This window comes from Lytechinus pictus, unplaced genomic scaffold (genome assembly GCF_037042905.1).
Source record: "Lytechinus pictus isolate F3 Inbred unplaced genomic scaffold, Lp3.0 scaffold_19, whole genome shotgun sequence".
NCBI classification, from domain to species: Eukaryota; Metazoa; Echinodermata; class Echinoidea; order Temnopleuroida; family Toxopneustidae; genus Lytechinus; species Lytechinus pictus.
In genome coordinates, this window is record NW_026974140.1 from 16,825,779 (window position 1) to 16,935,122 (window position 109,344).

The following is a 109,344-nucleotide window of genomic DNA, read 5'->3' on the forward strand; positions in this document are numbered from 1 at the left end:
GCTATATGAGCCTAGCAGACGAGAGGCTGAATTTGGTGTGTTAAACCCGAGTAGCCAACACAGTCACCTATCATGATAAGCCTAGCAGACGAGAGGCTGAATTTGGTGTGTTAAACCCGAGTTTTAGTCTATTCTATGCAGACCCGCAAGTTGCTAGAGTCGGTTCTCATGGAGGTTTTAAGAAAAATAACTTGAAAACAATGAACTGAATCTTTGGGTATTTCAAAATGAACTTATCACCGGAGATTCCAGATTTTATTTTTTACACTTTTCTAGCGGAAGAAACAATTTAAACAAGGATTTATTTCAAACCAAATAAATGCATGAATAAAAACAGCAACATTTCCGAGGAAATATTCTGGTAAATCATGTGAACAAAAGTAACAAATACAATTAGCATGAATCTGAACAGGAAAATTTCAATCAAATTACTTTAAAGTAATAGAACGTAGTCTTGAACATGTCGGATATAGGATATCCTTACCCCCCCCCCCCAAAAAAAAGCAATTAACAAAAAAATAATTGAATATGGATGCTTGTCGGCAATGTATTTCAATTTAAAACAAGGTTAATATAGTTTCACTTGCATGGGAAACATTGCGATATGAATTTAACATCTTTGGATAAAAGGAAAGGTTTTTGGACCAAAACCTGTCGCTAGTCCACGCAGTCGCCTATCATGATAAGCCTAGCAGACGAGAGGCTGAATTTGGTGTGTTAAACCCGAGTAGCCTACACAGTCACCTATCATGATAAGCCTAGCAGATGAGAGGCTGAATTTGGTGAGTTAGACCCGAGTTTTAGTCTATTCTACGCAGACCCGCAAGTTGCTAGAGTCGGTTTTCATGGAGGTTTTAAGAAGAATAACTTGAAAACAATGAACTGAATCTTTGGGTATTTCAAAGTGAACTTATCACCGGAGATTCCAGTTTTATTTTTAACACTTTTCTAGCGGAAGAAACAATTTAAACAAGGATTTATTTCAAACCAAATAAATGAAATAAATAAATAAAAACAGCAACATTTCCGAGGAAATTTTCTGGTAAATCATGTGAACAAAAGTAACAATTACAATTAGCAAGAAACCGAATAGGAAAATGTCAATCAAAATACTTTAAAGTAAATAGTACGTAGTCTTGGACATGTCGAATATAGGATATTCTTACCCCCCCCCCAATAAAAAAAGCAAACTCACAATAAAAAAGAAATGAATATGAATGCTTGTCGGCAATATTTCAATTTGAAACAAGGGTAATCATAGTTTCACTTCCATGGGAAAAATTGCGATAGCTGAATTAACATCTTTGGATAAAAGGACAGGTTTTAGGACCAAAACCTGTCATGTGTTTTTAAAACGCTGACATAGTATACAAGCGCTATATGAGCCTAGCAGACGAGAGGCTGAATTTGGTGTGTTAAACCCGAGTAGCCAACACAGTCACCTATCATGATAAGCCTAGCAGACGAGAGGCTGAATTTGGTGTGTTAAACCCGAGTTTTAGTCTATTCTATGCAGACCCGCAAGTTGCTAGAGTCGGTTCTCATGGAGGTTTTAAGAAGAATAACTTGAAAACAATGAACTGAATCTTTGGGTATTTCAAAGTGAACTTATCACCGGAGATTCCAGTTTTATTTTTAACACTTTTCTAGCGGAAGAAACAATTTAAACAAGGATTTATTTCAAACCAAATAAATAAAATAAATAAATAAAAACAGCAACATTTCCGAGGAAATTTTCTGGTAAATCATGTGAACAAAAGTAACAATTACAATTAGCAAGAAACCGAATAGGAAAATGTCAATCAAAATACTTTAAAGTAAATAGTACGTAGTCTTGGACATGTCGAATATAGGATATTCTTACCCCCCCCCCCCCCAATAAAAAAAGCAAACTCACAATAAAAAAGAAATGAATATGAATGCTTGTCGGCAATGTATTTCAATTTGAAACAAGGGTAATCATAGTTTCACTTCCATGGGAAAAATTGCGATAGCTGAATTAACATCTTTGGATAAAAGGACAGGTTTTAGGACCAAAACCTGTCATGTGTTTTTAAAACGCTGACATATATACAAGCGCTATATGAGCCTAGCAGACGAGAGGCTGAATTTGGTGTGTTAAACCCGAGTAGCCAACACAGTCACCTATCATGATAAGCCTAGCAGACGAGAGGCTGAATTTGGTGTGTTAAACCCGAGTTTTAGTCTATTCTATGCAGACCCGCAAGTTGCTAGAGTCGGTTCTCATGGAGGTTTTAAGAAAAATAACTTGAAATCAATGAACTGAATCTTTGGGTATTTTTAAAATGAACTATAATCACCAGAGATTCCAGATTTTATTTTTTACACTCCACTAGCGGAGGAAACAATTTAAACAAGGATTTATTTCAAACCAAATAAATGCATGGATAAAAACAGCAACATTTCCGAGGAAAGTATTCTGGTAAATCATGTGAACAAAAGTAACAATTACAATTAGCAAGAAACTGAACAGGAGAATGTCAATCAAATTATTTTACAGTAAAAAGCACGTATAGTCTTGAACATGTCGGATATAGGATATTCTTATACCCCCCCCAAAAAAAAAAAAGAAGCATACTCACAATAAAAAAATGAATATGAATGCTTGTCGGCAATTTATATCAATTTAAAACAAGGTTAATCATAGTTTCACTTGCATGGGAAGAATTGTGATAGCTGCATGAATTTAACATCTTTGGATAAAAGAAAGGTTTTAGGACCATAACCTATCATGTGTTTTTAAAACGCTGACATACAAGCGCTATCCCACACAGTCACCTATCATGATAAGCTCAGCAGACGAGAGGCTGAATTTGGTGAGTTAGACCCGAGTTGTAGTCTATTCTACGCAGACTCGCGAGTTGCTAGAGTCGGTTCTTATGGAGGTTTTAAGAAAAATAACTTGAAAACAATGAACTGAATCTTGGGTATTTTCAAGTGAACTAATCAACTGAGGTTCCAGATTTTTTTTGCACTCCACTAGCGGAAGAATCAATTTAAACAATGATTTATTTTAAACCAAATAAATGAATGAAATAAATAAAAACAGCAACATTTCCGAGGAAATATTCTGGAAAATCATGTGAACAAAAGTAACTATTATATACAATAAGCATGAAACTGAACAGGAAAATGTCAATCAAAATACTTTGAAGTAAATAGTCGTCGGATATAGGATACCCCCCCCCCCAAAAAAAAAAAAAGCAAACTCACAATAAAAAAGAATTGAATATGAATGCTTGTCGGCAATGTATTTCAATTTAAAACAAGGGTAATCATAGTTTCTCTTGCATGGGGAAAATTCGGGGGAAAATTGCGATAGGAATTTGTCATCCTTGGATAAAAGGAAAGGTTTTTCGGACCAAAACCTGTCATGTTTTTAAAACGCTGACATACAAGCGCTAGCCCATATAAGCCCAGCAGACGAGAGGCTGAATTTGGTGGGTTAGACCCGAGTTGTAGTCAATTCTACGCATACCCGCAAGTTGCTAGAGTCGGTTAGCAGGCGAGAGGCTGAATTTGGTGAGTGAAACCCGAGTTGTAGTCTATTCTACGCAGACCCGCAAGTTGATAGATTCGGTTCTCATGGAGGTTTTAAGAAAAATAATTTGGAAAAAATGAACTGAATCTGTGGTATTTGAAAGTGAATTAATCAACGGAGATTCCACATTTTATTTTTTTACACTCCACTAGCAGAAACGATTATTTGTTTTAAACCGAATAAATGAATATGATAAATAAAAACAGCAATTGCGAGAACATGTTTGCTATCCGGTAAATGATGTGAACTTTTAAACTTGGATGATATGATGGGATATTCCACCCCCCCCCCCAAAAAAAAAAAATAATAATAATGACAAAAAGCAAACTCACAATAATAAAAATGAATATGCTTCCAAGCATTGCATGCCAACATGCAGGCGTTGTTTCGGGGGGGGGGGGGGGGGTCGGCTCTGGGGAGTTTTAAGGCCCACCCCCCAAAAAAAAATCTACCACGTAGTAAAAATAAATATATGTAGGCCCTATATACGTATATAAAGTATTTGTCAATGCAGTATTCCGTTTATGTCGCCAAGTACGTGCTATAAAATCAAAGTTTTCACTATTCTTTTTTTTTCTGCACACTTTCTTTTTGTTTATGCTTTCCTTTTTGTTTTACCCTATGGCATGCACACTTTTTTGTTTCGTGTTTGTGTGGGTTTCTTGTACGTTGATTTGATAATGTTTTATTGTTTTCTTCATTTTGGCTTCGCCCATTTACATTTTAGAATTTTAGACCTATGTCTCTGTAAAATTGATTTGTAACAAACCCTCAGGCATAAGGGGCTGAAAATATAATTTTTCATGCCAACACGCAGGGATCATTTTAAGAAGCTTTAACAAATCTTTCAGATTTGAAACATGGAAACATGGGGCATGGAAAGTGCTGAATTTTCGGGATATGTTTGATCTTTGATATACTATGTACCCATTCCAATATAAATGCTCAAACGGTGCTTAGAGAGAACATTGAAATACAAATACAATGCTAGTGTTTATTCATACATCAACATTTTCCCGGGAAGTTCGGTCATTATAGTCAACACCGGATAAAAGAGGTTCGACAGCCAATTACAATATGCGATCATGAAAGTTCATCTGTGTTTGTTGAAAATAAAGCAAAGTAAAAAGTTTATCTTTTTAGCCAATATAGCAAGATTAGATTGTTGGAAGAGCGGGCCCTACTCGATTCTTAAAAACTTAAGCATGTTGTAAAAATATTTCTTGTTGTATTTGCTTTCAAATTCAACGCGGAGAATCTCCTTGGTGTTTTTTCCCCTTGATATTCATATATATATATATATATATATATATATATATATACCTTTATTCTGTATTGCCTTTTTTCCTCCGAGAACCACGTCCAGAGCACCCCGCTCCCACACGTACCACCCGCAACCGTTCAACACATCATAGCAAATCGGCGACATGAAAAGACGGTCTTTGTAAAGACTCTTTTCATGGAATTCCTAGTTTTTGTTATCCAATTAGCACACTTCCTTTACCTCAATACTGCTCTCAGGGAAATCCCTCTCGTCGAATCTGTAGCCTCTATAACAAACTTATTCAAAATTTTGTAAAGATTTTCTTCTTATATTAACTTTAAATATATTTTATCCTCAAATTAATTATAAATATATATATCGATATATAAATATTGTACATCTATTTATGGATCGGCTAATTGGGTTTAGCTATCTTAAAAAAATGGAATGTAGGGTCTGAATCCAATACTAATATGCAACTGGGCGTTGTGGCGTGCGCCTGTAATCCAGGCTGTGGGGAAGTTACAAATTGATGCAGAGGTTCGAGGTTCGAGCCCTGATGATGTCTTTCGGATAGTGACGTTAATAAAGGTCGGTCCCAGACGTAAATAAGCATACCTGATTGATACACGTCTGACAAAACTCAAATACACACCCCTAGATGCGATGGAGCACGAATGCTCGCGATCGCGATTATTGCGCAAGACTCGATCGACTCCCGCCCGAGTTTGGAAAATAATACATTTACAAGGCCTAACTTTAATTTCTTACTGTTGGGCCTAGCATTTTAACAACTAGATGTACATGTAGCATGATTGAATTTTCAATGTTTTGTGATGTTTATCTGATTATTCTTCAGTCAAAATCATATATTCAGCCTGTTCTACTCTTTAAATGATCAATTCCAAGACTGCATGTTTCGAGCATTCCCATTAAAGGTCAAGTCCACCTCAGAAACATGTTTATTAATCGGGGGGGGGGGCACTCGACCAAAAAAGTAGTAGGGATGTGCCGCTGGCGAGACAAAAAACGGGGGCTTTGGAGCGGGCAAATTGTAAAAGGAGGTTTCCTCGGAACAGGTTTCGGAACTACAAATGTTTATGCATCCCTATGGAACGGGCATACGTGCATGCAGCTAGCCCGGCGGCACAGGCGCCGGGTGCGCTAGCGAAGCGGCGATAGTCGGGCAGCGCTCCGCGGCCGCTTTTCACCAAAATCGCGGCTCATTGTAGCAGATCAATGCGACCGGAACGGCGTAACGGAAAATTTGCGAAGCTTTGGAGCGGATTTCTTTCTTTTTTCACGATAAGAACAAAATGATATGCTTTGGATCGGATTTCTTTTTTTTCTCAAGAAGACGAAAATTCTTTGCCTTGGAACGGAAATTTGAGTGTAAAAATTGGGGTCCCCTTCGCGGCACATACTCACTATGCATTATATACTGAGTGCCGCCCCCCCGGATTTTATTCAATAGAGAAAAATCAGAGAAGCATAATGCTGAAAATTTCATCCAAATCGGATGAAAAGTAAGAAAGTTATGACATTTTAAAGTTTCGCTTATTTTTTACAAAACAGTTATATGCACAATTTAGTCACAAGCAAATGAGAGAATCGATGATGTCCCTCACTCACTCTTTCTTTTGTATTTTTATTGTATGAATTATACAATATTTAAATTTTAACAGATTTGACAATAAGGACCAACTTTACTGAATCATAACTGTTAAACAATGGTAATTCCACATGTTCAAGGCAAAAAACACTTTGTTTCACAGGACAATGAGAAGAAAATTCATATTTCATATAGCAAAATACAACAGAAATAGTGAGTGAGTGATGTCATCAGTTCCCTCATTTGCATAATGACCGGGATGTTCATATAACTATTTTGTAAAATCGAAGCGAAACTTTAAAATGTCATAACTTTCCTATTTTCACATCCGATTTTGATGATATTTTCAGTATTGTGCTTGTTAGATTTTTCTGTTTTTATTCAAATCAACTTTTTGTTGAGATGAACTTGTCCTTTAACTTTAAAACCGGTTTCTATTCAACTGACTTAAAGGTCATGACCACCCCAGAAAAAATGATGATTTTAATAAATCATAAATACAAATGTAACCATGAAAATTTCAATAAAATTGGATGTTAAAGGAGAATGAAACTCTTGGAGCAAGTTAGCTTTTGTGAAAGCAGAAAAATCTAAGAATAAGATCAACAAAAGTTTGAGTAAAATAGGACTAGCAATAAAAGAGTTATGAGCATTTGAATGTCGAGATCACTAATGCTATGGAGATCCTCCCATTGGCAATGCGACCAAGATCTGTGATGTCACACACGTACAACTCTCCCATTTGGACACTGAAAATATACCCCAAAACATCTCTTTTTGCTCATTCTAATCATATGACAAATGATTCATCAATGATATAATGTTGTGAAACCTCTGTACATGTCATCTCATAATTAAGAACACCTCACCTTGTGATAGACTCTATAAAAGTGAGAATATAAGTGAAATAAGTACTAAAGTAATGAGGGAGTTGTACGTGTGTGACATCTCAGATCTTGGTCGCATTGCCGATGGGAGGATTTACATGGCACTAGTGATCTCAATATTCAAATGTTCATAACTTTCTTATTATTCATTCAATCTTCCTCAAACTTTCAACAATATGTTTCTTTGATTTTTCTCTTTGATATTGATTCAGCTGGTTTCAAGGGTTTCATTCTCCTTTAAGTAAGAAGAATATGAAATTTTGGTTAACATAACAATTGGGAGAATATTTCGAATATTTTGTATTTAATACAACGAAATACAAAGAAATAGTGACTGGATAATGTCATCAGTCCTCTAATTTGCCTATCGACTATGCAGGATGTGCACATAGGCCCAAGTGTTTTGTTATGTTATAACTTTCTTATTTTACATCTGATTTCAATGCGATTTTCAATGCAAGTTGGATTTTTCTCGTTTTATTCATATAAACTATTTTGTTGTATTAGACTTGTCCTTTAAGATGGTAGATGATAATAGTGGTCTAAGTGTAGTCTGCTGTGGAAACCCTTCCAAGTTAAAAAGTCTGAATTTGCAGCTATGATTCCTTGTACTCTATAAAGGCCCTCTCGAAACGGCAAGCTTTGTATCTGCTCGTCCTTGTGTGGATACACATTTGTTGATCAAAGTATCATACACATCTCTGGTGAATAATTTAATTTTATGACCTTCACTTCTGAACTGGAAGGGTGAGGGGGTGCTAAATGCCATTTCAGTTAGTTTTGTTTACATTTATTTTAGTATAGGACCACAGCTTATTATAACTACATGTATGAATAATATACGTGAATTATAACTATACTTGCATATATAATTATTGCACCATTGAATAGGCAAAGTTAATTTGTGCCTCATACCGGGCCTCATAAATGCTATAACTTATTATTATGAACAGGGGGTGCGGAACGGTTTCAAAGTGGGGGGACCATGCAAAAAAATCCACAATCCTATGATCATTTGTTTACGTTTTTTTTTTTTTTTTTTTTGGGGGGGGGCTATAGTCCCACTATAGTCCCCCCACTTCCGCGGCCCCTGATGAATATACATAGTGCATGTTTACTGTTAAATATGAAACTAAAAGAAGTTTGCTTATATTCAGATGTTTGTTATCTTCATATTCACTTTATAAAGTATTCAAGGAAAATATATTCTTCTTGAAGATATAAAATGCAGAATGCATTTAAAATATAAAATGTATGAACTAAATATAGAAGAGGGAGGAGAGGTAAACTATCAGGGGTAAATCGTGTAAATAGCTCCATTGGTTGATAATGATGATAAATAGAAGGAATACAAATCTATTACATCCTCCCCACAAATTATGTAGTTCATTTTATTTCACCAATTAGGAAAACTTATTGATAACACACAGGGAATGATTGTATGCACAGCCCCCCCCCCCCACATCACAAGTTAATTTGCATATAACTGTCCGGCTTAGTACAATACTTGGAGGGGATTATAGTATTACCAGAAACACAATAGAAGAGGTGTATTAGTAGTAATTGTATTAAGGACAAGCGTCTTAGGATTACAGGATTAAATCTTCAGTAACAGTGTGAAAATCTGGTGTGCTGTTTCTAATGGGATGTTTTCGTCATGAAGCTCTACGCCACTATTCGTCAGTCTGGGGGTATTAGGTGTTTATGACTTGCATAAACTTGCAGTATCAACATTTGTTTATGATTTACACAAGGAACATTTACCACATTCTGTAAAGCAATACTTTGAGATGTTAAATCATAGTTACAAAACCAGAGGCAGAGAACATTCCATGCTAAGACTCCCCAAATGTAACACTACACATGGCACTTTTTCTATATCTTTTATTGGAGCAAAGTTTTGGAATAGTTTGCCCCAGAGTATACGAGAGAAAAGAACACGGTTTTCATTTCGTAAAAATCTGAAAAATTACTTGATTAATGAAGTTTGATGATTGATATGAGTTTGGAAAAAAATAAAATAAAATAAAGTTGTTTTAGAAGTAGATACATTGAACTTTGATCCTTTTGGGAAACCATTCTCGACTAGCACTTGTGCTAACTTTTGGTTCTCCCTTTAACAGCATTTCATTTGGTACAAAATCACCCATACCATTTATAATTTATGTTCATGCATACAATCAATTTTTATGGTGATTTGCTTCTTGTCAGGTGAAACTGCATCAAGACAAACCACATGATGTTACTCTTTTGTATTATATGCTGATATCACATGCGGTATTATATTGTGTTTTTATTTAGACTATGATTATGTTATGTTATGAATTGCATTTATATGATTCATGTTATATAACACATTCTTGTAAATATGTATTACACATATATTCATTCATGTGAATATGTTAATGTTGTTAATAAATTCAACTCAACTCAACTCAACGTTAAAAGGATGTCTTTTTCAAGATTGGGCACGTTACGTACGTAACGGTAATGAGGGTGCCAAAAACACTAAAATAATGAAAAAAAGACCCCATGGTCGCGCATGCAAGGTATCCACTCGTCAATGGAAGTGGCCCGTGGGATCAATCCACATAAATTGCAATTAATTATTCAAGGAACATATAGGCCTATAGGCCTACGTTTATAACATATGCACTATATCATGTATATAGTGCTGTTGTACTACGTACGTGCATGAAGCGAGTGAAAAAGTGAATTCATAAACTGCATACGCCTTCTTCTTTATACCAAACATGTACATATTTATATTCCTCATAACAATTTGATTTTTGTATGAACTAATGTTTATGAAAAGTGTTTTGAAATGGAAGAAAATAAATGTTTATTTGAATTTGAATTGAATTGAATAAACTGCACCTCAAACTTACTCAAAGTTTCAAACAATCTCGATCACCGTGACTCCAAGACAAGATTCACATTGCTAGTAGGAATTCCACTGAATGGTGTCACTCCGGAAGATATAGACAATCAACCAACTACAAAAACACAACTTTTGTTGTTGTTTTTCTCTTCTTTTGTTCAATAGCAGCGCAGGATTATTCCTTTTTTAATAGGCTAGGTGTATATCAGTACGTTACGATGACTGCAATACTGCTTACAAAGATACAACACTTCATGATTATCATTATGAAACGAACTTTGATACTTGTAAGATCACTGAATAAAAGAAGATTGATAGCATCACTTAATTACTGTCATTTAATAATTCTGTGCTTTTATCTCTAATATCAATTTAATATCTCCGATTAGAAATGGCATGAAGCCAGGAATTTACTTCAGGGAAATGTCTGTCCAGGTAAGTGCCACCAACCGTCTACTAGATCACGTATTTATTCAGATTAGAAATGTGTTAGGAAGGATATAGGAAAGTACCCGCTTATTACCAGTCTGTTTTAACCCCATGTGACGAGCCGATGACAATAACAGGTGTTTCAACAATGCCTTTCAGGACTCATGTTTAAAAAATTACAGACATTTTCAATTTTGACGACAGTTTCTCGGAGCAACATGATAAAGTCAGATTCTAATTTACTGAGTCCAGTTCTCAAGCGGGGTTCTTAATGAAGATTTAGTACGTTGTGTGGGCATAACGGGTATCAAAAAACAGAAATAACCACAATTCGATTCAAATATTCAAAGTTAATTATCTCAGATTCAGGAACATACATAAAGTCAAAATATATATTCATAATGAGTCGGCTCTAAAATAGCGCAAACTTTAGTGCATTTTGTAAGTAGTTATAAAATAAATTGTTTATGTCTTTTTATAATATAATGAGGGCTTTCAGTTTGTATTCCATAACTAATTTGAAATTTGAAAAAGAAATTTATTCAGAACAGTCGGTTCTAGAGACAAAGTAGCCTAATCCACAGAAGCCATATTGCTCCGAATTCGGGTTAACATCGGTACGCTAAATATCAGACCCCCGTGGATGCTTTGTCAGTGATTAGGATGCTTAAATTTGTATTCCTATCGATTTTTAATGTATTGTTTGCCGAGTTTCCTATCCTTCCTATACAGAGCGTATCAAAAAAAGTTTACACTTAGAAAAAATCCTGTAAAATTATATATTTGTAATATCCTGAAGATTTTTTCACATTTTAACATTGGTTCAGATCCATTTAAGCAGATGGCGATATAACTGTCGAAAAATATTTCCGCTTGAGTGAGCACCACTTACTTTTGAAAAGTTAGTGAAAATGATTTGAGCAGAACTTTTAAATAGTTATGCGAATAAAAGTAGACCGTAATCATGAAGAACACGTGGAATATAGCTAGTAAAATTGATTTGAAGATATCTTTTAACTTTTTTTATTTGTTTCCCTGCCCAAAACATTTTCCCCCACTCCCCCACACACCGAGGCCATCGTGACGATATTTGCTTTGCTCTGAGCTGTGATTTACATGAAATGGTTTAGGCTTGATGTTCATATTGTTAATCATTGTCAAGCTTGGGAAAAGTGTGGAGAAACAATCAAACAAGTATTAAATGAAAAATGAAATGTAAACCCACTTTAAATGATAAAAACTTAGTGAAAAAATGCTGGAGATGTCTGATATAAATTTTTGTTCAGATTCAGTTATGTCCTCAGATCCAGCTGGCACAAAAAGGGTAAAGGTTGTGCTTACTAAGTGAAGAAATTTCAGTTTGGGTGGCAAAATTGTTACAAAATGCTTGAATGCATCTGTTTTATTTCAATTGACTAAAAGTGCAAGGGAAATGTATTAGAAATGTTTCGCAGGGTAAGTTTGATTTCGCCCTTTCCCCTTGGTACAGCGTGAAAACGAGCATTTCTGCGCAAACAGATTTCTGCGAGCTTTACAAAAATGGACAGTACTCACTCAAATGTCACATTCTGTCAAAACTTTTACTTTCATTGGATAGGTGAGACCCAAACCCAAGATTATATGTAAAAAAATTACCCACATGTTGTATATTTTTTAATTCCCAGGGTTTTTTCAAAGTGTAAACTTTTTTTTGATACGCACTGCTATCGGGAGGAGAGACCTTCGGGTCATAGTGATTCAGTTCGCTTTTCGCCTCCCAGGCACAGGTGACGCCAAACAAATAATAATAATAATAATAATAACAAGTCCCTGTGTAGATAACACTACGAGCAAAGCGGGGAAGCTAACCGAACTTTACTACACTTGAAGGTCTTCAAGTTTGGAGTCAGATGGCTGCAATTAAATGAAGAGTTTTGTTCCAAAATGTAGCTAAATCCACTCTTGGTAGTTTTCTGTAAATCAAGGTTTTTTAATTCACTTTCCCTTAGCCATGATAGTACTACCATCTTAGATTAATTAAATCATGATTTCAAAAATTTAGCATTCATTATCAATTTTTAAAGAATTTTTGTAATTTTATTTTTTATGGATTTAGCTCCTTTTGGAACAAAACCCTAGTAAAATGTCAATTTTTGCCAATTTAGACATGTTTGATATTGGAAATTGAACGAAACACATATATGGCTAACAAAGTTCATTTCACATCTTTTCTGATGTTTATCCATTGAAAATTACAAAAAGAAAGAAAAAGATATTTTGTCACCTTTTCTCAGGACGGTGACGTTTCGATATCTAATTCCAAAAGGAGCTAAATCCAAAAATCTTCATAAAAATCTAAAATTCTTTTGTTTTCAGCAAAATTTGCACAGATGGTGTGAACTTGTATCCACAACAACATGTACCTACAAAATTTAATGCATAACTTTATTTAAAATAGGAAAAATAACAAATTTTAAATAACCGCATCATGGATTTAGCTCCTTTTGGAACCAAACTCAAATTTGCAATCAATTTTACCAACCTTTCCAATTTTTTTTTAATGCGATATGTTGTATTTGATCCCATGTTTAAGATCCATAATTATAAGTTGTATCAAAAAATCAAGTTTGGTCAAAATGGATTAAGCTCCTTTGGAATCAAGCTCTTCAAAATTAATATAGCTTATAGAAGTATAGATTGCGCTAAAATACTTTGAAAATGGGACAATCTTTGCTCTGAGCCCAGTCTTACAAAGAGTTGTGATTGATCCAATCAACCACCACTATGGAAAGTCAGCAACATCAACATCTATTATACATGTTTGTTCAAAATAATTTGTACATGAAATTCATACATTCTTTGTTTTCTCGAAATTTCAGTGTGTTTCTTTTTGTTTACAAAGGACATTGTGCAAATTTCCTGCAGAAAATTATGATGACATTGATGGATTTCCATATTGGATCAATCGATCGTTACTCTTTATAAGACATCGGGACCCTGGAAAGCCGGGGACAACCGGGAATGTCCCAGTTCAAATTAAATGGCATGTTATTACATTCCTTGCAATAAAGTCCTAGCTCTATGTGCATGTTTATGAAATAATTTTTCTTTGCCGTGATGCGCATTGTGATAGTGTTACTGGAGAATTTATTTTTTGTAATTAACATTTCATGAGGGACTGTGTGCTGGGAAGTGACTCCGCCCCTCCTATAATTATATAAGCATGCTGCAACTTGCAAGCATATTGGCCGTCTAGAAAGTTTTGATGATAATTATAAAACGTAATTTATACCTATACATATTTAGCTATGATTGCCTGTCATTTATCGAAAGAGAAAGCAAAGTAAGCTAGTGAGTATATATACATATATAGCTCAAAATAAGCGACCGGACAATAATGGTTAGTTTCGGTCATGTTCGCTCATTTGGTTTACGTAGCAGACGATGCTAGCCTGCTGGTAATAGTATACTTACGCAGACCATATTGCAAATCAAAATCAATTCCGGACTCGATATTTACTTCCTCAAACTGTAGCTATATTATAAATATCAGTAGGCAAAGCTTTATAGTACACTATAGAACATTGTTACTTTCAACATTAAATGCGTTAATTAAGTTTGTTTGGACTGCATTAATTGTTTCAAATAAAAATGGTATAGTAGGAACGGAAACTATCATACGTTAGTCACGTGACGTTGTACACAGAAATATGCCATGTTCTGCCTGCTCGATCTCAAAGTTTGGGAGAAAAATGAGATGTAACCATTATATCAGTCATAAAGTATTATACATCAAACTGTAGGTAATCTATTTAGCATTGAGATGACAATCAATCTCGACCTTTTTTACCCTTAGGGATATTCCAGTTGGAATTAAAACAAAGGTGCCAGTGTCTCGAAAATATGGGTGGTTTCAGACCGTTTGCCATAGCAAGAGTTGTGAACATGGACACTTTCAAATGAACAGCGAGACGTAAATAGTGAATTAATCGTATTAATATTTACATCAAATTAATGGAATTGGATAACATTTTCGCACTTTTATCAATCTGGTGTGAGATTATTAATAGTTATGAAGATGTATCCGGACTTCTGCAATGAAAACCACTGTTCCCTGATGTGTAATTGAAGCTGTGTGTGTGGAATTTTGGACACTCAAATGCACGCGACTAACCATTAAGCTTTACGAGGAAGCTGTTTTTAACTTCGTGGCTTAATGAACCAAACAATTTGAGCGGGTCAAAATATGGTGCATCATAATGGTTAGTTTCGGTCATGTTCGCTCATTTGGTTTAAGTAGCAGACGATGCTAGCCTGCTAGTATATAGTATACTTACGCAGATCCTATTGAAAATCAAAATCAATTCCGGACTCGATATTTCCTTCCTGTATAGCTATATTATAAATATCAGTAGGCAAAGCTTTATAGTACAAGAACATTGTTACTTTCAACATTAAATGCGTTAATTAAGTTTGTTTGGACTGCATTAATTGTTTCAAATAAAAATGGTATAGTAGGAACGGAAACTATCATACGTTAGTCACGTGACGTTGTACACAGAAATATGCCATGTTCTGCCTGCTCGATCTCAAAGTTTGGGAGAAAAATGAGATGTAACCATTATATCAGTCATAAAGTATTATACATCAAACTGTAGGTAATCTATTTAGCATTGAGATGACAATCAATCTCGACCTTTTTACCCTTAGGGATATTCCAGTTGGAATTAAAACAAAGGTGCCAGTGTCTCGAAAATATGGGTGGTTTCAGACCGTTTGCCATAGCAAGAGTTGTGAACATGGACACTTTCAAATGAACAGCGAGACGTAAATAGTGAATTAATCGTATTAATATTTACATCAAATTAATGGAATTGGATAACATTTTCGCACTTTTATCAATCTGGTGTGAGATTATTAATAGTTATGAAGATGTATCCGGACTTCTGCAATGAAAACCACTGTTCCCTGATGTGTAATTGAAGCTGTGTGTGTGTGGAATTTTGGACACTCAAATGCACGCGACTAACCATTAAGCTTTACGAGGAAGCTGTTTTTAACTTCGTGGCTTAATGAACCAAACAATTTGAGCGGGTCAAAATATGGTGCATCATAATGGTTAGTTTCGGTCATGTTCGCTCATTTGGTTTAAGTAGCAGACGATGCTAGCCTGCTAGTATATAGTATACTTACGCAGATCCTATTGAAAATCAAAATCAATTCCGGACTCGATATTTCCTTCCTGTATAGCTATATTATAAATATCAGTAGGCAAAGCTTTATAGTACAAGAACATTGTTACTTTCAACATTAAATGCGTTAATTAAGTTTGTTTGGACTGTATTAAGGGTCTAGGAATGGAAACTATCATACATTAGTAACGTGACGTTGTACACAGAAATATGCCATGTTCTGCCTGCTCGATCTCAAAGTTTGGGAGAAAAATAAGATGTAACCATTATACCAGTCATAAAATATTAAACATCAAACTGTAGGTAATCTATTTAGCATTGAGATGACAATCAATCTCGTCCTTTTTTACCATTAGGGATATTCCATGTGGGGAAAACAAAGGTGCCAGTGTCTCGAAAATATGGGTGATTTCAGACCGTGAACTCCTTGGTTTGCCATAGCAAGAGTTGTGAACATGGACACTTTCAAATCAACAGCGAGACGTAAATAGTGAATTAATTGTAATAATATTTACATCAAATTAATGGAATTGGATAAAATTTTCACACTATTATCAATCTGGTGTGAGATTATTAAGAGTTATAAACATGATAAAGATATACCCGGATTTCTGGAATATCACGTTCATGAAAACCACTATTCCCTGTGTTGAAGCTGAGTGTGACCTTGAAGATCTTTTTTTTTTTTTTTTGCTTGTCAATTTTTTTTCTGGTACGAATTCCTATTTTTGTGGTAGAAGACCTTTTTTTTTTGTTTTCTTGTCAAATTTTTGGGCGGACGAATTTGCCCCCCCCCCCCCCCCCGTGAAATATAGGTACGTCGCCGTGCACTGCTTAATTGGGGCCAACTCACGTCCGGGACTCACGTACTGACTTTTTGGGCACATGACTACAGCACAAATCTAGAATCTATAGTGCTAGTGCCTAGGTAGCCTACCTTTTTAATGCAAAAATCTTAATTTGTGATTTTGGAAATGAATTGATATCACATTTCACCCTAGCCTTTTCCCTTCCTTTTGGCCTTTGGGGCCTTTATAATTCTCCCTTTTTTCGTGATTTGTGTGTGTGTGGGGGGCTGGGGCATCGATCCCCCCAAGCCCCAACCCCTCCCCCATCCGTATGGAGGGCCCTTGGCAGATTTGGTGTTCGACCAAAAGCTGAACTGCGTTGGCTCCACTCATAGTAAAATGTCAGAAATTGTTTTAAAAATCCCCAGAAACGACGGTCATTCCTGTCTAATTTGGTGCATGTTGGTATGTGTTGCAACACCAATTACGTTCGCGAGTCGCGACTGTAACGCAGAGGGCGGTACCAAAGGTGGTGCATTTTCCTGATATCGATACGGCCGCGCCGGTACGGCAGTCTTCGTGGTTTTTTAATTTTAATTCGAGATATGGCAGCACAGCAAAGCTAGGCAAAATTCCTCTCTCTTGAAAATTAAGATTCATAATTGTCTGAATCAGACAAATGTGACTGTGCGGCAGACTGTGTCAAGAAGGTCCACATCAACAAACGTGATTAAATTAGCTGGAGACAGATTTCAAGTTCAAGAGCTAAGCCTAGACCTAGACAGTAGTAAGACAAGTAAGGCTAAGTCGACGTCGGGTGAGTGAGTGAGCGTCGGTGACGGTGTCTATGATTATGCTATGACTTGTCTGTGTATGACCCTGGGCCTGGCGGCATAGCCATAGGCTATGGCATGCGCTTTTGACGTTGTTTCCACAGATCCAAAACAAATTTCCCGAAAATTGAGAAAGTCATAGACATTTCCTGGATTTTAAAGTTTGACTTTTAACGAAAATCGGACGATGGTACAGTTACTACAGCTGGCAGCCGTCTGTTTCGTGGATTTTTTTTACAATTTTAATTTTTTTAAATTTCTCTCGTACACAGTCACAGACGGCTCACGATCATGCAGCCACGGGGTTAATAATTCAAAATCCCCCTGACGGGGCTCATCGTTTTTTTGTCTTTATTTCATAAAAGTATATAAAAAGAACTGGATCAAAATTAAGATTATTAGGCCTATTCCATTTTGGCCTGAAATGTGTCAAAGCGGGAAAAAATAAACTTTAAAGGGGAAAAAACGGTAATTACTTTGGCTGTCGCGCAACTCCCACTTCCTTGGTTTTATATCCGAACTTAACAAACACATAAACATATGGCAACTGAGTCCCTGTACAGATCGAGTTAATAGAATTTTGGTCTTTGTAATTGGTGAGTTGAGCCAACGCAGTTCAGCGGAATAACCAAAAAAAAAAATACAGAGACTGAAGCTTTTGGTCTATTGTACAGTGAGCCTAGAGTTAAATTGGTCCAAGTGACCGAAACTTAAAAAGTTTAAGCAAGGCCAACCCCAAGCAATTTAAATTGAATTGAAGGAATGAAGCAGCCAAGGCCAGGGGAAATTCACTAAGGCTGTAAGCCTGTAACCGATTTTAAAATCGGCTCCCGATTTTATCTGATTTTACCACAATTGGCGATCACCTTCCTTGATGATATACATGTACATCTTCTCTTCAACCTCGTGGTGAAAGCGGACCCCGCCGTGAACTTTTAAAGATTGTACTACTGACGGAACTCATTGCGTTACTCTCTTACATCGTTTATGATGATAGACATCTTCTCTTCAACCTCGCGGTGATACAGTCAGACTGCAGGTCCCAAGAAAGTGGCTTCTTTCATCCAAGTGATATTCATGACTTGAGATGTTTTGCATATTTAATGAGCTTGATGCGGACCAAAACACCTCTTTTCATTCGGCCATTGCTGCTCTAATTGTGCATCGAATTTCATGAATTTGGTACCATTGTAAAGAAGAAGAATCATTCTTTCAGGTCACGTGTTTCAATTTATTCAAAGATTTTGTAATATAGGTAAAAATTTTGATCTAAAATATGCTACAAAATAAATATTTTCACCTGACAAAAGCTGCTATTTTCACACTTTATTTTTGTTTGAGCCCAAATGATTTTTATATCATGATAAAGCTGAATATGTATGCTTTGAAATGACATAGGTTTCAAAATAAGAATTGGTTTAATCGGGTCAAGATCACACTTTTCATTTGCCAAGTACATAAAACAGTTTGAAAACAAGAATACTGCACTCTGATTGGTCAAAGAGACCACACAATGGCAAATTCCAACGGTCCCAGTGCCTGGGTTCGTGGGAAGGTCACACTTCCCATGTGGTAATCTCCTCAAATACCCCGCGCCTGTTGTCCTGTGAACCTTATCCAGCCAATCAGAACTCTGGATTTCTTGCAAGTACAAAATTTCAGAAATCTCGTCTTGTACCTTGTTGGGAAAAGTGTGATCTTGACCCGATTAAAAGGTGCCGCATATCAAGAGTGGCATTGTGAGAAAGTACAGAAGTTCAGCTTTATGGTGATATAGATATCATTGAGGCTCAAAATAAAAAGTTTTGCACAATTTACAAAAGAAAACAGAGGAAGAAAATTCAGTTTTGAGGTACATTTTCAGGCCAGAAATTTACTTATTTAACAAAATATTGTATACAAAATAAATGACCAATATGAAAGAGTAACTTTTACTCTACCTGATGGTGCAATAATATTTCATTTAACTTGAGGTTAAAACAGGTAAATTCTTAGAGAAAGAAAATCTCACGAATCACGAGATTTTGCAAGGAGGAGGATTCAGCCACGAGATGATTTGGATGAATCTGGCCTTTTTGCTCATTAGCATAGGGACCTGCGGTCTGACTGGATAGCAGACGCCGCCGTGAACTTTTAAAGGTCGCATTACTGACGGAGATCACCGCGCTACTCTCTTACCTCGTTTATGATGATAGACAACTTCTCTTCAACCTCGTGGTGATAGCAGACGCCGCCGTGAACTTTTAAAGGTCGCATTACTGACGGAGATCACTGCGCTATCTTTTTAAATACCTCGTTTATGATGATAGACATCTTCTCTTCAACCTCGTGGTGATAGCGGACGCCGCCGTGAACTTTGAAAGGTCGTATTACTGACGGACATCACTGCGCTACTCTCTTACCTCCTTTATGATGATAGACTTCTCTTCAACCTCGTGGTGATAGCGGACGCTGCCATGAACTTTTAAAGGTCGTATTACTGACAGAGATCACTGCGCTACTCTCTTACCTCCTTTATGATGATAGACATCTTCTCTTCAACCTCATAGTGATAGCGGACGCCGCCGTGAACTTTTAAAGATCGTACTACTGACGGAGCTCATTGCGTTACTCTCTTACATCGTTTATGATGATATCCATCTTCTCTTCAACCTCGTGGTGATATGAAAGATGTCCCGCCGATCGTTCATTAACCTGTGATCTATGAGAATTATTTTCATTTTATTTTCCTTTGCAACTTTGCTTGGAAGATGTGTCATTTGTTTATCTTTCTAAAAAAATCACTCGGTTTATTTTAAAGCAGTAAGACCTCAAAACCCTTTTAAAACATGTTCCAAACGATCGCGCATGTTGGCGACTTCCATTCCAATGCATTCGTCTTTGTGACTTTGTCAGGAATATGAGCGTGACTGCAAAAAAAATTTTGATGTAACATCGCCGATTCAATTTTCGATTCGATTTCAATTTTAGAAGCTTAACTGCCGATCCAATTTTCGATCTGATTTTGATCAGATTTACAAGATTAAAATTCACCCTGTCCCTGAGACTTTAGATGCGCGATGCTAAGCCTAAATATGTTAGTCCTAACTTACTTCGTCCAACTTTGTTGTAAAAATAGAAAAAAATGATTAAAAAAATTATTGGTGAAGGTTTGAGTAAAATCCATTAAAGATTAAGAAAGTTAGCGACCAAAAGATTTGCCTGCAGCAGCTCGCCCGGTTGTTCACATGATTTTGGTTGCCAACTTCAGTCCATCAAAATTATGGCAAAGCCAAGTGAAGTGATGCGATGTCTGACTGAGTCTGAGAATTCGAATGTTGAGATCGAAGCTAAAATACAGCCATTCCTGATTGCAATGTTTGGAAGAGTGGTGGGCATATTGACCCTGAAATGTGAGAGGCTTGCCATGACATTTGCGACAATTTCTGCTGGGGAAATTTGCTGGAAAGTGGAAGTCTGCCGGTGCGAAACTGCAATAGCGCTGAAAGTTAATAGAATTTTCAGGTTTTTGATTTGCGACATCATAATAAACTAGCAGCTGCCTCATATGTTATGTACATGGTAAGGTCCCCCAAGTCTGTACAGTCCCCCTTGTCTGCACACATGCGTACATGTATCTGCTCGATTCTGGTAAAAGAAGATATGCAACAATGACAAACTTTACAAATGCAATACATAGAAAGGTATTCATTAAAAAATCTGACTCAAAAAGGTGGAAAAATAATGAACTTTAAGCATTACATGTGATGGCCTCGAAATGCGGCCTTTCTCGTCAAAATTCTCAAATCATGTGTAAAGTAAATGGGTGCGCAGACATGGGACACCATTTTTTGTTCAATCTGAAAATGACTGGCCAGGGTTTCTTCCAAGAAATCATATTTCTTTCAATTTTTTATGAGATTTTTGGCACACTTACTCAAAAGAATATAAGGAAAATTATCAACTAAAAATTTGTTGTGAAAACAGTGAAAAAAAAAAAAAATTATGTTAAATTTGAAGTTAGTTACATGTGTAGGTGTGCAGACACAGGGCCTACATGTACCTTCAATATGAAATGCATAAATTTCATTTCGAATGTTTCGTGATGAATTATGATTATTTTCTTTTTAGTAGCAGGTGTGAAATCATTAGTGTATTGATATACTGAAGGTACAGTAAAACCAGTTTCAATTTCCTGAGAAAATGACATTTCATTGATTTTTTTTCCGTACGATATGTAAGAATGCTGCTCGCATATGATGTCACAAATCAAATAATTAAAATTCTACTAACTTTTCTTTTCTTTGATGTATTTTCCTCAAACCTTTGCTAATATCTTTTATTAATTTTTTTGCTATTTTTGAAATAAAACTTTGTCAGGGTGAAGTTTTCCTTTAAACTTTCTTGCATTTTGTTCACATACTTTTAAAAAAATGCATGTGAGGCAAAATTTTCTTTATAAAAGTCCAGAGCGAATGAAGGAAGCGAGAAATATAAGACTCTTTTAAAGAGAAACCAGTGCGTGAGAAATAAGAGAAACCAATGAGATATAAGAGGGTGAAGGTAGATCAATAATGAGAGTTGAAACTATAGAGTCAGGTGGTGGATGGAATGAGTGAACACCTGAACTGAGAAGGAATGAAGGTGACAAGAGAATCAGCGGAAAGGTATTCAGAATAGAGAAGGAATGGCAACTGAATATCATTAAACTCATATATATAACCCAAGTTCAGTGCAAGGACAGTTCTGAAAAGAAAAGAAAGAAAACTCGATTCCAGACAGTAAAGAAATGTCAAACAACTGAGGAAGAAAACCAAATAAGTTTATAGAGGAAACAAATTGGAAAATGACTTCGCATGTAACATCCTACAGTAACCCTGAATGTAAATTTTGCATTTTTTTATTATGGCATTGCATCCAACTGATCTTTGTACAAAACCTACATGTACATCAGTTAACTTAACAACGTATTTTCGACCCCCAAAGTTGATGAAATTGGAAATTGTGACTGAAAAGGTGGTAAATTCAGGACTCTGAATTGATGTCAAAGAAATCAGGTACATGTACATTATAGGATTTGAAAGAGTTCCATTGTCATCGCAAGAAGAGTTTACAGATGAATTCCTAACAAAATACAATATTTCATTAATCAAGAAGAGAAAGATATAATAATTACACTGTACATCAAGTAAACTTTTCAATAACAATCGTCACCCCTAAAAAGGGCATGTAATCTCATTTCCAATGCAGGTAATATGTAAAGTGCTTACATGTATGTGAAATCAATATGATTTATGATTGTACGCATTTTGTATGAATGAGGAGTCTTTCTCATCCAAAGTGAAGATTTGGTTATAATGTGAAATCCTTATGGATGCTTACTAAGGCAAATCAGATGATATCTGCTCATGCATGTACAGTATGTAAATTGCTTATTTGGTTCATGTTTTTTGCTTGATTCAGCTAGCCTTGGATGACTAGTTATATGAAACATAGACCAAAAATTATCTTATCCTGGGATGCAGTATCTGTTCCGCTGTGTTTGCCTTTGCTGTAGGGAATTTGCACTGCTTAAAGGTCAAGTCCACCTCAGAAAAATGTTAACTCCAATCAATAGAGAAAAATCAGACAAGCATAATGCTGAAAATTTCATCAGAATCGGATGTAAAATAAGAAAGTTATATGCTAATGACAGAATCGATGATGTCCCTCACTCACTATTTCTTTTGTTTTTTTATTGTTTGAATTTACAATACTTCAATTTTTACAGATTTTACAATAAGCACCAACTTGACTAAACTACAAAAATAAAACTTTGTTTCTTAGGACAATCAGGAGAAAATTAAAATATTTCATATTTCATATATTAAAAAAAAATATTAAGAAATAGTGAGTGAGTGATGTCATCAGTTCCCTCATTTGCATACCGACCGGGATGTGCATATTATAACTAATGTACTTTGTGAAATTTAGCAAAACTTAAAAATGTCATAACTTTCTTACCTTGCATCCGGTTTTGATGAAATTTTCAGTGTTGTGCTTGTTGGATTTTTAACTTTTTGTTTAGGTGGACTTGTCCTTTAAGCAGCAGAAGTTGTACAATTATATAAAACTGATATTTTTTCTCAAGTGGGCCATATTCCAAGATCACTTTGACAGTGCTGCTTTATTGTAAATCTAGTGCTGGGGGATGGGGATGGTGTGATTTTATTTATAAAAGAACAATTTTCCACAGAAACATATTCAATAAAAAAATTAAAATTGATTTGCAGGATTTTCAGAGTTTAGTTAAAATATGATTATACTCATTTCATTATTTTTTTCAGACTTCACCAAGCTGTCCAACATTCATTAGAGTGACCACTTGTGTGTGAGAGAGGATATTCTTTCGTTTTAACCATGAACTGGATTTGTGTGCACTGCATGTAGAACGGAGGCATTCCCAATGAAGGAAAAACAGAAAGAGAAAACAGGGCGGGCCAATGATCTGAAGATGAGCCGTCATGGCATCCGGTTAAGAACGCAGCCTCGTCTTGACTCCAAGTGGCTCAAAATTGATATTCAAGTAAGTTAAAGTTTTGACATAGAATGGCGTACACTGATCAGGATAATATTTCTCCCTAGATCCGCAGCTTTTGATCATGTGGATTTTGAAATCTATTTTTAAAAATAACACTTTTTTTTCTTTAATGGCATTTTTTTGCCTGAATCTTTTATTTCGAACTAGTTGAAAAACGTGAAAAAAAAATCAACCATTGCTTATTTGTTTTGATAAACCATTGTGGTGGCACTCACACTAGCAAATGATGGTTTATGATAGAGATGGTAGACAGGTGTAAAAAATGTATACTTTGTAATCTGTATCCCCTGATACATGTATTAGTGTTTAAATACTGGCTAGTATTTGCTCCAGTTTACAAAATAGTTTCTGACCTCACCTGGTTATTGTACATGTACATAACATGAACATACATGTACATATTGCTTGGAGAAACAATGATAGTTCTATGGGTCCATGGACACTGTTTGAAAATGGTACTTTACCCTATTGGGTATTCCCCATACAAGTTTGAAGGAATATATTCTGTATTTCTTTATGCTCATGTATTGTAATATATGATTAAATGCTATAGAAAATATTTGTACTATGTTCTTATCATTGTCTATTAAAGGTCAAGTCCACCCCAGAAAAATGTTGATTTAAATAAATAGACAAAAATCAAATGAGCATAACGCTGAAAATTTCATCAAAATCAGATGTAAAATAAGAAAGTTATGACATTCTAATGTACAACTCAGTGACATGCAAATGAGACGGTTGATGATGTCCCTCACTATTTCTTTTGTTTTTTATTGTTTGAATTATACAATATTTCATTTTTTACAGATTTGACAATAAGGACCAACTTGAATGAACCATATAGTATCAAATACTGCTAATTCCACATGATCAAGGAGGAATGTATCATTGTTTCACTTGACAATGAAGAGAAAATTAGAATATTTCATGTAATAAAATACAAAAGAAATAGTGAGTGGATGACATCATCAGTCTCCTCATTTGCATACCAACCAGGATGTGCATATAACTGTTTTATGAATTTAAGCGAAACTTTTAAGTCATAACTTTCTTTTTTTACATCCGATTTTGATGAAATTTTCAGTGTTGTGCTTGTTGAATTTTTATTCTAATCAACTTTTTGTTGGGGTGTACTTGTCCTTTAAACAGTGATTAAGTCACAATGTGCACCATTTCCAATTGAATCAGTATCAATTGAAAGTATTCCTACCATATGCAGGTACAGTAGTAGGCTTACATGTATGTACAATGTAGATAATATTGTTTGGCAGCATATTCTCCATTGTTCAGTCAAATATTGAGAAGAAAACATCAAAGAGTATTGGAGAGAGAATTATCAGAAGATGGAAATTATTTTTAAAAAGGGTAACCCTATAATCTATATTTCCTACAACATACTGCTTTTGTATCAAATATTTTAACACACTTTGCTTTTTTAGTAAATGATGACATGCACACATAATGGCATGTACACATAATGAATAGGAAACATATTTAGCTTTTTAGTCTTGTATAAATAGCATGGGTAATCCTTGTCACTCGAGCTATTCAAGTCATCTAATTATAGGTGAACATGGACAGAGAGGGGTTCTTAACCTTGGAGATCAGTAGGAAGTTAAGGACTGAGTTAGAGGATTAACAGAGAAGGGAAATGGTTTATACTTTTCTGTACCCAGGCAAAATGAAGTTCCAAACAATTACTACAAGTCTGTACAAACTTTATTTTGAAGGAGGGGGTGGGGGGTAGTGTATGCTGGTATACTTTTGTGAATTGGATCTTGATGCCAAAAGTGGTTAACATTTTCCTCTTATCAACATCAATACATAATGTTGACACCTTGAACATACCTTGAAGCACCACACTTCCATCTTCACATAGATCTATAGTGTGGCAGGATTGGGGGGGGGGGGGGGGGGGGCTTTGTAGCCCATTATTAACACCTCTCAGAAATTGCCCTAGAGCTCTCAAAATTTAGTGGCAAAAAAGCATTAGATATATTGGACTAAAACATCTTCATTCATCAATTGTCTAAATGATTGCATAACAAAGAACATGGTCACACACATACATGTAAAGTTAATTTGTTTTTATAACTGTATGCTTTTTTTGTAATTTATGAGCCCTGCTTAATGCAGTATTATGGTATTTTTTATATTTAGGGTGCTACATGTATCTTCAAAATCGCTGTAAAATATGTGTTAAAAAAGTTTAAGAAAACACTGTTGGATTTACCCAATTCATACATGCCACCACTATGGTCATGTTCATGTATACATGTACATGTGTAGCAACATTTGCACCTTTTTTTTAATAAGTGGTGTAAACATGTATAGACAGGGTACATACATCATTATTCTTTGTCTTTGTGGTATTATACTCTAAAATATTATATTATTCATTACTTCTTATTCTGTCAATTTCTCCTAGGGAGCGTTTGGTAATGTATCTTTGAGTCATCTTTGGAATGAGTTAGTACGAGAAGGTGAAGTGACAGTAGGATTATCAGACAGCATCATCAACTCAGCTGGTTTTCCTGCAAGAAAAGGTAAGATTTAAACATTGTCTTTATTTCTCTTATAATGACTTATAAATAAAATAATTTTGTTGATATTCCACTTGTATTTAAGCAACTATCTTTAAAGTATTCAAAGAATGAGATCTGAACTTTAATTTTAAAGCATGCATTATTAGTTTCATTAAAAATGTTTGATTTCTTTGAGTTACATGTAGGTCTTTGAATACAAAGTTACATGAAAAGGAATGGAAATAATGGTTTGTCATATCCTGTCAGAGTAGGAAATAATATTTATTTTTAGGGACTATCATATCCACATTAGGGCAGAATTCGGGGTCTATAAGCTTCATCTTATTCTTAAGGGCTACTTTTTAGGGGTAACAGGCAATTACATACATGTATGCAGTAAAAGCAATTATCATCTATATAGAGCATTTTAGCCATACATTAAAACGCGTATTTTGGTCTGCATCAATTGCCTGTGCAGTATCAGAGCGTGTGGTCCCTAAAATGACCGAAATCCGACGAATATCCCATATAGCCTCCTGTACAAAGTTTACTTTTGAGTATGAGACCATATTCAACAGTCTAATGCGAATGCATGAAATATACAATGCGTACAACAATGAAAGCAATGCGATGCGCAGCATAAAGCACAATTGCGATCAATGACGTATAATGAACCACATGTAAGTCGCATGTCAATGACCAAAATTGATCCTTAAGTGATGATGCCATAATGTGATAAGTGATGTGACTTGTTAAATCAACTTTCTCCCTCTTTTTTTTGGGGGGTGGGGGTGGGGATTGTGTAGATGATGATAATTATATTGGATGGCTTTATTTCATGAAATAACCAGAAATATTCCACTCATTAGGGCCAATATTCCACTCATCTGCGATTCATGGAATATATATGTTCCCAAACTATTGGATTATTCCAGGTATTCCATTCTGAACCATCCAATATAATATAAATATCAATATTCTGTAGTAATAGAATATTGATTTTCTATTATCTTGAATATTGTTTTCGACTCTAGAAAGAATTGTCTCCCGAATCATGCATTTAGGGGAAATTTTAGTGGCGATTTGGGCTGTCATGTGAGAAAAATCACCTGATTCCCTCATGTATTTCTTACGCTGTACCCTGAAAAAATAAAAGAGGTGCTGCACCTAGTCTAAAACAAGGCTCTTTGCTCTGCCTACTGAAGGTGATTTGACACGGAGGCCTTGTTTATTTATAAACAACGCCTCCATTTATCATTTTCTTTTGAGGCACAATGGAGGAAATAAAAGCTAACATGTTAAGTTGTCTATAACATCGTATTAAATGAATCGCATCATATACAAGCACCATATTAAAAAAAAGAATAGGGCCTTGAATTAGTGCTGTTATTAGTAAGAAAATTCTCTGTCGATATATCGCTAAAAATATCTTACCAATATCGATAACTATCAACAACAAAAATAAACAATATGCATTGATTTAGCGATGTCATAATATTCGAGTTGGTCAAAATTGTATCTGCCACTGTACCAAGAACAATTTAAAATCCATGTTCATCGAATGTAAACGATTACATAACATCTTTTAACAAACATATTTAGCATAAATATATCCTCACCTTTCATGTCATTAGCATTATTTTAAGGTTGAAGTTTTATCGATAGTTTTAGGGCTTTTTGGACATCGTTCTGAGCAGTGAACGACTTTTGCCTATCCACCATTTTGATATCGCGCTGTACATCTTCGAACGTAGAGGGCAGCTTGTGAATGTTCTCGATACGATCGAGTGCAGTCACAATGTTTGGATTGTCATGATTATAGCGAAGTGAGATTGTGTTTTGTGGCTAGTAAATTGTATTCGTATTTTGTTGAGATTTTGTAGTAATTTCTGTTGTTCTGTGATTTTGATGAAAATTTGTTTTCCGTAATTTTCGGTTTAAAAGCCACTTTCAAAAGGCTGTTTCCGTGAATTCTGTCCATTTTCCGCAATCGCAGGAAATCACTGTTATGTCCCTATTATTATCGACAACGATAGAAAGGTTTATGTCGCTAAGACTAGCGATAAAGAGGTTATCAATAACAGCACTACTGTGAATGTACAAGTACATGTACAATGTAGGTACATACAGAATGTCTCTCTGTTATGTTACAATACTGCCTCTAGGAAGATTATGGAGTTGAGCTATTGCAAAATACTTACATGTAACTCTGTGTGAGTTCTTTGTGTGGCATTGTGCACATTTCATATACCGTAGTATGCCAGTGTAATTGCACAACATTTTGACAAAGTAGGGGATTCCCTTTTCCCAGACATTAGATTAATAGTCTTGTTTACATGTACTGTAAGACTTACATCTTGGCTATACTGTAGGCATGCATGCTATGTATTTTGTAGCTACATTATTAGGTCAGTATGTGAAGCCCGATAATGTACATACATGGCCCATGGCTGTCAGGCGGTGGGTTTATACCTGTAGTCGATAAAGGCACCACTGATTTTTAGGCATTGAGTTGCTGTTTTAGCAATTGTCATCATTTCTCTGTCACTTGGTCAAAATGCATTTTGTGAATTGTCTGGTTTTCGCTGCCCACTAGACTTCTTTAAATGAAAAAAAAAAATCAGTTGTCAATGTCTAAATGGTTAGTGTGACCAACAAACTACAGTGTCCATGTAATTTGCAAATTAATTAGTTGCTACAATGTATTTTCATTTTTATTCAAATGTCTTTTTTTCCAAATGATATGACTACATATTTCCACTTCCTAAGCTGTTTACAATGAAGCAGAGTCATTTTTCCACACTATTAATAGTCCTTTTAAACCTCATTTAAATCCCAGATGATAACTTGGTGTGTTGTTGATCATCAGTTCCGTTTAGGTTAATATTAGTTTTGATACTGTATTGTTATTTTAACAACTTCATCTGAGGAGTAAGAATTTATCATCAATATCCTCTTGGATCAAATTTTTGTGATAAGTGTTTGATAAAGACAAGTGTATTCAGTATTAGGATTCCTTTGAGACGTTGTGATTTTGCCCTTTCCAATGTGAGTGAAAACTTGGCACCCTTGAATGCTTAGCACCATTGCACTGTAACAAACTGAGCGAGTGATTGTATAATTTTCACACTTGATTTCCATGATTGATTGTGCATTGTAGCCATTGCAAATCAATCAGGAACATTTGATAGATGATCAATTGCTATTGCACAGGGCCCAGTTTTTCATCTATCATGAATTTGGTTTTCTGAAATCGGTACCAACAATGCATGAAGAAGTTGATCTTTATTTTCATCTACACTGCACATGTAACAAATATTTTTTTTCCCAACATGTAAACATTAGAAAAGATAACAGAAAAAAAAAAAAAAAAAAAAAAAACAGATGGCATGGATAAATGCAGTGTAGAGTATGTATGCATAAAAATAGCATATTGTGTGTAGCTTGTACACAGTACAAGTCTTCATGAAATGAGTCAGAAACTAATTCTAAGCCGACATGAATTATACATTCAAGAGTGCTCATTGAAGTTGATGTACATGTACATGACACATAATACATTAATATCGTTATCTACAGTGTATTTTTTTTTGTGGGGGGGGGGGAGCTGTGTCCAGATTAATGAATGCCCTAGTTGTAGACCCATATTATTTTCGTCTTCTAAGTACAAATTCAACAGATCATTTCGTACTTTACTGCATGTACATGTACATGTAGGCCTAGAGTGTTTGTGTAATTGCATCACATAAACTCACACATGTACATGTAGGTAATTATTGGAAATTTTACCAAAGTCTCATTTATGGAAAAAAAATGTCCTAACCATCGGGAAGCATAAAAAAAAACAACCTTAATATAAATAGTATAAAGCATTTCATTTTCAAGATTCTCAACACATACAAGTACATGCAATACATTGTCTGACAATGTTTACCGTATTTGCCAGCTGTTACATGTAGTTAATACAATTATAATTTCTTTATCTGTAGAGAACTAGAGATATCATCTGACAGGAGCACAGTTCAATTATTTAATGTATATAACAATTTTAAACAATAATGATCAAAGTACTACTACTTGGAGAACTGAAGGTGCATCAGTTTCATGAATAGTAGAGTGAGTATTAGATCTTTGTAACCAATGTGTACATGCCCTACAAAATATGAACTGGGATTCAAATTTAAATAAAATGTACATGGTATCACCCATCAAATTTTCCTGTTACTACCTTCTTCTGTCTACTACCATTAATGTTAAGTTTTTATCATGTACATCTTCATTTAATAGGGACATTAGTGTAATGCAAAGCTGGATCCCAGTTTCAGGACATGTGTGTACAGTATTTTGTGATAAACACTTTACATGTATCTATAGCCCCAAAGGTGGTATCATCCTATACATGTATGTACTTGTACATGTGCATGTGGATGATAAATTTCCATATTTTTAAAATAATGTGAATGCAGTACAGGTTCAATGTTCAATGTCCATGCATTGTTGAGGTTTCAATGTACATGTACATGACTTTATATGGTTTCATTGTGAAGAATAAAAGTTTTAATGCTTTGAATAAAGAGAGTTAAGAGCAAAATACCACAACAATGGTAATGATAAAAATATGTGATGATGATGATAGTGGTGGTGGAGGTGGTGGTGGTGGTGATGGTGATGATGATGATGATTAATGATGATGATGATGACAGCAAAAAAAATACACGGAGGCGGCGGGCAAATTCGCCCCGGAAATGTCTAAAGTCGCCCTCGAAATCACCCAAAATCATGCTTTCGGGGGCGACATAAAATCTTAATGTCGCCCCCGAAATTACTGCCGAGCGATAACAACTCAGCAGCCCACGAGTGCCATATGCTAGAGCTCCGCTTACCGTTTTAAAATAATCAAAAATCCGCACTCAAAATCATGAACAAGCCTTGGAAATGGCGAGGAGCACAGTTTCAAATTCCGAAGGTGCGTCTTTTTTTCTGTACCCCGTTTTTCCATACCAGTACACATGGTATGAAAAAAACAATCAACGCAACGGTCGGGAAGCAGTTGCATGTATAGGGGTCCATTATGACTACCACCATGTGCAATTTCTAATGCACATTTTCCCCTATAGATATCACAATTCTGTGATAAAATAATTCGAATTTCACAGGAAATAAATCCCAGAGTTTAGTAACCTCGCATTGGTGAGTTGTCATTCGGCTTTGCTTTTCAAAACGGCCTAGTAACATCCAAAATAACTTATCTTATTTGCTAATTATAACTTAAAAATCATTTGTTTTATTTTTCTTGGGGATGAGGTAAATATCAGACAATAAATCATCAAACAAAGCTCAATCTATTTTACAAGGCCGGCGGGAGGCTCACGCATACGTGTACGCATTGGCGCTAGCCAGTCTGAGCTCTGTCTCCCTGCCAGAGCTCTGGGGGACAATTCGCTCAGTAAAGGCCTCAATGATGGTGATTTTCTGTTTCAGACAGTTTACATTTCGGGTATATTATTCAAAACTGCCAATAAAGTTTGATGATTTCTTCATTGTCATGTATATTTAAGTTATTAATGAGTTCATTCTCACCAAATTTAGACTCCCCCATAGAGAAATGCAATTTTCGTGGAGATCTGCGTTTTCAAAGAACTTCAGGAAAAGTTAGGGTATGTGGGCCTTTATTACATGGCCGAGTACAGGTTATTGTACTGGAATTGATCGAGTAGAAATTAGATATTGAATTCATTTATATCCAAGTTCAACTCACAGTCACACCCACACAAACACCCACATCCAAGATTCTAAGCATGAAAAAAATAACTTTAAAAATCATACAATATTAAACAATAAGTAATAATTCATTTAATAAGTGAACAGGTATTCCTCAAATTATAAAAACGTAGGTAGCATTTGAAAAGAGCCCCCAAAATGCAAAAAGTAGCCCCCGAAAGGTAGAAATGGAGCCCCTGAAATATTACAAAAAATTGAAAATGGAGCCCCCGTGAAAAAATAATTAATTTTTTCCCTGGATGATGATGATGATGGTGGTGATGGTGGTGATGGTGGTGGAGAGGATATATTGATGGTCATGATGGTGATGATGATGTCAGTGATGATGAGGATGATGGTTTAGAAAATGATGATGATATGATGATTACAATTATGATAATAATGATTTTCATTGTGAACTCTTTAATAGAGGGGCAGTTCATATGAACATTATCGTACAAGTAATAACCAAGTGCCTTGAGAAAAAAGAATTATATTATTCTCTGATCCGACAGTGGGCTACAAGGGAAAGTGAATGCATACACTTTATGTATGATGTTGTAGAGTTAGAGCAGTTGTAGACAAGTTTTTGTCTACTGGAACAAGGTGATCCATGTACAAAGTAGATGGAAATCATACTAGCAAACAGGCTAATTATAGACTCTACTTTTGCTTTTTTTTTTAATGCATTTTCTTTTCTTTTGATAAAGGTGAGACAGGGAAGTACTATTGTGGCCGTAGGGTTCTGACATGCACCTGTTGTGAGGGACGATGTGGACCAACCAAGGGGTGCAACTGTTCCTCCTGTCAAAAACTAGATGATGAAGAGAAGCACACAGATACCAAAGATGCCCTTCATTCTACCAGCTTTATTGAGTCTTGGACATGGGGAACTCAGCCAGGTACATTAGTTTTAAGAATGAAGTATCATTATGTTTGTAGTCAGTGTCATATAGAGGCTGTTGATTGTCTTCATTACAAAGGCCTTGTGTATTGAACACATTCTTTCTCTGTGCCCCCCTCCCCTTCAAGAATGGAGTTATGTCTTTAATATGCATGCATTTTGCTTTTTTTTTTAGAAGCTATGCAAAAAAGTTCATATTCATCATGTTCTTTATGATTTCAATATTGTCACTATTGGTATTTGGCACTGGTTGAAACCTTCCAACTTGTGACTGGTACTCAATACAATATCATACTGGCGTGCTCAGCACTAATTTCTCATGTTCAGAAGAAAATTGTATGAAAATTATATATTTTTATTATTTTAAGCCCTGTAAATCTACTAAAATCTTCCCTCACCCTACATGTACATTGTAGAGTGAGTTACTCTCAAGAGTCCATGGTGGCAGTTCTGATTCTGAATCTGAGATGAATTATATAATAAGAATCTTTTCTTAATCATTTGAAAATCATATGTGAAGGCATTGTGTATACTTCATGTTAAGTCCTCCTTCCATTTCAAACTCTTAATATTCATGAAATGTTTGTTTATTGGTTTGATAGATGTCGGTGAGTTGAGGAATTGTTTGACATCTCTGATTACTGAGCAAAGAGACCTTCTAGCTCAGGCTGCATTGTCCACCCTATCATCGGTCAGATTACGTCAGAGACTGGTCATCTTAGAGAGATACTTCTTAGCACTCGCAAGGCAGAGTCCAGAACAGAAGGCTACTATTATTGGTAAAACACAGGAAGAGACAACCAAAGAGGTGGAACAAACTAAGAGGTAATGATATTAATCTAATTTTTACCCAGGGTATCAAGATCAGCATTATTAGTTGGTCTTCCACGGACCCTGTATAACATGTAATATTTCGTTTTTACCCTTCTCCATTCTAGTATGCCTAGTGCCTGGCTGGATGGCAGCAAAGGTCATTGGGATAAGTTGACTGGGGATTGACCCCTAGTCCTTGACCTCTTGTTCATGTGCTGGGTACTTCACTTCTGAGCCACCATAACCACCATGTAATGATATATTTTAAAACATATTACATCCACTTTAAAAGGCTACATTGATTAATAATAATCCTAGAAATCTAGCAGATGCTTATAAATTCTAAGGAAGTATCTTTTGTTGTTGTTAGCATAGTAATTGTTTTGTAGTTTTGCTATTTTGAAGATAATTTCACACATCATTGCATACATGTAGCTGAATATCATGAGGTAAATTGGTACAAATGGTCTGTATGCATTAAATGATTTATATTTGAAATGTATCTTGTCCTTCCATTAAAAAAAAGAGGCTTATAAGCGTTTGGCGATGATTTGGATAGAAGGGGGTCAGAAGAAGAAATAAAAAGTATCTGTCGGATTGTAAATGAAATTGCCTCTTTAAACTTCATTAAAATCACTTTGACGATTCATATCTCTGCAGTGTCAAGAAACTGAAGGAACGTGCTACTGCATCTCTAGCCAGGGTTGGTGCCAGGACAGCTCTTTCCTTTGCCTTTGCCTTCCTGCGTCGTGCTTGGAGATCAGGAGAGGATTCTGACCTTTGTTCAGAACTACTACGTGATGCATTGGAAGCTCTTCAGTCACTCCCGGAGGCTACTCTCTTTGATGAATCTTCTATGTCAAGTGTCTGGGTGGAGGTGGTGGAGAAAGCAACCAACTTCCTTAAATCAGTTGTTGTCGGGTGAGTTTGATACTCAATAAAGGTTATACAGAGATACTGGTATTTAGGTCCTGTCTGTTTATTTTAAACCCATAGTTCAGGTTTTTCAAAATATAAAAGAAATTATTTTTTATCCTGTTTCTTGATCATTTCAGACCCTTAACTTTTTTTGGTTGCATTTTTGGTGGTATCATTACCTGGGCCCCGTAACACAAAGCTTTGCGATGAATAGCAAATGTGAAAGAACACCTCTGATTGGCTTCTGGTCAGTAATTTGAGCCAAGTGCACATGTAACAATGATCTTGATTCGTCGGTTCATTTAGCGATTGATAGCTAATCTTTGTGTAATGGTCCCCAGGTCAATAATCCCTGTTTGTAGGTTAGGTTCAGCCAACCAGTAGTTGATTTTTCCCCTTAAAATATTTGAAAAAAAAGGAAAAATGCAGACCTTCATTTTTGAGGAGCGCGATTGCGCCGGCGCCCCTACCACGCTCCTAAAAAAAACTAAGGAGAACAAAAAATCGCGCTCCTAACAAAAAGAAAAATTACTAAAATTTCACATATTACATCTTTAAATCCATGAAATGGCCATCTATTTTCCATAATTCCTTGAAATTATTTTGATTTAGTTGAAAACTATCACAAAAATGAAGAATATTCACCTCTTTCCCGACTCTGATTTGAACTTACACTCGGTAAATATTGTAGTCCCACATGTAGACTTCCATGGTGTTGCCATGAAAATCTACATATGGGACTACAATATTTACCGAGTTTAAATTCAAATCAGAGTCGGGGAAAGAGGTGAATATTTTTCATTTTTGTGCTAGTTTTCAACTAAATTTAAAACAATTTCAAGGAATTATGGAAAATAGATGGCCATTTCATGAATTTAAAGATGTAAAATGTGAAATTTTAGCTTTTTTTTTTTTTTTTTTTTTTTTTTTAGGCAGGAGGGCGATATTTTGTAAACGTATTGACCCAGGCCTACTTTCACCACAGATTAATTAATAGCTACACAGCTATTGCACATACGATGTTTAGAAAAATCTACAATTTATCATACATGTATTGTATTGAATTGATTTGAGCTCCCCAAGGACAGCGATTCTGAGGAGCTCAATCGAGCTCCTAAAAAAATAAGGAGAGCGATTTATTGAGCTCCACGAAATTATAAACGTGAAGGACTGAAAATGGTAATATTGCGTTGAACCTTAACATTGTTTTAAAAGAAACCTAATTGTCAATTACATTTTCATTATGATGCTGAATTAGTTTGCAAGATAAAAGGAGGATGAAACTGAAGGGGGAGGGGGGGGGGGATAGTGCAGAGAATATGTTGGCAAAATGAAATCTAAATATTAGGTGGTATAAAAGTTAGTATCCTTTGGTAATTGAAATAAAATTGAGAACACTTATTGTAGAGACAGTGATTTTGCGTTTAAAAAAATGGTCTTTTCCATTTCGGAAAATCTGTTATTTCGTTTCAACTTGATCTAAAAATGGAAATTCCGTTTTGTCACTGAAAATGTACACAGCAAAAATCTGAATTCCATGAATTTTTACATGAAAAGTATAAGAACCAAACAGAATTCTTGTTTTATTTACCGGTAAAATGGAAAATCACTGTCCCTATAATATTTACATGTCATTCTTCAGTGACCTGAATGCTTGTGCCAGTGCCAAAGGAGTGGACACCATCCCGGTTGCAGACCAACATAGTGCACTAGCTCTTCTTCTAGAACTTGCTGTCCAACGTGGCACCCTTGGCCATCTCCTGGATGCCACACTCCTCTTACTTCAGCTATGGGACAAGGGACGTCAAGAACCTGATAACAGGAACAGTCCTCAGGGTACTACTGCACCTATGGTACCACTCCTCAAGAGGTTTGAGAATGTACCAAGTCCTAAGGGAAGGTTCCTCATTGAAGCGGTCAGTGGAAGTGCAGAGGTGAGTCTGCTCATCTTATCTTTAAAGACTCTTTGAAAGATCTATAGGGGTTGAGAGAGCTTTAGTTCTGTAGGGCCCTGGAAATGGAATTTTCCTCTAGAAATCTTGACAGCAACTTATGAGATTTGTCCATCAAATCTTTGATGCATTTCTTTAATTCTGTGTATTTGCATTACTTGTATTTTTCTGTTGGGCAATCCTATAAAATAATCAAATCTTGTACATCAGGCCCCCTATTTTTCTCCATTCTTACTTCAATCCATGATGAATTACTCTAGTCATGATAATATGAGAGCATTACATCTTTTCATATGAACTAGAAAGAAGAGGCAAATCATTTAAGATATATTCTACAAACATCCATACCTGATGGAAATGCTTACTATTGCCTGTTCATTTCTTCTCACACTGTAAGCACCTGAGCTCAGATTGATATAATGCACATTACAATTATTATTTCCCTCCTTCTTTCTTGTTTTTTACCTTGTGTCTTTTTGTATCTGTGTTTACATTCATGGTCTCTATCTGTTTATATCCTAGGCTCCTATTGGTATGACACCTAGTCCCACAGAGTGTTTCCTGCGTTATCTTGAGATCCCTGATGATGAGGATGCTTCTATTGACTTCCAGCAGGCTGCAGTCATCATCATGTCTCACCTAGATAGACTAGCTGCTCCATACATGCCTCCTCCACTCACTCAGAAGGTCAGTCAATAATCTATTTGGGTAGGGTTTCACAAACTTGTCAAAAGTGAAAGTTTTAACACACAGTTTGAAATTGGCAAATAACATTCTGTTTGTTCACAAAAAAGTTCCTTGTCAAAGTCTGGATTTTGATAGCTTTTCAAAGCATTTGCAATAGCAGAGGAATAGACATTCTGCTTTGATATGAGTAGTTAAGTTACCATAATTTTGCTTTATTTTGTAGTTTTGTCTCTTAACAATTTGTTATGCCCAGAAGCTGTAATGATAAGTGATCACTCGATAAATAAATTCAAATTTGTTTTTAAAAAATCATGATTGTACGTATTGATGTCTTAATAGTGTTATAAGTTATAACTTTTCCGTACTCTGCTGCAAGGTCTGCATTTTATGCATTTAATGACAACCTTTATTGTATTTCTGGCTGTTGTTTGATATTTTGTTCCTACACATCATGATATTTAATATTTATAATCTCATTTCGTTCTGTAATCCATTTTCAACATTTCTTTTTGAAGGGTCCTCTGATTCCTCAAGGTCAAGAGGTGTGGGGATGGGGTCTACTGCCATTCAAGATGTCTGGTAGTAACCCTACCTGTGCTAGCCCCTGTATGCTAGAGTCTCTCAGTGAGTTTGGTGTTGTTCAGATGGCTTGCTCTGAAAGATGTCTCATTGTCCTGACAAGAACCAGCAAGGTCTACATACAGCACTTCAACAACGAACCTCCGGTGAGTCAGTGATTGATAGATAGAGTTAAAATAAGAGTTACTGTTTTCTTCTTCTTCCGGGTGTACTACAGACGAATGTATAGAGTATATTTGTACTTTGTGCAGTGCTGAAAAACGAGTGTGCCATGCTGCATTGTTGACCCTCGGTAATATACTCTTGAGGTTACAGGTGTATGTACATATTAAGGTAAAAGTGCTCCTTGTGCAAGTAAAAACTAACTCCTTTTCCATCTAAGCATGGCACAGTGTAATTTTGTCCAACTGCCTCTTTGAATGTTGAAGCTTTGTTAACAGCCACATAATTTTCTTGCTTCTACTAGAACATGTTGTATACATATTTGGTGGATGCATAAGAAGATATTTTGATAATATTGTGTGTTAGAATGATCAGTGCTTGTGTAACTTGAAGGAGTGGTGGTGAGCTGACTGATGTTGGAAGATTATTCCATGTTTCACCTATCCTTGGGCTAAATCAAATCTTCAAATTAACTTCTTGCGTGCTGAATTGATTCTCAGAGGATAATGACAATTGCTAATGATGACAATCGTTGATTATTTATACAATGATAATGATAATAATTACATTCTTGACTTCCTTCTACCTTCCTAGGGATTTCATCTAGTAGATGGTTTATCCAACAAGGATGTGATACAGATTGCAGCACATCCTGAGGGCAAGCATTATCTAGCTCTAACAGCCGACTGGGAAGTATATGCATGGGGCAATGGTGAAGGAGGAAGACTAGGTCTAGGAAATTTGAGGTAATGTGACAGTCTTTGCTGGTCTCCCATGAATTCTATAAGCTGAAGTTCATAGATGGATTTTCTCTTGTACCATTTCTCTCATGTTACATATTCATTTACAAGAACACAGTTAAAGCTAAGGTGACAATTTGATCTTTGAGCATATTTTGGAAGTTTAGAAAAGTTGAAATAATATGAAATAAGAGCACTAGGGTTGAAAATTAAAAATGTAGTTATTGTAAAGAATTTGCATTTGTTGTTTATCATATAATGTGTTTTTCTTGTGTCCTGTGAAAGTGCATATATGTGGTTCTTGGTCAATGAAGTAATAATTTGATGATTATTTTTCCATCATAAATTGATATAAATTTTGTGGAACTGTTATCACTCTGCAGTGCTAAAGAAGATCCCACCCTAGTTCCTGGTTTACCATCAAAGATTACTGGTCAACATGTTGTTCAGATAGCCTGTGGGAGTTCATACAGTGCTGTATTGACATCTAATGGAGAAGTGTATACATGGGGAAGGGGTATCTACGGCAGATTAGGACATGGTAAGTTGGATTACATAATAGTTGCTATTAACCCTAAAAGGACATGGCTATTTGAGATGTATTGAGGACTGGGGGCCATGATGCTCCCCAATGGAATATATGATTTGAAGCCTGGCATAAGATTTATTGTTAACCCTATTAAATCCAATAATTCTGCACAATAATCCTAACCAATAGTAGAGTTCATACTTTTGGTTTTTCTAAATTGATCACTGTGATTTTTTTCTGGTTGGAATAATGCTTCATATGAACATTCATTTTTGAAAGCAGAAGATGGTTCACATTGCTTGTATTTGTTTTCATTTTAGGTAATAGTGAAGATCACCTTACTCCCAAACTTGTCAATGGGTTAAAGGAACAGAAGATTGTTCACATTGCTCTAGGAAGTAATGATGGTCAGACTCTTGCTGTTACAGATACTGGTAAGATGCACTTCAATGAGTGTCAGCTTTGCAGCATATATTTGATATTTATTAATTTTCCTTAATCTCAAGGATAATTTGATGACATAATTTGTAATTGCTTTTATGATTGCTTACATATACTTTGATTCCCCCTTTACTTAAACTCAATGGCCCATATTCTGAAGTCGGGTTTAAATTAAACCCTGGTTTAAAGTTGTGGTTTAAGTATGGAGAGCCAACTGGGACACAAATCCTTAACAGTAAACATTCAATTATTAACTCATATGACACCCAAATTGTTCGTAATTGTCTGGGAATGACAACTGACATTTATTCTTCATTATGAAATCAAAAGGAAACAAAATCTTAAACATAAGAAATATAAACTTATTTTTTTATTTCTTGGCTTCTCATAATTTTAGTACAGAGTTAGACCGTGGTCTAAGTTAAACATGACTTTAGAATACGTGCCAATGTGTTTAGGATTTGATGGAGACTTTGTACTGGTATCCGTTGGGTTTACGGTAAGGTTTATGATCTGGTACTAGACTTGGTTAGACTTTGATGTTGTCCTCAGGATAATATGTCAACATATCCCACATAAGATGTTTGAATATAGAACTTGTTACATTTGATATGATGAAATCTTTCTCTAGGACTACTATACTCTTTTGGAAATGGTGACTATGGCAAGCTAGGGCGAGGTGGTAGTGATGGATGCAAGGTTCCTAAACTGGTTGATAAACTACAAGGCCAACATGCTATCAAAGCCTGCTGTGGAAATCAGTACTCAGTCATACTCACCAAAGCTGGAACAGTCTATACCTGGTAAGTCACTATTCTGAACACGGGTTCAACTTCAGTGGACTAACTCTCTGCTAAATTTATCGGAAGCCAAACATCGTCAAAATTTGTTCACATGGTATGTTTCTTATGTTTACTGTGCTCTTTCCTAATTGGTGAAGACAATTATCTTTTCTATCCTTGCCAGACAGTTAAGAATAATTTGATAGTCAAATGACCTGATAATATGAATCTTGACTGTAAGAGATTTTTGTCACTATTGGCTATCCTTAGTTAAACTACAACTTCAGACAAAAGTTTAAATTAAACTCGACTTCAGAATATTGGCCACTGTGTCAAGGCCCTATGTGGAATCTATGTAGAAATAATAATCAGTGTTACTAAAATTGGAAAAGCAAAAGCATGATTTAATAGTCACTGTGTCAAAGTACTTCTCATATGGACAGCAATTCTTAGCGACACTAAGACTGGTATTGTGCATACATGGGAAGTCGCCCTATAATGGTGCATGCATATAGGCTGCTACACACCTTATGATTGGTTTCGACCTTATTTTGGAATGAAACGTAGTAAAATTTGGTGCTAATATTGAGACATGGAATATCTTACTGTGTAGTGTTTTAATCTTTGTACGAATACCTATAATCACATCTGTGACTATGTTATCATCCTTATTAGAACAAAAAGTGAATTTAATATCTAGTCGTAATGACGTCATAGCATCTGTACAATTAGCTACGATTTAAAACTAATTTGGCCTTTACTCCAAAGTGAAGGCTTGCAGTCATCCAAAATTGTTTTATTAGTATTCTTTTAGTTAATTTGAACCTCAAATAATTAGAATCTTTTAATTAACATATTCAGAAAATGAACAAAATGCGATGTGTTCCAAAATCATGGACCAGCAGTAAGTTGTGCGGTGGCCTTATGAGTGCATTTTAACATTTTATGAACTTGAGTTTAGGTGCATTGGATTGAACACAGTTTAAGTGAGAGCTAATAAATTGTAAAATGAACAATGGAAGACTTTCAGTCATTCGTTTCATGCACTGACTCTTTTAGATACTTCTATTTGACAGATTAGAGAACCTGAATATATAAAATTGAAAGCAAAAATATATGTCCCACTCCTTTTATCCAATTTTGATTACTTAGCCAGAAGCCTGCCCAAGCGATTCTTTTTCCCTTGTATTGTAGGAGCTGTTTGCTTTCTTTTGTGATATACTTAACTAAGCGTAGAAATGATTGACATTTTAATATTTATATTTGTTTGTTTTTAAAGGGGCAAAGGTGACTTACACAGACTTGGCCATGGGTCCGAGGAACATCAGAGATTCCCTAAGATGATTGAATCATTGCGAGGAAAGAAGATTGTTGACATCCAATCAGCAGGTTGCCATACAGTGGCCATAGCAGAGTCTGGAGAGTTCTTCTGCTGGGGACGTAACGACCAGGGTCAGTTAGGGCTTGGTGAGGCAGCATTGAAATCCAGCAAGGGAGAACCTACACTCATTGAATGCATGGAAGGGAAGAAGCTTTGTGGATTGGCTTGTGGAGTTGCTCAGGTAAATTTGCTTATCACTTAAAAAAAAAAAAAAACAGCAACAATCCCCTCTTAATTAAGAGAGATTGCATGGTATATGTACAATTCCATAAAATATCCAACCTTTTGTTAATCCGATCCTTATCTTTCTCCATTTAGACTTAGACTTGAGCCATGATGAATTGATGAATCTATATGAATTAGAAAACAGACAAATTATTTTAGAAAAGTCCTCAATATAGGGGGTTGGAAGTTTATACTTTATAACATTGCCAATATATCAAACAGATGTATTATATTATTCAATACAAGTGATTGATCTTTGATTTACTTTTCTCACTGTTATGCAGAGTATTAGTAATTGTACTTTACTCCATATGTAATCATGAGAAAGATATATTTCAATGTTTTCAGATTCTATTAGTGTTCTATGATACATTTTATATGTATCTAAGACTATCTTTATTTTTGTTTTATTATTGTATTTTCAGACTTTTGCTTGGACATCTAGTGCCCACTGGTCAGTTGGTCTTCATGTACCATTCAGTGTTGATGTTACTCGGACTACCTTTGAGAAGCTAGACTTGCTCCTACAGAGAGTTTGCGAGGGTATAGAAGGATCAGGAGACTGGCCCCCTCCACAGGAGAAGGAATGTATGGTTGTAGCTGCTCTGAATCTCTTACGGCTACAGGTATAAAAAAATAACAGATGTAACTTCTCTACTCCTGGAAAAATATCCGGAATTTTCTCTCACATGACCAGAGCAAATTGTTTTGTTTAATTTCTAACTTTCAAAAAGTAAATTTGAATAAAAGTTCACTTTAAGAGATAAGGATGGTTGACTTGAAATGTGTTTGGGAAAATATTTTTATTGAAATGTTAATTTGTTTGTATTTTAGAGTATGTTATGATAAAGTGATGTGACATTCATCAATATGAGATTTTTCAGACCAAGATATCGATGATTTCTATTCATGCAGCAGGACTGATGTATGAAAAGTTGAAAATGAACCTGAATAATACAGATTCTTTTTGGTCAATGGGTAATTGCCATAGAACAATATCTTCTGTCATTACTTTGTAATCTGAATTGAACCCACTTGGCAACTATGACAACTCTTGGAACTTACAAGGGTTATCTTTGACACTTTAGTGGTTGGTCACCCTTGACCTCATTTCCCACACCTTGGTACATGTATATGTTTAGTATAATGGGATGTAACTTTAAATTTTTATCTACAGCTTCATGTAGCTATCAGTCAGAGCCAGGATCATGAGCCTCTAGGACTAGGTCCTAAGAGCCCTCTTCTATCAAACCTGAAGCAGAGGATTGTAGAGCTTGCTAGTAAAGCAGGAATCATCACCACAGTCCAGAATGCTGCACAAGCTACCTTACAGACAGGATGGTCCATGCTGCTTCCTACTGCTGAGGAAAGGGCTAAGGCTCTATCTGCACTACTGCCCAGTGGAGGTAGGTTTCTCCTTGTTTGTTTTCTCAAATTATGGGTCACCACATTTCTTGTTGAAAGCATACTATCTATCAAACCATGTTTTATATGCATTTGAATTTGTCATTTGTGGAGTTTTATAATTGTTTTATGGTATTGTATTATTGCATTCCGTAATATATAAATGTATTTGTTGGAAATTAAAGAATTATCCTTGATGTTTTATTTATGAATATGAGATTAGTTATTGTGTTGATGGTTATCAGAATACACAACCCTTTCAAAGCTATAGATGATGATTATCAAAAATCTTTAATTTGTGTATTCATTGGCTAAAGAGGGGTCATATAAAAGAAAATAATAATCATGATATTTTCTAAATGCTATGTTTGTTACAGGGACTGAAACCATTTCAATGACACCCGGTCGTCGCTTCATGATGGATCTATTGGTTGGAAGCCTGATGGCCGATGGAGGCCTGGAATCAGCCCTCCATGCTGCTATACGAGCTGAAATCAGACAGATGGAGAACCAGAGAGAGAAGGACATAGCAGACCCTGGTAGTGAGGCTGAGATGGAGGAGGAGGATGGACTGCATCTTGGTCCAGAGGTTACCAGGGATGGTGGTGATCAGGTGCCTATAGAAGGCAGGAGGAGACATAGTAAGAGGAAGGCAATCGCTGTGGCAGCCAGTGATGATGAGAGCATCAGTATGAGTATTCCGTTGCTTCAGTTGGTCCAGCAACTATTAAGGTATGTTCAATTTGACGGAATCAAAAAGTTGTAAGAAAGTTGAATGACTATTTTGTGCCTAACCAAGCTATTTATTTGAAAGCTAAAGGATCTATCCCTGTCTGCCATCTTTAGAATTGTAATATGTATATTTTTATCCCATGTGGAAGAATTTTATTGTGGGCTATATTTTGAAATAATCCATAAAACTGCAAAATTCTTGTAAAAAGTTGTATTTGCAACTTCATATACCGGTAAATAGCATATTTAAAATAATGGTATAGAGAAGGATAACATTTATCAATCACTACTTTTCTCATAATGCATCTGCATTGACTTTATCTAAACTCTGTGAAATCACCATGTTTCAAAGAATGATATAGACAAGGATAATATTTTTCAATTAATATATTTTCTCATCTTTCCAGGAATGCTTCTTTACTGACTTTATCTAAAGCTGAAGAAAATCCTGATCGTGTTTTGAAGAATTATATAAGAGAAGGAGAATACATTTCAATCAATACTTTCCCCTTATCTTTCCAGGAATGCTTCTTCATTGACTTTATCAAAGCTCCAGGAGCTCTCGGCTGAATTCAACAAAATGGAGCCCCACCCTGATAAATCATCTGGAGTCAAATCCACCTCCCTGGAGCTCCTTCTTAAGTTCCAGCGGCTCCTGGTCCATACACTCTTCCCCTATGAGGAAGAGAAACAAAAGGCTTGTGCTCAAGGGATTGGTAAGTGGAATAATATTTCTTCCACATTCAGGGAAGTCTGAATTCAGACTTTTTCAACATATTTTAGGCCATAGAAAACACCTTTTTCATATAGGAAAGGGGTCTTTCTAGATGATTTTCAGACTCTTTAATCGTAAGTGGCATTCTTGCATATTAAAGATCAATTGTAAGATACATTTTCCCACAGACATTGCTTCAACAATATCATTAGATTATTGTTTGATGCCAGCCTCTGACCAAGTGTTCATTTGTGCTGTTTGAGAATAAATTATTTTTTAACTGTGTAAAATCATTTCATTTGGTTATATGTTTTTTAATTGATGAACAGATGCGGAGCTGTTAGGTGCTGGATCGTTGTTGAAGAAGTACATTACATTACTAGTAACGCACATCAGAGACATCATGCCAACAGCTACTAACCTTGCTGGAAGATCTCCCAAACAATTTGCATCGGTAGCAGATATCATTCAATCAGACTTATCAGGTAAGGGAGAATTTGTAACTAAAGTTTACATAATTCTTTTCCCATCATTTAACCATAATTTAACCGGGCTATTTCAGACCAGGATATATTGGGGTTGGGGGTCAATTTGACCCCCCTTCAAATTTCTGCCACTGATTGCGCGAACGCCACAAAAATTTGCACAGTCTTGTAAACTACAAGACTGTTGTAAAATTTTCAAAAATTGTTTTTAATTTTTAAAATCGATTATGCAAATAAGCATATGAAATTTGCACTAAATTTGTTTTTGTGTGTGTATGTTTTGCCTTTAATTCACTTTATATAGCTAGTACAATGCTAATTTTGGTGAAAGTATACATTTTTACATTTCTAACAAATATCTACAAAAAAATTGCTAAAACATAAAAAATTTCGTATGTATTTTATTGTTTTTCGATTCTTATGTATTTCTTTGTTTCTTTAAACCTTTGTTTTTGTAATTTTTAACTTTGTTGTGGACTCTTTTGCGATCATAAATAGCATAAGATAAATCCATTTAAACCCTCGAAAGTAAAAATAATCGTGCATTTATGATTTTTAGTTGAAGAACACAATTTGCACTGACTTTGTCCATGGAATCACGTTTTTGAGCAATATTGGGTCTGACATGCACTTACAAAATGTTGCCTAATTTCAGAACTGCAAACCCGGGCGTCGCAAATTTTGTCTCAAAAGATGCGCAAGATTTGAAAGTAAAAAAGCAGCGAGTGGCACGGTAAAAAAAAATTCGCGCAACAGCGTAGTGATAAAATTTGTTGGGGGGTCAGTTTGACCCCCCACCCAGTAAAATAATGGTGAAAACTGTATGTCTTCATGTCATGCATTGTCTAAAATACATGTATGCTCTTCCTAACTCTGTTGCAAATCTTAACTCCCATTGCTCAATAATGTCAATCTTGAACTTATCAAATTATCAATTCTAAACTATATTGCTGTCTACTAGCAATGAAACTTGATGGGTATTACATGTAAAAGATCTAGTTGTATATCTTTGATTAGCCTTGAGACACCCATGTATACAGCCACATGATAATACCTTGCCTATGTGTGATATCAATTTTACAATTATTCATAGAAATTAAAGAACAATAATATTCTGAAACATATTTGCTTGTAGGTGTTTTGCTTCCCGAGTTGGTGACTTGTTTGGTGTTGCTCCAGACCAAATGTCCTTTGATCATCCAGCGTTGTGGAGCTGTCACTGTTCTATCTAGTCTCTTGGATACCTTAGATTCTTTCAATCGTTTAGCTCCTGCTCTTGAGAAAGAGGATTCTGATGACCTAGCCTGGCCTGGCCTCTCTGCTCCTATTAGTATGTATTCCTCTGTGCAGGGTTTCAATATTGTTCTCCCTAAGTGTTTAAATATGAAAGATATCTCAAAACAATTTGTCATATACATATTCAAGAACAGATTTTAAAACTGATTGATTTTCAGAATTGGGTAAAACAGTTAATTCTAAATTAATTTACAAGATATATTTCAGTACTTGGAGCAATTTTATTATGGTCATTTCAATTTTTGATTATCATCTTGTTTGTTTTTTGGGCAAGGCAACTTACTGCTGGATAAATATATGACATCCACGGTCATAGCCTTGATGAACTTAAATTAATAAAGACTTTGGTTTGAGGTGGTTGTTAAACCATTGTTATATCCTTTGATAAGGTAGGAAAATTTCCATTGATATTCCAAATTACTATCAAGTTCTTCACTAAATAACCTTCCCAGGAACGCCTGTGAGTCTACCATCTGAACCAAACTCCCCTGATGAGCTTCCAATGATCCGTAAAGCAGATCTTGAGAACCATAACAAGGATGGCGGACTGTGGGTTGTCATCGACAGCAAGGTGTATGACTTGAAAGACTTTCATGAAGGAGCTCCATGTGGAAGTGATACCCTACAGCAGTATGCAGGTGGGTGATAGCGGTGATGGTGTTGGTGGTTGTGATGTGGTGGTTGTGATGGGCTGTGGTTTACCATACTGCAGGTTCTTGTGGAAGTGATACCCTACAGGAGTATGTAGGTTGGAAGGACGGTGATGATGATGGTGGTGGTGATGGTGGTCTTTATCCAAGAGGAAGGGTAGAGATGTTTTTAATTTTAGATACATGTAAACTGTGCTAAATGCTTTGCTTTCTTGCAGCTCGAGATGCTACAGAGGCTTTCCATGCTGCTCATGAATCACCAGAGGTGCTCCAGCTAAGAGAACAATATCTTGTTGGAGTGTATGTAGAGGTGAGTTAACAAGCATTTTTAAATTCATATCTTTCCCAATCATTGTCTTATTTTGATGATAACTCAGAAAACAAATGTTGTTATTCCTTTCACCTTTTCTCTAAAAGGAGCGTGTTACCATACTTTAAGAAGTGTTTTCCTAATGCCTTTCAGTAGCAAGTACAATTTCGAAAGTAGCAAATATTGTTCAAAGGATTTAGCTGTACAGATTGCATATATATTCGGGCCATTCATGTAGTATGTGTATATAGCTTTCAAAACTGAAAATATTTAACTTCGAGGTACGTTACCACAGATCTATAATTTATTTTTATTTCAATCTTCCACCCCGTAGCCTGAGCAGGATGAAGTCTTGATGTCTACCAGCAGTGTGATTTCTTCTCCCTTGATGGATACAGAGAGAGCTCTGGGACTTTTACTTGGCCTTCATTCTTGCCATCAAGCCAGGAGCCTTCCTCTCATACCTCCAGAGGTGGAGTACCAGACATGGCTCAAGTCACGTCTCTTCAGCAGTGGCATGCAGCTTGGCCAGCGACCCAGCTTCTTTGATCGTGGGAGTGAATCCGACCGTTCGGCGGATCAGACCCCATCCATGATGACCTCACCCCTGCAGGGTTCAGCACCACAGCTCCACAAACTGGAAGACAACATGAAGTCGTTCTCACGTTGCGCCTCGCAGGCGGACATCGCCAAACCCTTCCTGCAGGCCCTTGCAGAAGGTCGTCTCCAAGACATCAATGTGAAGACATTCCTTGCTCAGTGTGATAGATACTGTCGCTCACATCATCACATCCTACCCATTGAGTTCTCACCAACCCACAGCATTGAGGTGGTTTGCCGTCTATTGATGGCTTGTATTCTCAAGCACCATGATCTAGGACATGTTGCTCTGGCTGTAGTAGAGCATAGTCTCCAGACAGAAGGTGTCCCAACGGTTGTACACAGACATCATCACACCTTTGTACCAAGATCCATTGCTGATGTCTGTAAAGTGGCATTCCAGGCCAAACGCAATCTTGTCAAGGTAATTTGATGCTTCCAATGTTAAGTTGCATTTCAATGTTAAGGTCACTTTCTTGAGAGTTGCTCTAATCTGAATTTGAATGTTCTTAAGGGAAATCATTTAGAATACAAACTGGATGGTTCCGTTTTAAAAACTGTGGTTCATATTTGGTAAATAACTGATTCTAAAGGAAAAATGAACAAGACCTTGGCAAACGGTTGCCTTAAACAAGAACAGCCGGTTATATGGAAAACAGCTCTGGGTGTAATCAATTGAAATAGCTTTTTTTTATTATATTTCTGATGTCTTGCTCCAGAATTCTTTTCATGTTGACTCACATTTCATATGATTTGTAAAGGGTCCATCAGATTCTTTCATAGTAAAGGGCTTTATCTAGACTGTACAATGAAAGCTCTAGCCTTTGGTATCCTTTATCGGCGAAAGGGGTTACTACATCAAGTGTATTTAGTTGATCCTCCATCTATAGTTGTAGTGCAAGTTGAGTGCTTCTACATGAACGCGTCATCATTAGCACTAGGTATAACTATTGTCTTTTCAAAGAATGACCACCTTCTTCATTCAGGATATGCAGTTGGCCCTCTCTACTTATAAAAATTGAACTTCTCAAACAATCATTTCATTGAGCAAGACAATGAGTTCTTAATCTACAGTAATCCCTCATATAACAACCTGCTCTCAATGAAGATAATCTGAAAGTGCTTTTGAAAGGGCTTCTCTTGTATGTGGACATATTTGATGAGATGAAACTAAGGCATAGAGCTTAGCATGTATTTTCATATACTGTTGAATAGCTTGTAACAATACAGACTTGATTCCAATTACATAACCTATTTAAAGTTATCTTTATGTATAAAACATTATTAAATATGACTTTTATTGCAACTATTTTCCCCTCCTATTTGAATGTAAATGCTAGTGACAGACTCATTGTGCATGGCATAAAAATTAAGCCTGAGTCATATCGATTATTTTGAAAACCGGTGTTCGACAGCTTTAATTCGATCGAACATCGATGCATCGAAATTTGAAGGCGGGGAAAATCGAGTCATTTTTTTTGCTCCGGCCGGCCGTCGATGCATGTGCTATGCATGCACTACATGCACTGACGCTCTGCGCTGGCCGGGTGAGCGTTGCAAAAGCAGATGACAGAGCAAAGTTTGTTTGTATTTTCCATGATCACAAAACACAAAAAAGGCCGGGGAGCAATGCAGAATTCTTCCCAAAATATCTTCAACAATGATATTGGCAGATGATAACATATAAGTTTAAAATGAAACAATATTAAAGACATGAATCACGCAGAGTCGATCCGAATGATTTTCGGTCAACTAGCATTCGCAGTCCAGACTCGCGCACACACCAACCCCGTCCGCAGCCCCGTACACTCACTCTCCCGAAACGACAGGCGTGCATGCTTGCCAGCGCCGTCTTTAACAAGTGCAAACAGCGGGGAGAGCGCTGTAACTTGCCTGAGATTGTATAGTTGGCGGGGTAGTTGGATCCAAAATTAGCTCCAAATAAATTGATGGGAATAAATACGTAATTTTCTCTGGATGGTCATTTGAATTGGTGTTCAATGCTGATATAACGATTGTGAGGAAAGATTGTGGAATGTGAGTTCTGAGTTCTGACGATGTTCGAGACTTAATCCTGTCTCCTGATGATGATAATCCATTTTTTTAGACACAAGAGCTTGTGATAGAAATAAATACGAATGTCTTGGATCGAGCTCTAAATTCATATAAATTATTATTGGATATTAAATAATTACGATTTAATAAGATTTTATGGCCATACTAAAAATATTGACGATGTCAGCAAAGTATGTTATGTTTATATGGAAGAATTAATAGTATTATACTGGCATTATTTTTATTTTTTATTCCATCTCTGGACGTCTCCGAGCTCCGAGAAAAGAAGCACAATGCGCATGCGCGTTCGATGACGTCTGACATATTTTCCATTCATGAAATCAGAGCCCAAAGTTGGGCACAAACAAGCTTCAAATTGATGGGAAAAAATATCAAAAGTAATTTTTCTCTGTTTTGTCATGTAAAATATTATTATATAGTGATATTACGATCTTCAAAAGAGTTTCTACATGTTGACAATGTTCGATAATCAATCCTGACGTGATAATTATTTTTTTAGACAAGTGCACTCACTCAAGTCGGTCGTCATGTGATGTCCGCCATTGAAAATTGAAAGAAAATACAAACGTTTCACATCAAGCTCTAAATTCATATTAATGATTATCATATGCAAATTATTGTTAAATATTACGATTAAATCTTGTTCTATGGTGATGATATCAATATTGTTCATAAAAGCAAGATTTACTTTACATTGATCGCATCAATTTTCCGGCCATTTTCTGATTTGATTAAAGCACAGTACTGCGCATGCACGATCAATGGCGACTTCCATTCATAAATTCATCGTGCATAGATTATCTCGGCACGAGCAGGCGAGCCGGGCAGACGAGTAAGACTCGAACTATGATCAAAATAAACTTCAAATTAATGGTGAATAGGCATCATAATTACACAATTGGTTTCATTTTGGGGGCAATATAAATGAAGTAAGTAGTAGTCAAGTGGGATATTACTGTTTATTTTGATGTTTGATTGTGTGAACGAAATGAATCGGCCGGCAGATGTATTATTATTTTTTTTCGATGCGCCGATTTTGCAAAATCTGCACCGGCGTTCGATGACATCAATCGAACACCGATTTTAAAATCGATTCGACTCAGGCTTAATAAAAATAGATTTGAAAGTATAATCATGTATCAAAGAAAGTGTAATTGGCCCAACATTGATTCTCATTTATGCCCCTGTTTTGTCTTTAGACTCATCAGGAGAAGTCTGTAGGGTATGAAGAACTATGTATGCCTGTGATAGAGAGACTAAGGTTCCTGTTTAATGAGCTCCGACCAGCCATTGCCAATGAGGTGTCAGCTCTATCACGTCTCAAGGTTCTGAACACACCACCAAGATGGAAGAAGGTTGTACAGAGAATGATCAGAGAAAAACGAGCAGCAGCCTCTGCAGGTAAGGTCAAAGGTCAAATGTCAGTTCTACAAGATCAAGGGTTGAGAGCTGGGTAAAACGCCAGTGTGCATACTTGCCATTGTTCACCTAGGGGACCATCAGCCATTGAAGTTCTATCTGATGGACTTAGTAATGAAATTTCTGTGCTTACATTAATTAGGTTACTAATTGATAAAAGCAGCACCTCAAACACCTTGTTACATGAGCATTGCTCTACTTTTGATCAACTCTGTGTCTGTCAAAGTTAATTAGGACATGAGGGAAGTCCTGATAGTTCAGTTCTTTGGATTCATTTTCGATAATCATCCTAGTCTTGAGATAACGTCCTCAAATTTAATAGACAGACATACAGTGAGTCTGCATGAATTTGACCTATAATCACCATTAGTCAAGATCGGAATATGCAAGACATGTTTCATTGACATAGATCTTTAAAGTCAAACAAGTTTCTGTGGTTCAAAGAGAATCAAATGAGACAAATTATCCTATATTTTGTTGGCATACATTAGCATGCACAGATTTTGCTGGTCATGAACTAAAGATTGTATTGATAAAAAAAAATATATAAATATAATACAAGACTCCTTTCCACTCTCGCAGTTTAGAGAATCATTGGTAATTTTGAAAACTTTTTGTTGAAGGAGGAGCAAGAGGAGACAAGGAGTACAAAGAGAGCCAGCTCAAGGCCGAGTGTGATCCATCTGATGATCCAGACTCAATGACATCATCTACCACATCAGCTACCACACCTACCACAGGCCCTACCACACCGGCAGGGGCTCCTAACGGTGGAGTGGTCAAGATCTTCCCTGGTAAACCAAGTCAACATGGCAAGACAGAAAGGAAACTCAAAGATAGGGTAGGTTATTACATTTCTTTATTTTTCCTGGGGCCCGTTGCAGAAAGAGTTGCATTTAAATGCAAGCCAAACAATCAATCGCAAGTCCCAAATGCGCGTTGTTGATTGATTGGAAATCAAGTTGCGCATGATTTTTAGAGTTGCGATTGATTGCAACTCTCTTTGCAATGTTCCCCGGGTTTCCTGCAAATGATGTGATCAGGGGAGGGGGATATTCACTAACTTCTAAAAATCAACTTTAAGCAAGATGCAGTAAATTTTCTGGGTATTTTCATTGGTCTACAGCTTTGAAAAATTGATTTTAGCTGTTTGTGAATTGCCCTTGTTTTCTTAGAGAGCCTTTCACTTAAAATATTTCATTTGAAGCCATTTTCATGATCCTTTTTTTTTCTACAAAGTGCTTTTGATCTTTCACACACTGTCTGATATTGATACAACATTTCATTTATGTTGATTTCATTTGTAGGATTCCTGGAAATCAGTAGCCAATGCCATCACCAGCGCTCGTAAGTTCAAGTGGTTGAGACAACGTATGACAGGTTCTGCTTCCCAGACAGCACTCATGACTGAAATCATTGAATTTGCTATACAATCAGAGAATGTCAATGTGGAGAAACTCAGAAGAGCCCTCTACTGTCAGGTAAGTCCTTCATTCACCTTCAAATATTTATTGTCCATGTTGAATTTGAAGAAGGTAAATTTATCAGCTAGTCCTTAGGTGTTTTTTGTTTCTCATCTTGTCTGTTTAGAATTTCAGAATTCTCCTGAAAGAACTTTCTGTAAGGTGTGTAAAAATCTACACAAATTTTCCCTTCACTTGGTGAACAAGTAGCTAACTACATGTATATGCGACATAATAATTCTATAACATTATTTCTGTCATTAGCACATACTAATATGAAAACTTGTTATACAACCATGCCACCATTTGTAGTTCATATCAAATCTATGAATGAAGTAGTTGTGACTTGAGTCCACCCCCCAAAAAAAAAAAGAAGAGATGTTACAGACCCTGGTCATGTGATAACATTTTATTGAACAATATACTTCTTAATCCTCTTCAATTCAACCAATGATTACACTACTACTCTTTTTATCTCTTTATGCTCTTCATCATGTGAATTTGTGATTGCATGTCTTTGTCAGTGTAATATGTATTGATTGATTATCTTTTTATAGTTGGAGAGAGCTGAATGCAGACTAGAAGGTTCTGAAGCCATGATAGCTCAGCTAAAGAAACAAGATCTGATCCCTTCAGTACGATATGCTATGCTGTGTGGCTGGCAGGGGCTACTCGAACCAGATAAAGATCCAAAGTAAGATATCCAGGATATCAACTTTCCATTATCTTATGATTGCCTAACCCTTATTTGAAAAAGAAAAAAATTTCAGTGTTATAGAAAAGGATTTAATGTGATTAATTTTTTTTCTCGGGTCTTCTGTGATTTTGCAAACTTTGTAATTAAGTAGTGGTTATCAACAATTATTACGAGATATTTTGATTTATTTACTCTTTTGATGCATAACAGTAAACAGTGCAGTGCACTTAAGAAAAAGCCAACATTAATACAAGTTTTTATAAATGCATTTCCTGTTAGATTCCTATGTTTGTTTGTTTCAGATGCAAGATAAATCAATGACACAAGTGAGTCTTCCATAAACTCATTGTCAATTCTACCTCTTAATACAGAACTTATCATTCTTTTTTGGTTATTATTGGACGCTTATCACCAACATGTAGAGAACCTTTAGGGATATGATAATAGCACCTATTCATATCTGTGACCTTCTTTTCTCTTCAGTGCCTCCTGGAACTGTTTGAGCAACGTAAACCTGATCCCTCCCTACGATCGCATCGTACTCCAGACCTCATTTGCCAAACTGAACCGATGGTCCATCGACCACCTCCGAACCCTCATCTTAGATACCCAGGAGAGTCTTGATAGTCATGCTACCAAACCCATGGCTCAGGGTGGTCTAGGAACACCCTTAGGGAGTGAAGATGAGAAGGCCATGACCTTAGGAACCCTTCCTCAAGCTCGCTTTGTTCTTGCTATGCTTGGTCTCCTGACAACGGAGCAGCCTGCTAGTGGTATCAGTCTCCTGCTCAACTCTGGACTATTGGCCCTACTACAGTCACTACTCAGACTAGCTGGTGAGTTACTTTTTTGTCATCATTGGTAAAATGATAATCGGATTGTGATGCTTCAACTAGTTCCTTTTTTTAATTGTTGTTGCTTATCATTTTATTTACAAGTGGCATTAAGAATTTAACATATTTTTTTGTACGATGAAACAATAAAGAAGTTTTTCAAGATGTTTAATTTGGAGTAGGCCTGGGAGTAAAATTTGATCCATCGAAGCATTCGATCAGTTTGCCAACAATCGGCACTCGAATGTTACTTTTTACACTAATCGAATGTTTGCCAGATGATGATTACTGATTTGAAACATTCGATTATCAAAAGTACATGACTGTAAACTTAGATTTTTGAAAACAAAGTGCAAGATATCAAATGAAAATTATGCTAAAATTAACGAATTCCAAAGATCGTATCTCTTTCATGACACACGATGATGACTAAGCCGCGGCGACCGCGCACAATTCAGATGTGTTGGGCTGATGTGCATGTACGTCTCTATAGGCGCTGTGCTGGACGCACTGAGTCGGGTGAGCTCAGTTTGCTCATTATACATTGTATGTGATTACAGCCACGCCCAATAATCATTCCAAAAGCACTAACAAATACGCCCATATTGTCATAATAGTTAACTTGTACGCGAATCCTCTGAATCAGTCCTGAGAAGCCACACCTCAGTATCGAACTTGCTATATTATGATGGGTAGGGCCTAGTGAGGGGGTTTCCCAATGACAAATTCGGTGCAAAAGCACTACAAATACTGCACATCCATTCCCACTAATTCCCACCCTATGGGCGGGATGTCAGCACAAGTACGAAATGCAATACACAGCACATCCATTTCCAGGCACGGGCATATTTCTCATTTTCCTTTCCTATTGGTTCTTTGATTGGGCTTATGGGTGGGATTTATGATAAAAGTCAGCGCAATCATGAACATAATTATTATGTAGATTACGTACGCAATACGATACATGTACATGCACAGGACATCCATTCCCAGACACGTGCAGTTCTCACTCTCCTTTGCTATTGGTCCTTTGAGTGGGCTTGTGGGCGGGATCTAAGTTCGTATCAGTGCAAGTCTAACATACGTAATAGTATACATACAACACATCCATTAATCAGTCATGCGCAGTTCTCAATATCCTTTGCTATTCGTTCTTTGAGTGGGACCATGGGCGGGATCTACGTTCGCACCAGCACAAGTACTAACATACGTAATACATACATCACATCCATTCCCAGTCAGCGCAAGTACTAACATACGTAATACATACATCACATCCATTCCCAGTCACGCGCAGTTTTCAATCTCCTTCCCGCTATTCGTTCTTTGAATGGGCTTGTGGGCGGGATCTACGTTCGCATCAGCGCAATACATACAACACGTCCATTCACAGTCACGCACAGTTCTCAATCTCCTTTGCTATTCGTTCTTGGAATGGGCTCATGGGCGGGACCTACATGTATGTTCATATCAGCGCAAGTACTAACATACGCAATACATACATACAACACATCCATGCATTCTAGAGGTCACGCACATAGTTCTCAAACTCCTTGTTATTCATCCATTGTGTGCACTCATGGGCGGGATTTATGACATACCAGAGCAAGTGCAAGCATAGCTAATACATACAACACATCCATGCACCATATAGCGGTCACGCACAGTTCTCAATCTCCTTTGCTATTCGTTCATTGTGTGCAGTGAGGGCGGGATAAATGACAAAACAGAGCAAGTACATGTTCCTTGTATGTACATACAATGCATTTATTCCAAGTTCCACTCCCATCATGCCCCCTGCGGGTTCGGGGATTAAAGAATAGACCCGCTGCATTCTCTGCATGTCGTAAGAGGCGACTAAAAGAGACGGTCTGTTTGCCGTGGACTGCGACCCGTGTTGGGGGAGAAAGGGATCCTGATGATTGAGTGGATGGTGTGACTGCGGTCCTCCTGAAACAACACGTCATTTTGGCCCTGGATTCTCCTAGTCGGGAGGTTTTATAGGCCTGGTTAAAATCAATCGGCTGGTGGTGTTCAGCCCTAAGATGCTATTTTAACTGGTTTATTTCTTGTTGTCTCTCGATGTGTATTTTTGGGTTCTGTGTTGTTTGATCTCAAGCGATGTGATAGTTTGAACTTGGATTCTTTTGACACTACTTTCAATTTACTTTGGTATAGTATCTTAGAAGGCAACTGCTTAAACAGGTCAATCAGGGTGGATTTTGGTTTGCTCTGAGTATAGCACTGCTGTATCTCTGGCGTCAGTATAAGTGATTATCCTTATATATATATATATATGACGTCCCCTTGTTGGACTCCGATGGTGGGTGGGGAGCAATGGTGCTGAATTAAAAAAAGAATAGTATGGCTAATTTCAACAAACAATCCAATAAGCGGAGTAGAAGTAATTCCAATGATGGTACTGAGCCAGTTAACTTCCCACGTTTTCTGGTCATTCAGGGTAGTGATCCAAATAAACCACTCAAACTATCGCCATTTGCTATAAATAAAGGTGTCGAGTCATTAGCTGGACCTGTGAAATCAATCAAAAGGTTAAGATCAGGTGATATTCTGGTGGAAGTCGAGAGAGCTGGTCAGGCGAGTAATTTGCTCAAGACCGACAAATTTGTCAATATTCCTATTAAAGTCTCACCACATAAGACCTTAAACTCGTGTAAAGGGGTTGTTCGCTGCCCTGAACTTAGAGACTGCGACGATGATGAAATTCTTGAGGAACTTGCTGATCAGCAAGTAATCGATGTCTATAGAGTAACAGTCAATCAGAATGGAATTAAGAAACCAACTAATACCTTGTTTCTAACCTTTAACAGATCTACCATTCCTCCATATATCAAGGTTGGCTATTTGCGAGTAAAGGTGGATATTTACATCCCAAACCCCATTCGATGCTTCAAGTGCCAAAAATTTGGCCATTTCAGAAGCTATTGTCAACTGAATGAGTGTTGTGAGAATTGTGGCAAGGAAGATCATACTGGCTCTTCCTGCCAAGTTCCATCAAAGTGTATTAACTGTGGTGGCAGTCATCCTGCTAATTCTCGGTCGTGTCCAAAGTGGATCGAGGAGAAAAGAATCCAGGAATTGAAAGCTTTGGGTAACCTATCCTATCCTGAAGCACGGAAGCTGTATCAAACACAACATACTCAAAGTTGTTCATACGCAGATAAGACCAAACAAAGTACTGGAGGAACTAACCAACAATCTAAAGTAACTCAACAGCCTAAGGCTACAGCTACTACCCAAACTGACATAACTTGGTTAAATGGTGATTTCCCTGTGACTCTTGAAAATAATAAAGCAACAAATACAGAGAAACCTAAATCTCAAACTAAAAAACAAGATCAACAGAAGAAGGGGCAGACTAAGACTAAGGATGGTCGCCGAAGTCGAAGTCTCTCCCGGGATCCTCCCACTAGAAATACTTCAAGTAATCAAGAAACTAAAAAACCATCAACTAAAGTGAAAAGTAAACTTCAGATAAATGTAACAAAACCAAAGTTAACTGACTCAGTAGTAACTAAAAATAAATATGATGTATTATCAATTGAGAGAGATGATGATATGGATATTTCTCCAATTCATCAACCCTCCTCTAAAATTAAACTGGTTCAAAAATTAGATAATACGTAAATGTATTATCATGGGAAGGAAAAAGCCGTTATTCAATGGAACTGTCGAGGAGTAAAACCTAATTATGAAGAAATCAAATGTCTTTTAATTAATCATAATCCATATGTTATGTGTTTACAAGAAACGTTTTTGAGAGATTCAGATAATATTTCATTTAGGGGTTATGATATGTTTAATAAAACTAGTACTTCTTTGATAGATGGTAGACCTATTGGAGGTTCATCAATATTGATTAAGAAAGGAATCCCACATGAAGCTCTTGTACTTCATACTAATCTACAAGCTGTTGCAGCTAAAATAACTCTCCACTGCACTTTTACAATATGTTCCATATATATTCCACCTAGACATGAACTTTCAGAAGCTGAATTAGTTAGACTAGTTAACCAGCTTCCTGTACCTTTTTTGTTAGTAGGGGATTTTAATGCTCACAGTTCCCTTTGGGGCTGTCAGAACTCAAATAGATTAGGTAATATTGTTGAGCTAATGCTTGAACATTTTGATTTATGTCTTTTAAATGACAATTCTCCTACATATCTTCATCCAGCCTCTGGTTCCATGACGGCTATCGATATATCTATTTGTTCACCTAATATTTTTATGGATTTCCAATGGAAAGTCCATAGTGAGCAATGTGGTAGCGATCACTTCCCTATTCTTATTGAAATTGTAAGACCTTTGCCAGAGGAAAAAGTTCCTAAATGGCAACTCCACAAAGCAAATTGGGATGCTTTCTCAAATCTGTGTTTATTAAATATTAATCATGATAATTTTCAGGATACAGAGGATCCTCTTGCTTTGTTCTCTCATACATTACATGATATAGCTACCAATACGATACCAAAATCTGGTTCTTCTCATCGTAAACATAACCCTTGGTTTAATGCTGAATGTAAAGAAGCTGTTAAATGTCGTAAAAAGGCCTTAAGGAAATTTAAAAAATACCCAAATAATGACAATTTACAAAAATATTGAGAAACAAGAGCAAAAACACGCAATATTATCAAGAAAAATAAACGTCAATCTTGGAAAAATTATGTTTCTAAACTGAATATTCATACTCCCCTTAATAAAGTGTGGGAAATGGTGAGGAAAATATGTGGAAAACATCTGAATAATTCTGTATCTTATTTGACTAAATCGGATGGTGTTAAATGTACAGAAAGGACAGATATTGTTAATTTACTGGCAGAGGAATTTGAACATAACTCATCATCTAATCATTACTCTCCTAAATTTCAGATTTATAAAAATCAAGCAGAAAGTCAGCAACTCAATTTTTTATCAAATAATGTAAAGGATTATAATATCCCATTTACTATCTCTGAGTTGAAAAACTCACTCGGTAAATGTCATGATACTGCAACTGGTCCAGATGAAATTCATTATCAATTTCTAAAACATCTACCAGAAGCATCTCTTTTAGTTCTATTAGATATATTAAACAAAATTTGGAGAACAGGTGACTTCCCAGATTCGTGGCGGGAAGCTACTATTATTCCTATTCCGAAACCTGGTAAGGATGCATCTAAGCCTACGAATTATCGTCCCATTTCCTTGACTAGTTGTCTTTGTAAAACCATGGAAAGAATGATTAATGCCCGATTAGTTTGGTTCTTGGAGAAGCGTGGTTTGATTTCAAAGTTTCAAAGTGGTTTCCGTCATAATCGAAGCACTGTTGATCAACTTATTCGCCTTGAATCTTTCATTCGTGATGGCATTATTCGAGGTCACCATGTGGTATCTGTCTTTTTTGATCTTGAAAAGGCCTATGATACTACTTGGAAGTATGGAATTATGAGAGACCTTTTCAATCTTGGGTTGAGGGGCAGGTTGCCCATTTTCATTCAGAATTTTCTTTCGAATCGTGTGTTTCGAGTCCGCCTAGGGTCAACTTTTTCAGAATTACACAATCAGGAAATGGGTGTTCCTCAAGGTAGCATACTTTCTGTTACTTTGTTCTTATTGAAGATCAATAGCATTGTTGACGTTGTAAATCCTAGGTTTGATAAGTCCTTGTTTGTGGACGACTTCTGTATTTCTTGTTCGTCACGAAATATGTCGACCATTGAAACAGTATTACAAAATTGTCTAAATAGAATTGAAAGGTGGGCAGATGAGAATGGTTTCCGCTTTTCAAAAACCAAGACAGTTTGTGTACATTTTTGTACTAAACGATCAGTGCATCCAGATCCTAAAATTAGAATAAATGGCTCTATCATCCCTGTAGTTCAACAAACTAAATACCTAGGCTTAATCTTTGATAATAAACTCAATTTTAAAGCTCATATTGATTATGTAAGACAAAAGTGTCATAAAGCTTTAAATCTTTTGAAGGTTGTGTCCAAAATGGATTGGGGTGCTGATCGCATTGTCCTCCTCCGTTTATATAGATCTTTAGTTAGATCTAAGCTTGATTATGGCAGTGCAGTTTATAGTTCCGCCCGAAAGTCATATCTTGAAAAATTGAAACCCATACAGAATCAAGGACTTCGACTTTGTCTAGGAGCATTTCGTACATCTCCTATGGAGAGTCTTTATGTGGAGGCTAATGAACCCCCCTTACATCTAAGATACGAAAAACTCTCTTTACACTATGCGATAAAGTTAAAAAATAACTCTCATAATCCGACATATGATTGTACATTCACGCCACGATATATTCATTTTTATACTAGTAAACCATCAGCCATCAAAACTTTTGGTTTACGTACTAAAGAAGCTTTAACACATATACTGGATGCTACTAACGTAGCTCCTTCCTTGATATCTAATATTCCACCATGGATGATTGCTGAACCAGTAATTGATTTTACACTAAGAACATATAAAAAGGGTTTTACAAGTGATTTAGTTTTCCTAAATAAATTTGGAGAAATAAGACATAAATATAGTAATTATCGTGCAATCTATACAGATGGATCAAAACACCAGAATAAAGTAGGTGCGGCTTGTATCAGTGGTCCTATACAAAGACAAGTTAGATTGCCAGATAGTTCTTCCATATATACTGCTGAGTTATTAGCTTTGAAAATGGCTTTAGGTGTTGTAGAAAACTGTGTCGGTAGACTTTTTGTTATTTATACAGATTCTTTGTCTTCTTTAACGGCATTAAAAAATAGAAATCATAAACATCCTTATATTGTTCAGTTATTGGAAATTCTGTATAAACTCAATACACTAGGTAAACGAATAATATTTGTTTGGATACCAAGCCATACAGGTATTCAAGGTAATGAAAAAGCTGATAAGTTAGCTAAAGAAGCTTTAGATCTGGATATAACAGAAATACAGATACCTTACACTGATCTAAAATCAAAGGTTAATACTTATATTAGAAATAAATGGCAAACATCATGGGATCTAAATCCTAATAATAAACTCCATCAACACCAACCAAGACTTGAATCACAAAATACTCTTCCATTAGCTAAACGACGGGAAGACATTGTATTGACCCGTGCTCGTATTGGACATTCTCACTTAACACATGCATATTTATTTGCAGGAGAAAATCCACCTCAATGCATATCATGTAATTGTACACTTACAGTAAAACACATCCTCATTGAATGTGTTGATTTTGCACATATTCGTACTAACTTTTATGATGTTCCTGACCTTAAGATATTATTTAGAGATATTTCACGATTATGTATTGTAAATTTCCTAAAGGAGATCAATCTGTTTATTAGATTTTAGGTGGGAAACTGTTCGATTCCCAATCACAACAGGTATACCCTTGGGCAAGGTATTTTATTCCAATTGTCTAGTCTTTCGGAGGAGACTCTAAGCCGTCGGTCCCGTGTAAGGGAGAGTCACACCATTTGCACGTTAAAAAACCTACTCCTCTTTTCGTAAAGAGTAGGGAAGTTATCCCGGGGAAGTAGTTAACATATTAATTTATTGCTGATAATCACTTATTTATAATCCTGTTCCTTTGTAAAGTTGCATTAGGGTAATTTGTACTGTATTATAGTAACCTTTCCAGATTAACTGTCCGACACTTATATGACACGCATGTGTTGATAGTGTCGTTAAATTTTTATCAATCAATCAATCAATCCACTCCCATCATACATGTACCAGTTAGCGCAGCTACCGGTAGGTCATGGAAGTAGGTCAACTTTTGTGTGTGTGATTTCTGATATTCCAGGAATTTCGATTAATCGAACTAATCGATTATTTACTCTGGCGAACAATCGAATGGCAAAAAGGGTATTCGTCCCAGGCCTAATTTGGAGTATGACGATATCTTTTTTTAATTGAAATTGTGTCATAATTTTTCCTCTTCCATTGAAGCATGATATTTTTCTCAGCTAATTTCCACTTTTTGTGTTTGGAATTTTCATTGCTGATGTGTTAAATTGTGAATATGATGTACTTGATACCTGTAAGCCGTCATTTAGTTTCTTTCTCCTAAATGAATTATTCTATTCTATCTTTAACAGGTCCTAAGAAAGGTAGATTAGAGCAGGATGAAAGCCCAGCTCCTAACACAGTGTTTGAAGAGACACGTAGTCGTCCACAGCCAGCACCTGTACCAACGAGTGGTCCTGAGTTAGCTGCTCTGATGAAGATTGGTACTAGGGTTGTAAGAGGACAGGATTGGAAGTGGGGTGATCAGGTCAGATTCAAATGAATATTTATATCACAGTTTTCTAAAGCTACTTAATACTTTACCTTCCTCAAGGATGCTATGCCCCTTTGAACTCTGTCAGGAATGATGTGAAGGGACAAGAGTATGTCATAAGTTGTTGGAATATAAAGAGTTTTTATGATTACTTTTTTTGTTTTTATTTTCATTACCAAGTAGCAGTCTACATGCACTTCTTGGAGCAAAATTATTGATTATTAGGATTTTGTTAAATAGTTGATAAAAAAATTATCTGTTTGTGTATAAACCAAACGTGCGCTTTGTACATAAATTTTTGAAATTCATGAGTAAAAATTGTTTCGTAAAAAGATTTGCATTATTAAGTATATCTTCCTCCAGAAATATTGAATAAATGATTGAGAATGTACTTTTCAGAAGCCTTGATATTCATCAATTACAGAGCAAAGTTAATCTGATTATTTTTCAAATCAATATTGCTTTTGAAAATAACAAGGTTATCTTTATTCTAGAAAGATTATGATCTGATTTTAATCCCCATTTTTAGGATGGACCACCTCCAAGTGAAGGTCGAGTGATAGGAGAGCTAGGGGAAGATGGTTGGATACGAGTCCAGTGGGATACCGGTAGTACTAACTCTTATAGGATGGGTAAAGAAGGAAAGTATGATCTGAAGCTAGCTGGTCCACCTCCTATGATGGAACTAACTGAAGATGAGAAAGATTGCATCATTGATCCAGGTAAGTTAAACATTCAATTATAAACCTGTTGCATACTAGAACAAAATTATCTCTGTACGCGTCACATGGAACTTACATGATTCACCATTATTCACCATAGTTCAGTCATTCAATTACTATTGGTACTGCTGTGATAAAGTCAAACTCCAGCAGTTGCAATGATAAAACATTTTGTGAGAAGTCTTAAAACTTATGGAGAATTGTAGTTCTATCGTTATAGAGCTACATGTAGTAGCCTGATAACTTTTCAACAATCCAATTGTGTAATCAAATCACCAACACAGATAAGCTCATGAAGGCACATCTTTGTAGTTATGGAAAAGACAAAATGATAATTACTGAGTAAATACTTATTTTCTTTGACAAATTTAGATCTTAAGGAATGCTCAGTTCATTTTTTCTCACACATCTTTGCCACCTCGTGCGTCTGTACTATCCTTGAGACTTTTTCTTGTCAATTCGTTTAAGAATGATTTCAATTATATATTCCTTCTCTTGTCCCTCTCAGCTGAGAGTAAGATGTTGGTTGAGTGTATGATGCCCACTGATCTGATCCGTCATTGCTGTATCTGCCTCCTCCGCTTGTTATCCCTAAGCTGTGGTGTCCATGCTGATAGTGTCCAGAGAGATGCAACCAGGGTGTTGTGTGGACAGCTGCAGTCACTGGTCAGTGTTGGAACCACTGCGGCCACACCAACTAATGGTCAGTAAATCAATTTGGTTATGTATGATTAATTGAAAGTATTACATTTATATGATACAAGTGGAGAAAGTTTGGGTTGAGGAAGTATGATGGAAAGTGGAGAGAGGTGATAAGGGGGACTATTGTGAATGTAAAGTGCATATGACCACCTCATGCTCAACAGGGAATATATGCATTTGTCCAATTACATTCTGACCTTTTTAAAATAAGAATATCATTTTCAAATCTTCAAGAGATGTCAGTTTTAGAAAGTGTTATATTCATTTAGCTTCCCTTTTCTGCTCATGACACAGTATGTTGAACTGTTGAAAATCAGGAGAATCTTCCCCTCTTCAACTCTATACCAAAATATCAGAGGAACTATTTTACTTTGGGTAAAGTTGTCATGTTTCCATATAAATGTGTCTTCTAATGATGTTTTTTAAATATTTTTTTAATTTTCTTGTAAAAAATCAATTCAGTGCAATGCAATTATCTATTTTCAAGTTCAGTGAAAATTGTATAAAAGGAGATTAAATTTAGAGGAGTTATGATGATTGCATTTGTGTCACAGAATTTCCATTGTATCGATTAATCATTGTGATGGTGTTTCTATGTGTTCTCTGTCCTGTAGCATAAAAGTTAGTCAATTTGTAACTCTATAACAAATTGTGGAACAAATAGTTACAATTATTAATATTGAATATTGACCATATATCTTTGTTACACAATCCTTGTCATATAACAGGAGAGCAGCCACTAGCAAGCATCCTAGCTCATCAGCAATACAAAGAATGGTGTAGTCTAGGATTCATCAAGAGCATCTCATCATGTTCAGGTCTATCTGTAGCATTGAGTACACCATCATGGATTGATCTACTCTTTAGTCTCCTCAAAGCTGATCAGGTTCAACCTCTCAATATTACTACTCAGGTAGGAAATGTTGCATTGGGAAATGAATAAAGCACAGCCTTGTCATTTGATTTATATTGCTGTAAAGCAACCTTTGATTATTATAGTCGTGATGTAGGTGATCTTAGGGGATAATAAAACGAATGCTGAGTAAAAATAATATGAAAAATTAGTAATAATAATTACAGTTAGTATAAATGATTGGCAATGGTGGAGATATTGGGTTCATGATGATGGTGGTGTTGATGGTGATGATGGTGATGATGCTGCTGCTGCTGATGATGATGGTGGTGGTGGTCATGGTGATGATGATGATGGTGGTGGTCATGGTGATGATGTGATGATGATGATGATGATGATGATGACGATGACGACGATGATGTTGACATTGAAGGTAGTGGTGAGATTGTGAACATTAAGATTGTAATACATGCCTCCTCCCCCAAAAAAATAAAAATAAAAAAAAGCAGTCATGACCTACTCATTTTAAGTCTGCAAACAGCAACATACAGGTATTCAAATATTTTGGTTATCCTGTGTAATATATATCTTTTTCAGATCTTAGGCTTGCGTCTTCTGCAGACTGTTCTACCAGCATGGTCTGATAACGAGTCCCAGGACAGGACTGAAGATCTTGTCTCAAGATTGTTTGGTGTCCTTGGAACCTGTATGCTAACATGCTGCTCAGATACACCCTCTTCTATCTATGGTAAGTACCATCATCATCAAAGTAAACCTAAAGGAAACGTGAAGACCATAATTTGATGTTTTCGATTCAGATTGTTTACATTGCATTTAAATTGTTCTATGGATTTATCCTTCACAAAGCTGAAGAGGAATGGAAGGAAAGAAAAAAGGGGGATGAATGAGAATTGCAAGGAGAACAAGTTGAGATAAATTTGATTGGAAAATGGAGTAATGATAATCAATTATAGTATTCATTTCTATAGCATTTTTTCTGAAATTAGATTCAAAGTGCATTCACACGAGAAAAATCAAGCAAAAATATGCATATTTTAGTAAAAAGGGAACAAATTTTTTTAAATAAAAATATGTGTTTTCGATGACTTATGAGAAAGTAGGTCAGAGTACATGAGGAAGAGAAAGGCGAAGGAGCATGAAAGCTTTCTTGTCCATCAGGCACAAGAAAATTATCTTGTAGACATTGAATTGATTACTGCTTTATTGTTTATTGTTGTTTGATCAGAGTTTGGCAAGAAACCCAAGGCTGGAAGCAAAGCTAAGGTTTCCCTTACTGCCCCCTTTGCCAGCACCGTAGCTGAAGAGATTGTCCTTTTACTCAGAAAGCTTCATATGCTACCAGCATGGAATCTATACATCAACAAGTATATAAATCAGAGACTTTGTAGAGTGGTCTCCATGGTTACAGATGAATCTGGCCCTCAGGTAAAATCACATATTCTTTACCTTTTTTTTAATGATGCAAGTAAGTTTGTTGACAAATGTATTCTTGTATTTAACAATTCACTTTGAAGATAATCAAGAGAACGTTTCTTGAAAGGACTTTTCGGGACGTTTCATCCGACAAGCCCCGTTTTATGCGACAGTTACCGTAGTAACAGTGCTTCTCAGCCAATCAAAATCAAGAAGAGTTGTGAGACGAAAATATTGATGAAATGCTTTCTAGAATGATTCATATTCTTCTCTTAAGTTATTAATTTCTTTCTGGGTAGTATTGCCTAATGTCTCTAAACAGATCTTAAGGTTATAATTATTGTAGATTGTGTGAAATGCATACAGGAATGAAGTGTTTTGTATGAAATCAGCAGACAATTATCCACAACGCTGATAATAAGCTGATACAGTTACATTTAAGTTTACACTTCCACCACCCCTTCCCCTGCCTTATCAGATGTAGTGAAGGAGAGTTTTTTTTATGAAAACTAAATATGTCAACTTAAATCAGAGTAAAAGTACACTGTTACGTCTGAATGGCTGTGTATCTCAACAAATTTTATCATAAGGGCTTTTGAAGGCCTTTATTGAATATGATATTTTTGTTTATTTCTCTAGCCTGGAGAGCATGAATCCTACCGTTTTTATCAAGGTGAAGTGATGGCTGTACTTGCGATGATAGGAGGAGTGGATGACCGTCCAAGATTAGGTGGTCAAGTCAAACATGAGGAGTATGGAGTAGGGACATTGGTCAGCATGGCTGCTAATGGAAGGTTGACCGTTCAGTTTGAAGGTCAGAGAGTCTGGAGAGTTTGTCGCATCTCAACGCTATCACCAGTAAGTTTCTCTTGTATTCAAGTTTTTGATTTAGGATCTTGCTTAAAAAAAAATTGAATGTACACTGATTTAAAAACTGTCCTAAACCTTGGCTGTTCTCCAAAACAAGCTTTTGAGATAATTGTGTTCAAATTTTGGTTGCTCTCCCAACACTCATAACTTTGCTCTTTGAAATAAACCACCACAATTATTTATACCAATTTATAGTGTCAATTCAAATGTTTTATAATTTGCCCAATTCTTTTCACAATTCAAATTTATTCTTTCAGTATCTACAATCAAACACAAGAATCTTTTCAGAAACTGATGATAAAGTAGTTTACGGCACTCTGTAAAAATTAATGGAGGGGATTATGGTATATTGACAGGGATTTGAATTTTATCTATCTTGTTTGTAACATTTTAGTTTTCTGTTAGAATATCCTTTGGCATCCTTGATGTAAACATCTACAGATAAGTTTGATGATTGTTTGTGTTTCCTCAAATCAGGTTGTATCAATCCCTTTCTGTGTTGAGAAGTTAGTCTTGACTCCAGCTGTTCTTGATATGTGGAGTCAGTTGATCAGCCTTGCTGCTAATGGTTTCAGAATCCATCGAGGCTCACTGAGCAGAGATAACAGTGGAAGTACACTAAGCTCAGTGGAACATGGTAAGTACCTCATTTTATACTGAATTCTGGAAATTTTGTGGGCTATGTTTTGGAACCACCAGGGACCCGTTGCATAAAATATTATATTATGGTAATTTTTCCATCCAATGGTAACTACCATGGTAACGCTGATCAACAGCCAATCAAATAAAGGATTCCATACAAGTTACCATTGCATGTCAAAGTTTACCATAATGTTAACATTATGCAATGGGGCCCGGGTGGGTGCTGAAACATGTTCTTTGTTGGTGAGCTACATGGATAGATGTATATCATTCAGCACGAGAAAGGGTCACCAGTTGTGTGTAAAGATGGGATCATCTACAGGTAACAATATCCCATGCTAGACTCAACTTGGCCAAGAGGTGGACTTGGGTTGCTTATATATTTATATACTCAGTTTTGAAGCATAAATTTAGACTAATATTGATTTTGATTGATGTTATGATAAATTGAGAATAGTTCTTATTTGTATCCATCCATTAAAGTGGCATTTCAGAATCTGACTTTGCCCATCAAAATGTGTTCCCCTCGTTCTTGGCATCGGCGTATGATGTCAATGGGCTGTATGCCAGTAGCATCACTAAGCCAAGAGTATACTATTTGTATATATATTACCATTTCATATCTTAAATGGCCTACTTTTTAAATTCCTCACTATATCTGATGAAATCCTATTGTACATGTCTATCCACCCAACAGAGGGAATAGATCTCCAGCTCCTCCGCAAGCAACAGATGCGTCTTGGTCTGCTCCAGGCTGCTCGGAAGGTGTTCAGTCGCCAAGACAACCTCCGACAACTCCTCTCCTTGACGACTGCTGCATGGGATATGACCTCACCTAGCAGCGGAGGTACATCATCATCAGAGGAGGGTAGTAGTCCTGATGAGATAGGATCGATAGAGAGGTATACATTACTACAGCAGCTCATGTGTGCTGCTACTCAACCATCACCGGTCAAGGCTCTCTTCATCAGACAGGAACTTAAAGTAAGTCAGATAATTAGTTTCCTGTTTTTTCTCTACTTCATCATTATTATATTTTATCATGACTTAGGAATATTTGATATCATTTTATTGAAGCTAAATAAAGCTGAGACAAATTACATCACTTAGACTTATTTGCACATCACTTTTGACCATTATTCTACATTTTTCTGACTTCTCTTTAACTGGGTCACCTTAATTTCTTGTTTCGCTCCCACCGAGATGCAATGAATTTAGATTGGAATACATATCAGTTGATTGGATATCTTACTCATTCATTTAAACTTGAATGCTATGTCATTGTAATTGCAATTGTTAGATGGTATCATAATATTCAAATAGTGTGTAATTGCTGTGTTTGTCATACATTCATGGAAAGTCTTAGGTTGAAATATTGATAGCAATTCACAATGAATGCAGTCCGCTGTAATCCTTCCACACTTTTTCTACCAATATCCTTTTGTTTCATTAAAATGAATCCTTGTGGGTTTTTTTTTTTCACTGACCAGTGTGCTGCACTAGCCCTGACCCAGCACTTGGTGAAGGAGGCCTTCTGTCCATTGAACGGATCTGACCAGGAGCCTATAATAGTCAAGACTGACTTTACTCCATCGCCAGCCATGGAGACTGTAGGGCTCCTTCCTAAGCTACTCCGTTCACATCGTGCAAAACCCCTGGAGCAGCCACCGTCTCCTCTTGTCACTCAGATGATGGAGATGGGATTCCCAAGGAAACATGTAGAGTTTGCTATCAAGGCTATCAGTAAGTCAAAAAAAAAAAACTTTGTTTCATTGGCCCGCTTAACTTAGGCCATGGTCTAACTCTGTGTTTAAATTATAAGAATCCAAAAGTGTTATAAATGCATTTACATTATGTTTCCTATCTTCACTTGGCTCTTTCCTTGTGTTTTGATGCCAAAGAACACTATTTCAGTAATTATCCCCAGTCATTTACGAATGATATGTGTGTCAAATGATCTGACAAATTGAATTTGGACTATTAGAGAAACCTGTCACCATTGGCTATCCATAGTTAAACCAAACTTTAGACCAGAATTGAAATTAAATCAGATGGGCCTTAGTATCTTGGTAAAACTAAAATGTAAACTGGTTTCTGTTATTGGATATGTGATAGCACAATAAATGTTGCAAAGAGAGAACCAATCCCGCCCCTCCCCCCAAAAAAATGGATATATGATTCCCATTAAGTTAAATTTCAAGGCTATTACTTAATTTCATCTTGAAAATGAAGTCATAATCCAGCATGTGCTCAAATACCATGTCCAATCAAGAAATTGATATTTAATATAATATTTCATTGTATTGTTATTGAATAATTTCTTGATCCCTTGCCTAACCTAGCTGGTGTATCCGATGCTCAACCTGGCCCTGAGGCTGTAGTCAACTGGTTGGTTGATAACCCTAACATTCAGATCCCACCTGATGTATCTGATGTAGAGAGTAATTCCTCCTATGACAATTGTTCCGACTCAGATCTCAACATTGATGATGAATTTGAAGACCTAGAAACAGACTATGAACAGGTGAGGCTTTGTTTGTCTTCATTTCATTCCTCTAGTATGATACTTTATATTAAAAATGTTTATCAGGTGAATTTGCCTTGCTCCTCTTCATTTCCAGCAAACTTTGTCGAATGCCTTTGCCATTGTTGTAAATATATGCAATGCCTTTCATACAGCCCTGGTCATGATATGATAATCATCAGAACTAACCATATCGTGATGGAATTGTCTTTTCTCCAATGTAAAATATACAAGGATTAGAATTCATGGATTTATCTGTACTTTGGGTGTCAAACATTGATTGAATATAAGTGGACTACACCGTCCAACACATCGCAATTCAATTTCAATGAATTTAGCAAAGCACCTATGCCAATATATGACATCAGATGATTCTTCTACAACATCAAATTCACTCTGTGGACAGGAGGATAGAAAATAGCTATGATGCATAGAATCTCTGCTATAGTTATCATATCTTTTCAATGATTTTCATATAATTTATTGTTGCAATTTCTTGTGTAAATTTTGAAATGATCTTTCTTCTCTCCACAGTTGTTATCACCTGAGACGACAGTGTTCAAGAAGAGGAGTGATTTCTTGAGCAATGATGATTTTGCTATGTACGTCAGAGATCATATACAGGTTGGGATGATGGTGAGATGCTGTAGGACATATGAAGAGGTTCAGGAAGGGGACGTTGGAAAGGTCGTTAAGGTAAGATTATGATGGCAATGGAAGTTTGAATGATATTGTGAAGGTCAGCAATATATGTATGTGCAACCCCCTATATGTGGGACCGCCCTGAAATGATTTGCCACCATTTTCTAGCTCTTGTATTTTGTAATGCTCTCAAATTACCATGAAATAAACTACATGTAAGAATGGAAATAAAACTGGGGGTCTCGTGTACAAAGAGGCTGATCATTTTATAAAATTGCCCAAGTGTGATTTTATTTGCCCTGGGCAGTATTTTGATGGAGATAATAATTTATATCCAAATAAATAATCTACATGATTCAATTGAAAAAAAAAGCATACATGAATGAATTACAGATAAAAAGTTATACTTGACTTGAAATTGAAAGCAATTAATTGATTTGATGATAATTTAAGATGAAATAAATCCTGGCTACTCGTTTTATATCATGAAATATTTTATGCAAGATAACTCTTATAAATATGCTTTGATTCATTCTTCATATTGATCATATCAATTTGTGATTTCTCTCATTTGTATAATTCCCTTCTCTTTAATATCTTGTTTGTTATTTTCTCTCTAGCTTGATCGTGATGGTCTTCATGACCTGAACGTCCAAGGAGACTGGCATCTGAAAGGTGGAACCTACTGGGTGAGATACATCCACGTAGAGTTACTAGGATTCCAGCCTCAGTGTGCTCCTGGATCTAACATCAAGGTCGGTGATAGGGTTAGGGTCAAGAGGTCAGTCTCTGCTCCAAGGTATAAATGGGGATCAGTCAACCATCAGAGCATTGGCACTGTCACTGGTGAGTGGTTTTCATGATCAATATTCAAGTTTGCTGGACTTAGTATTATAAAATACTATAATTATGTACATGTCATGCAATATTGAGGAATTATGAGGCTTGCAGATATTGCTTGAACCCAAGAGGTTTAAGGATATTTTAGTGAAGTGTCAAATTCCTGATTTAACTACTTAGGTATCACTGGAAATTCTATCACATGTAATCAGTTTTCTCAAGTAGCTGTACATTCAGCGCAGCACGTTATCTATATTTTGGTTCAGATTAAAAAAGGATGAACTTGTTGTAACTTATTAAATGTTGGATATAAGACAAATATTCCAGACCTTTATTTCGAAAGTATTGAGGGAAATATTCATCCTCAGTTGTACTGGCAAAATTACCTCGGGGGAAAACTGTTAATGCTAGTCCAACCTCGGATAACTAATTCCCGCTAAATTTATTCAAAGCCTGGTATATTTGTGTACTATAAAGATAGAGCTATGTTAATGTCTATTTTATTCCTTGCAGGGTTCAATGCAAATGGTAAGGATGTGACAGTAAACTTTCCTCAGCAGCCTCACTGGACTGGACTGGTTTGTGAGATGGAATTGGTTCTTAGCACTCATCCTGGAATCACGTAAGATAATCTTGCCTTAAAACATGATGCAATAATAATAGTCATGGTAGCTGATGATGGCTTGTGATTTGTTATATCTATCACTGATTTATATTCTCTGGTAGTAGTTTTATAGTATGCAACATATAATTGCATAATATCCTTGGTTTTGCGGAAGTGGGATGCTCGCATTTCAATTTCTAAATATGTATTTACAGTGGTAAAGTTTTAAAAACTCAAAAATTTAGTTATTAAAAATTAAATCTTATCTTCAAGTGAAGTAGTGATTTCACTTGTCTTGTGTAAGAACTGAATCCTTAACAGAGTTGGTTGATCAGTTGTCTCGCGAAGCGGTTGAAATTGTAAGAGAGTTCACAACGTTTCTTTGGCTGCTGCTCAACTTTGTCAAGTGATGGAGACTCCGGTGCGAGGGCGAAGGTTATAACGAGTATGCGTACGTCGGAGGGATCCGGCCGAAAGTGAGGGAAACTGAATCCTTGTAGCTTATCAACTTAATTATGATTAGAAAATACATAATCAATTTTCCTATTTGTAAATTAGCTTATTCAACAGCTGCACAATGTCCACTTCTGAATGAATATGCTGAATAAGTCACAAAACATGAAAATACATGCAAGCCAATATATATATATCTCTTTTTCAGTACTAGCATTTGGATATTTCCTGTAAATAATCCACCGAATTACTGATTTTTGTTGTATTCACAGGTGTAATGGATGCAGTCAGAGTCCTATCGTCGGCCTGAGATTCAAATGTAAGACATGTGGAGAGTTCAACTTCTGTGAGAATTGCTTCAGAACTAAACGCAATCATAGACATACCTTCATGAGGATATCAGAACCCGGTAAGTGGAGGATAGTAGTATTATTCCATTTCTATCTTGATGTTTATAGAAAGCCAATAGATTGCCTTGATTTTGAGCAATGATTCATATTTGAAACTCCTAAAGCACTTAGTCAACCATGAAAGCTTCCCATCATGTAATATTTTCTGCTGGGATCAATCCACTGTACAGCTTCTATAGAAATATACATGAATTATAGAACAGAATATGAGAATCTAAAGTTTCACCTGTTATTATCAAAATCCTCTATGCGTTATACAGAATACCTAGTGCTCCTTAGCGATGAGTTGATATTTCATAACATTTTTTTATTTTTGTTTTTTGCATTTCCTGCCATTAATACTATTAATACCAGACTATGAATGTAGTATTGAGCTTTAGAGTCTCAGCTAGGTTAAATATGTATTAGCAGGACAATTATTCTGCCCATCTTTTTCCATAAGGGATGTGGTCATTGTAACTATATTTGCCATATTTTCAAGAGTTTATGTGCAGTAGAAATGTACCTAGTGAGTTGCATAATAATTATTCTTAGCTATTTATAATCAGTTCTAAGTGAGTCTGAAACAATATTTTATAATTGATATTTTCTTTCACATAGGTGTATCCCCAGTGAATGTAGGTCGACCAGGACGTAGCTGCAGTAAGAAAGCTCCTCCAGCAGGCTCCCTGATAGAGGAATGGTCTCGCTGTGTAAAGAACCTAACAGTGTCATCTAAAGAAGGTCAAATGTCACGTCTTATTGATGGTAATCCTAACACTTACTGGCAGTCATCAGGATCACAGGGAAAGGTAGGTTATACCATCAATGAAAATGGCTTAATCACTTTAAATCAAATTAGGTGCAATATCAGTGTCTGAACCGTAGTGAATCGTCACCTTTGAATAAATCGACATGAATATATAGGATAGTGATGCACTATTCAAATATGTATCATTTGATAAATGTTGAATTTTTGCTTGCAAAGCATTGTAAAATTGCAACTAAAAATTTGTAAGACTGTGAGGCACATAGAAAATATGATGATGAGGCAAACCATAGTTATACAGATTGGGAGGTGCCAGAGCATATCGCTATGAATTACATGTACCCCCCGCCCCTGTCCCTCTGCATTTGCCCTTTTAATTTAAACAAAACTTAGATGTTATCGTTATCTCTTCTTTTTGGGGGGATGAGTAATGTAAAATTTTAGATATGATATAGTCATATTGCTAGGAACACTGTATTTAGTGCATTCAATAATTAATGACAATTTTTCTTTACTTATATCACAGCATTGGATCCGTCTTGAGATGCACAATGATGTACTCCTCCATCGTCTTCGGATGGTAGTAGACCCTAATGATAGCTCCTATCAACCATCTCTTATCATCATATCTGGTGGTGATACTATCTCAGGAGTGAGAGAATTAAAGACTATCAGAGTTAGTCCATCAGAGTCAATGGTTACCCTCCTACAAGATTGCACTGAGGTAGGATACAGTTACATTGTGTTGCTTTTCATTTCCATGGAAACTTTTAATTAATGTATTGGAAGCTCTAAAATGGTATTTTGTAGCTATATTTTTTTTTTTAGGTACTTGGCTATTGACTGTTGTGTATTTCTTGGATCAATTTTGATGTAATTGCTATAGTTGCAAACAAGCATTATTAGTGGATATTTGGTAGGTTGTTTGTCTTTTACAGACTCTTTAATTAGTAGGCAATTAGTTTGAGCTAAAGGAAGGGAAAAATTGTACTGTTGACTATAGATATGCAATTAATGGCTTGAACATATTTATGACATGTATTATATGAGTGTATTTGATAAAAGTGAACTGAAGATTGTTGCTGAAATTAATAAAATGAATTTCTTTCTCTCCATCCAGTTCCATCGTTTCTTAGAGATTTCTATCAAGCAGTGTAAATCAAGTGGTATAGACTGCAAGGTCCACGGTCTCTCCATCATAGGCCGATCCAGACCAGATGAAGATGACCTTGCATCTACCTTTGCTTTCATGTCCTCAGACAATGAGGATGACCATAGTACAAACATGATGACCAGACTATCATCAAGACAACGGTCAGCGGGTGACCATACTGGTAGCAGAGAGATACAGACTAAGGTGTTTGTATGGGGTCTGAATGATAAAGACCAGTTGGGAGGACCACGAGGGTCAAAGGTTGGATATGATTTCATTCTTGTTTTTAATTTTCTAAGATGTAACTTTACTTCTACTATCAAGTCAGGATGCTTGAATTAAATTTGGATGGGGTGGTCTAGGAAAATGATGGCTACATCTACAGTATACAACATAGCTTCTCAGAGATTAGTCAAGCTTCTTTTAAAAAATATGTAAGATAGAAAATTGAATGTATCTATGCTAAATGTTCTTCTTTGATGAGGGTCATTTCTATTTCTTTATTTGTTTGTGTGTTTTATCAGTCCTAACCTGAAAAACTTATATTCAATTCTGATAGTTTATCAAAATGGGTTTAGATCAATTTCACTACTATAAATTTAGCTCATGTTTTCTTGTTACACAGATCAAGACACCTGTTTTGAATGACTTCCTATCTAGTCTGAAGGTTGTGTGTTGTGCTGGTGGATCAAAGAGCCTCTTTGTTGGTAAGAATACACCCATCATTACAATTTTTCCTATGTTCTGATGATAGTCTGTCAATATGCATGTATATGTATCAATGGTAGAGTTTCTGAGAATATTGTCATTTACCCACTGCTCCATGGATAATATAGTAATGAAATGAAAGCAAGGAATTTATTTATACATCATATTGTGCTGTGCACACCACCTAGGTGAGGTAAATGGGGAACTGGTTGGATTCCTTGAAATGCAGTGTGTGTAACCGCTGCTTTGCTTAAGACATGATGATTGTGCTGCATTAAGAGACTTCTGATAGTGGTAATCATCATTTCAGCAAAGTATAGTTATCATGATTAACTTCTGTAATGAATTCCCAATGATAACTGTCCCTTGCGTGTCATTGCACAGTTACTGCGGAGGGTAAAGTGTATGCCTGTGGAGAAGGAACCAATGGACGATTAGGGTTAGGATCATCACAGAATATAGACATCCCTCGTCAGGTCAATGGACTCTCACAGTATGTAGTCAAGAAAGTAGCTGTACATTCTGGTAAGTAACTACTTTTATTTCATCTATTATTCGTCTTAATCTAAGGAAATCTGTAGTGATCTAAGAAAAGATTAAGACAACTGAATTCTTGAAACTGTCAATTCTTTGTGTTTTTCTTTGCCTCTGAGCTGTGCCAATCGTATATGTAGATGTTATTCAAATAATGAATTTTGTTTTCTTTATCAGGCGGCCGACATGCTATGGCATTGACTGTTGATGGCAAGGTATTCTCATGGGGAGAAGGAGATGATGGCAAACTTGGACATCTCAGTAGAATGTAAGTTCATTTATATTCCTCTTTGTGTTATTTTTTCTCTGTGGTTTGATATTGAACTTTGTGCCTAGCTTCAACGCTCCGTGGTAATTGAAGGCTGCTGTAAACTAATGACTATCACATCTGCACCCAACCACAGCATCATAGAACTCTCGTTCTGTTGCTCTGTACCCTTGATGATGATGATGATGATGAACAACCTTACTGTGTGTAAAACTGTTTAGAACTGTTAGCCTTACTACAGCATAATTATATGTATTTTGTATAGAGCTTTAGAAAATCACATGAGGACTGGTAGCCCCATGACTGTTGATGATTTGTGTAAAATCTGTCTGATTTCTACTTAAAATGTATAAGATAATTACCCAAAGGCATCTGTATTTTTCAGTGGTCTATTTTTTCTTATAATGAAATGTTGGAACACATTTAGTTATGCGTATCTTTGGTATTTTTTTACCCGAAAACATATTTCTTAATTTACATCTCTTGTGCAAGAGAGTTGTTTATTCAGAACTGAATGAATTAATAAAGCTCAATGATTTTTTTCCAGGAACTGTGAGAAGCCACGCCTTCTTGAAGCTTTGAAGACCAAGCGAATCCGAGACATAGCTTGTGGTAGCTCACACAGTGCAGCAGTTACGTCTAGTGGTGAACTGTATACTTGGGGCCTAGGAGAGTATGGTAGACTTGGACATGGAGATAGTACTACACAACTTAGACCTAAACTGGTAAGGTGGTAGAAAATGAGACAATTTGGCAATGTATGAAGTTATTTGGTTTATTAGGATTGTAATGGATCAAAATACTCTTTTATTTGATTTAGGAGTATGAATAAGTATCCTTTTTCATTTGAGAAAAGTTGAATAATGGATTATTTGTGCATTAACCAATTAAGACAAGCTGATTTTGATGTAGCACTTACATTCCATGGACCCCAGCCTGAGTATACTCAGGATTAGTCTTCAATTAGTTAAACAGACAGAGGCTATATGAAATGAAACCAAATTTGTAATGATATTAACAATATGTTGCTATCATGCAAGATTGGAGATGCTGTGTATTGTTTAATAATTAAGACAAATCTTGGGTAAAACAAATCTGTACACTGCAATACACAAAATGTGGATATCAAATTTGGAGAGCATTTATTCATCAGTGTTTTAACTATGGCCTTTCTCCTATACTTACTCTTCTCATTCAGGTGAAAGCACTGGTTGGTAAGCGTGTGATTCAGGTTGCCTGTGGAAGCAGAGATGCACAGACCTTGACACTGACAGATGAAGGAATGGTCTACTCCTGGGGTGATGGTGACTTTGGAAAGCTAGGGCGTGGTGGTAGTGAAGGATGCAGTGTACCTCACAATGTAGAGAGATTGAATGGTCAAGGAGTGATACAGATTGAATGTGGTGCACAGTTTTCATTGGCACTCACCAAGGCTGGTCAAGTATGGACTTGGTAAGATTTAATAGGATTTGTACAAAATATGTCAATGAGAGTCTTGATCCAAAGTTAAGTCTACTGTGCAGTTTCTATAAAATGAGGGGCCTTTTTTTTCAATTCGTGAATCTGGAAAATCAATTTTAGATTGGATAAAGACTATTTCATTTTCTTATTTAAGTTTGGAATGTGTTCATTGTAATGTTTATCTTTATAATTTTTGTAACATACATGTTCCAAGACTTATGCAACTCAACACAAGTCTCTGCCATTAGTTTTAGCAGGAATCCTGATCAGAATCTGCATGTATCACAGGTGCTTTCATGCATTCGCCATTGCTTTATCTATTGAAATGGGAAGATAAGAGAGGATTCCCAGCAGGAAGAGGTAGCTCAAACTTTTGTGAAGGTGGCTGAAGCTATACTCCTTTTGCTATCATCTGATTTCATTTTGTTTGTATTCTAGGGGTAAAGGTGATTACTTCCGTCTTGGTCATGGAACTGACTCTCATGTCCGCAAGCCTCAGGTCGTTGAAGGTCTGAAAGGCAAGAAGATTATCCATGTTGCTGTAGGAGCACTGCATTGTCTAGCCGTCACCGATACAGGACAGGTATGATCTTGAACCTTGATATGCTAATAGGGTTTGTGAGATTAGTGATTGGTTAAGAATTCTAGACATGATCATGATGTATACATGTAGGTTTATGCTTCAGTCATAGTAAATTCCCTTTGATGTTAGACACCCATATATATGAATTTCCTGAACTTGATCTTCCTTTAACCTGAGTGTATGATCGCTGTCTCAAACCTTTTTATTGGTCAAAGTCTAGTTGCAAGTATTTTTCAAAGAATACAAAACAAGGCAAATATTATGATTATGGAGAGAGAACATATATATTGACTTTAAACTGGTTTTAAAGGATGTTTATATTGCATGTAGAGACAACCTAAACTGTAGGTTTGACATTTTCAAGTTTGACTTTCTTCTTAATTTTCCATCAGGTATTTGCGTGGGGAGATAATGACCATGGCCAGCAAGGTGATGGGACCACTACGGTCAACAAGAAGCCCGCCCTCGTTCAAGGTCTAGAAGGAGTCCGTATCACAAGGGTAGCATGTGGTTCCTCCCACAGTATCTCCTGGGCAACTACCGACACAGCTATTCCTTCAATGCATGAACCTGTTCTCTTTACGACACCAAGAGATCCACTAGGTGCTACAGAGTTAGGTGAGTTGATTTTAAATAGTTATTCAATGCCTGATAAGTTCATCCATTTGTCCTTAGACTCAAATTAGATTGATGAAATAAGTTAGTAGAATTAGAACTATCTTTCAAAGTTGTCAACCATGTTTGTGAGGTTCTTTCATCAAACAATAATCATCACTACCTTTCAATTTAAGACATTGAAAACACCCAGTATTTCCACTATTAACATTAAAACCTTAATTGATCAAATTAATAGAAGGAATGTATCTAAGGAGTAAGTTCTTCTATGAGTTCTCATAAACACTCACTATTTGATTTATTGCGATCGCACTTTTTCTCCTTTCTGGCAGGTGTATTTGGAGACCCAGGTCAAGAGGCAGCTGATAAGAGTTCTTCCATTGGAGGTGGTTCATCTAAACAAAGGCCTTCTCTTGCCAAGGTAGTACTGTCCCTTGACAGCAATATCACCAAGCAACAAGCACTCAGTCAGATCTTGACTACTCTACAGATCATCTATGCCAGGTAATTATCATCTAATTCAGTTGCTCAGAATAAAATGGTATGCAGTCCTTGATTCTCCTCATAGCCTTCAATTCTCTAGCATTTGATAAAGATTATGAAGTATATGGATATTGAAAGCTCATTGCACATGTACAAAGGGTGTACATTTTTTTTGTCTGTATTTCAATGTAAATGATACTTGTTTGTGTGAATTCAATTGAATAGGTCTCTGTTTTGTGGATGTATATGTTTTTGAGGTAGGCTTCCATTGTAGTATTAATTTTATTGATCTAAAAAATGCTACATTTGCAGAAGAAAACAACTTATATAATAACATATGGACTCCATTTTCAAGAAGATTGATGTAATGTCATGTTTGATATTTTCCTGAACAGAGATGCTGTAGTTGGATCCCTGATGTCAAGAACAGACACCAGTATGTCTGAATCAGAAGGTAATTCTATCGTCCCATCACCCAACGATCAAAGCCCTCTATCAGCCGTCACTAGCCCCATGGGTCTGGGTAGGATGATGGCAGCAGGAGACGCTGCTGCTGGCATGGATGTGAGTAACCTTTGTATCTTTTCATTGTAAAATTACGTGAATCCATATATAATCAAGATAATATAGAACCCTTTTATGAATCAAATCTCAGTAACAAATCATATTTTTCCATAATTAGTGGATTACATGTATTTTGGAGTGCATGAACATTAATTCTAAAGTGATCCATTAACTGACTCTCTCTCTCTCTGTTTATCAGATGTTGTTGATAATGTTTTGGTCATACTATATTAAATATTTTTAGCAAAAGATGTGAATTATCAAAGCTTTTGGTCTATGATATACTGTAAGTCGTGATTGAGAGGTGCATGTATCTGAATGATATATACAATTCTTTCTGAATTATAAAAGATGTTTTATATTTCTATTTTGGGTAGTTACCTGGAGATATTGATTCAGATCGTCCTGGTCCATCCAGTATCAACAGACACTCGTCTATCGTAGCAGAGACTATCACAAGTGCAGACCAGGTGAGCTTCACTTTATACTCATTTTAGGTTTAATTCATTATCTGATGTGAGAACAGCTATCTTTCATGTTCATGATTGATTCAGGAAAGGTATAGATAAGTTGAAAAAAAAAATGTGTATATGCTCAAGAAGTCTCATTAGAAATTATGGTAAGTTGATATATAATATTTTATGTTTTTCCTATTGTAAAAGTTAGTGCATGTAAATAAGGAATAGACTAAAAAATAACTCATATTCTTGCATTGATATGTATTTTGTTCAACTCCTTTGTAGTATTATATCCTATTGTATTTGATTTTGACCCCGGGTAGATAGAGCACTCTACCAGAATAAGCTATTGTGTGTTAACAATCATTTGACTCTTCAAAGCCTTTGTCTAATCAGAGTATTCTGGCACTACTGCTCTGAAGGTAGTGTTAGAAGATATTATGTTTTTAGAAGGTGTACAGATTCAAGTTGTGAAAGAATAAAAATGATAATTGTGGGTCAATACCATGAAGTGTGTATGTCAGACTCCCTGTAAGAGGAATCTCCCTGATTTGTCTATGTTCTCCAGTTCATATGAAAAGTTTTTGTACTTCTCTGATTATCATAGCTTGAGCAGTTCATGGCATTATTAAAGTAAAAATGGAAGAAAAGGGGGGTCAGACATACAAAACAGGAGATTATTTTATGGAATTTCCCATGAGTAAATGTTTATTAGCTATGTATATTTCCCTTTAAGGTAGCAAGTCCTGTAGGCCAAGTTATATGTTTGTTTTTTTCTTTGTGAAGGTAACAAGTCCTGAAGAGCAAGGAGGTGGTGCAATCATCTTACACAGTCTAGATGAATTCACTGGTAAACTACAACCTGATGATGCTCGTATCTTGGTTGATCTTCTAAAGCTAGCAGTAGCAGGACGGTGTGGAGAGCATAGTCAACAGGCCATCTCAGATACACTCACTGCTATGGCTAAGGCTTATCCTGAGGTATGATACTATTTAACTGTCTTGAATTTGGCTTCACCCTGAATGCGTGACACAAATGAAACAAATCTATCCAGAATCATCAAAATTTGATAAAAAAAACTTTTATAGTAGATCCATGAAAGAATGTTCTAATGATTGTCTAATTGAATTTCTTTTATCATCCATCTTACTGCCTAGTGCATAATGTGACATTGCTGAGGATATTAGTGTGTTTATTGCACATTTAAAATTCTATTCATATATTTTTAATCTTGTAAGCACTTCCATTTACCATGCTTGTATGTACTTCCTAACTCTCAGGTTGCTGATATGTTGCTAGAACTGTGTGTAACAGAGTTAGAGGATGTAGCAGCAGACACAAAGGCAGGCCACTCAGCCATGCAACCAGTCATCCAAGAGAGCTCCCATCCTTACGCCGACGATACCACCCTCGTTGGTAACGTCCGCATTCCAGGTGCTGAAGCACTACGTGTAGAATTTGACCGCCAGTGCTCAACAGAACGACGCCATGATCCCCTGACCATCATGGATGGTGCTGGTCGAACAGTATCGGTCAGGTCCGGCCGAGAGTGGTCTGACTGGTCGGCGGAGCTTCGTATCGCAGGAGACGAGCTGAAATGGAAGTTTACCAGCGATGGATCGGTCAATGGCTGGGGATGGAGATTGACGGTATTCCCTATGATGCCTGCAGCAGCTCCAAAACACCTGTTATCTGATAGAGCTATCCTCTCTCAACCTTCCATTGATCTAGTCACCTGTCTCCTAGACTTCAGATTGGAAACCAGTCGAGATAAGAAAATCATGCCTAGACTGGCTGCAGCATTGGCTGCTTGTGCTCAGCTAAGTACTCTAGGTAAAACAACACAATTTGTTTTATCATGTAATGTTTAATGATCTCCGAAAATATATATTTTTTACTGTAAAAAAGCTCAATTACACACATGCACACCCCGACTGGGCATTGTGGTCTGCGCCTGTCATTCGTTTAGAAATTTTATTCAATTAAGAAAAACGAAAATACCATAAAGAAGTTACTGTCAATGTTTACAGCTTCATGAATATAATCTATATAGAGCTCTAGAATATAATAAAATCGATGTATTTCATAAGTTGTCTCTCCAGTAGCAGTTTATATGAATCATATTTGCTAGTGACTTCAATGTTTTCAATGATATTGTATTCACTTGACTGTGAAATAAGCAAGCTGCTAAACAACTAATGTCTGATCTCTATTTTTCTGTCCCTGTTGATATCAGCTGCTGCACAGAGGATGTGGGCCTTGCAGAGACTTAGGAAGCTCATCTCCACAGAGTTCAAAGGTCATCTCAATGTAGATGCTATCTTATGCCAGCATGAACAACAGACAGATAGCTCCTCATCCTTTGGGGTAAGACAAAAGTCTTTAAGTTTCTTATTATTCAATAAATTCGTTTTATTTTCCACTTTTGATGTTAATTTCATATTTACAATTATGATAGAATTGACATAGTAACATATAATCACATTTGAAGTATATACAAAAATTGATAAAATTATAACATTACAATAGACAATTATCAAATTGAAATATGAATAATTGAAAGGGAGGGAGGGCCAACTGAAGAGCAGAGCTTGTATGATTTCTCTTATGTTTTATCATTAGATATTGGAAACATTCTAGTTTCAGCTCAAAATTTGATCAGATTCTGTGTTATTTATCACTCACATTTTCATTTTTATGTCATTAAAAAACCCATTAGGATATATATCAAGGGATACTTACTTTTCCATTTGTTAAGTGTTTCTTATTTCCCTTTTTGATCCAACCATTATTTGAAATATATTGCATAGGCCAATATCTGTTTAATCGATGTGCACAGAAATGTTTGGTTGACTGTCAAGTATGCATCAATACATTCATTGGTAATGATAGCTTAGAAGGTATTAATTATTTGTTATTCTGAATCTTTTCCAGGATTTTAGTGGCACTGCACTAGCAGCATTGGTGAAGGGATTACCTGAAGCACTTCAGAGGCAGTATGAGTATGAGGATCCCATTGTAAGGGGAGGAAAGCATCTCCTACACAGCCCATTCTTCAAGGTAGGCAAAGCATTATCAAAGATGCTAATCTCACAAGAGAAGGTACAGTAACTTGCTTGAAAAATAGAGCTAGGAATGCAACAGCAAAAAAAAAACAAAAAAAAACGACAGAACAAAAAAACTCCCAGACATATAAATTAGTGAAGTTATTACATGTAAAATGCATGCATATTTTAGTTATAATGGTATACTAGCATATAAAGCCAACCTTCCCCAAGTTGATTTGCCCTAGTCAAAGCATTTTTAGACTGCATTATGCAAAACAATACCTCTTCGTAGTCAGATTCCAGATCAGTCAAACAGATTTCTGTAGTCACACAAAAGTTGAATTAAAGTTACCTGTAGCATAGTCTGTTTGGATTCAGGAAGGATTTAGCTTTCATGTATTTGCTTTAATGCAAAATTAATGCCTATTAGTTGGGTACTTGGTCATTATGGGATCTCTGTTTTGGTATGCCATTCATACAGGTGCTTGTCGCCCTAGCCTGTGATCTTCAGCTGGACTCCTTACCCTGCTGTGCGGAGTCCCATCGTTGGGCTTGGTTCAGACGATACTGTATGGCCGCTAGAGTAGCAGAGTCTCTTGAGAACCGAACCACACTGACTAGGGTGTTTGGTGAAGAGGTGATGAAGAAGGTTACCCAGATCAGTGCTGACTGGGAGGATCCTTCCAATGAACATGAGAGTCATAAGGTCTTCAAGAGAGAACAAGATGAACAGATACTGCTATGGATGAATAGGTAGGAGCAGAGTTCTACTCCAGTTAACTTGTCAAAAGTCAAACAATCGCCTAATTGTTGAGACTAATCCCCTATTGCATAAGAGTTTGGGGCAACTTTTTATCGACTGTATTGGTAATCTGGCTCATTAAGCCAATCAAACTTAAAGTTACCATAATTGGATAGATTTCCAAGGTCCCAAGTGATCTGTTTTAGGCAAAGTTACCCATTTTATTCTTTGAAAATTGCTATAATGCAACAAGCCATTCAGGATAGATCTTGATGGAACTTGTATGGATCATCTCAGTGAACCTCAGGTGACTTTTTTTGAGAGCTTGTACTTAAGCATTCAAATTTTGAATAAAGTTTTGTGTCATACCTTACATTTCAAAAGTGTACGCTATTTGATAAAGCATTGCAAAGCCCTTTTACATTATCTGTATACTTAGAAGTAACTGTCGCTCTTTGGCCAACTATAAGGTTAAGTGCTATACAGGGCTTAGTTCTCATGTATATGAGAGCCCCAATTAGTTATGACCTCATTCCATTTGTCATAATGTGCTGTTTTTTTATATTCACCACTCTAATAAATTAATATTTTTTAGACGATCCGATGATTGGACATTATCCTGGGGAGGCAGTGGAACCATCTACGGCTGGGGTCACAATCACAGAGGTCAACTAGGGGGCATTGAGGGGGCAAAGGTCAAAGTTCCTACTGCTATTGAGTCATTGACCTCTCTCAGACCAATCCAGATTGTAGGTGGTGAACAGACATTGTTTGCTGTTACAGCTGATGGCAAAGTAAGTTATTAAAGTATTTCATTTTCTTTATGATTGACTTAAAGCCTGCATTATCAGTCCTGGGCCCGTAACACAAAACTTAGCAATGATGGTAGAACATTTTTCTACGATTGATTGCATTGACTACAATATACAATCAATCATGAAAATCAAGCGTACGATTAATCGCTAACCTTTGTGTTACGGGAGCCTGCTCTTTGTGAATAAGATTTTTCTAAACTAAAACAAAAATCCTATGAATGATGTAAGATTTTATTTAGCCATGGGTGCATACATGTTGCTCCTTAGATGCATAACAGCAAATCTTTATATGAAATATTCTATACTTATTAGTGTATTTCCTCAAGTTATCCTTCATACCCTGAGGTTGAGTCATGCTTCCCATTCACATCTCTTAACTTTATGACCCTCTTCATTCCATTTCCCCTTTTCTGGACCATCTACTTAATGAAACTATAAAACTTAGTGAATTGTGTTGTCCTCATATGTATACTCTGAAAACTTTGAATAGAGTTCATGTCAGAATCATGTTCTGTCCACAAAAATTGCACATATTTCGCACAAATCATTGCAAATATGACGATAAGAAGATTGTGCACTCAATGACAATAACTAGCTTTTTTCTTTCGTTATTTTCATGTTGATAATACAAAAGTCACTGTATATAGTAGGTGTGATAATAATTCTTTACTTTGGTTTATCTAGTTATATGCTACAGGGTATGGAGCCAGCGGTCGTCTAGGAATAGGAGGAACTGATTCAGTCTCCACACCAACCTTATTAGAATCCATCCAACATGTTCATATCAAGAAGGTTGCTGTCAACTCTGGTGGAAAGCACGCCCTCGCTCTGTCCGTTGAGGGAGAGGTGTACTCATGGGGTGAAGGAGAGGATGGCAAGCTGGGTCATGGAAACAGAACGTAAGATATTTTTGCCCTAGGCTGCTTTTTTTTACAATCAAGTAATATACAGGAAGCAGTGTTTATTTTCCTTGGATATCCTTGCATACAGGGAGAAATATGCACTTCAGGGGCTGAAGTGACAATACCATGGATCTTGGCCATAACATTCATTTGCTGAATCATTTGGTAGTGGATAGGGCAGATAGTTTTCAGCTTATTCTTAAAGAATGACTGTTGTGGTCTTGTAGCGGCAGGGGACTTTTCTTTCAAACCAAATTTTTAAAAATAAATATGAAATGTGTAAGTGGACATGGTCGACTAATTTTAGTTCTGCGCAAAATAATGCGGTATACATGTGCATGTCCTATTGGCAGTTAACCTTAGTTTGACCAAAAAAATAAATCTGTATATCTGGCACTTTCTTAGAATTCATCATTTGACATTGTTTATGTGCACAGCCAATGTGATAGACCACGCGTGATAGAGAGTCTTCGTGGTAAGGAGGTGATTGATATAGCTTGCGGTGGTGCTCATAGTGCCTGTGTAACATCTAGTGGTGAACTCTACACTTGGGGGAAGGGACGATATGGTAGACTCGGTCATGGAGACAGTGAAGATCAACTCAGACCAAAGATGGTAAGTAAAGCAAGAGATTATCAGAGTAACAAATGCACTATAGATGATGGAAAATGTATGGCATCACGTTTGATCGGGATTCTCTAAGTGTGTGATTTCCGTATGATAGAATTTGCCAGGTGTATATATGTACAAGAAGCACCTTGATACAGATTTCAAGGTAAATGCCCATTATTCAGATCGGATTAAGTCAAAGCTTCATCAGAACTATGTGTTGGTCATTCTGTTAGAATTCCTCATGTGCAATAAAGGAGTACAATAAAAATCCGGATTGTGTTTTTATATTTCCACCATATTGTTATGCAAGAAGTACATGTATTTTACCTTTTTCAAAATTGTGCAAAGTCAATCAGTACTTTGCCTGTGTTCATGCCAAATTATATTGTGTATTGAACTTACAACCATTTAGCATGGGTTATATCTGCATAGGGTTTTTTTTTCTGTGACAATTTTTACCTTCAGCTCTGATATATCTTTTACGCTCTGCACCCTGTCTGAAAACCAGCGCCTGTGAAATAATCAGTACCTTCCCCTTTCTCCCTCAGGTTGATGCCCTGAAAGGCTACCGAGTCATAGATGTAGCCTGCGGCAGTGGTGACTCCCAGACACTATGTATATCAGATGATGATAACGTCTGGTCATGGGGAGATGGTGACTATGGCAAGCTAGGTAGAGGAGGAAGTGATGGTTGTAAGGTACCTCAGAAGGTTGATGCTTTGAGTAGTCTTGGTGTATGTAAGGTGGAGTGTGGATCACAGTTCTCCATCGCTCTCACAAAGTCTGGATGTGTATATACATGGTAAGCTAAGCCTCTACAGGATACTTTATCTAGTGTTGAAGGAGGATACAATGAGAATACATAGTGCCTAATACTTAAGAAGAATGTCTCTATCGCTCGGTTATAATGAGGCTCACAAATGTTTAGGAAGAACACGAAGGTGAAAAAAGGCTACATCCTACTTTCACATTTTATACGGCTGGACTTTGTCATTTTTCACATTTGATTCCTTTGCAAAGCCTTCACAAAATGTTTTTGAGTCCCTTGAAAACTAGTCTTAAGTGCCTTACAGACATATTATGACCCCAGTCTCTGGATTCTTTACATAAAGTGAAGTGCAAAGAGTGTCATATTTGACTGCACTTTATTAGAACACATTATTATCATTATTTTGTAATGACACAAGAGGGAGACAAACAGCGTACTTCATGGGCATCCAGTCCTTTATCTGCATAGATTTATTTTGTCTAGGCTGCAGTTGTAAATAGTTTCCATGAAATTGTTGAAGGGGTTGATGAATGAACGAAAAAAATTACAACATATTAAAATGAGAGACAATATTTTCAAAGAATTTTACCACCCCCAAACTACCTTATGGGCTACTTTCAACTACAGTGTATGTAATATCTTCATGTATGTACAATGTAGTACTAATCTAATGAAATCATTCTTCTCCCAATCCTAGGGGTAAAGGTGACTACCATCGTCTAGGTCATGGATCAGATGATCATGTACGGCGCCCTCGTAAGGTAGCTGCTCTACAGGGAAAGAAAATCATCTCAATAGCAACTGGTTCACTACACTGTGTAGCTTGTAGTGATCAAGGTTAGTCAATACAAATTGCCAATTAGACAACATTAAACTAATGAGGTTCAACAGGATAATACTAGTTTAGCATCTTGTAAGAATAATCCTTTAGGATTCTAGAACAGTTTCCCATTTACTTTTAAGTCTGTTGCATCTTTATCTGTATTTCGATGCTGGAAAGTGCTATTCTTTCTTCTTTATTCCATCTGTTTTGTTTTGAGATGGGAGAATTTTACTGTTGATGCTACTAAAATTTGTACACTGGAGTAGTGAATGGTTTAGAGTAGTGAAAATAGCAGTGGTGTAGTCATCATTGTAGAGACTTTCAATATAGAGGTGATTAGACATTGGCAGCATTGGTGATGTGATAAGCTTAGTACTCATGCACATTTATTTTGTTTCTGTCGTTCAGGAGAGGTGTATACCTGGGGTGATAATGATGAGGGTCAGCTTGGTGATGGAACCACCAATGCTATCCAGAGACCAAGGATTGTAACTGCTCTACAAGGTAAGAAATCTGGTGACCCTCATGGAGTGATTAATAGGAATTTTCTCATGGATTCAGATGGATAAAAAGTGCACAGGTTATGACATGCATGCCTTGAATCCATGATGTGAATTCATTGAAGATGCTTTTGAAAAATAGTGTTTGAGTTCCCAATAATTTTGGTTTTAAATTGGTTCGTTCAAATAGTTTCAAAGAGAAGGTTCTCTAAAGGTAACTTTGATTGTTATGCTGTGCACGGATTAGCATATTGAATAAGCTTTAAGAAGTCTTTTAAAATTACAAAGATATACTTCATATTTTCAATTTTTTTTGCTCATATTACACTCAATTATCATGTAACCATTCCCTTTAATTGGATATTATTCAATGATATTGAATGAATCCTCCTTGACTTGAGCAGATAAGAAGATCACCAACGTTGCTTGTGGCTCTGCCCACACTGTCGCTTGGTCCACCAGCAAACCCCTACACGCCGGCCGTCTACCCCAGACCGTACCCATGGAATACAACCTCCTTAGAGAGATCGCTATCCCAGTCATCAGGAATAGATTGGTCCTACTTCATAATTTCTCAGAACTCTTCTGTCCATCCATACCTATGTTTGATATGAGAGATAAACAGGATAGTTCTACTGCAGGGATGGGTATCCTGGTTGGCATCGATGCTCTCAGAGGTCTTCTGGTGTCTTCTGGAAAGGTAAGGCAACGCATCAACTGCATTCCCGTATTCTCAAATAATGAGAACTTGGACACCATTTCATGAAACTTCATACAGATACTTGAATTCTGTGATCAAATTGCTTTCGGCTAATAAGGTGTCATGTTTTCAGAAGCTGTGGCATGAGCCCATTACTTTTTCTTGATAATAAGTTTATGAAATTGGCCTAGGAATAAGTAAAGTAAGTTTCTTTGCATATTTATGTAATGAATTCCTTTGAAGTTTTGATTAGTTATTTCATATCTTGAAATTTTGCACTCATTGGTCCTTGTTTTATAGCATACTCATAGTTGTGAACCTTGTTAAGTTCATCATTTTTTAAAAGCATGAATGGAAGAAATACAGAATATCTTTATGCCAATCATTAAAAAAAAAATATATATATATATATATAATCTTGAAATTTCAGACTGAAGAACAGTAAATTCTCAACATCTAAAGTTGTTAATTGTCCATTTTGCATTCTAGTTAGGAAGTATCCCATTTCATGAATAATGACAACATTTCTATAGCGCCTTTTCTTGGAAAGGTACAAAGCTCATTACATATAAGAATTGACAATGAACAAAATATAAACATACATAAATGTATCTAGTTTTATCAGATGAATTTATTGAACTATTGACCCTTCGCATTGGTTGTTATACAGGAAGCAGCGTTCCGTAAGGTAGTCCAAGCCACCATGGTGAGAGATCGTCAACATGGACCGGTCATTGAGCTGAATAGGATACAGGTCAAGAGGTCAAGGAGTAAAGGTGGTCTAGCTGGACCCGATGGAACCAAGTCAGTGTTTGGTCAAGCTTGTTCTAAGTTGAGTCAGTTTGGTGCTGATAGTCTTCTCCTACCACACAGGGTTTGGAAGGTCAAGTTTATAGGTTAGTTCAGTGAGCCGTTTTGATTCCCTCTTATTCCAACTAACTTTGTCTGCCTAATTAGCCCTGATTGTATGGTTGCAGCTCTTAAGATTTCCTCTTTTTCCCACTACCAGTAATTTTGTTTTTTTTTCTTAACTAGCCCTGAATATTTCTCTTCATTTATCCATGCTTCACTCTCTTTGAAGCTTGAGATATGTCTGCCCAGAGTCATCATATATTTCCTATATATTTTTGTCAATATTCTCTATTAAAAATATGAGATATGACCGTATGATAGTTAAAGTTTATTTTGTTATTCTTAATCTCTTTTGAGAAATATTTTGTTATTTACTGATCAATTCCGACTATTTTTAAGTATTTTATTACAATGGTGATGCAATATATATCACAGAATTGCAAGTATACCTACCAATATGGATTGAAATCTTCATGATAATATTTTTTCTTTCAAATAGGTGAGAGTGTAGATGATTGCGGAGGAGGTTACAGTGAATCTATCGCTGAGATGTGTGATGAGCTTCAGAATGGTTCAGTACCTCTCTTGGTTCTTACACCTAATGGAAGAGATGAAGCCGGAGCTAATAGAGATTGCTTTCTTCTAAAACCTACAGCAAGATCACTAACACATCAAAGCATGTTCAAGTTTCTGGGTAAGATTTCATTCCTTATCCCATTATTATTAACTATAGGCACAAAACCATGGTGTTTGCAAAGGGAAAAAATGGTGGTGGTGGTGGTGGTGGTGATGATGATGATGATGATGATGATGATGATGATGATGATGATGATAATGATGATGTTGGTGGTTGTGGTTATGATGGTTGTGGTTATGGTGAAGGTGGTTGTGGTAGTGATGGATGTGTTCATGGTGGTAATGTTGCCAATAATTTGTTCCATTCATTCTATTATTCACTGTCATAGGTATTCTGATGGGTATAGCAATCCGTACTGGAAGCCCTCTCAGTCTCTCCTTAGCTGAACCTGTCTGGAAGCAGTTAGCTGGTATGCCTCTCACTGTGGCTGATATCACTGAGGTTGACAAGGACTATGTTGCAGGTTAGTATTCCATGTTTAATCCTATCCCCCCCCCCCCACCGGCCATTATAAGGTTAAGCAACAGTCCTTGTTTTTTTGTAATTTTGGCATCAGTTGCAACTAGAATAGTAAGAGGGTTCAACAGGTATAACAAAATCAGTGTTCCCACAGTCATGTTCATTGATAGAAATTATACCATCCGTGTTCAGTTTGGTGTATCAAGGTCCAGGACTTTTCACTTATTAATTTTTGTAATTTGTTTTAATTAATTATTGTAATGATTTTTATTCATATGATAATGAAACTGCTTACACTAAAAGTGCAGCATCAATACATTACCAGAATCTGATGCATAGGCTTCTATGTATTTTAACAACTCCATTACATTTTGGCCCTCAATTTAATTCTATTTTACCCCTTTATCCTTGCACTACTCCCTCAGGTCTGATGTGTATCCGTGATATGGAATCTGATGCTGAAGCTTTTAATCAGATGGATATGCCTTACGGTACACCTAGTGCTACAGGTCAAGATGTACCTCTCAATACCAAGTACTCAAGAATCACTGCTGATAATAGAAATGAATACGTCAGAGCAGCTCTCAACTACAGGTACAAGATTGAAATATATCAACATATGAACCAAATTATTAGCTACCTACCTACTTAATAATTTCATAACTTATGTTTTTACCATGAGCATTTGATTAGCAGTTATTCCCTCTCTTCTAATGTGGGGGGGGGGTCCTATGCTTTATCTGTATTCTTAAAGTGCCTTGAGAACTTTTATGTAAGGGGAAATGGCATGAAAATATCATGTATTATTATTATTTCTTATGGTAAGTCAAAGAAAGAAGTTTCGCTCTTATTCTCATTTGTTTATGGAAAGGAAAGGATGTAATAAACTCATGATGAATAGGGATTACTTTCAGTGTAGAATCTCCTCTATAAATGCCTCTGATGGACATGACTTGATGGATGTGTTTCTGTGTTTTCTTTAATTAGGTTTTGTTGCCAGAGCTCATCCCATTCATCACATCTTTTTTTTCTTCATATGAACATTAATTTTAAGGATTCATGTTTAAGAAATTTTAGCAAATTTTCCTCTTGTTACTTGTTTGGTATATTTTCATAAAAACGACAACGATAATGCTGTATTTTCATACATTAATTAGTTTTTATTGTATTTCCCCTGCCAGATTGAGTGAGTTTGATGATCAAGTACAATGGGTGAGAGAAGGTATGGCAAGGGTCATTCCTGTACCTCTACTATCTCTCTTCACTGGATCAGAGCTGGAAACCATGGTAAGAAATTATTATTTGTCAAGGAATCGGATAGATCTATTGATCAGGTATAGCCAGTACTTTGTACGGATAAGAACACTGCTGACTTTGTTGAATTGTCAATGAAACATTTGATACATACTGGCAAGAATATGTACATGCAGTCATTAATGCCTGACTTGAGTGAGTCCCCTATTATGAACCGAGCTGTTCTCTACTTTTGAAAGGCTGTTTACAGTTTATTTACAATCATGTTCATATTTTTATTCCTGGATTAAGCTTACACCAGTGCCTGCATAATTGCAAGAATCAACGCAGATATGAAAAAAAAGGTCGGACCAATCAAGGTATTTATTGGTTGCTGATATCTACATTTTTATGAAAGTAACTGATGGGTCTGAAAAACTTCAAAAAATGTTTATTGTGATTTATGAAACAATAATCTCTTATGCTCTCTTTCTACTCTCTGTCCTCCCTGCTGTAGGTGTGTGGAAGTCCTGACATACCCCTAGACCTGTTGAAATCAGTAGCAACGTACAAGGGTATTGATGCCACTGCTCCACTGGTGACATGGTTCTGGGAGATCATGGAAGACTTCACCAACAATGAACGTTCTCTCTTCTTACGATTCGTCTGGGGACGTACCAGGCTGCCTAGGACTATCGCTGACTTCAGAGGAAGGGACTTTGTACTGCAGGTAAATATATCAGAGAGCAGGTACAACTTCTAAATAAGTTTCAGGGTTCTTGCTAGAAATCGCAAACACAACCGGCAGAAATGTAACTTTGTATCTCTACATAATCTATACAGAATTTGTTTAATATATTAGTTTGTAAGTTTGAACATAATCGTGATCTGCGATCACTAGAAACTGGAGGTTGCAAGGTTTGTCATATTTAATGATAGGTTTGGAGAGTGTCAAAATCATTCTTAGTTTCATGAGCTTTGCACAGTATAAAGCCTTTAGTTAGTTTGTGAAAGTAACTATTCAGTTGCTATTGATCGTGGATAATGTCATGAGCTGCACAATAAGCCTCCTAACTATTTAATTTATCTCTTCCTTGTTATAATTTCAGGTGTTGGACAAGTACAACCCACCAGACCACTTCCTCCCAGAATCCTACACATGCTTCTTCCTTCTCAAACTACCCCGATACTCCTGCCGTGAAGTACTCAGAGAGAAGCTCAAATACGCCATCTACTTCTGTAAGTCCATCGACACTGATGACTATGCTCGCATTGCCTTGACTGGGGAAGCTGCAGGAGGGGAATCATCGTCTGAAGACATTGAGGAGGATGAGCTTGATAGCATAGACTTTGATTCTGAGGTTGTGGAATTGGCTTGAGTGGGAGCTTGAAGTTGAGGATGTGAATTGCTCATTCTAAATCAAAATGAGACTTGAGATGATGAAGCAAGATAACATTCATATGTAATAGAGAATGTTTTAAACCACTGTTACTGAAAAAAAAAACAATCTTTATAATTTTATTAACAATTGTGGATTTGTGATTGAATGCAACATGAATGTGTGTTATCATGTATTTGAAATTTTGACTTCTTTTTGCCATCGACAGGCTTTATACCATGCAGTGTGATGTGATGTTAACAAGGACTACATTTGCCTTTGATAGAAAATAATTATGAATGTTAAATATATACATCTGCCGTGATATATGAACTTTACTGTTAACAACAAAGGATTGTTCTCTTACTTTGTAATGACAAGATAGTGTGAATATATACAGTAGATATAAATTGTACTTCAAATCCAGTGCCCCTTCCCAATATGCAGAGTAGTTGAATCAGCATATTTAAACAATTTCTTTTTTTTTATATATCATATACATTATGTTCAAAGAGTCTATAAAGAGATTAAATCCAGCTTTCTAATGTTTTTTTTGAAAGGTTATATACAAATAAAATACTAAATCCATGAAAAGTGCAGGCATATATTCTAGATCTAGATCTTTGTTGTCAAAATACAGTGCTTCTGCTTAAACTTTTGATTTTTTTTTTTTAAGAATACATTTTTTGTATTGAATTCAAATGATTATGTAGCATTTATTTTCTGGGTAGTAATAAAAGTGTAGTCATGATAGAGATTAAGGCAAACCAAATAAAATTACTTCATTACTGCAGTTAGGCTGTTGTACATGTATAGTCTATAGTAAATGATCTTTATCTTTTATCATTCCATAGTTGCATTTTGTTAAGAATAAACCCTTTGAGCTTTTCTAGAGCAAAGTTGAGAGATGTATGTTATTTTTTTTTTCTTTTAAGCATAAGAGATAAAAACTGATGCATTGTATGATTTTTTTTCTTTAATGTGTTCTGTATAAATAAGATGTTGAACTGGTGTATACCAGTACTGGAATGCATATTTATGTATCTGTATAAAATAGTATTTGGTTTATTGTTGAATTATCAGAAGACATTTTTCTTAAGTGAAATGTAACTCTTTATCCATTTTGCAGTGGAACACATTGGATATTATAAAGAAGAAGAAGAATACAATGCTTTTATATTGGAGCCTGATTGAGGGTTTTATTGTCTTTAATATGTTGGTTGATGATAAATTCATGGATTGATTGTTCTTTCTGCCAAGAATAAGAGATTGATGTGCAACAAAATATGCAGCTGTAAACTCAAAGAACTCTACATTTTAACAGCATTCATTAGTGTTCATGTATTGGAGATTTTGTGATGGTGTATCCATGTTAATAAAGAATGACTCATTGCATTGATCATTCTAATTCATTTTGATATGGAATGCAAGTTTTTGCAATTTTGCCTCTCATTTTATTCACTTTTGTTATTTTTGCTTTTTTGTTGTTGTAATGTGACCATTTAAAAGAAAGGGTCATTTCATATGTGATTATCTTAATCAAATTCATGTGCCATGAAACTAATAACTGTGTGGATATCAAAACAAAAAAAATGATTAAAAGTTTGTAATGGGTCTTGTTTTGCATTTGATTTGACTACGGTATGTTCTAGCCTTAAAGGTTATGAATACAATTTCTATTAGCATCGTTTGTATATTCATTTTATTGTAGACATTGCATGACTGACATGTGATAAATGTTTAAATGTAACATTTTGTACTCACAATTGTAGACATGCATAATTTATATTTAAAAAAAGTTTGTAAATTATGACATCATTTTGGACTTATAAGAGATCAAAATTGAAAATTTGGGATATTTCTTAATTGATAAAAATATCAGTTACCATGTGAATATTTGGTGTATATTTATGTATTTAGTTTTTATAGTATAAAGACATATATATTCTTTTTGTATTACAATTAAAGCCTCAATGATAATCAACAATTTAAAAACATATTTGTTCCCATTTTTTTTCTTGTTAAGAATTATTGATTCTTTTTCATCACAAATATTCATGAGTGTTTAAAGATGCAATATCATTCTACTATTAATATGATAAATATATCTTAAAGTATTTACTTGTTGTGAACCGTGTGTATATATTGTTTATACTTGTGTTACAAGCTTATATGTGCTTAACAATGTGGGATTATATACATGTATTAGGATTTTTGGCTCAAAGATTAAAACAAGTTAAAAAAAAATTGTATATTGTAACAGTTTTCCTAATGCAATGTTTGTACATCTTGTAGATTCTCGGCTTGGTTTTGAGTGGCATGTTTTCTCCAAGTCAACTGACTGTAATAAAATGATGAAAACCTGAAAAGCGTTTTAGGTGAAGCTGACGTAATGTTGTGTAATGGTGATTTTTGTCTCACCTGCATAGCAGAGTGAGACTATAGGCGCCGCTTTTCCGACGGCGACGGCGGCGGCGGCGTCAACACCAAATCTTAACCTGAGGTTAAGTTTTTGAAATGACAGCATAACTTAGAAAGTATATGGACCTAGTTCATGAAACTTGGCCATAAGGTTAATCAAGTATTACTGAACATCCTGCCTGAGTTTCATGTCACATGACCAAGGTCAAAGGTCATTTAGGGTCAATGAACTTAGACCATGTTGGGGGAATCAACATCAAAATCTTAACCTAAGGTTAAGTTTTTGAAATGTCATCATAACTTAGAAAATATATGGACCTAGTTCATGAAACTTATACATAAGGTTAATCAAGTATCACTGAACATCCTGCTTGAGTTTCACATCACATGACCAAGGTCAAAGGTCATTTAGGGTCAATGAACTTTGGCCGAATTGGGGGTATCTGTTGAATTACCATCATAACTTTGAAAGTCGATGGATCTGATTAATGAAACTTGGATATAATAGTAATCAAGTATTACTGAACATCCTGTGCAAGTTTCAGGTCACATGATCAAGGTCAAATGTCATTTAGGGTCAATGAACTTTGGCCAAATTGGGGTATTTGTTGAATTACAGCCATAAATTTGAAAGTGTGTTGGTCTAGTTCATAAAACTTGGACATAATAGTAATCAAGTATCACTGAACATCCTGTGCGAGTTTCAGGTCACATGATCAAGGTCAAAGGTCATGTAAGGTCAAAGAACTTTGGCCACGTTGGGGGTATTTGTTGAATTGCCATCATATCTTTATAAGTGTATTGGTCTAGTTCATAAAACGTGGAAATAAGAGTAACCAAGTATCACTAAACATCTTGTGCGAGTTATAGTAGTTTTCAAAATCAGCACTGCTGCTATATTGAATCGCGTGATGCAGGTGAGACGGCCAGAGGCATTCCACTTGTTTAGCATGAAGAAAAGCAAGTTAAAATAATGGTATCATACTTCTTAATGCAGATTTGAGACTGATCTGGATGAATATTCATTATTGTCATAAGTATATCATCTAGTTATATCCTTATAGTTGTATGTTGGCAAATTCAAGTGTAAAAATCTCAATATTTTTTATTCAGTTTGTAATGCAATGATTTTTACCTGGTATAATAGTGTCAGTCTCACTCTTCTGTCATATACAAACTGTGCATACTGCATAATCAGAAAACATGTGTGAAATAAATGTGTTTATTAAAGATCTTTACTGATAAATAGACAAGAATAAATGTGTTTATTAAAGATCTTTACTGATAAATAGACAAGAATAAATGTGTTTATTAAAGATCTTTACTGATAAATAGACAAGAATTAACCTTGATAGGTGTGAAGAGAATTTAAAATGTGATATTTGTGTGCATATATGTGAAATAAAAGTGCTATTTAGCAGCTATTGAAAAATGGAATGCTCACATTTCAGTAGAGTATTATGTATTTTGTGATAATCAAAACTTGAATGTGAATGAGGAAGATGGGAAATGGAGGGGATAGAAATGATTTACAAGCAAGCAAGATTTATGAAGGTCGGTATAGATGTACCGTCAAAGTTGATTTAAAGACCACCATCATGAAAGGATCACCTGTTTGGTTTCACTTGAATAGTCCCTCCCCTCCCCCATTGAAATATGTAATAAGACCACTTGCTCATTACAGACTGAATATATTCTTGTCTTATTACCGGAACTTGGGTTGGCCCCATAGAGATATATACTAATATGTCTCTATGGTTGACCCTTACGTACTGATTTCGTTTTACATGGGGAAAATTAATGGATAAGTACAAGCTTTGATAATAAGTGATGAATGAGAGAAACCGATTAAGAAAATGGAGAGGAGAGGGAAATTTGAATTTTGATGAATGCATTTAGGGAGCCTGGAGGTAGTGGCACTTTGCTGTATAATACTGAGCGAGTCAGAAAAAAAAATCATGCCTCAATAATCATTTCAGTAACATACAGTATGTATAACACAAAATTGTATCTCATTATTTTTGACAACCTCTCAGCATATATATATAATACTTACATGATCTTTTGTTTTTAGATGTAAAGCTTTTTCTTACTCACTTGGTAGATGGTGCTTAGGAAATCATGAAAGTACCATTCTCTTAGTCTGAGTAAATTAGTTATGAATGAAACATCTGAGCTTACTGTGAAAATTGATGCTGCAATATACATTAAGATGCACCCACCATTATCAGGTGGTCCGGCGGGTGGTATAAAATGAGAACATATAGTAGTTCGTGAGGCCTGTAGGTGGTGGGGAAATTCTGATGAATAAAAATCTAATGAAAGGGGCCTCGTGTGACAATTAGAAGTCTCCAAACCGTTTCGGCCACATGCCCTACAGATGAATCCACAGTCTCGTTCTCCCAACCAATGATGCTGGGTGACAGTCTGTAATCGTCTTTATTTTATATAAAGTCAGCTAGTGTTTACAGTATAGACCTTTTTTTGAAGAATTATATCATGATCGAAGCAAGCCTACTTTATATTGAAGTAATATTATAAGCAAATTTAAGGTGGCCTATGCATTTGGTAGACTTTGAATGAATTTGTTCGTTATAAAATGTTACTTCATATTACTCTATTGCGTTCATTCAATGAAAAAACACCCCCCCCCCCCAAAAAAAAAAAAAAAAAAAAAAAAATCGGAAATGGGGCCGGCCCGATAAGGTATGCGCGCGCACAGGTTGGTCACAGTAGCTGAACACTCTGACAGCGACGACGAATGGATTTTGGTAAGTCTGTGATTACCTTTATTTACAATTCTGAATTGACCTTACAAAGTGCAACTGATATATTTGCTGTAAAATGAGTAATTACCACATGGTGAGAATGTGTTTGAATCGGATTTTTGATGACTGCCATGCAATTTTAATCAATTTTGCAAAGGGGAAACTGTTCTCCTTCGGCTTCGATTCCGGGAATAAGTCCGTGTGTTGTTTGAGGTGCTCCCCATCTGCTATCGGGCTGGGCCCGGCAGAATTTCTGTAAGAGTTAGGTAGATGAGACTCAAGCCGTGAAGATACGCGACGTGATATCTGCTATGTTTTTATGGGGTCCGAGGTCCGGAAACTTCATCATCATCATCATCATCCGTTTAAGTACAGTCCACCAGGACAAACACTGACGTTAAATCCCCGAGGGGGGGGGGGCACTCACATATATTGGTGGTATGGGGACGTGCCGCTTTGATGACCCTCTTTTTCACTTTCAGACCTAGATCTGATTTTCAGATCTCTAACTCTAGTCTACTCTAAGTTGTTAGATTACTAAATACTAGATCTAGGATAGGAATTAGGATAGGTCGGGTGTCCGGACACTTTATATTTTTGAAGCCTTCTTTTTTGTCTTTGGTAGTTTGGATTACACTAAAAATATGAATTCAATAGTTGTAGTAATCTTCTATTTTGTTCTCTATAATATTTCCTAACATTTTGTACTAAAAATAGATGAAACTTTGCTTGTAAATTTTTCCAAATGACTTTCTAAATTGATTGTCCAGACACACAACCAACATGACAACTGGGTATACTCCAAATGACAAAACATTCCATTCAGCAGTAGGCCTATATAACGTTAGAGCCGGCCAATTTTTTTGGGGGGGAGACTGTCTCCAATATCAGAGACTTTTGTAAAGAATTTGGATATCCAATTTCAGAGACAGACTCCAGTTTAAGAGACCAATTTCCTTTGTTTATATTTGCTGCAAAAGGATTAGGCCTACCTTGGTGGCAAATGGAAATGTGATAAGCAGATTACCCCTTTTCACTGTCTACTTTAAAATTCACCGTCTACTATTGTTTTGATAAGGATTTTTGTTGTCATCCACACAAAAAACAAATGGGCTTCTGACCTCAGTGAGACAAAATTTTGGATAGAAAAAATTATCTTCTTCTTGGTGTTGTTTCTTTTGTCCTTTTGCAAAGCAAGTCTCCGATATGGGAGACTGTTTCCCTTATTGGAGAGAGCTACATTAGCCGTGCGCCTCTTCGTTCAGAAGATGCCCCGCCCCGCTGGGAAGACCCCTGTTATGAAACATCTTAGTTCCCTCGGCCTAGCCTTGCCAAAATTGTCCAGCGCGAGCACCGCATGCGATTGCTGCACACACTGCTTCACAACTCCCTCCGCTAGCAGCTCCATGACCATGCACGCTAGCTACCACATGCACAGCACTAGTGTGCACCGTACCTACTATACCGCAATCCCGTTCCATAGACCCTGTTTTTCACACTGCCTGGTATAATTTAGTTCCCAAGACCCCAAATTTTAACCTTGTGGTCAGTTCCTTAGACCCCCATTTCATGGTTTCGTGAGGCACACCCCCATCAAAATATAATTTGAGTCCCCCCCCCCCCCCCCCCCGGGGTTAAATCCTAGATAGATTTGATTTGCTCTGGGTTTTCTCAACAAACATGCATGAAATATCACAAATTATGTTCAATTTTGTCTTTGCTTTATCCATTGTACTTGTAGAAAGAAGAGATCATTTGCTTCATATCCCAAATCAGAAACAACTCACAAATAAACATGATTAAAATCTTGACTAAACTGAAGTATAAGAGAAGTGAGAGTAGGCCTCTGTGATGTCTAAAAAATGATAAATATAATTATAAATCATTCAATTTCAAGGCAGCAGAGGCAGAGCTCAAGGTTGTAAAACATGATGAAGACTTGGGAGAGTAACCATCCCTTAGTTTGCACTCCATCATTTAAAATAAGTCAAAAGTTTGCAATTGTATCTAGATCTACATTTTTTTTTACTGCATCATCTTGAAAACGTTACCAATCAATTTATTCTAACTTGCCACTTCATATTCCTCTTCCAACCCTCCCCTCTTCCCATCCCCCTCATACCCTCTTGTCTCCTCTGCCATCTTTTCCTCCTCCTGTCCTCCCTCTCCCTTTTCCTCCCCTTGTTCCCCGACCACCACCACTGCTTCTGCCTCTTCTATTCTTCATCCTCCTCCCTTCTCATCATTCTTGCCTTTCATCCTCCTCCCCACCCTTCCTCCTCATCCCCTCCCTTTCTCGCCCTCCTGTTTTCTATTCCTCTATCCTCTCCCCTCCCCCTCTGGCATTCCACTTCCCCTCCTCCTCTTCTCTCCCTTCATCAACTTCCTCTTTCCTCTTCCTCTATCCCCTCTTTTATCCCCTCCTCCCCTCCACCCTCCACCCTTCCACTTCCACTTCCCCTCCCCCTCCATTCCTTCTCTCTTTTCTTTCTCCTCCCCTTCTCTTCCCTTCCTCCTCCTCAACCCCCTCCTTGATGATCTTGATCACCTTCTTTCCCTTCTCCTCCCATCCCCACTCCCTTCCTCCCCATGTCCCTTCTTCCTATTCTTCATCACCCCCCTCCACTATCTTTGGTTCCCTTGCCCATCCTTGTCCATGTATCTTTCCTCCTTTCAATGCTGACATTTAGTTCATGTAGATTTTAGAATCCAGTTACAACTACATGTGAAAGCCATCTTTTCCCTGTTATTTTACTATCATTAACTTTTCGTAATGTTTATTCTTTTATATGTTCTTTCAAAGCATCGTTCACCAAGGTACTACAGTACATGTACATGTACATATACCACAGGATTCAGATTTTGTCTAAGAGACCTATATCTGGAATGTTTGAATGTTTTCCAAACTGATGTGTTGCTTTGAGTCACCCCTGTGTTCGTGTGCTATCTTATTTATTAACAATCTAGGTCTTCATTTTTTCCCCATGACATTGCCTAGTCAGTTGTATGTATTAGTCCCCCCCCCCCAAGTCCACAGGATAAACCTGGAGTATTTAACTACTTTAAAATGTATTCATGGTTATCAGGGAAAAGAGAAGAAGAATGCTCTTCAGAAAATCATAACAAACTTTGTATTCATGTGTGAGTGTGTCTAAATTGCAATTACATGTAGGCCTACATTAAAATGGAGATCAATATACATGTTTTGATGAATGCATATAATATGTGTATACAACGTTAAGTAGACCTTTGACAGGCCTTTGCTGTATTCTTCGTCAAGTAGTGACTGACTAGTGGTTGAAGAAGAGAGTTGGCGAGACCCGGTTGAAAGTGCAATTAAGTAAATTTAGTTGCATGGCCTTTTTGCATTCTGGCAGAGACGTGAAGGAAAGACTTTTTTCACACTGCCAAAATGGAATATCTATGCCGTTATATTTCACGGCGCTTTACTTTCAAAACGCTTCCAAGACGCTTCTGGTTTCTGTTCACACTGAACCAACGAAGTCTGTTTTGAGTGAAAGCCTAGTATTACAGTGTGAGAGAGTGCGGAAATACGTCGTGACCCACCATGCATTTTGCTATCATGCTTGCACTTGTCTTCAATATCTTGTGATTTTATGCATTACACGAGGTATGCATACTAAAAATGTAAATATTGTGGCTTGATCATAATTTGTAAGTCAAAAAGGGGCCTAAGCTTTCGATCCTAACAGAATCGTTGTCGGAGGCAAAATGACAAACATATAAAGTGGAACAACCACAATATAGACCACAAACAAGCTACAGCAACACTAGAAACAAGGAGACAAAAGGGGCATTAGTGAGTAGAGAAGACCAATCAGGTTAGTGAAGGGGATGAAAGAAAAGGAGTAGGCAGACACAAAGGGAAGTTAGTGTAAGTAAGGCCAAGAGGGATTAAGATAATGAGGCAGGCAACATCAAACAGGATCTGGAACAAAACAGTGATAGAGGGATGAATAACTAGAGAATTAGTGAGAGGTGGGTCAAACAGGTTACAAAGAAAGGCATAATAAACTGGTGCATAAGAGTGGGGAAAAAAGGAAAAGAATGGGGAACAACTGATAATGTGCAAAAGACATATATATGATAAAGCATTAAACAAACTAAGAGAAGAAGGTAAGTGTAAATATGTATCTATAAGTGATATGTATATAAATATATCCAAAAAAGAAATGTATATGAAAAAATATAAATACACATACATGTATGGTGTAACTGATATTGTAATCCGCTAGGTGTGACGGGAAAAAAACATAGGACTATACAGTAGGAAAAAAAACAAAAACCTGTATATGTGAAAAAGAGGAAGCAAATTGCCTAAAAAGGTAAAAGCAAATATAGAAGAGAGGGGGTGTATTATGAAGAAACCATAGTATACATGTAAATAAGCAAATGTGGTAAATCTAAAAGAGGTGAGTGGAGAAAAAAATATATATATATAATAATTATTATATCGCCTGAATAAGGAAGGAAAAATTGGAGCTGAGCTTGTATGAGATATGGGAGGAAAGTAGAGGAAGAAACTATAATGTAACTATTCAAAAGAGCTGAGGGGAAAAATGATATGTATATAAATTGAAAGTGGATAGGAAAGAATAATCAGTCGTTCCCCTCTTGGATGTTCAGGCCATGAGGTTGGGTGGTGCGAAGTCGTCTCATCCAGAGCTTCTCTCTGCTAGTACGGACTGAGTCAGGACGGGTACCTAAAGATTCGATGCCCTGTAGCATCATGTCAGTGATGGAGTGGTTGGGGAGGTTAAAATGGCGGCCAACTGGAGTGTCCAGCTTTGCTGTGTTGACGGTGGATCTGTGCCCGTAGAATCGTCTCTTGAGTGTGGTCTTGGTTTCATTTGTAGTAAATTTTAAACTTTTTGTTTTAATTGGTAATAAAACATACAATTATTCAGGATAAAATTTATGACTCTTATATAATAACTCATTGCGATTTGTTTAATTTACTGAGTTGTAATACATTTTTTCTATTTGTATGTATAGTTTGATTTTTAAACTGATGTACAAATGGTAAAGATGAGAGGTCAGTGAAAGGCACCCACGCTTTCACTCATTTCCCAAAGTTTCCAGGTTTTTGGTGGGATCCTGGTCGACATTTCATTCCGCTTTATTTCCTTTTTTCTGTACAAACCCAAAAATAAAGCATTATATTTTGAATATCCTATTTTCAAAACACCTCAAAACCTAGTGCTAGGCCTCACACGTAGATTGCGGAAAATTAAATTCCGTTTTCAAATATGACGCTTTGCCGAGTGTTCATACCAAACCATTTTTTTAAACGCTTTTATTCCGTTAGACTTGTTTGGTGTGAAAGTCGTATTCCATATACCACCCCCCCCCCCCCAATCTAAAATAACAAACGATTGTCGAGACTTCCGGTTCCTTCACTTCAGATTTCTATGGATTTTTTAGTGTTGCTTACAGTCAGTCGGCAAGCCCTCAAAAAGTATCTTCTTTTATCCAAGTGATATTCATGACTAGAGGGTTTCTGCATTGTTAATGAGCTTGGTGCGGACGAAAACACCTCTTTTTATTCGGCCATTGCTGCTCTAAATATTGACTGAATTTCATGTTTTTGGTATCTTTATAAAGAAGAAATATCATTCTTTCAGGTCATGTGTCTGGATTTTTAAAAAGATTTTGTAACATAGGTGAAACTTTTGATCTAAAACATGAAACAAAATAAATACTTTCATGCAACAAAACTCGTTGTTTTTACACTTAAATTCTGGTCGGGCCCAAATAATTTTTAGATTATGATAAAGCTGAAGAAATAAGCTTTAATATAATATAATTTTTATAAGAAGAGGTATCTTAGATGGGTCAGCAGCCAGCTTTTCATAGGCCAAGTACATTTAGCAGCTCAAAAACAAGAATACTGTGCTCTGATTGGTCGTAGAGACCACACACCCACGCAAATTCCAATGTGCCCTACACTGGGCCTCTGCAAGGTCACACTCACCATGTGGTAATCTCTTCAAATTACCTGCGCCTGTTGTTTTGAAAACACTATTCAACCAATGAGAACTCTGGATTTTATGCTACTCAGAAATTTCAGAAATCTCATCTTGCATTTTGGTGGAAAAAGCTGGCTGCTGACCCATCTAAAAGGTGCTACATATCAAGAGTGACACTGTAATAAAGAAAGTATAGAGTTTGAGCTTTCTGATGATATAAATAATGTTTGTGCCTAAAACACAAAATTTTGCACAATTTGCAAGAGAAAAAAGAGGAAGAAAATTCCGTTTGAGGCCTCTTTTCATGCCTAAAATTAACTTATTTATCAAAATATTTTATTCAAAAGAAATAATTAGTATAAAAGAAGAGTATTGTTTACTCTTTCATATGGTACAAAAATAATCAATTTTACTCAAGGAGAAAGTGGTTAAATTCTTTGAGAAACAAAGTCTCACAATTCACGAGATCTTGCAAGGACATCAATTCAGCCACGAGAGGACTTGGATAAATCTTGCTGATTTGCTCATTAACACAGGGGCTTGCAGACTGACTGCTTACCTTGCTTGAGACTCGAACTCACCTCGTAACTAACTGCAGTCAAGACTTCTTCCCGCTATGCTAGCGAGGAAAGTGGCGATACCGGAAGGGGTATTTTAGCGATTACATGTATGTGCTGATATTTTGACTAGTCTAGACTTACAGAACCTTTTATACTGACTAAATAAACCGGTATCTTAGGACTATTACACGCACTGAAAATTTGACGGAATAAGCCATATTTTGGTATGTATTACCACTCTCCCATCGTATATGTTCTATTTTAGGGCTAGATATATTATATTGAACCTTCTCCATATTTTATTTTAAATTTTAGTGGGGGGTACTGATTTTTTAATTCTGATTTTGATGATTTGTTTGTAAAATGTAGTTTTGCTTGCTATATTTTGTTCTTATTTATACCAAGCTTGATTACTCCTCAAATCTCTGTCTTGAAAATAATGATTATAGATTTTCATTATATTCTTTTTCATATTTGATTCTGGGAAAAAAGTCTTGTTAGACAAACACTTTACCTACATGTAACACTCAAATATACATATACTCTGATGAGAGTACAATCGATAAGTTCGCTTTTAAGGAAGAGTTTAAATTCTTTTTAAAAAAAGGAAAAAAAAAAATTCACTTTTAAGTTGACACTCCCAATGATAAGACTTTGAAAAAAGCCCTGAAATTTAGCATAGGTTTTCAAACCGGCTACAAATGTTGACCTTCGGGGGGGGGGAGGTGGCTAGGCTTCTCACCTGAGTAATCAGTACTCAGCTTGATGAAAGAGTAAAGGTGATAATAACTGCCGTTAATTTTCCTTTATTCTTTGTCTTATACTGTTAGTGTGGAGTGTAAACAGCCTGAGAGTGAAACGCACCAATCATACTTTCATATTCAATGTGTACAGGAGACACACTCCGCGTACCTTGCATGCTATATTTGTACACCACTTCCTTCCTTATCCCGTCAATGAATTTGATTGTAACAACAACTCTTCACTATCACAGGTATAACTTCATAAATTCCATGTCCATGTACAAGGCATATATATACAATGTACATGTGTTATTATACATGTAGTGTACATTGTTCAGAAAATTTGAACGTACAATATGTTTACCGGTACATTGTGGCACATTTCTATGCACTTGGTACATGTTTTTGGGGAAAGTGGCAAGACATGATTTGTTGTTAATTAATTAAATGCGATATTGAGAGACTATTAAAAATGATTTAAGCCCCATACCATGTTTATATTTTCCTGTTTGTACAGCAAGGGTGATAATATAATGCTCAATAAAAGTATTTATCGAATACAGTTTACCGTACATATTGTATCAGTTATACCCGCATTTGTGTCCTTACCTCGCCTGTTATTTAGCCATCTCTACGGTACTCTTTTCTCTTTATCCCCCACCCCCCCCCCTTCCCTTCTCTGACTCTCTCTCTCTCTCTCTCTCCTTTTCCCTTATTTAATTTTTGTCTTGATCTTTAATTGTTTGTTACTGCTTCATTCTGATTTCGATGAATAAATGCTGTTATTAGCCTGAACATCATGTACGGTACCGTACATAAATTTAAGCAGAAATGCTTAATTCATGCTATGGTCACACATGTACCTTTACAAACATCGTACAAATGATTTTGCACCATTTATTGCTTTATGTATAGAAATCATTCGTACAGGGATGGGATAGGTATTTTTGACAGTAGCATTAGCAAACATCATGAACTTACATGTACAGTATATTCATTTATGCCAAAATACAGCAACATGTACATGTGGGCTCTGAAAAAGCAGCATCTTGATATTATTTGTAGAAGTACATTGTAAGTACGTGTTCATGGATTTTTTATCAAGACATACATGTATGGCACTCCAGACCTCACCCTATATTATCTGAGAAAAAGGAGGGAAGAAGTCTTCAAGGGAAAGTTCACTTGAATATTCAGTTCATTGAGATATAACATAACAACTTGTGAAGTCCTACATGTACTACTGTAAAGAATTTACTCTTGGCTTTCTTTGTGTAATATACAGATGCGTGAATATGTAGATCTATGTAGGTCTTTATTTGAATTAAAAGTAGATAGGCCTAATCGATCTATTAGTATTATATGTCATGTACATGTATGTACTATGTAGGCCTACAGTACTGGGTATCTGATTTTTTTTTTTACAATTCAAAGGGGAGCATACAAAATATTGCCAATTAATGATCTTCATGTATATTGTATACAAAATTAATTTCAAGCAATAAATGATTTTAAGCTCGATTTGTTTGCACTATCCCTACGTACATGTCAGAGAGTTAACTGCGCGTACCCATTTATGATACTCTCATTCTTGGCATGGAGCATACACAGCAGGTGTATAGTACTCCCTTACCATACCATGTACATTGCATCCGATCTTATGGTCTCTGAGGAGGCCTGTGGTTTTCCTCTTTTCTTTAACTATTCCCCTGGAGTTCATAACAGCCTGCACCTCAGGATGTTCAAGTTGAGATGTCTCGCATGATACTCGGCTC

At 36.3% G+C, this 109,344-nt stretch overlaps 1 protein-coding gene across 2 annotated transcripts; it reads left to right on the forward strand.

Moving 5' to 3' along the window:
• The first annotated feature begins 17,131 nt into the window (after positions 1–17,131).
• Positions 17,132–98,945, forward strand: LOC129260380 (E3 ubiquitin-protein ligase HERC2-like). 2 transcript variants are annotated; one of them, XM_064114561.1, is made up of 75 exons: positions 17,132–17,411; positions 23,733–23,971; positions 26,415–26,532; positions 32,982–33,173; positions 33,778–34,000; positions 34,649–34,909; positions 36,549–36,840; positions 37,381–37,545; positions 38,061–38,270; positions 38,881–39,032; positions 39,410–39,567; positions 39,876–39,989; positions 40,628–40,799; positions 42,058–42,340; positions 42,810–43,010; positions 43,562–43,790; positions 44,166–44,520; positions 45,043–45,236; positions 45,565–45,720; positions 46,856–47,050; positions 47,469–47,654; positions 47,885–47,976; positions 48,311–49,000; positions 51,852–52,053; positions 52,695–52,912; positions 53,379–53,552; positions 54,092–54,228; positions 54,715–55,067; positions 63,164–63,339; positions 63,875–64,067; positions 64,576–64,770; positions 65,498–65,682; positions 66,220–66,370; positions 66,869–67,068; positions 67,696–67,914; positions 68,404–68,563; positions 69,266–69,552; positions 70,059–70,311; positions 70,911–71,092; positions 71,627–71,788; positions 72,355–72,580; positions 73,088–73,196; positions 73,904–74,040; positions 74,642–74,832; positions 75,316–75,513; positions 75,910–76,203; positions 76,568–76,649; positions 77,035–77,175; positions 77,362–77,452; positions 78,000–78,177; positions 78,651–78,904; positions 79,352–79,496; positions 79,889–80,114; positions 80,444–80,615; positions 80,990–81,158; positions 81,536–81,628; positions 82,403–82,597; positions 82,898–83,450; positions 83,854–83,984; positions 84,552–84,677; positions 85,146–85,417; positions 86,002–86,200; positions 86,906–87,120; positions 87,561–87,738; positions 88,284–88,537; positions 89,202–89,341; positions 89,736–89,831; positions 90,232–90,527; positions 91,198–91,423; positions 91,879–92,073; positions 92,345–92,479; positions 92,901–93,069; positions 93,657–93,762; positions 94,226–94,438; positions 94,818–98,945. In XM_064114561.1, the coding sequence occupies exons 2-75, from the start codon at positions 23,852–23,854 to the stop codon at positions 95,085–95,087; spliced, it is 14,880 nt and encodes a 4,959-aa protein (XP_063970631.1). In that variant the 5' UTR covers positions 17,132–17,411; positions 23,733–23,851; the 3' UTR covers positions 95,088–98,945. The 2 variants fall into 2 exon arrangements, with proteins under 2 accessions (XP_063970631.1, XP_063970630.1); XM_064114560.1 differs by having other exon boundaries at positions 17,162–17,390.
• The last annotated feature ends 10,399 nt before the right edge of the window (positions 98,946–109,344 follow it).

Bases quoted from the DNA above. Each gene is read 5' to 3' on its own strand.
- LOC129260380 (XM_064114561.1), top strand. From the start codon at position 23,852: ATGAAGGAAAAACAGAAAGAGAAAACAGGGCGGGCCAATGATCTGAAG. The intron at 47,051-47,468 runs GTATGTATTCCT...TAACCTTCCCAG, and splicing joins TGGCCTCTCTGCTCCTATTA to GAACGCCTGTGAGTCTACCA. The intron at 87,739-88,283 runs GTAAGTAAAGCA...TTTCTCCCTCAG, and splicing joins ATCAACTCAGACCAAAGATG to GTTGATGCCCTGAAAGGCTA.